Genomic DNA, 144,179 nt, shown 5'->3' with positions numbered 1-144,179 from the left:
CTAACTACTTACTTTAGATTTGATAAAGTTTACAGTCAGGTATTTCATTTTTATTCATAAAAAATATATATATATATATTATGGCTTAAGGGATAAAACTTATGGGTTTATATTTTGTAAATTGACTTTAGCAAGAGAACAAGAATGTTATTTAAATTATGAAAAAATAAAGTACAAATCATCCAAAATAATAATTAATTAATCTGACATGGAGACAAAAATTTGCAGATGTGCTAGCTACTTTATTAAACATTAAATTTACTTTAAAATTATGTTAAACCTTTAATTCAATAAACATACATTTTGAATTTAGGTATTTTTCCCCCATTTTTACAAGACCAGCACTAAACCGAGTAAAGTTGCTAGCGTATTGTGTAATTTATTAGCTTGATAAAAACATTACAACTGTAAAAGTGTTATCTTGTACAGTGGCGAATTAATCATGAGGCTACCTGATGTGATGCACTTAACTATAAACTATAAACTACAAACATCATTTTTTTCCTCAGCGTGGAGCTGGAGAAGTAAAAAGAAAAAAAAAAAAGAAAATAACAGTGTACTGTAGCACCATCTGTGAGTTTGTTTTCATCCTTAAACTGAAAGATCACTAGAAATAGCGGACTACTGGGACTCATAGAGGAGAGAAATCACCAGGCCTAGCAGTGCAGCTGTCATGAGAGTGAAGATATCTGCCATTAAAGGACCCGGGTGTGTGATCTGTTTCCTGCTTGACAGGAAATTGCAGGTCCATTTGGAACGTCAGTGATAGAAATTAAACAAATAAAAATACAAGATGTCTTTCTCACGCAGAGCTTCTACAGATGATGATCATGATGAATAGACTGGTGGCTGTATGCAATCATGGGTTTAGTTTAAGGGTTTTTAAAACACATTTATCAACCTTTTGCTCGGATAGAATCATGAGGTCAAAACATTCGGCTGTGATACTTAAAGCACAGTCCAGACTTTTGAGATCACTTTAAGAATTTCTTGTTCAATAAAGCTGGGATTTAAAAAAGTCTAAGTAGGAACACTCACTCACTCAGGGTCATTAGCCTGAAGCCTATCCCAGGGGACTTAGGACATGAGACACCAATCCCTCACAGGGCACACACACACAGACAACAGGCAATTTTGACTTTTGAAAGACAAATTAGCCTAATCTGCTAAGCACTAAGCTACCATGACTCCAGTAAAGCTGTGATTTTTTTTTTTTAATAAATAAAAATAAAGATAATGTTTCTGAATTTTGAGTACTTTCAAACAAAGAATGGAAATTTTCTGCAAAATGTTTAGGTCATTATTTTCAAATCTGTCAAAACCACATTAACATCTTTGTACGAAAGATCTGATTTTTCTGATCTGAACCCATTAAGTCCAAAGCATCTCGAATGAATTAAAGTAAAACATGTAAACATGTAAAATCCTAAGACTTACTGTATTTCAGTGTAAAAAAAATGTGCTTATTTCAAAAAAACAAAAAACAGTGTTTATCAACTACAAAAGAATGTGAAATAAATGCTTTTTTGTTATTAGGGCTTTTAAAAATTAGGACCCTACTGTAGGTCAAACACTCAAAATCTTTTGTTCTCTCTCTCTCTCTCTCTCTCTCTTTTACAATATTTTCAGTTCAAGGAAGCTTCACTACGTTAAACATATTTATAAATATTGCTGTAGATAGGAAATCAAAATATTAGAAATAAAAAAGTAAAAAGGATAATTTAACTGATGCTCCTTTAGTCAGATAAAGAAGATAAAGTTTTGGATTTGTGATTTCTCAGTAAGACGACAAGGTGCAGAAAAAGAAACAAAGTGTTTGTCGACTAACTGTTTTTTTTTTCGTAACTATAAGTATAAACAGATAAAAAAGTACAATGTGCCAAACTGTATTTAAAATCTTATATTTAGGTCATGCTGTTATTAAAAAATTCTCCACTTTGGTATGGTAACAGTTACTCCACTTCATCACATCACTCCACTGCTTATTATTTTACTCCCACAGCAAACGTTTGGACCTTTCAAATAAGAGCCTCATCATCGTACTGTGTCTTCTGTAAATGTCAACCATTTTTTATGCTTTTTTACTCCCGGTTTGACTTGAACACCTATTATAGTTTGAAAATATATTGTGATAAAGGTTTTTCAATTCATCCTAACCTCTAAAGCAAACTAGTTTATTAGTTTATAGCCAGCAGTGTGCGGGCCAAGCACCGGGGGAGGACGGAAAACATCGTCTGATCCGACAATGGAATAAAGTGTGTGTATCTGTCTGAAATATGACATACGCGCATCTGATCCAAGACGCCTGCAGCTTCACCAAAGGCAGTTGGACGATGTTTGAGGCTTTGTCATACTCAAAACATCTGCCGAAAGTCTAGCACACACACCAAATTACAGCAGAGTTATTACCACTACTATAGACTTGACTATGTAAACCATTCTGTTTTTTTTTTTTAATTGTTTTTTTAAAAAGTAAATGGTGATGGTTTTAGCAAAAAAAAATAAAAAAACTTAAAAATTAAGATCATCTTTTAAAATCATTTGTATCTGTTGACATTATTTTGGGATAACACAGGAGATGGGGTCTCAGCTATACCCTCATCCTTGCCATCGCTTTCACGGATCACCCTAACACAAACCAGACATCACCAGTGTATTAGCCGCTCCACTACCTTATTACATCACCAGAACAATCTACCTTTTTGTAAAATAATGAACACCCTCAGTGCCAGGGAAGTGATGGAAAAGTCAGAGCTGACAGGATGTAAGAATATGAGAGGGGGATTTCTCCTTCCTCACTAAAGCCAAACCCAGAGTCTTGGAAAACCAAGTCCCCTCCACAGAGAACATACAGGAAGAGTTTTGGCCCAGCGCTGAGCCTCGCTGAGTCACCCGCTTTCATCTGGACAACTATCCAATTGGTTAAGGATATGAAGCATGAAAATATCTTTTTCTTAAAAACAGTGTATAAAGTTAATCAGGTTCTACTGTTGTATTTGAACATTCTGTTCCATGTACAAAAATTTGACATTCTTGAAATATAAGTCTATTGTAGATATCTGTATTTTAATTAAAATTATAGTAGGCGTGAGCTAGATTGAAAAATCAAAAAACAAGAGCAACAAAATTTTTCATCAATTACATATATAAAAGGGTGACCTGCTGGCTTAGTGATGACAAAGTGGCCATAACCTCCAGGGTCCGGGTTCGATTCCCGCCTCAGGGTCTGTGTGTGTGTAGTTTGCATGTTCTTGCTGTGCTAGGTGGGTTTCCGCTGGGTACTCCAGTTTCCTCCCAGTCCCAAGAAATGCAGATCACTCTAACTGACATTCCCAAATTGCCTATCGTGTGTGAATGAGCATGTGAGTGTACGCGTGTATGCCCTTTAATGGACCCCGCCTTGTGCCTTATCTCTCATAAGATACGCTCTAGGCCTCCTATGACCAGGTTACCTGGATAGAGCAATAGACTGAGTAAGTGATTAGCAATGTGGCCATAAGTAATTAATTATATCAACATATATTAAGGTGCAAAACACAATTTTAAACTCCTGAACTTCTACAGTTCCTCACCATCACCTATATCACTCAAGTTAATAATTGTCTCAACTAAATGCTTTCTTTTTTTCAATAAAAACTTTTATTTCTCATCTGATTAAATCAGTAATTTGTGAAATGTATGTAGCATTCAAAAGTCCCAACCTTTAACATTAGAAATAAAAAAGAAAAAGATTTAATCAGATGAGAATTGAAAGTTTTTTATTATTATTAAATGAAAATCCTTGCATTCATGGAAAAAATAGAACGGACACAATAATGAAATTTAATCCTATTTCATTGTAGTTCCTGGGGCAACCTCTGGTTCTGAAAAATTAAGCCAAGAGTTGAGCTTCAAAGCCGCTTTTCAGAAAACCTCTGGGCTGATCATGGACGATTGATCCAGTTCATTTTATACAGTCTTTGGTTGAGTTCTCTTTTACTTCCACTTACTATAATTTTATTGTCATTACAGAATAACATCTGGGTGGCTAAAAAAACAACAACAAACAACATATTAGCTAACTTGCCAACTGTGCAAGTAAAATCTCCAGGGTTTTGGTTGCTGGGTATTTAATTAACAAGGCTAAATCATCATCATAAGCAACATGATGTAATAACATATTGTGAACCAGTTAGCTAACTATTATCAATATTAACTAACATTATCATTCAGTCTTTTTAATCAGTCGATTTTTTAAGGTACTACCACCACATATAAATTTAATCAGATTTAATAAAAAAAAAATTAAACACATTTTTTTTATTATTATTAAATCTGATAAAATTTATATGTAGACTTTTGAACTGTACTGGATAACGTGCACTAATGTTGGGTGTTCTAATCCTCGCCTCAGTTTTCCCTTCACAGATCCCACACCTGCGAGGCGAGGATAAGAACAAAAGCAGTTCCCATGGCTTCAAGGCCAGATCTATAAATCTCCATCTCTGGCTCTCTTCCTGACTTCTCTGGTTCAACAGTGCAGGTACAGCGGCTTGGCTAGGTTTTTGTGTGGTTTCTCTACAAAAGGTCTTGTGTTGTCCAAATGTCCTCATCCCTAGAAACGCTAAAAAGGAAAACTTGACATTATAACCGTCATGGGACAAGGAGAGATCCGGTATAATATAAGAACTTCAATATTGTATATGGGTTCTGCTACATTTGAAAACTTCTGTATAGATTTACTGCATTTTAAGGATAAATGTCTTGCTGTGGATAACAGCTGGAGGTAAAGTTAGTGTAAGCTTAAAGTTACTGTTGTTAAGATGATAATTAAACCAGGGAAACCAGATCAACCCCGGCTTATGAACATGTTTGGTTAAATGTTTTGTTGGTTGAATGTTTTGACTTTAACATTTGGATTCATTTGCATCCAAGCTCCCTGTCTGTAATATCATCATAATTATTATTATTATTATAACTAGCTAATTATCATTGATGTCTCTTTTACCACCATGAAAACCACAGTCTAGCTTTAATCATATGAGATAAAGAAAAAATCTAAGAAGAGTTACTCGTGTATTCAGGAATTTTTGTAGCAGTCCATGCCAAGCCTAACCATTCTGCTTATGATACAGTACCTCTGTCTCCTAAACATCCCTGTTCTCAGTACATGCTCTTTGTTCTTACAGTCAGTTTCATCGATCTTCCTTTGAAAGCAAAGCTCCCAAAATGGAAGCGCTTTAACTCAGACGACCCTCGTTTACCCTTTTTTTCTCACCACTGGCCTGCTTCCAGCATGGTATAAATAGGCAGGATAATGGTGAGGACTGAGGAGAAGCAGATACGGTGAAGGACCTGGGGTCTAAAAATCCATAACAGGACCGTGCCGTCTTCTGTGCAGCATCACTAGTGTGTCAGTTTGTAACCTTCTTCCCCCTGGCTTTGTTTGTTGTTTTTATTCACTGTAAGTAAAAAAAAAATGGAACACTTAGCCTTTGAATGTAGAAACAAAAGGAGCAACTGGTGGGGAAAATCCAGGTTCACACACTCGGAACTGAGCTCACAGTGTAGATGTGGCAGAATTGGGCCGTGATGACTTGGTCAATTAGAGCCAGAACAATCTGAAACTCTCAGGCTTTATTGTTGGGCTCCGAATTCTTTCTTTAATTGCTGTTTTTTTCGTGTGTTAATTTGTATGTGTGTGTGTTGTGGTGGTGGGTTCTTCACATGGAAGCACTTGATTGTGTGTATTTATGGAGGTTTAAATAAACAGGGCCGACTCAGGACCTGAAATGATGCATGATTAATAAATTCTAAAATTCAAATTTAGGTATTATGGGACAATTTATGATTTTTCTTAATCCTTTAAATACCCTAATACAGTTAAACCTTGGATTGTGAGCATAATGCGTTCTGGAAGTGTGCTTGTATATCAAATCACTTGTATATCAAAGCAAATGTCTCCCATATGAAATAATGAGAACTTTAATGATTCGATCCACAACCCAAAAATCTTCATATAAAAATAAGTAATACAAAATATAAAGTAAAAATTAAACAAATTAACCTGCATTTTACTTTTTAAAAAAAAATCATGACTGGTGTTAGATAAGAGCAAAAGAAAGAGCAGGGGTGTAGGAAGACTTTCACACACACACAGACACACACACACACACACACACTACCGGAATCACTCCTCTAAAAAGATTGATCTCCCGCAGGTCTACTGCCTATTTAACTTTTAAGAGAGAGTGAAGAGAGAGAAAAACCATTGGCTCAGTTGTGATCACATGATGCTTGACGGACAAAGCGTTATAACACTTCCCGTGTTACCAGAGTAATTTCTTTACTTTTTAAAATTAAAGAAACAATCACCAAGCTGCTTTTGTGTAATCTTTGTTTATTATTCTTTCTTTTTTTTTTGGTTTTACTCTTTTTCTTTGCTGCCTTTGGTGTTCGTTTTAGCTTAAACCCAATTACTAAATAAAAAAAAAAAAAAAATCCAGAAACTTATATAGATTAACCCCAAAACAAACCCCCCAAAAAATATATATATCACAAAAAAAAAACAGTTCACGATCTTTTAAGGAAAAAAAAACATAATTAAATGTACAACACCTTCCTTAACTTTGTAGTCAGAGTTCCATGTGCAGAAAACATTGAGTGCGTTGAAATGAAGTTTTTAGACAGACACAGTCTGGATCCATCTTCCTGGATTTAGCCCAATTGCAGAAAACATTGAGTGCGTTGAAATGAAGTTCTTAGAAAGTCACGGTCTGGATCCCGCTTTCCTGCTCCTCCAGAACCACATACAAAGTTTCGTTCAGGTATTAATAAAAATGCTGAGCGAACACTGTCCTTTCTTTTAGTGTCATCCAAAAACCCACCGAGCCATTTAAAGCTGTTTAAGGAAAAACCCTCAAATTGAGCTAACAAAATCAACTGATTTCTCAATCTAGGTCCTGAGAGAAGTTAGGAGGCCAAAGAGAACATGACTGCCTGCTCCCACCACTAAACGAATCTCTCTTCTTCTTCCACCATCTACCGTTATATGCTGTATCAAACCCCTCTCAGGTGCCCTCTGGTGTCTAGTAGTATTACTACCACCATTATAAACATACAGCTAAGCAGAAAAACAATACTGGTAACTTGGGACAGGTTACAGCGTATACGTACTACAGTACTCGTATAGCAATCCCTTGCTCGTTTATCAAGTTAAAATTCATTACAAACATTACCTCGTCTTGCAAAATGCTATCAGACCAAGTTACTCGCAATCCAAGGTTTCACTGTGTATTATACCCCTTATATACTGTGTTAATTATTAATAATGCTATACACTAAATATAATTTTTAAAGAAGTAAAGCAGAGTACATAACTATACACAATATACGGTAGAGTTGTTGTTGGTCTTTCGGCTGCTTCCGGCAAGGGGTCGCCACAGCAGAATATCCGGTCCGCACAACATGTATATTATATTATATTACATATATATAATTAGTGAAATATATACATCTTATGGTCTTAAAACCCAAACTTCTATTCTATTTTGTTTACCTTAAACCATTTAAGAGTTTGACCTTTTTCTGTTTACCTTAAACACTTTTTCTCCTGTATTTTCTCCCTTAATTGTCTCATCACAATCTGACTACTTTTCTTCATGTTACATTTGTTTAACTTTTTTTTTTTTATTTTAGCATCATTACAGCTGGAATGTTTACCAGCTTGTTTTCTTTTATGATTCCCATCTTTCCACAAACTGACCTCACAACTGCTGCGCAAGGAAACAAATTGTACAAGTAAAATATTTTTCGAAAAGGTACAAATGGTGGAGTACGGAATGTCAGAGCATCTCCTAGGGCTTCATGTGTAGCACAGTCTATAAAACCGCTGTCACCCATTACAATCACTGTGAGTTCCTCAGGAGGTCAGGTTGCACTCACGGTCAGACTGCCACAGCAAATAAAGGAATACTGGAAAATTGGATGCTTTGGGGATGTTGTGCTCCCTGCTCGTGTTCTGATCAGTCTTCCCATTAATCATCTGAACTTCAGGGTTCTTTCTAGGCAGCTTGATAATAAACAAGAGAAGACCGTATTTTAGTCTGTTCCGTCTGTGAAGAACGTTGTTAAAAACATCTAAACAGATACAAATTGGGATGTGTGAACAAAATAATCATTAATGTGTACTGATTTGCATTTGTATCTTATCAATAGAGATTGCTTGGTCCACGTGATGGATGCAGCTGACAATGTAGCTTAATTTTAAGAAGACCTGGAAAATCAAAAAGCTAAGTCAGAGTGCCACTCCATTACAGGTCATCAACTTGAATGTCTTTAGCCTGAAGACCTAGAGTACCTAGAGGAAACCTACCAAGCACATGGAGATCATACAAACACTACACATAGACCCAAGGTGGAACTTGAACCTTCAACCCTGGAGGTGCAAGGCCAGGGTGGTTACCACTACAGAAGGGAGATAAGATAGTTCTACTTGCTATATTTGAAATTACAGTTTCTGCAGCTCATTACAGCTATGATGATACTCGCCAAGGAGGAAGTAGTGAGCCAATGAAAATCTCTCAATTCATTAGTCTCTTCAAGAGGAGTGGTGGCTCAGGTGGTTAAGGCTATAGGTTGTTGATTTGGGGATCTGGGTTTTAACAGCGCCGTTAGCGGGTTTGCCACACCCCACACTATCCAGCCACTGCATGCAGTGCTGGTCTCAAGTCCGGATAAAAATGGGAGGGTTCGGGGATTGCTGGTTCGAACCCCGGGTGATGCTGTTTTCCTCTTACAGCCGGAGGTCTAGACAGAGCTGATTGGCCGAGCTCTCTCAGGGGGAAGGGATGAGAGGTACCTGTGCTCCCACATTAATTACGGCTCTACAGCCAATCAGGGGCGCCTGTGAGCTCGCGCACGCGGAAAGAGCAGCTAGCGCTTTCCTCCGAGTGTGTGCGCTTTACTCCGCCCCTAATGGTGTGTGAGCAAGCAGTTCGAAAAGATGCAGTCGGCTGACGTCACGCGGTTCGGAGGAAACACGGGATAGTCTCCGCCCTCCCGACTGAGTGGTAGTAGTAGCCTTAATGTGGGAGCCCCCTAGTGACGGGGAGGAACTGGCTACGACTAATATTGGGGAGAAAATAAAAAAAAACCAAAAAAATAATTTAAAATAAAATAAAATAAAATTATAAAAAATGGGAGGGTTGTGTAAGGAAGGACATCAAAATCAAGTTGTGTGCAGATAGGATGTCTGTGACCCCTTGATGGGAGCCCCATTGGTCTCCTTACCAGCAAGGCAGCTGGAAAGGAAATAAGTGAGCACCTTGTACCCCTGAAGCAGGGTAACCAGAGCATATCACTGTATGTGCCAAGCCTTTACACCATGGCAGCTAGGAGTGGGTGGAAAGAACTCACAGTAAAAGTTGCATATTGACAGGGACTCAACACTGATTTGCTCCCTAAACTCATATGCTGAGATAGTCATGTATCACTGGATGACCTGATAGAAGCAATATTGATGCAGAAGCAAGGACACTAACTATCTGGCTAAAGGAGATGAGTGACAGCCGTGGAGGAGGAGCACAAACAGCATAATGGAAACAACTCTGTTTTAAGGTGGCAGCCCACAGTATACTGTCCACTAGTGCAAAGCCAAGCCAATCTCATGCTCAAAAAACAGAAAGCAAAAGAGCCTTGCCCGGTCAACCATGGTGAGTAAAAATATTCCCTCTAATTTCTCCCCATAATTGTACTATACGTGGGCATATTTTTAAGATGAAATATTTATATTATATATTCTTAAAGTCAGAGCCCTATATTTAAAAGACAATGTAATCATAACCTCCCAATTCCCTGTTGTACTAGGGCTTTTCCAGATGCAAACCTATCACCCACAGATGTCATAGAGGGAATGAGAAATTACATGATGCTCAACGTACTGCCACAACAACTGTATTTATCACCCTTCTCTGACCATTGTGGCTACATCCATTGGAAGTCCTGACACTCAATTTTAAATACACTTTCCCAGTGATGATGGACTGAAGCAAAGTATTCAGGAAAACCAAGGCCACTGATTAATCACAGGGTTGTTGCAGCATCAATAACTGTGCTTGGCACCAAATGCATTAAATGAAACCCTGCTCTGACAATCAAATAAGCATTCACATCAGCCAAATGCTCAAACACCCCAATCCATATCAATCATATCAATTGAACGCAATGCTTCAGAGTGTGGCATGGGTGTAGTAAACTAAATTTTACCCCACTGGCTTTTTTTCAAGCGAATAAATCACAGCTAAACGTAACTATTTTATCATTGTTGGAGAGGCTTTACTAGCTGAAGAGGTTGTGACATCCATTTATCACATTCACGGATCATAGAAACCAAGAGTGCATTGGAACTGCAAACAGACTGAACTCCCGCCAAGTCTGATGATGGGCTTTGTTTTTTCCATTATTCAACTTCAATATGTTTTATCAACCAAGTTCAAAGAACATTAAAGCAGACTGTCTGTCTTGCATATTTACACTACCACAGGCAACAATTCCCCAATCAATTACAATCTAATAATTATAAATTATATAAAAATATAATTAATAATAATAATAATAATATGCTCATCACATCCTGTTCACAGGTGCTCAGGTGATAGCCATCAATGGGAAATGTTATGCCCCACCTTATGCCTTAATGCCCATGGTCCCACATCTTAATTGATTTGATCAGAGATCTAAGAATAACAAAACAATTGTAGTTGAATTAGATATCCAAATCATTACACCCTATCCCAATACCTGATATGTCTACAGCTTTCCAGTCAACCAAACTGCTCTTTTAATATAAATGTAGATATTTTGGCATCCCAATCATATTTTTAGTGACCAAGGAGAGCAATTAACTTCAAATGTCTTGAATGGCTTTATGGAGAAACTGGCGGTTATGGTGAGTACAATTAAAGGGGTAATTGATTTCCAAGATCATTTCGTGGCAATTACCAGACAGCCCAGGCTCAGTCACGGTATCACTCGGGCATGCAGTTGACACCATTCCAGTGTGTCCTAGGATACCAACTGGGATACATCCTGTGGAATGCTAACACAACATACTCACCAGCACACAGTGAGTTGTGGGGAAGTTTGGGAACTCACAGATGTCTGATGCAACTAACCAAGTTCAAAGCAGAGAAAACACCCCAGTATATCAGCCTGGTGACTGGGCATGTCTCCTTGAAGTGCAGTTCATTGGCCAGTTCATCTGCCCTTTTAAAATCCGCCGGAGTCAGTGACATAGCTTGTAAATTAGACACGTCACACCACCATCATTTCACATTTAAAAGCTTAAACCAGTGAAACCACAGCACTTGGCAGAAACCCCACTCACCAACCCCACACCACAACCCCAGAACATTGATGAGCAACCTGCCTTCACAATTAAGGACACCATGGACTTGCGTTCCCAGGACATCGAGCTGCAGTGTCGTATAGACTGAGAAGGCTATGGGCCTGAGCAACTGTGTTGTGTTCCTCTGTGAACACAATATGCTTGGCACCTTGTTGTACCAAAATATCCACACACAATCTCCACTATGCACTATAAAGGCATTTAGAAAAATCTTGTACTGAAAATTTACAACAATATGAATAAACAGTATAATGTACCTGTGTTTTAGTGTTTAGATGTGTAATAACTGGTACAAATACAACCAACAGTATAACAACCTGATGCATCATTTACGTCGTGTTCATTGGTGCAAAGCATTATGGGTAATAACCTGTTGCTGATGTGTTTCTCATGCCCCTTTTGCACAGTCCTGTCAGTACCGATGCAGGAAAAGGGGACACCCCGTTCGTCTGTCAGATAACTCCCACAAGACGTGTCCAAGGTAAACAGGGTGTGTGTGATTCTAAACTTCCACAAGGGGCGTGTTTCTGTCATGTACTCGACAAAACCCCTCTAATTACCATCCAACAGAAACAGCCTCGGCCTGTCAGAGCGGGTAACGAGGAAGGTGAAAACATACATGCAGGATAAGCCTAGCGTCTGTAAAGCTGATGTAATCTCCATCCTGTCTAATACGGCATGAAGATTACGCCCAGGACACTGATGCCGTTTCGGAAATGGTGGAAGGAGAAAAAAAAACTTGGCATAATCACGTATTATTTCTATTGTTTCACAGAGATTGTATTATTATGAAACAATTCAACATTACCAAATCAGAGTCAGATAAGTCACCTTAGATGTTACGGGAGAGGTGCTGAACCGTCTTCCTGGAAATCCACCCTCTTGTGGGTTCCAACATTTCCAACTCAAAGGAGCATTGAAAGTGCAAATCGTAGACAGTTCAGGTTAAGACTGTTAAGATTTTATGCTCTAAAAATTGGTTTGGAGCTTGACGAAGTGATGAACCTTCTCAGATAAGGTGCTTTTGATTGCGATGACAAGAAAAGTTCTGCCTTTGACTACGGAATTATTTTGTATACACTTCATAACAGGTTAGGAAGTGTTACTTTATTTGCTGTGAGCAGACATGTTGGTTTTATAAACACAACTCAGAGTAAAAGGGACCATATTGACTTACTGAGGAGGAATTTGAGGGCGTTATTATTGCTTTACCTAGTCATACTTTTAAAAAATGCACTCATGCCGTATATGCTTTACACAAGATAGCTTCAGGACATATCTTGAAAATCCCTAATGGTCATTTTGAGCCTACCTTGTGCACATCAACAGAAATAAACTTTAAAAACACCCATGTGGTGCAAGTCAGAAGTTTATAAAGACCAGCTTTGATATGAAAATTTAGTTACCATGCATGTCCGCAAGAGCTCAACCCCGGAACCAAAAACACTGTCAATGGAACAAACCTACTGGGCTCATTTTCCTGTGCAGGTGAGCTTTATCAGCCAGCAATGCCAGTCCTAAGCCTGGTTAGAATATGGGAGAGTTGCGACGAAAAGGTTATCTGGCATAAAACCTGTGCCAGATCTTGCAGATTGAATGATCAGATGTGGCGACTTCTAGGAATAAAATGATGGTCTAATGGTTGTTGCTTTTATTCCTTCAGATGTACATAAAATGTGTGACCCTGACCAGGGTAAAGGCTGGCCAGGCTTTTACTGATTGAGAATAAATTAACGAATCTATATAAAATAGTTTTTACTCTAAACATCATATGTGGTACACTAAAATACCTAGTTTTTGCATTTTTAAATTTGACTTTTTAATTGACTGTAATGGAAACTATTAGGACACAGTACACAGCTAGTGTGAGGAGTGTAATTCTGACCAGCTGGTTGGTTCTGAGAGCATAAACAAGAATGCAAGAATGAGGTTTATTTTTGGAAAGGCATTTTTCGTATTTTAGCGCACCGACGCATTAATCATCCGTCCATATGCACCACGCAAAAGCGCCCAACTTACTCAAGAGCAATAAAAAACAATTACAAAACCACAGGGTTTTTCTGTGTGTAGAGCACAGAGTGCCCTTTGTTTTGTTGTCATCAGCATGTGATTAACTAAAATATGAGCTGCTGTTGGTTGATGGGCAAAAAGAGATGAAATGTTGGGCATAATATAATACCAGCCAGTTATTATGAGCTATAATTATATGAAAGAATAACAGCCATAATATGAAGCAAAAATGCTTGTTATGTAATTTTTCTTTTTTTTTTTTTTTTTGCTCATTTATGAGCTGGAGTTTTTTTTTTTTTTTTTAACCTTATCCCTTAGCGCTTACACTGAATACAAACAATGAGTCAAAGTCAATAAATAGATCTCTTTGTCTTGCCTTTGCACATGCATGCATTTCTGTGTTTTATTATTCTGTTCAAAAGTATGTGATGTCTTCATTTGTGCCTATTATTCAAATTCCTTCCTAATACTTGAATGTAAAACCAGTCTTTGAGGTTTAAATATCCTTTGAGTGCACAGGCTTAAAAACAAGGGAACACCGAAAACAATAACTGTTAGTGATTTACGCCAAAGCGCTTGTCAATTGTGGATTCAGGATGTTGACTCATTTTTATGACATTCCAAAAAGTCATAATATGTTATTTTTACAGTTCTAATAACTTGAACTGAAATTACTGTGCAGAATGCTTCATATATATATATATATATTGGATACATATATACATAATATATATATTGGACTAATTTATTCTCCTTTATGTTAGTCTCTGCCAGGGTAAAGCATTCATCTCTCCATGTAATGTGAGCATCTCCCCTAGGAGGCGCTGTCCTGTGAACAATTTAATGAAATCCAAATGAAATACGATGTGAGTTTTGTCTTTTGCTGTAGGGAAATGTCATTCATAATTATGTTCTGAAAACTGCTTGGAAAAAATTACTTTCACATCTTTACATAATTCATTATGAACTAAGTGAATCCTCACTCGTCTGTAGTTGGTTTTAGCTATCCTTTTTTTTTAAAAAACAGACTGCATGAAGCAGTTTTAGAACTTGAGTTTGTCTATAAAAATGAATTTGATTGTTTTCACTTTAGTGTCTTCAGATGCACATTGAACAGTATTGCTCTAATTGAAACAACATTAAATGTGAAAGGTAAGTAATGTAGAAATTTTTACAAGAATTTTGCATCGGCATATGTTTGCATTTTGGCATATGAAAATCCAGCTCCAGAGTTGTGCATATGTCTGGGAGGCGTTTAAAACTTCTTTGCATTAGATTTTTTATTTTTTTTGTCAGTGAAAGCTGTTTCCAAAGAGTCAACCCACGACACCAACGTTGCCTTACATTATTTCTTGGGAAAAAAATTTTTTTGGTTTTTTGCCTTAAACAACTCACCTCCAGTACTAATTAAATTCATATGTGAGATTCTTCTTAATTCAGTACTGCACTTAAGTGCAGTTTTCACATATTTGTACTTTATTGAATGGTTTTATTAGTGGCTACTTTTCAACTATTTTTTCAACTACTTTTCATCAAACACCACTACATCCTATAAGAAGTATCTGTACTTTCTACAGTACTTTGCTACATTTCTGCATGTTGCGTTACGTAACCATAGTAGTGTGTAGCATTTAAATTGGTATTATTGCCACCTGATGACTATTATACATAATTGCATGATCTCAATCATGTGTGTAGCAGGTGTTTGAAATCTGAAGCGGAGATGGTTTTAGACAGCGATGAAAACAGGGCATTTACAGTTTGGAAACAGAGGGAGAGAGAAAGAGAAAAAAGGCTTTTACTATGAGATAAATTCTACAGTAAGCTAATAGAAACTGTAAATTTACAGTTAAGTACTTTTTCTTAGGTAGAAATGTAAATGGAGGACTTCAAGCACAGGTTTGGTGTACTTTGACCATCGCTGCCAATCAGAATTCATCTGATGAACTGCAATACAACACTGAAGTACTGCAATTATCTGGTGAGACAACTACGTGCTCGCATGTCTCCAATGCGCATCAAGACATCCCTAAGTGTTTTTATGAAAAAAACATTAATTTATTATAAATCTATGAAAGGAGGTTCCAGTGTCTGTGTTTTGATAAGTTGTGATTAGCAACAATATAATCTGGGTATTTATTTTCCTTATTTTCTTTTGAAGGTGAGAAAAAAAGAAAGGCTAATATGATAAGGTTTCAGGGATGCTGTAAAGATTAAATAAACCTGTAAAAAAAAAAATCTATGTCAATTGATCAGTGTCAATTTTAATAAATATAAAAAGAGAAATTAAATTGCTGAAAGATTTAAATACTTTTGGACATATATTGAGACTGGTAAAACTTAAAAAAACTTATTTCATATTTAACTAATTTTTACAAATACTTTAGATAATTATTATATAATAATATAATATAATAATTATTATATTATAAATAATATTATATTATATAATAAAATAAATTAAATATTTAACCAACATTTACCTAAAGTAATATACTGTATAATATTACTTTAATATATTTATTAAAATAGATTTGCTAGATTACTGTGATATTTGAGGAATTAAATACTTTTGGGCATACAGTATATTGAGACAGGTTATATTGCTGGGCAAAAAATACTTTGAGCTGGTTAAGGTCACTGCTTCATCACACCACCTAGTTGTTGATGAGCTTTATATAATAGCATCACATTTAATGATTATTCCTTACTCGCAAAACATTCAGTCCAACTCATAAAAAAGGTCTTGAGGTCAAAAATAAATAAGCAGTAAATCTACAATGATTTTTGTAAATGGAAAGTCTGGATTTATAGGCATTTTCCTTTATATTCCTTCATTCCTTCATTCATCTTCTATACTGTTATTTTATACAGGTTCGTAGGGAGCCTATCCCAGGAAACCTTAGGCACAAAGCAGGGTACAGCTTGGACACCTTGGACAGGGTGCCAATCCATGGCAGGGCACACTCACACACACCACACACTCACACCCTCATTCACACACTATGGACAATTTGGAAACACCAATTAGCCTACTCTGCATGTCTTTTTGAAAATATTTATCTTTGTATTTTAGACCCAAGTTTTTTTGTGTTTGCTATAATTTATACTTTTAAATACATTTTAAAGGATTTGTGCCACACTGTATAATTGTAATGTTTATGTGCTGTGCGGTTTTACGGTGCAACCCATAAAAGCAGAAAAGTTAATTTATACGATGGATCTAAAATGAATATCTATGTTATGTTATGACATGCCATACTCTTTTCCTGAGTTTAAGAGTTTATCCAACTCATCTTCAAGGTCATTTGGATCATTTTTCTGTTACGAAAAAAAAACTTGAGGTCTTTAAATCCCCCAGACGGTGATTTGAATCGCTGAAACACTGTAGTTCCTCCTCAGATAAAGTGTGAACGACCGACTTCCTCCTCGGCTTGGCTCGACGATGAGAGGAGGAGAAATATTTAGCACCTTGAGAGGATTTAAATCCAAAGCTGTCTCACGTTCGTTTCACAGGTTTGTGAGCGGTTTCGCATAATAATATATGTATCCGTCGACTTGCTTTCCGTCCATCTTGTCCATAAGGGAACTGTCTCAGGATGAAGTGCGCCAGACAGACACCTGAGGTCTGAGGGTTGGATTGTCATCAACATCTGTCTGATTAAGATGAATATTTAGTTAAAATGAGATTATGACATTCTTGCGTCTAATCCCCACACAGATGGTTCTTCGCTTTGCCAGACATATGGAGAAGAGATACACACCTTTGGAGCATTAAGGGAGTGAAAGTGAAGTTTCGTTAATCAATTTTCTCTGCACAGCTTGAGAAGTTAGGCGTAGCGCTTTTGGTGTTTCTTGACGATATAATAATGAAGAAATCATACAATAATCAAACATTTGGTAAACACTTGGGGTTGTTCTCCTAAAGAAAAGGAATTATTATTTATAATCAGAATTACTTACTTTTACCATGCTGAAAGTAATTATTTAAATATATTAGCATGACTGTAGTGCTTGATCACACTTACATTTAGGCATTTTGGCAGACGCTCTTATCCAGAGCGACTTACATTTTTATCTCATTACACATCTGAGCAGTTGAGGGTTAAGGGCCTTGCTCAAGGGCCCAACAGTGGCAACCTGGGAACAGTGGCAACCTTTGAACCTGGGATCTTCCAAACTGTAGTCCAATGCCTTAACCACTGAGCTACCCCTGACACTTACACTGGATGCATTCACCAGCAATTACATTTATAGTAACATTGTGGAATGTTAGCTATAAACAGTCCTTCATTGACCAAATTTCACGTATTTGCACTTTACTTGAGTAGTTTTGTTATTTAATTAAATTCTACAGCAAATATATGTACTTTCTACTTTACTACATTTCTACAAGGCAATGCATTACATAATATCAATGGCGTTTAGCATTTGAAGCAGTATCAGTGGAGGACCAGGGCCAGGAGTAGCTCAGTGGTTAAGGCATTGGACTACGGTTCAGAAGGTCCCGGGTTCAAGCCCCACAACCACGAAGTTGCCACTGTTGGGCCCCTGAGCAAGGCCCTTAACCCTCAGATGTGTAATGAGATAAAAAATGTAAGTCGCTCTGGATAAGAGCGTCTGCCAAATGCGTAAATGTAAATCTACGAGGTGGTATCAAAAAATTTTGAGATTAGTTTTGTAACATACCTGCAGAGGGCAGCACAAGGCTGCATGCACAGTCCCAGGAAGCACCGACCTTCATAAGTCAGTGTGCCAAAAGACATTCTCCTGTGTACATCAGAAGCTGTGCAACTGGTGCTATTCTGACCATGTGACATTTCTACGTCCGCTATTTGATCAAACAGCAGGTTAGAACAAAAAGCGAGCGTGAAATTCTGCAAGAAACTGAGCAAGTCTGCCCACAACTGCTCCCCACATTGGAGACTCCTTCTATAAATGCTACATAAAAATGTTTCCTCACAGAATACTTCATGGTATCATGAAATGTCAGCCCTGCACGGTTTAATTTAAGAAATCAATAAAAGTGTGTCTGCAACAAGGAATGATTCATTCTCACTTCCAAACTGCCCAAAAGAGAAAAGTGTGAAACACCACAGCACTGAGTGTGAATAGCATGAGAGCAGTGAAGCATGAAGCCTGGTCACAAGATCTGATTATTTATTAGAGCATGACTGTACCCAGAATCAGGTCTCTGTGCATGCATACACACACACATACACACATTGTTTTACTGATGAGACACTGGAGGTTTGTGTTCTATTAAAAAAGAAGTGACAAAAGGATAGTGTGAATATTGAGAAACTGAGACAGATAAAGAAACACTACTAGATGTTCTGACAAAAATACATAAATTACAGAGAACATGAAGATTTGGGAACCAGATCCCAGAATCAAAACTCAGGTCCCTAATTTACCTGCTTTTAAGTAAAACTCATAATTTTGATATTCCCACCTTTAACGAGGAAAAAAAACTCAATGACCTCAATATCTAAGTTCTACTAGGAAAGTCTGGACAGTGTTCCCAAACCTGAGTGCGGCTTATAAAGTCATGTCAACATGCCAACAGTGTATAAGAGAACTTTTTACAGTACTTTTAGAATTTATTAGTTTTAAATCTGTAACATTGACCAAATGTATTAACTATTCATATCGTGAACTTTAAAGATCATTTATATAAATTTTATCTTAATAAAGTGTTTTATAATGGTCAAGGTCATGGTGGAGGTGGAGCATATCCCTGAAACATTGGATGCATTGCAGGAATATACAGCTATTCACATCTAGAGGCAATTTATTATGAACTTTCCAGTCAAATCAGGACTTTTTGTCTCATGAGCAGAAGAATGAAGGCAGAAAAGCAATTGACATTTACAGAAGACTTTAAGCACAGTACACAGAACCTTTCAAAGAAGGCCGTAAGACTGTGAATGACGATCTTAGATGAGATGGCTCTGAGACCACTGCAGTCGTTCCCACAAACATTTACTGTCTGTAGCAAGTGGAATGACTGAATCTGGAAAATTCATGGACAACTTGTCACCAAATTGCCAAAGAGATGCATTTGTCTGTGGGAGCGAAACTCTGGGATAAGTGCAGTAGTGTTGCAGGTGATTATACAGGAAAGTAAGGGTAGATTCAAATGTCAATCAAAAGTTCCGGTTTGACTTAAATGCTCATTGTGAAATTTATACCTTTGCAAAACAAAGGGGAAAAAGAAAGAAAAAAGGGAGGGAAAAAAGTAGCCCTGCAGGCCTGCTTTGGCTGAACTTGCCTGCATAAAAGGAAGTCCTTCGGACTGATCACCTTTATCATATAATAAAATATTCCCATCTTGATGGGTGTGATCTTTTCCCGAATGACCCCTCTCTCATGCCCTGGGCACAAGATTTCACTGAAGGGGATGGAAATGATGTAGATCACATGTCATGAACTTACGACTCAGTAGATCTCAACCCAATTAGAAGACTTTGGAGTGAGAATGAGAAGCAAATCCTGACTGTCTTATAAAAACATTTGATACAGGAAAGAGGTCACTGTGTGGAACAGTGATGGGAGGTACTGCAGGTCTGTGCTCTTCATTGGTGGGACAGTCAGTCTGGGATTTTACATCTTCTTTTCTCTCCCATTAACATCTGTGTCACATTCACAACAAAGCCATGACGAAGCATAAACTCAGGCTGAACTGTTTCAGCTCTTTGTTTGTGGGTGGACGTACGTTAGCTGTGCCTTTGTGTTCTCAGTCATGGTCGTGATTAAGCCGTTCCCTGTTAACGAGTGCAGTGATAGCTGTGAAAGCTGCCGACCCTCACATGTATGAACATTGGGTCATTTAGAGAGAGACTTTCTCACGTTGCTGTAAGGTTAGAGCATTTTGTGTGTATGTGAAATTAATTGTACTTTAATCTATGGTTTTCAGTAAGAGACTTGATTGAGATTTAGATTGGTGTGATAGGAATTTGTATTTGGATAAATCTTTTAGGACAAAGAAAACAAATCAGATTTTATAGAGTATAGAGTGTGGAATTGAGAAAACTGTAGGTACACATACAGTATGCAAAACTCAAAGAGTAACAGTCTAAGTACAATCTATAATTTATGTCTCTGTGGAGTTTGATGTCTTCTTATTGTGTATTTCCTCCATCTTATACAGCCTTCTCCAACCTCTTGAAAGCACCATGAGGTGAACATTACCCAGCAACGGATTCTTCCCACCCTGGAGATATATCCGCCGTTTCGGTGGCAGTTACTTAAGGGGTCGGGTTGCCGCCAGCTCGATGCCCGAGTGTCCAGAGTACCTGGAGGAAACCAACCAAGCACAGGGAGAACCCCGGACCCTGGAGGTGCAAGGCAACAGTGCCAACCACTAAGCCACCATGCCGCAATCTTGAGATTTTAGAGAGAGGGAGAGAGAGAAATAAATGTATCAACTTCCTTTAGGAAAAGAAAAATAGTATGATGTATATAATATTAATAAAATATTTATAATATTTTCATATATATAAATATATAACAAAATTTTGTATTAAAATATTTATACTGTACATGTTTTTTTTCTGACGTTTACATTGTTTGACTGACTATATACACTCACCTAAAGAATTATTAGGAACACCTGTTCAATTTCTCATATCTCATATCTAACCAATCAATCTCATGGCAGTTGATTCAATGCATTTAGGGGTGTGGTCCTGGTCAAGACAATCTCCTGAACTCCAAACTGAATGTCGGAATGGGAAAGAAAGGCGATTTAAGTAATTTTAAGCGTGGCATGGTTGTTGGTGCCAGGCGGGCCGGTCTGAGTATTTCACAATCTGCTCAGTTACTGGGATTTTCACACTTAACCATTTCTAGGGTTTACAAAGAATGATGTGAAAAGGGAAAAATATCCAGTATGCGGCAGTCCTGTGGGCGAAAATGCCTTGTTGATGCTAGAGGTCAGAGGAGAATGGGCCGACTAATTCAAGCTGATAGAAGGGCAACTTTGACTGAAATAACCACTCGTTACAACCGAGGTATGCAGCAAAGCATTTGTGAAGCCACAACACGCACACAACAAGCACAACCTTGAGGCGGATGGGCTACAACAGCAAAAGACTCCACCGGGTACCACTCATCTCCACTACAAATAGGAAAAAGAGGCTACAATTTACACGAGCTCACCAAAATTGGACGGTTAAAAAATGGAAAAATTTTGCCTGGTCTGATGAGTCTCGATTTTTGTTGGAATATTCAAATGGTAGAGTCAGAATTTGGTGTAAACAGAATGAGAACATGGATCCATCATGCCTTGTTACCACTGTGCAGGCTGCTGGTGGTGGTGGTGTTATGGTGTGGGGGATGTTTTCTTGGCACACTTTAGGCCCCTTAGTGCCAATTGGGCATCGTTTAAATGCCACGGGCTATCTGAGCATTGTTTCTGACCATGTCCTGGATGTGCATCCCACAAATCTTCATTAACTGCAAGATGCTATCCTATCAATATGGGCCAACATTTCTAAAGAATGCTTTCAGCACCTTGTTGAATCAATGCCACGTAAAATTAAGGCAGTTCTGAAGGTGAAAGGGGGTCAAACACAGTATTAGTATGGTGTTCCTAATAATACTTTAGGTAAGTGTATATTTTGTGAGGCTTGCAATAGACTAGCCTGGTGTTAGCTGGCTAGCCTGACTACAATATGCAGTTAGTGTAAATTAATGGCTAAATTAAAGTAAAAAGGTGATTTCATAATTGGGGTGTGGTGATAAATATGTAATAGTTAACTTTAATTCATGTAAAACCGTTTATTTTACTTTTAAACGAGCAAAAGAGTTAAAACCAAACGAGAAAATTTGGTTAACTAGCAGCCATGCTAATGCCACAAGAGTGTTTTTAGTTCGAAGGTAGACTGGGATTTCATGAATTATTACTTAATTACTTATTTACATTATTATTTATTGAATTTATCATTATCTTATTGACAATAACAATTACATTTAGGCGAAGTCCATCAATTCCCTGATTATAATTCAGCAAAACCTTGTCTAGGTCACGAAAAATAGCAATGAACCGTTTGTGAGAAAAGACTCGTGACTCTTATTGGTGAACCGAATTAAATGATTGGACTCAATAAAATGATTCAGAATTCATCAACGTTGAACAAGCAACAGCGGCCCCTAATGTTAGGCGTGTAGTATTACAGTAAACCTGCACGAACAGCCAACTCTGCATTATTTTTGCAAGGCATTTGTCTTCTTTATTTCTTTCTTTTTTTTTTTTTTCTGTTTTGAATATAAAAGTCTGCTCAGATGTTGGCCTTGTTGCATGGACCTGTTTGATTGCATTACATTTTGTTCCTGTGAAACATGAAGGTGTGAATTGAGATTAAGAAAGGAGTCTCGATGTGGTCTTTCTCCTCTTTTCTCTGTGTCTGTGAGGTGTTAATGGGCCTGTTAGCATTCACAAAGAGCTTTGTTTCCATAGTAAATTTAGATTTTCGGCGTGGTACAGAAACTGGGTCATTTTCAGGTTGAAACATTTCTTGTTCAGTTATTTATTATGTTTATAAAAGTAAACATATTAGCCATCTTTTGCCATTTCATGCAACATTTTAGTATTAAAGTAAGAATACTAAAATAATTTATGAGAAATATAACAAAAAGTTTGTTATTGACCAAATTATTGACCATAATTTTTTCTTACTGTTCTATTTTTAGACAGATGCTAATTATAATTAAAATGTAAGATTCGTGAAAATCAAAGAACGTTACTAATCCCAGAGGGAACTTGTTTAAACAAAGTTGCACATTGTACAGAGTATATATACAGTACCATGTTACAGTTTGTTTAAGCAACTTTCCTCTGGGATGAATATACAATTTAGAACATACAGTAGACTCTAATCATTGTTTGGTGTAACACTTACCCTATTACACATACACACACTTAAAAGATGTATGTTAGATTTAAAAAAATATATAAAACACATGGTCAGTATGTGTTTATTGGAAATAAAGTTTAGTAGCTTTTGGTCTGTTAGTGCAAACATATTTACTTGTTCTGTAAAATTTCAAAATATTTTTCTAAAGCAGGGAATGGTGTTTGCACACTGTAGCTACCCCTGGATCCTGAGTCTTAATATTGTAATATTTATTGTAAGACAATAGACTGTAAGATTGTAATACTGATTCACTAAATTATTATTATTTTTTTTTAAGGATGGTCACCCTCATCACACACACACACACACATACGCACGCACGCACGCACGCACACACACACACACACACACACGGCAACGGAAACATTGCTTTGTTGGAAAAACTTCTTTAACACAGAACCTCTCAAATACAAGGCCATGTTATAATGTTATAATGAGAATTTACCCCCCCCCCCCCCCAACTTTTTAAATCCCTTACATTATAACATTATATTATATTGGTTCGAGCAGTTTAATATGTATCTGCCATGAAATAGCCTGAGAAGCTGATATGGCATTAAATCCTAATACAAACAATCTACTCGTATATCAATACTTTGCTTGTTTATTAAGTTAAAATTTATTTTAAAATTTTGCTCATCTTGCAAAACACTTGCAGACCAAGTTAATCGCAATCAAAGGTTCTACTGTATATAGGAAACTATATTAATATAAATTAATCAATCAAAGAGGGGAGAAGTAAATAAATGTGTTTTTGTGTGTGTTTTGAGGGGTAATGTTAATTCATGATGTGGAATTCCTGACATAGCCTATATTTATCCCATTTTTCTTATACATGTGTTTTAGTGAAAGGAGAACGTTATGTTCTGTGTCGCTTGTGAAAACAGAAAAGAGAATTCTGGTACAGTATTTAGGGTTTTACAAAATTAAGCGTTTAAGCGTGCTCTATGCACTGTATGCTGATTGGTCACTTAATTTGTGACGTCATCGAGTGCGTCACACTCAGGGAACGACACAGGCCTCGGAGCGAGGAATTATTGCAACCGAGCCTTCTGCTCTCGGAGTGTTGGAGTCATATTAACAATTCTACTTCTCTGGGATCGCTAAATATAAAGAAGATATAATCACAGCAAACAAGAAACTGGAGAACGGATTAATTACGTGTATTGCATTACGGTTGTTGGTGTGCGGAACTAATTTGCGCTTGGTTTGTGTTTAGGTCGGAGTGTTTTTTTGTTGTACCGACAAACCTGGAATTGTGAATAACGACAAATTAGGAAAGCAGAAGAAGAAAAAACAACGTAGTTTACAAAATGGATGCGCAGTTAATGTAGATATCATTTGAGAAGTTGGGTTAAGCTTAAGCTGAGGAGAGAAAAAAAGAAACACGATTCATCGTCGCAGCCATTTTTAAAGCTTCCGGTTCCGGGTTATAGCAGCTTGTGTGTTTTGGTTTCTATACCAAAACGGTGTGATTCTTTCTTTTTAAAAAATATTCTTCCTTAGCCAAAATGCAGCGACCACACTTCCGACCTCCGTATCCAGCAGGAGGCCCGCGAACAGGAGGATTTCGGAGCCCTCCACCTGCGTTGGACAGGGCGGGGGGCGGCAGGTTTCCCTCGCCGCCCTGGGCTTTCCCAAACGGGCCATACGGACCCAGATTCGGGTCGTATGGCGGCTCTCCGGGGGGACACACCCCACCCAGGGAGTTTAGCAGTAATAGAGGAGGGAGTGGTGGTGGGAAATCCGCGGGACACACACCGCGCAGACCGAACGGTAGTCCTACATACAGACACTCGCCTTATCAGAGTCCCGGAGCTCACAGCGGATATCAGGTAGAGACCCACAGCCTGAGCAAAGGCATTACACACTCTCAGAGAAGTAAGGTACTAAACTCTACATTCACTCATCACTAGCGTGGTCATGTAAGGCAAATAATTTGATCTCTTGTACGTTAAATTCGCGCTCACAATGTATATATTTAAAATCCACATAAATTGGCTCCATATTGAAGGAGTACACAGTAAAAGAGGTGTCTTGTTTAATTATTTGTTTATTCAGCAAAAGGGACAAAATGTCCTGGTCAGGAAAATAATAGCAAAGAACTGTTTGTGAGAAAGGATTCGACTTATTGATGAACCGAATCAAATTATTTGACTCGCGCTAATGAATCAGAAGTCATAAACACTAAAAAAAAAGCAACAGCGGCCTTTAATGGTTAGATTGTGGTATTACAGCAGACCTGCACAAACATCAGATAGTTTTATCAAGATAGCTTGTTTACACATTACAAGAGATGTTTTTTTATTATATATTTATTCAGCCAAATTGTCTTTTTTTCCTAGTTAGGAAAAAATTGCTATGAACCGTCTGAGAAAAAAGATTCGACTCTTATCTATTAAATGATTCGACTCCCTAAAATGAATCGGAATTCACAAACGCTGAAGCAAGCAGCCACTAACGGTACGATGTGGTATTACAGTAAACCTGCACAAATTTCCAACTTTGCATTCTTTTGCCAATAATTTGTCATCTTTCTTTCTTCTAAATGATAAGTCTACTTCATTATTTCTTAAATAAAATTTGAGTCAATTAAAATATTGCAGTAAATTGTTTTGATGTAAAAAAAAAAAATAGGAAAAACAGTCAATTACATTAATACTTTTACTGTTAATACATCAAACTGTAGTGCAAACTTGTTCAAAATGACTGCTCCATGATAAGACCCAATTTAGTACCTTATTTTCTAAGAGTGTAGTAATAACTCAGGTTTGATCGATTTTAATTAACACACTTACAAATAATGATCCGTATAAAATGTGCTTAATAATTCTCAACACTAAATTGTGCCACAGACACAACAGATTTCTTTGTCCTTTTTTTTTTAAACAAAGTAAATTGTCTCCTAAAGGGTTCTCCGCGGACGTCCACGCCGTACACCAGGGACAGAGGCGCAAACGATTTGGATAAGTATTACAAAGCGTCCATGCTTCAGGACCCGTGGGCTAACCTCCAGCCCGTATCAGTGACCGAGACCCAGTCGAAATGCAGCTCCCAGCAGGCCACACACACAGGCAGGCCAGGGAGGTACTACAACAAAAACTCAACCGCTTAAAACAAGCCTTTTAAGACTTCCCTTACATTTTGGGGGGGGGGTGGTAATTAATATTTGGACACACCAAACTTTGGACTTGGACATGACTGCAGCAATAACACTTCCAGAGCTCACTGTTTACAGCATTTTCTTTTAGATTTTGTATCCTGGATATCTCTTATTCTATTGTACTTCTTTTGTACATTTTAATTTTGAGTGTAGAATCCAGACAGGCACATATACACTCTAGCACACGTTTATTATGGACAAGATTTAGTGTCGTCACTACACACCAAAATCTAATGAGACATCTGATTTATGTGTTAAATCAGAAAAAAAAAATCACGCAGATTGGATCCAGCCTGAGCTTCCCTATTGGGAAATTATTGTGGGTATAATTATTAGTAATATACTAATTATTCAGTAAATATGATTGTCACTGCAGGTTTGAGTGATTAGATTGAGTTACTGATTGATGCGTGTCTGTGTGTGTGTGAGAGTTGCATTAAGAGGTCTAATCTACTACCTCTGACCCAATGATGTTAAAAAACTCAACCAGCACAACATTTTCTAGGCATTTTATTCTAATTTTGTACATTTATGTAAAATACCTTTGACTTTGTCTTTAATTTTATTTCATACCTGTCATTTTTGTTAAAAAAAAAAAAAAAAGAGTTAGAAGTATATTCAACTCTATATTTTTTTACATTCTCAGGAGTTTTTAAATGCTTATGTACCTCAGTCTAGTTAGTCCTAACTCGAATTATGTAAAAGAAAAATTTTATGGAAAAAAAAGACGATGTATTGAAAAGCCTTTGTTAAAGTTTTTCCTTGAATGTGATTTACTCGGTAAAGTGTGAGGTGTCTGAATTGTCTCGTTAAGTTTTATATCTTTAAAATGTTTTTTTTTTTTAGTGAGAACCATTTTGTTTTATTTCTTTTAAATATAATCAATTACAACCCCTTAATATTTCAGTAATGAAAAGCGTCTCGAGTCTTTGTTGGAAACAGTTTTACTCGGGTTTAACTGTAGGATTAATCTTGGATCTGCTTTTATTATAAATGAATCAACATTTAGATTAATATTAAATCCAGAAGGACACACAAGAACAACACCAGGCACAAAATATTATAATAAAATCTCTTGTATTTAATTTTTTTTTGGCTCTGAGTTAGACAGCTGCATTAATTAACATAAAGTAGAACAAAAAGTACCTGGGGGCTTCAGCAGAGCATGTTGTGTTTTAGCGTCATTACCCCTGTGTACCATTAATCACAGAGTGAAGTTAGTTATTATTATTATAGAAAAATGTCAAAACACACGAGTTCCAATGTTATTGAATCGCAGTTAGCAGGAAATGATCGTCAAAATTATTCAGACTTCAAACAGAGATGGAGCTGCACATGGCGTTATGACAAAACCCACAGGACGTTATACAGATCGGTCTGTTCCGGAGGTTACGAGAAGAAAAAAGGACCAAGGTTCGATAATTCACTATAAGCTTATGTGGTACGACTCGCGGCCTGCACTACATTTTTGAATTAAAAAGAAAACCACAATTTCCTTTCTTCCTTCCTTTTATGGAACAGAAATCGAATACACATGAAAATATGAACTGATTAAAGCATCACAATGAAAAAAAAAAGACTGAATAATTTAAATACATCAGTCACCATATTTTCTCAGTAATACGTAAATTTCTGTCACGCTGATATTCGCTGCATGTTTATTAGGAAAGGTTTATTAATGTCTGATGGTTCATACAGCACTGTGCAAAAGTCACCTTTTTTTTTTAAATATAAAAACTTTCTTAGACATTTATTTTCTGCATGATCAAGTCGGTAATTCTTTTTCTTTACAATTTTTTTTCAAGAAAGAAATTGTTTACTACATATTTTTTCTCTTTCTTGGATGTCAGTTAAAGTAAAATATTCCATAAAGCCCCACTTTTTTCAGACCAAAAAAAAAAAAAAAAAACAGATGTGAGTTGGACAGTAAAAGTCATGGAAATCTCTTCAAGCTGCTCAGTAAAACTCACCACATAAATTCTTTATTAAACTGGACATGTTCCACGTTTGTACTTTTTTAAAGCACAAACATTTGTCGCATGAAATCTTCATTTTAAGTGATTTACTGTTTAATTCTCTTTATAGCAGACTTTTATGTTCAAATTGTTTATTTATGAAAGAAATCTTTGCACCGCCTGAGACTTGAGGGGGCGACAATTCATAGAAAAACAAGAGGGCCCTTCACACACAAGACATCTGGGGTCTGTTCTTCGTACGTCGCTTGACACATCCGAGATGAATTGACACATCTAAGATGGGAACATCGTGCTAATTACGATCTGGCTAAGTCGGTTCTTCGAGCTCACATGTTTATGATTAGTATATCTGGATTGAGTTGTCTAGGATTATTGCGCGCTCGTGCAGTGGTTTAAAAGGCGATATGCAATGACAGTAGAAACACTGATCACAGTGCTTTGATTGGTTGACGAAAAGGAAAAAAAGCGGCTCAACTTTTTTTGTAACACGTGTTATGCCCTGAAATGCCCCCCTGCCATGGATTGCCCCCCCCTACATAATCGCTATCAAATATTATATTAGAACATAAATGCATAGGTTAATGGTTAAATTACATGAGAAAATAAAATAAGCAATATGAAAATAAATGTTGTATATAAAAAAATAGAAATATTAATATTTTTCAAATACAACATGTATATTTTTATATTGTTTATTTTACAATAAAATTAGTTTCGTCCAATTTATCATTATAAAATATTTATTTTTAATATATATATATATATATATATATATCTATATAAAATATTATTTGCATATTTTTATGACAAACCCCTGAAAAATAAATGTGTTACAAAATAAACATTATACAAGAATTTGTATTAATGGTCTTGACGGCTGTCTCATGCCTACGTTTATTATAATAGTAATATCATATTTGATAATAATAAACCTATGAATTTATGTTTATATATAATATTTGATAGCCGTTATGTGTGTGTGTGTGTGTGGGGGGGGGGAATCAGTCGTGCTCTTTAACCAATCAGATGTGACCTCGCCATTTTAACCAATCATAACCCACCAGGAGCGCAGGCTAAATCCTGTTTACATAAAATAAACCTGCTCCCGAGCAGGTTCAAGCTTACGGATATGTTACTATGACAACAAATGCTAAAGGCGCATTGAAGAACGAAACAATCCAAGATCAGGACAAATCCACAACAATTAAATCCAGCTAACTGAGTTAGCGACGTACGAAGAACGGAACCCAGAAATCAGGAGGATGACATCAGCACTTTCAGACATCGGCACTATCATAGCAATGACGACGACATAATAGCTATGACATCATCTTGCTGATGCTTGTGCCCTTAAAATCAAGAGAACTTAATTCTGTTACCTCTATTCACTATTTGCTCACCTTCTAGCTTGTGACCTGATTGGTTAGAAAGTAAAAATGCGTCTTTGCATCACTCTGCACAATCGGGAAAACGATTTTCAAGCATTCAGACTGGGCTGTTTTTTTTTTTCTTTTTAAAGCGTCTGCCTTGCATTCATTTCCTACAGAAGTACACAAAACATACCAAGTGTGAAAGTAGCCTCGCTGTTTGTTTGTTTATTTTTTTCCATTGTAGTACTGGGTCTGCCGTGTGACTGATGAAAAAAACTCATTGTAGTGTAATATGACTCAACCTATTTACATTTAAATAATGAAATGTTTTGCGATCATCAAGACTTGTACACGTGTACATACCTGCCTTTCTGTCCCGTTTTTACACCAAAGAATATGAGCTGTAATTAGACAGACATTGAAAATAGAAGGACATGACACCACAGCGGAAACAAAAAAATAAAACCAGTCATTATAAAATACAACATCTTTCCCGAATCCTCTTGATTAAGCTCTTCCTTTTGTCTTTCCCGTTCTCTTTGCCTTCCTCCATTTTCCTGGCTCGGATTCCACGCATGAGGTCGAAAAACACCTAAAAGTAAAAAAGTATTAAACCGGATATTAATATCCAGACAGAATCTGGAGGACAACACACAGGTTTTAAGTGAAGTGAAATCTGCGTACCTTGTCCACATTGGCCCGGGTCTTGGCGGAAGTCTCCACGTAGCTGACGCCCCACTGATCTGCTCGAGCTTTGGCCTCCTCCGCACCCACCTGCCTCCGGTCCTCCAAGTCGGACTTGTTTCCGACCAACAGGAAGGGCACGTTCTCATCCTCCTTAACTCTAATGATTTGATCTCTACAAAACATATTTGTTATTCAGGGTTTTTTTTAAGGCTTGCTTAGCAATATAAAAGCAGGAAAAAAAGACAGACTAAAATTTTTTTCCATATTAGCTCAAAAAAATATTCCAACCTGAAGTCTGCAGTAGCAGCGAAGGACTCAGATTCAGTGATGGAGAAGACACAGAGAAAACCCTCTCCGCTTCGGAAGTAGTTATCCCGAATGGCAGCGTAGTCTTCCTGTCCTGCTGTGTCCAGAATATCAATCTGCACCTCCTCTCCATCCAGCACCACCTTCTTCCTGTAGCTGTCGGCTTTGGTGGGCTCGTAGTCTTCTACAAACTAAAAGAGAGAGAGAGAGAGAGAGAGAGAAAGACAAACACACCATGAGCATGTGAGTAAACGGGCAAAACATTCCTCTAACATTTAAGAATACATAAGAATAAGAGAAACGATCAACTTTTAATAAGTTAATTTTGTTATAACAGCCGAAAGTGTTTGCACCCGACCATCACACCCATAGTTGCTTGTTAAACCTCCACTCTCACATTGAGGAATCATTTCACTAGATGTAGGATTTGTGTTTTACAAGAGCATTAGTGAGGTCAGCCTGCGATGTAATCAAATCGAGGTTGAACAGCTCTGGGATGAACCTTGAATTGATAAAATCAATGTGTCTTCATGAAGCTCGCTTTAAGCACAGCTTCGTTAAAATTCTATACAACTGTGTGCTTTGAGCACATGAGTGAAACATGAGTGTGATGGTCAGGTGTCCACATACTATTTGCATTATAGTATATCTTATCCAAAAAAAAAAAAAAGAAATTAAGTTTAAGACTTAAAGCTAGGGACAACCTCCCCAGGACAAAGTGTTATTACTTTGGTGTAGCCTTATAACTTTCCATATATAGAGTCGTAAATCCGATTCAACTTTAGCACATTGATTCCTAAACATAATAACTTAATAGTAACGATGATGGTGGGTTTTGATTTCCACCACTGTAACACCACCCCTCCTTTAACTCCAGTTTAAACTAATGCAGAAATCTGATGCCTCCACCATACCTTGAATTCTCTACATACACCACGTCACGCCCTTTCTACACCCACTCCACTGGCTCCCTATCGAATACTGTAGCAATTATTATAACCTTATACCACACCCTTCTTTTACTTTTCCCCATCAAGGCTCTTATTCACCCCCCCTATGATCATCATGGGCTCTAGAGCTTTTAGCCACACTGCTCCCGCTCTCCCAAAAAAAATCTATAACACAGATTCTCTAGCTACAAGTCAAATCACATCTTAAGACCTACAGTACTGTGTAAAAAAGTTTTGACCCTTCTTAATTTCATTATATTTTGCTTCCAAGCACTACATTTTCTTGTATTTTCGATGTAGTCTTCCTGAAAGACTTTTCTTGCTCTCATCATTTTTAGTCCCAGTACCTGAACAGTCTTAGAGGAATGTTTTTTTGTTTGTTAAGCCACACAGTGAAAAACATCTAACAGGAGGCATGAAACAATGAGAAACAGGTGCAGATCATGACAGATGACCAGGCCTGTGATTACGTATACTGCTGATGCTCAATGCTAAGGTGTTGGAACGGATGAAATGAGGTTGCTGCTGAGGTTTTTACATACACAACCTATTTTTAAATTGGATCTTTAGACACTTTGTTCCCATTTCTTTCATTTAATTTAATAAGAAGAAACAAGGAAGCTCAGGATATTTTCATAGGACTGTATCTATTTATTAATAAGCGCTCATAAAACATGTTTACAGGCTGCACTTAAATCAAATCTTATACATCATTTTACAGTTGATACATCTGTGATGACATTTTATTTCATATTTATTGGTTGTTTGCTGCTATTATTGTTATTTGTAATAGTGACCCTGAGTGACACCCCATGGCTGTGCTGGCATATTTAAAGATGTATAAGCTAACGGTACAAAACTCCACAAAACATTTAAGAAGCTCCATGATGTTATGATGTGACTATATGTTACTAGATTAATAAAGTATTCATTTATATAGACACGAATTTGTGAGTAAGGTTGCATATTAATTTGCCACTGAACGACTCTGACCAGTAATCCAAAATATCACTGGTAACAATCCAATGTGTGTGTGGCGTATCATTTGATACTGTACAATTAAATAACAAACGACATGTGTCTTCGAGACTGAACTCCTACCTCGTCGTACATGAACTGGAGCGTCAGTGCGGATTTGCCCACTCCACCGCTGCCCACCATGATCACTTTGTGGAGGGCCAGAGAGTTCGGCGCTTTCGGTTTAGTAGCTGCCATTTTTCTTTAAAAAAAACAAAGGCTCCACAGGAGGTAAACCAAACAGAAAACTTTAACAGTGTTTACTCAGCTTAGGGAAGGAAACCTGGGAAAAAAAGAAAAACACAAACACAGACAAGTTAATGTAATGCAGCATGTGTATTGCACTGAAGCAGTCACGGTAATGTGATTACAATGCATTATGGGAACACGATGACGTGCCGCTCTAGAAGTGTCAGGCACTAAACAATAGCGCTTCTTTTTCTTCTTCACTCGCCGACTCTGACATCATGCTGTTAAAAAAAATACTTGGCAGTTTCGGAAGGAAAACACTGCTTACAGCAACCGCTGACCAGGAAAGAAGTCCCCGGGAAAGAAGTCTCCAGTGTGTATATATATATATATATATATATATATATTGGATATATATATATATATATATATATATATATATATATCTATATATACACACATGAGCAATTTCTCTCTGGGATTAATAAAGTTATTTAAATCTTGAATATATATTTCTTTTTTTAATAGCCTTTACATAAACACTGGACAGTCTCATCCTCCAGGATTTATGTTTATGAAAAAAAAAAATCACTGTGATGCCCAATATGTGTTTGAACAAAAAAAATCTGTAATGTCACTGGTTATATGAAAGGTCTTGCACGCTACTTAGTATGATCACTTACAATCTAAAATTATTCGGCACAGAGACTTAGGCTAAGTTTTGATACTATTTACTCCTCTTGGGATAGATTTTTTTAAAAGATGATAAACAAATATTTTTATTTCCTAGTGCATAAACTGCAAAACTGCTCTGCAGATTAAAAATCCCAAATCCATCCACTGCTCAGGTCAACTAAAGAAGGATGTTTTCTTGTTTTCTTTTTTTTTTAAGGTTAAGATTATTACATGCAATTGTGCTCATTGAAAAAAACACAATGTACTTTCATATCTGATCGTTCAAGTCAAACTAGGACTTTTGAGAATAAAAAAAATGTTATGAGACAAAAAAGTCCCTTAGTCTCTATAGAATGCCCTACAACACTAATATGCAGCATTTTTTATAACGTTATTGCCGAAGTTGCAACACAAATCACATGCATATGCATGATAAACCTGGTAAAATGAAAAGCAACATATACAGTAGATATTCAAACTGCATATTAGGGAGGCAAATCACGATACCTCAGGGCTGCTAATTTATATTCTGATTCTTTATCACTAAATCTTAAATTCCAGATTTAAGGTAAAATTATTCTGTCACAATTTTAAGACATTAAACCTTTGAAAAAAAAAGTTGTCATAACTTTTAAAAGTTTTATACCTTAAAGCCAACATCTTCATAACTGAATTAAAAACAAGTAATTTAATGTAGCCTGTTTTTTTATAGCATTAGCTTTCTCACTTAAAACATGGCATACAAAATAACTTAAACTTTAAATACATTTTTTATTATGTAAATTGCAATAAAAATGTTTCTGTTGCACCACTCGGTTATATCCAAGGCTAATGAAGCTGAAAACCAGCTAATTCTCGTCACTGTCTCATCAACCTATGCATCATAACCAAATCGATTTTCCTTATCTCTACTAAATATAAAAAGCATGAAAATCGCAATTTCCACACCAAAGTATTCAATTGTAGCAGCAGAAGCAGCAACTGCAGTGTCACAAAATATGAATACCTCTATATTATATAACCTTTATTTATATCCTATAGAGTCTGCAGTATTTTGAGTCACTTCTTCTTTTTCTTGCCCATTTCTGTATCTTTGTTACTGTGCATTAGTAAACCACACCTTCAGAAGACAATCAAATGGGGTTGAGGAAGAGAAACAGGACATTTCTGTTCCTCTGTAACCACACCAAGGACACACTCCAGAATGGGCGAGGGAGGCTTGTCTAAACATTAAACTCAGCCTGCTCTCTATATGCAAAGCTTCTGCATGCCAAAGTCACAAAAAAGTGAAACATTAACTGTTTAACATCCTTGTCTTTCCTGGTTTATTTACCCACAGTTTTTTTTTTTTAGCTGTGTGTTGCTGGATTATTAAATCTCCTGTTGAGTTTATATTTATCTTAATAAGCCATTAAAAAGCCTGCATTCGAACGGAATTTCAGCCAGCGCTTTGCGAAACATGATTAAACCGCCTCCCAAGCGGACCATTTTCTAAGTAAGGTCATTTTAGTAAGACTTGCAGTTTCCCAGAATGCTCGATATGCCTTCGGAGGCAAAATAAATTATAATTTTAATGTTTATACCAGCTGTTCCCATCACGTGTCATTCTATCCAGCTGGCGGATGCCAGTTGTAAAAGGTAAACTCGCACCGGAAAGCTTCTGTTCATTTCATTAGGAGGACACTTAGTTTAGTTGGTTTTTAGAATACAGCTTTAAGGTTTGTTGAAAATGTAACAGCAGCTGTGTTTCCGGAGCTGCATGTATCTGTGTTTGCATCATTTGTGATACCGTTTTTCGTTCCTAAACGGCTGAATCCTGAAATTTGTGGTAAAACACTGATATTGAGTTGGTGTGGGCCTGGATCCTGTAATAAGCACAGAAGAACTGACATCTCGAGAGCTGCAGAATTTCCTAAATCATCAATAATCGACTTTATGTCTCAACTGAAAAGAGTTTGAAAAACACCACTCAAGTTATTTCACCTTTCATTTGGACTCAGAGGAAACATACAGTATAATATATAAATTGCTATAAATTTATAGTATAACTGTACAACCAATGGTGGGCAATTATTTGGTTGAAAAAATGCTAGACTTGCTAAGAGAAACGCTTTTATGGGACTTGGGTACTTGTCGTGTCTGTTTGATTAGTATTATTATGCAAGTAGCAGGTTCATCTCACTAATAGAAATCTGTCTTTTTAAGTATAGTAGATAGTTTTATGGTATTAAACTGGCCCCAAAACTCATGCATGCTTTAGCTGCAAATTTTAAGACTAATCTACCCACGCAAAGTTTTAAAACTAATACTTCTGAGAGTCCATAAAGTCTAAGCGATGGATGAAACGCCTCTCCTCAGCAGTAATATATGTTTCTGCACACAACCTACATATTTGCCTATTGCTAAAAGTGTCGTCTGTGACGTTGCATGCAAATCACATTGTCAGAGAGAGAGACGGTACTCTACCTGCGAAAAGACTTCACAGAGATCCCAAACAAGCCATTTCGCCATTTTTTGTAACCAGAGAAACGAACACATGCACACATTTATCTCTCTATAGGAAAGTCACACATGACTAAACATGATTTTATAGTGAAAGAGTTCGTACTTGATTGCCTATTTAACGCTTGCCTATTTACTGTATAAAAGCAGCAATAAACCCCTTTTTTAAAAAGCCTTTAGGCTAAAGTATGACGTGACATTCCTAGATAATGACATATCTAATTAGTCTCATCCAAATTATTATTCTAGGCAAAGTATCTTAAACTAATTTTCCCTTTGGCTACGGAAAAATTACCACATAGTTTTTTTTTTAATGAAAATAAAGGAAAAAAAAACACTTTTCATGTACTCGGGAACTGTTCACATTTATTTTAGGCATTTGGCAGACGCTCTTATCCAGAGTAACTTACAAAAAGTGCTTTGAAGTTTCTGTCATTGGATAGATATATACACTGGGTTACTAGGTTATTAACTAAGTGCCATCAGTCAAACACAGTAGGGAAGATTTTTAATTTTTTTTTAAACACAGAAATGGACTGCTGTTTAGGATATGATGTCACCATAGTCACCCATTACCCCTGAAACCTGCACATAAAAGTTAAGGTCAACTCTGTTCTACTTTTCTTGTTTGTGTTTCTTGGCAGATGACAAACCAACTGAGTGCATATTGCCACATCAGGTGTATTTGGGTGCAGAAAAACATTACTGATGTGAAAGGTGGCCAGTGGCAAAGTAGGAGGCCTAATGTGGCAAACACTGTCAGACTTTAGGAACTAGTTTTCTCTATTCATTTCTCTATTAGTTTTACATGTGGAGGTGAACTCATGCCATCATCTCCTGGATCTTTCTTGTGTCCGAATTCATCTATCTTTGTTGGTCAGAGTCACAGTATAGACACTCCAGAAAGAAAAAAGGCACAAAAACCAATCTGGAGACAAGTTCAAACTCAGAACAATATAATCCGTTCCAGCCACCCAAAAATATTACCAATATTACTACAATCTTATTTTTTTAGGCTTTTGAATGTATGCTGAAGGCAATGTTGGTATTGTGAGTTGAACCTTTCTAAACAGCTTTCGCTTACTGAAAATAAATTAGCAAAATTCATAAACTTGCTTCACTTGGCTTTTCACTGATGCAAATAAGATTTGAACGGCTCCTGGATATATGCGCAAGTTAACCAGGATTCGGCTCAGTTCGGTTCCTTCATGTGCTGAAAATGCTTTATATGCATCTGAATGCACTTAAGGCAAAAATCCATGGGAGAGGGCATTCATATGCTGAGGTTGCGCTATATGTTTGCATTTGAGGTGGTAATATGTTGCAGTTCCTCTATGATCCTACAGGTGGGAATCTAAATGATTTACACATTAGCAGGCAGCACAGCGCCTTGTGTGCTAGGAGCGGATTATTCACTAAATTTGTTTGTAATTGAAAGAAAATAGGGCTGAAACAAATCCTCAAGTAACTCGAATAATCCGATTACAAAAAATGATCGAGGAAAAATCTTCTGCCTCGAAGATTCTTTTAATTAGTTTTAAAAGCTTGCGTTATGTTTTTGCGCAGTTATTTGTTTGCAAGCCTGCCAGTATACACCGACGAAGAAGCAGTGCTTACGTCACCCACAAAGCGGAAGGAGACACAAACAGTAAGCTGTGTATTGATTTGAGGGAGCGTTCTGCAAAATGGAAAAGACCGATAAAATTATCAGCGAGCTAAAGAAAAGAACTTTTAGTTCTAAAAGTTAAGTTGCACGAATTAGTGTTTTTGTAAATTAATTTATACATTTGTTTTCCTTAGTTTTTTGATACTCAAAGTCATCTGAAATACCTTTTTTTTGTTTTTGCATCTGAGAAAAGGATTAAATGCATTTAAAAGTGTAATGCACTTAATTAATCTCAGTCAACTTTAAGCTATTCCTTGTATTGAGAATAATGACAATGTTTATTTTTGATAAAATGCTGTATGCATTTTAAAATAAAAGTAGATTTTTCTAAAAAGAACAGCAATTAATCTTTAATCATTTTATCCGAATACTCGATTACATTTTTGGTAGAATACCCGATCACTAAAATATTCAATAGCTACAGTCCTAAAACAAAATAATGACAATAAAAAAAAGCAAAGAATTTGGACATCATCCTGAATAACAATACAAATCGAATAGGCACCTAGGTATTGTGATGGGCCAGGGGTAGCTCAGTGGTTAAGGCATTGGACTATGGTTCGGAAGATCCCAGGTTTAAACCCCAAAACCACCAAGTTGCCACTGTTGCCCTTGAGCAAGGCCCTTAACCCAGAACTGCTCAGATGTGTTATGAGATAAAAATGTAAGTCGCTCTGGATAAGAGCGTCTGTCAAATGCCTAAATGTGATGATATCATATCAGCTGGTCCTTGGTGATTCCTGTCCCTAATATGTACAGTAGTATGTCTCCTGTGCAAATGGATCAGACATCCTACGACAACATAACACGACATGACATGATACAGCAACATAACGTGAACACCTGAACTCACACCCGAATCCAGACAGTAGTCAGTCAAGGTCTGGCCTGAAAATGATCCATACACAAGCCCTGAGTGATGCCGGAGATAAAGGAAGGCGTCTGTGTAATGTGTAGAAGCGTACTACAGCTGGGCGTGTGAGACCCTGAAACAAATCTTATCTTACGACATGGATAAAATGGCGTCAGCCAAATACTGTACCAAGAGATACAACAGCTGTGTGTAACGGTTTGGCTAGGAATCTAGACAATGTCAAATGTGTGTGTGTGTGTGTGTGTGTCTCTCTGTCTCTCACTCTCCAGTCTCTGGCTTGGGTGTGGTACTGATATTGTATTTACTAATAATTCAGTGGCCTAAAGCTGCTGATCATCATGCCTGGAGTGTTTTATATTTATTAATATTATTATTAATATTATTATTATTATTATTAATAGTTACATAAAAGAAAATTTATTTTTTTAAACGGAAGGACACTGTTCTACACCATGAGCTTACTGTTAGCATCGGCTAGCACACCCAAAAAACAAACCAGCACGCGCGAAGAACGTAATTTTTCGTTACCATGACAATTATTTTTCTTATCAGCATTAGCTAGCATGAAGTGACTAGCCGTTTAACAACACATCAATTAATTTAAAGGATTACCACACAACACCAGAATGTAAAGTTTAATCTTTGTGGATATAATAAAACTACTTGTCAGCTAGCTAATAGTAATCAGTATTGTAGTGTATATAAACAAGTGACGCTAGTTAGTCAGTTAATTAGTTGGTTGTTTAGTTATTTAGCTAGTGAGTTAGCTTACCAAGCGTCACGCGCCGATGATGTCTGGTCAGAACCGCTCGCTCTGCCTGTGCCGGTGATTATCTTCTTTTTTTTTTTTTTTTTTTACCTCAGAATAAGATGAATCAGTAAAGCCCAAACCTGCTTACTGTCCCTGGAACCGGTTCCTGCTCAAACCCTGAGCTAAAATGCTAAATAAACCCGTGTTAAAAAGCGCCAAATGACCGCTGCGTCTTCAATTATTCCTGTGTAAACTTGGCTCGAGGGCTAACGAAACCAAACTTCTTAAGCGTCCAAAAACATACCCCAAAATTAAAATTTACTTCAAACATGTACGTCTAAAAATATTCCAGATTATAATATTTCCTATTTTTTTCTGTCCCTTCACTGCGAGACAAGTTTGACATCTTTGTTTCGTACCTTTTTTTTTTTTTTCAAGTGTGACGTGATAAACCAGGAGTCGATTCCTTGAACAAAAGAATTGGCTCTTTTCAGTTCCAGGCATTGTGCGAGAGTGAAGCCGGAGTCGACTCAGGAGTTGTGAAATCGATTCAGCTTAAAGAGAGTCGGAAGTGTTTTTTTTCTGAAAACAATAACATACAATCCAAAAAAAAAATCAGGCAGGAAAGATAATAAGGAGGGTGGATACACAAAACAAACAAACAAAACATGCCACATAATTCACATAATTGTATTTAATTTAATTGTATGTAAATTTTTTTTTTTTTTATGTTGAATGGTTTTAGGAGCAGAGTTACAGAAGGAGCAGCTGGTGTCGATATACTTCTTAAACTTCTTAAAGTAATAAAATATTTGAAAAAATAATGTTCATACAATAATTTAAGTTAGACTTCTCTTATCTTGTTTATTAAAATATATTTATAAATGAAAAGTCCAGACTTTTAAAATAAGGACCATAATTGAGAAAAACATTCTAGTTTTACATCCCATGAGGTACAGTGACAGTAAGTTGTTGATGATTGATGAGCAATTGAAATTTTTTTTTGTCCATATCTGAAACAGAATACAATACCAACAGCGTAACCACACCTATGGAAACGGCATCACACACAATGGAGAGTTCCTCTGCAGATACAGAAATGGAATAAACAAAGAGGAATTCAGTGTGTTTGCGCCCACACAAATAAATACCTCTTTGTTCATTCAATATATATATATAACCATTGGGTTTAAGACTGAGAGGCAACATCAACTAAGATTTTTTAAAGCAATTTTTAAAGGATATATATATATATATATATATATATTTATAAAACTGTATTTAAAAATTAAAGACTAGGAGAGTAAAGTGTGCTTATAAATACAAGTATAAGCAAACATGAAATGCAAAAAAAAAAAAAAGAAAGAAAAACATATAAATGTGTAGAAGGTATTCCAATTAGTTCCTCTTTTTTTTTAGTTTATTGAACCGTTAATCAATTCTAAAACAAATGAATCAGAGCCAACTTTCAGCATGTATGGATTCAGACCTAGTGTCAAAGACACTGTACAAAAGATTGCATAAAAATGTGTGAAAAGTATTTTAGAAAATGGAAAACGAGAATAAGAAAGTAATATACCGTAAGAGGATTTAAGCTTAAAGGAAGATGTATGTGATCAATACCAGAAGGTGGCGGTAATGCAACTTACTGAATTCCTAATGCAGTAAAACAAGAAGAAGAAGAAGAAGATCCTATAGCTCTTTTCTCTAATGACTATCTTCTATTACTTGTATAATTATGTCTGTAGATTTGTGACTAACTTGCATGCACACACTCCTAAAAAAAAGGTATTTCAATGAGCCAGGCATTTTTATGAATGTTTATTTGAACTTTTTGCAGAACAAACAAACAAACAAAAACAATTATATACACATTGACACTTCCATGAAGCACATCCAAGCATAAAGACTGCAAAAACACAAATAGTTCTATAACTGTGGTTCTGAATTTTGACATTATATTTCAGCATGTCTTTTGGTTTGTCTGCAGTTTTTGCAAACTTAAATTGAGGCACTGAGTTTAGAAATGGAAAAAAAAATCATGCTGCATAAATGCTGTCTGTATTAGCAGCCCAGCTGTGTGACCTTCTGTACAGCTGTATAAAAGCATAAGAACGAAAACTGCCTCGTGCAACTGTTTGGAGTAAATCAGACATCATTTAAAGTGCTATTGTACGTCATTCCACACACTTCTGGCATGATCGATTGATCGGTTAAGTTCGCACTTTTGGGCCATCATATGGGCGTGGCTCTCCATTCTTTGCCTTCCGTCAGCGCTCGGGGTTGATGGATGAACACACTGAAGCGAACGCCTTGGTTAGCAGCAGCACGCACAAACCCGCTGTTAGCGGTCATAGTGACGGCGCGGAGAGTATCGCCGGTACCGAAGATCATAAGCGACCTATGGTTGACCTTGGAGCTGGCGACAAGTCGCTGCGTGCGCTCCGAGGGCTCATCGGGAATGACGGTAAGCCTGGCTAAGAGCTTCTCGGCTCGTTCGCGTTCTCCCGGCCCACCGAGCGTGTCGAGAATGGTGCGGAAGTCGTGCACAGCCGAGTGGCACGCGAAAAGCTCCTTTCCTTCCATAAAGGCGTCAAGCTTTGGAAGCACCTTCTCCTGGCGCTCCTGAGCCGCCTGCTCGGTCAGAACATACTCCCTGAAGGTGAAGTGGCAGTTTCCGTGACTCAGAGACGACACATACGTGATGAGAGTAGTGATGTCGAGGTTTACTCGCGGACACTCTGTTACCTTAACGTCGGTTGGGAACGCCAGGCTTGCCACAACAGTGTCTCGGTCCACGCGGGTGTTCATGAGCTGTACTTCATCATCATCATCATCCTCACCCTCATCATCACCATCTTCGACGTCAGGCTCATCCTCTGTGGAATCGCTGTCATCATCATCATCGTCATCCTCTTCTTCATCCTCATCTGATCCAACTACAGCGTTCACAGCGACGATGTCACCTTTGACGGAGATGCCCATCTCTTTGAGTCGATCAGCCATAGGACTGGAGACGCCGTTATAGAAGGCGAAGATGATGTGCGGGTTGCTGTACTGGATGGGCTGCTGCTGGCTGGCCTCAAGGTAATCTTCCGCCTGCCGGATTACGCTTTTGTCACCGTACTGCCCTCGGCCCTGCCATATGTTGTGTAACGCCTCCGCTTTGCGTCCGATTGCCTTCACCCACGTGTGCCCGCCGTTCGCCACTACGTCCACCACAAGTGTCTGCTTCCGTCCCTCTGCACCCTCGTACGCGAACACATGCAGAACGCTAATGACGTTCTCCAGGCTCTCGGCCGACTCCACCACTGCTTTCAGGTGAGTCAGATTGGTGCTCTGCAGGTGAGACTCTTTGATTGCGACCTGCCCAGCTTTCACTTTCTGCAGGAACTTCAGCTCGGCACGGAGTTTGCTGCACAATTTGGCGCGACCTTCCACTTCCTGGTTCTGGTGGCTACACAGCAGATCCACTCGCTTCAGCAGATCCTCGGCTGTTTTGATGCACTCCTGGAGCATCGGGTTGAAAGCCATGGCTGTAACTTTATTTCTAGAAGATAAAATATAATCCAATGAAGAAGGTGTAATAAATAAGCTACATTTGTAGAACCATGATAACTATAAATTTCAGAAAGGTCTTGTCTGTACATTGGTCAGAATTTGCTCTTTCAATGTACGTCTCATACATTTGACGAAACAAAACCAGTCTCAAAAAAAATTCTGTCTGACAAAATTTTATGAAACTTTGCCAGCCCTTAGGAGTTGCCTGAAGTTTAAAAGCGATGTTATGAACAGTTATGTCCAGGAAATAAGCCACTAATAAGCTCTTCGCTCAATGTAAACAAACACCTGCATCAATATATCATATTTTTTACTTTGGCTGAAATAAGAGCACTAAAGTGGTATAAGTGAATTTTAACACACTGGAGTCATTTTAAGACAAAACTTCATCTCTATCTTCGATTTCTCATCTGTGATTCACTCTCTGATGACAAAAGAAGGACAACTTAGCGTAAGATACTCAACCTTACAGAATGTGATCTCTTTGTATTAATAAGTTAGACAGAGAGTTCTGCTGTACAGAGAGACACACAGACATGTACGTGGGCTTCAACCTCAAATAATAATAATAATAATAATAATAATAATAATAATATTACTGATTACATTAAAGATCATCATATTATTTTTAGATTTAACCTTTTAACTGTTTCTATAAACTCTAGTTTTCCATCAGTGACACGTACTTACGGTAATTATGAAGAAACACGAGTGTGTTCTGTTACAGGAAAACAATCAACGTTGAAGGAATTGTGTTCATTGAAAATGTTTTTTTATGCTTTTATCTAAATTTAGGTGAAAATGAGAAGCTGGAGTCGGGACTAGAACATTTAAAGGGATAAAAATGTCTAAATTTGTTTGGAAATGAACCACAAAACAAGCTACTTGATACGTGACAGAAGGACGGGATGAAAAATCTCTGTATTAAAACGTCAGACAGCCACGTGAGCAAACTTGCTAAATTACACATTTACTACTGCTCATGTAACTACAGTTAATAAAATAAATAAGTCTAATCAGAATTTAAATGATTTATCTTTATATGTATTTAGAAAGCACTTACATCGAGAAAGTTCCGCAGCCCTCTGTAGTTACAAGCAGCAATCGACTTCTTCTACGCTTGGTTTTAGCAGCCGCTTACGTCGGTGTGAGTTCTTCTTTGTCGTCGTTAGGACTGTGCTGTGTCATTGATAGCGCTTACTGCCACCTGTGTTTAAGAACGGAAATTACAACACAACTGATCCATTTACAATTTACTAGAGATGGGGAAAAAACGATAAAGTTATAAATCGTGATTCTTTTGTGTAGTGATTTACGTATTGCCACACTGCCACATTACTGTTTATTACTTTTTTATATCTGTTGTGTAACATCTTAACAGGGAGCTGCATAATAAACCTATAACAACCTGGAAAAACACTGTGAGAAATGATGCAACTTAATAATAATAATAAAGTATTTTTATGTATGTTTATAATGATACTGCAGTTATTTATTTTATTCTTTTATTTCTACATGTAATGTATTCCACCTGCTTTTGGAGTATTTGTTATGTCTTTTTCATTTTTTGTTGCTTTTCATTTTTCCATATGGTCTCCATGAAGACTGTACAATTGTCTTGTCCTCATTTTTTCTGTTTAACTTTTTATGATAGCCTATATTTTAAATTTACAGTTTGAGTTTTATATATTACATATTACATATTACGCTCTTTTTCATGTAATGAAAATGTAATCGCCATCAAGGTCATATGAAAGAACTGTTAGAGACACGTACAGTAGATGAGTAAGTAGGCCTACATATATTTATTTATTTGTTTTATTGTTTTTTTAAAGACTGTTCGCATACTGATCTTATAAGTGCATATGTACTGTAGGAACTGATGATGGATGATGGTCTTGCTGGCTCTCTCCCTGACATGGAGATCAGCTGGTTTTAATTTTGCTCTGCAGTGATGCAATGAGGCCAACATGTCAGCAGAGGGCCCAGTTGAGACCAGTAAGTCTCTCTGCCAGAAAGAGAGAGAGAGAGAGAGAGAGAGAGCTTAAAGTGACTTGTTATGCTGCCAGACATCTCTTACACTCATGTCTGGTATTTTATTTCAGTAGATCATTCATTTTTGCGATCCATATGTCAATGCTGTCTCAGAATAAAAGCCCACTAGATGAGAAAGAAAGGTGCATGAAGTGTAAGGCATTGCTCTGACAGATCTACAGGTTGTCCTTAAAATGCAGTTATGTACTTTTTAAAAGTTTTACTTTAAGTAAAATATGCAGTAAAGGCACCACAAGGGGAGTGTGCATGTTGGTGCCTGGTGGGTATAAAGGCATGCAGATAAGGTTAACTGCCATTCCCAAATCTCCAACTAGTCCAACTAGGGGCCATGAAGGCCAATGATGATTACTATTGTATTTATTCCCATTTTTACGACTTTGGACAAAGCCAACCACTCAGCCACCATGCCTAGTTTGTGTCTTTGTACATGTTTAAAGATGTTTATGTCTTGTTAGTTTAATAGCAAACCCTCAAAAATTAATGAATTGTGTAAGATACATCAAATGTTTTCAGTAGTTGAACCTGGACCCTGGAGGTGCAAGGCGACAATGATAATCCACAAAGCTGTCACTAAGCTGCTGTGTGTGTCATGAAGGCTTAGTGAGTTTCCCTTCAGGTACTCCGGTTTCCTCCCAGAGGCCAAACACATGCAGGTTCTTCTAATTCCCAAACTGCCATAGTGTGTGAATGTTGACAGGAGGTCCTAACACGGTCAAAATTAATAAATAAATAAACAAATACCATTGGCCTACAGCGGCTCCTAGATGGATGGATGAATAGATGAATGGACTTTACGTCTTGTGGAAAAAAATGCACAGGATATTAAAACATTATTATTATTATTACTTTTTAATAACATTATTGTTATCCAAATATTTTAAATACACCAATCATTAATCATTCATCTATTAAGAATTTTTGTACATGTTGGGATTGCTTATTTAAACCAAAGTAACTAATATACAGTATATAAAAAAAATACAATACAATATGGCACGTAAGAGCGGCGCGTATTCAATTTAGGGCAAATGCGCGTGCCTCGACGTGCACGCGCATCAGCTTAGACAGAAGCGAGTGCGCGCTCCCGGATCAAGAAGTATCTCCCATCTGGAGTTCTTCTTTCTTTCTTTCTTTCTCTTTCTTTCTTGTATATAAATATCTCATTTTCTTCGCACGGTTATGATCGCGTTTGTTCGGTAAGGAGTTACGAATTTTGTTCCGACATGGAGACCAAGCCGAGACTTGGAGAATAAAGGAAGGAAAAAACGTTGGAGAATAAAAGCGCGGAGGAAAGAAAGGGCTTTCGGAGTTTGGAGCACCGTTATGTCCCGTTAGGAGATTTATTATTATTATTAGAAGGAGTAAGTTTTTGGGGAGTTTATTTCCTTCTTTTCGGTGTTCTTTTTTCTATTTTTTTTAATCCATCTTTTGATGTACATGGGTCATCGGTGAGCTCGCGCGCTCCGCGGGATGGGAGCGAGCCAGGGCAAGCAGAGCGGGAGTGAAGGTGAGTGAGTGACCGCGAGCGGCGGCGGCGGCAGCAGCGGGGGCAGCGCGAGCGCCGTGGCGCCTCTTATTATTCCTTCTTATTCTCTTTCTCTCGCGCGCGTGCGTGCGTGTGCGCGTTCTGCATTAGTTTTTTTTTTAGTTTTTTTTTACGCGACGTGTCCTCTCCGCATCATCACTCAACAGACAGTAAACTTTAACTTGCGTCATACGTGCAAACCTCATTCTGAAGTGTGCACGCTCGAAAGGATCTGCACATCTGCAGACATCTGGACACTTTATTGTCACTCATGTAATTCCCATCCATCCAGAGTACAGTACTTCTTTAGCTCATTTTGTCTACCAGTCAAAAAGATCTTTGTTCAAAAAGTTTGATTTTGCCTTGGGGTCCATGTGCATTTGCATGGTTGTTCTCCCCGTGCTTGGTGGGTTTTCTCCAGGTACTCCGGTTTCCTTCCACAGTCCAAAGACATGCAGATTAGGCTAACTGGCATCGTGTAGAATGCATGTGTGAGTGTTGACCGAAGGTCCAACCACAGTCATAAGAATTAGAACTAAATACAACAGTAATCATTATTGGCCTCTACAGTCCCTAGTTGAACTACAGAGATTTCTAGATAGATGGATGGATAGATGTTCCCAAATTTCCCATAGTGTGTGAATGAGTGTGTGTGTGTGTGTGTGTGTGTGGCCTACGATGGATGGGTGCCCCATCCATCTAGGGCGTACCCCACTTCTTGCCCTAAGTCTCCTAGGATAGGCTCCAGGCCCCCCTGTGACCCTGTATACTGGATAAAATTGTATAGACGATGATATATTTTCCTCAACGCTATAAAATAACACATATTTAATTAAGTAAAAACAACAACAGCAACAACAACAAGTCAGTTGTTATTTTAAGACACGAAGGTCAGCTGTTGTTGAAAAGTTCTTGCAAGAAAAGGATTGTCATAAGTGCATTTGCAAAAACCCATTAAGCACCATGATGAAACTGGCCCTCTTGAAGACCTTCCCAGGAATGCAAGACTAAAACTTACCTCTGCTGCAGAGGAAAAGTTTATTAGGAGTTATCAGCCTCAGACATCACCAATTATTATTATGACGGATTATGAAGGTGTCTCATGCTCTACTTGCATTTGTGTAGGTTTCCTCAAAGTTCTATGGTTTCCTCCCCAAATCAAGCAGATCTGTATTTCCCTCCAATGTGTGGATACCCAGTGATGGACTGGAATCCCATCCAGAATGTATCAGCCTGCCTCAGGATAGATTCCAGATCCACACTAATCCTGACCAGGATATCAGGCTTGGATAATGTTATACCTAGTACATAGTTAAATAATAAGCCTGATATATGAGATGGCTACAAAACGGTTGAGAACCCCTGCTGTAAGGAATCCTTAAAGAACCTGAGATCCTCCAGTGTGCTAGGAGATCAGAACACGCCTGATTAAACGTGTTAAGTGTTAGTCCGATGACTGAATCTGTTTACTTGCAAAGTTACCAAGGAAAAAATGGTAACTTTGTGTTCTGTTCTATTCTCTAGATGGTAACAAATCTAAGAACATTCTTCAGAGAGCTCTGAACTCAGACTGCCTCCATTACAAAGCTGTCATATTTCATATCTTAGCATTTACTTGCTGACATATGCACGTTTCCACATTTCTTGCCAAATTAAAGGGCAGATCCCACAGTGCTGGGTAAGCAGGCCGAGTGAATCATTTGTTTACATGCTTGAATCAAAGCTCTGGCGCTGTTCTACCACAGGAACCTCCGTCTCCGTTGGTATCAAAAAAGTCTAACGAGTCGAATCATTGGTGTTCAATTCCGTCTATTCACACAGACAGGACATTACATTGTGTTATTTATTTTACTGTAGGGCAACACCTTACAATTTAATGCACATGAAATGAAAGAGGGTGGCATGGAGGCTTAGTGGTTGGTACTGTGACCTTTCACCTCCAGGGATGGCGGGTCAAATCTCACCTCCAGTTTGTACATGTTTTCTGCATGCTTGGTGGGTTTTCTCCAGGTACTCTGGTTTTCTCCAACAGAAAGACATGTTTCCAAATTGGCAAACTCCCAGAGTTTCCAAAATGGCCGTAGTGTATGATTGGACGTATGAGAATATTGTTTGGAGATTGAATGCTGGAGCAGGAGCGAAAAAAAACATATCGCTTCAGTCTAGGGCACCCCCAAATAAACTGGAGCATATGTAGAATTTAATATCTTGTCCAAAAGAACAACCTAAGAACCTTAACAAGTACTGTGGGCTACTGATTTACCTGTTTAAGAACCTGAAATACAATAAATCCAGGCTCCATCGCAAAAACAAGCAAAAATCTGACCTGTCTTCTTTGTGTTTAGCTCATTAAGCACCGCCAGCCCCCTGACTCCTAAAACACTAAGGTCCTGATGACTGGCATTTTGGCCGAGACGGTGTTTGGAACGTTTCATAACGATCAGCCCTCGTGCCAGAGACCTCTCATCCGCTGAATGAGATGTTGGCCGTGTCAGAGACTTTTGCGGTGTGCCCAAGCACGCCATAATTCTTGGGAAGTTTCAAGGGTTGGCTCGCGTTTAAAAACTGGCACTCCAATAAATTTCCACAGAGATGGTAGCACGGCTCAGGAATTTTCAAAGTTCACATCTATCTTTCCACAATTTGAGGCGCTCGAGCAGATGTGCAGGTTTAAGATTTAAACACGTTTGGATGGGAGGGATTGCGGTTCCGTTTTATTCTTCATCTGGCAGATTTTATCCCCGGCAGTTTAGGTTTGAGGATGCTGTCCAAGGGTTTGGTTCAAATCAGAATATTAAAGAAGTCATCCCTGAAACCATTTACTATGTTTATATTGATACAATATTTATTGATTTATGAATATTTATTGATTATGATGAAGAAATCTGTTAACCAAAGTGTGACTGAGCGAAACTTCAACTTAACACGTTACCATCATTACAAATTAAATCTTCAAAGCTGTTAATGATCAGATGTTAAGTTGTTCAGGGTGGGTTTTTTTCCCCCTTTCCAGATCATTTAATCCATCACACTTTCCTCCAAAGACAGAATGAGGTCACTGGCTCAATCACAGTGCTGCTATTTGAACCCGCAGCCGTCCGGTCGTGTGTTCGCAACTTTAGCCGCATAGCACGGATTCTTCCCAGCTGATCAGTCCTCTCTGTTGCAGCTTCCTTTCAGAAATAACAGCTGCATCCAAAGCGCGTCGGCATTCCGTAATCCGCTAAGAGGAAAGCGAGCCTTCCAGCTGATTTCCCTGCTGACAGGTGGAAACTGAAGCCGTTCACCTCTCAGACTGTGAGGATGCCTCGCTTCTCTTTACGTCTGCCAAATGTGCCACGCCGAACAAAGGACAGAGTTTTGTCTGCCATGAACAGAACATTCTGGAGACCAAATCGTGCTTTGAATGGGTTTTTGTTTCTCAGCCTACAAACCCCATAAGTACTAACAGCTTAGCTCTGGTATTGAAACACATCTCGAGATTAATGGAAAAACTCTTTAAATACACATCAACCAAAAAAATTCACTCTCTTTGTGCACTGATCTGCATTTTGGGTTAATTTCTGCCTAATTCCTATTCGTTCTTATATGTTATGGTTCTATAGTAACAATCTAATAAGAGGCAGATTTGAACCAAAGATATGTACTTCTTGAACAAATAAAGTGAGATGTTTTCTGTAATGAGATGTTTCTAGAAAGGCTCCAGAGTAAAAGGTAGAAAAAGTGTTTAGAATCACTTCCTGGTTTGTTTTTGGTCAAACAAGAAAACAAGAGAGAGGGGATGGCTAGTTATAGCTGCTATAACAAAAGTGAGGAGAAAGGAACTTGTTTTGTGGACCTTTTGTAACGTTTAATGTAACTACAAATAGATAAGTTTACTAACTTTCACTAAATAAGTTCACTCACTCACTTATCGTCTATATACGTATCTGTATTCAGGGTCGCGGGGACCTGGAGCCTATCCCAGGAGGCTTAGGGCACGAGGCAGGGTAAACCCTGGACAGGGTGCCAATCCACTGCAGGGCACACACACACGTACACTCATTCACACACTCATTCGCACACACTACGGGCAATTTGGGAACGCCAATTAGCCTAATTTGCATGTCTTTGGACTGTGGGAGGAAACCGGAGCACCCGGAGGAAACCCACCAAACACGAAATTGATTTAGAAATAATATACAGTGAGTGTGCAAATATATGAATTGCCACATGAAAGAACTTATGATACGTAACTGAATCGCTCCCCCCCCCCATCTCTAGTATATTATACTAACTTATAGTAAGTGTAGTACAAATGTTGCAGTTGCTCTAACACTGGAGACTCCTTCCGTAAGTGTTAAGTAACCATCTCCTTATAGAAAACTTCTCCATGTCAACAGTCCAGTGAATAAAGTGTTAATATAGAAATTCTCGTTATTAATTATAATAACCCTGGAAGTGGTGTTACAGCTGGAAATCCTATCAGAACTGCTGCTATAGAAATTAATTAACAATTTCTGACCAATCAGAATCGAGGACTGTGGTAGCGCACCTTACATAACAAATACAGTCTAAATTATATAATATTTGCTGAAATATTAAGCCACAATAAAGATGGTTCTGTTTTTATAATAATCTGATTTCCTAAACTTCAGCATCATGACCTAAATCTGAACTTGTAGATCATCCATGGGAATGAACTCGGACCTGTCCAGAATCCATCATCACAATGTGTTCAGTCAATTAATCTCACTTACAGCGAAGCCCGCATTTTTCCTAGACAATAGACAATAAACAATAGTGCTGATGCAACCAGACGTAAAATTAAAGGGGCCATGTCGAAACTCTGCCTCACGCTAAACACGACCTCCTCAAATTGATATCAGTGCGAAACTATTTACTGAAAAACGAGCCGGTTTGCGCAGCACAGCACATCTGAGCGACCTTGTATGGTAAAACAAAACACTTTAGTTGTGTTTGCACTTGTAGGAAATGTTGTAAACACTTCCCGATCTGCGCATTTCTCGAGAAAGACGCAGTAAATCATAAAAGCCGCGCAAGCATCGGGGAAACCTTAGCGGTCTCGTTTCACAGCCGTGAAACTTTAAGCACCACGTCAGGAGAAGGATGATTAATCAGTTCCAGCTCACGTGGTGGTTCCAGAGGCCAGCTTGAGTCAGACTTTCTGAAAAAAGCAAAAAAGAAGTTTCTGAAAATGTATGCAGGACAATTACTACTGGATTATTATAAATGATATTAATGGAAGTAATTGCATTCTGGGTAACGGTTTCTCCAAACCTAAACATCTCTCTCTCTCTCTCTCTCTCTCTTTCACACACACACAAGTCTTTCTTTCTTTGTCGCATTTATTCTGATGACTTAACACATGCTGTGCCATTTTTCGAGCTTGTCATGCCCTCACGTGTTCCTCTGATTGCAGGGAAGGGCAGTTCCAGCATTTCCTCCGACCTGAGTTCAAGTACGGATCAGACGTCGACCAAAGCTCCAAAGAATGTGGCTACCAGTGAAGGTAGGGCATCTGGTCCTCATTAGCTGTCACTGGCCTGCCTTTCCTTTCCTCCCCCTACTCACCCACCCCTCCTTTTTGTCTTATTGACTATTTTTGGAAGAAAAAAAAAAAAACCAAGGCCTTTTTCCCCCCAAGCTGCTTTGTGATGAGAACAAAGTGAACGTGGTCAGGGAGTTTTTTTTTGTTTTGTTTTAATGCATGGACTTACGTTCGCTATTGTGATTCAAGGCAATGCCCTAGTCTCTAAAAACGGCTTAATTGTATTGAACCTGGTCAAAATTCTCTGATCAGTATTGTGGTCACGAGTCCACAAGACGTGACTGGGATAAAAGCTGGAGACACATTACGGGCGCTCTTGTCATTAGAGACTTCTATTTTATCCTTCCTGAGACAATAACAGCAGGCTGGCGCATGTGGACGCGACGCTGGGAGGCTGCGGAGAGCCTGCTGGGGGTGGAGAGAGTGTGTGTGTGTGTATGTGTGTACGAGAGTGGACTGTGCAAGGTTTGTTCTCCAGGGAGGCCCAGCTAGGAGCCAGGCTGCGGTGTGTTTATGTGTGTGTGTGGTTGCAGGGCCCGTCCTAGTCTCCCCCGCGGTAATGGCAGAGTAGCGCTCCGGCCTCGGAGACGCTGACCCGTCCCTGTGCATTCTTGCATCAGCGAGGAGGAAGAGAAAACACTTTATCTTGCGTCCTGTGGCATTGTGTGATCCGGATACCGTGGGGTGTAGCCATGACACAATAACCATGTGTCAAGGAATAACACAGGCGTCCCAGGGCAGAGTGAATAAGCCACAGTGGAGCATGAATTATATATCTGTTATGGTTTGACATTGTCACGCTATTCTAAAAACATCATTGTCATATTAATCAACCACAATAAAAGACACCCACCCAAGTTAGTCATACTACAAGGTGCCGTGTAATACTCATTTTCATATAAAAGTTACATAAAAGTCTATAAAAATGTGTCGGTTAAAGTTGTTACAGCTGAAATATATTCATAAAAATCGTGCATTCTGGGATTACTGTAAAATGCTTCTGCTGTTTCAAACGCGTAGGCTTTAATCGCAAATGAGCTACTGAGAACGACGGCACAGCGCCCCAGCCTTTTGTGAACGTTCATCTTTCTGGCCAATCAGAACGCAGGAAATGGGACTCGAGAATCGATGCTGAGGATGGTTCATGTTCAAGTTCAAGTTCAAGTAGGCTTTATGGTTACTTCAACCATATAGGGTTGATACTGAAACAAAACAACGTTCCTCCGGGACCAAGGTGCTGGAGGACCTCATATTTTGTTTCGTACATGCACACACACTGAATGAGAAAAATGATGGAAAAGGGATGGGGTGGGGGGATGGTGGTCGCTGGGGTGAGGATTCATTCCCTGTTGAGTCTGGTTCCTCTAAAGGTTTCTTCGTATTACCATCTCAGGGAGTTTTTCCTTGCTCAGGATTGTGCAGTATAGAGTGATGTATCCTCTTTTTCAGCACAACATAGGCAATATGATGAACTATATATATATATATATATATATATATATATACTGTATATATATATATATATATATAAAACATATATCCCATATATCGTCACTGACCTACGCTTGGTTGCCAGCACAGATCGGTGTGACTTGAGTTCCAAGGGTTTTAAGGACTTCCCGTATGGAGGTTACATTACCTCTATATTTTGCTATTTCGCACTGCGAACTCAAAAACCTGATTTCTGTTTCTTTCAGTCTTTTTTCATTGACATAATGGAATCTTTACTGCGTGTCAATTTAATTGGGAGAAGGAACAGAGTAAAATATTTCTCATACCATTAAAAACAATCTTTTCAATATAAGCTGTAAACGTTTATCCCTTTTGTCATTCTAAACTGATAAAGCGTTCTTGCGATCCCACTGAAACAGAATTACACTGACATCATGACAATCTGCCAAACTGTGACACAATACCAACCCTATTTGGTGATTCACTACATTATATGTTAAGTTATCTTCTGCGCTAAGCTTTCAAGGTTCCGGCTTTCCTGTTTGGCTCAAGTCACAGCGCAGCACGCATACACACACACACACATACACACACACACACAAACCACATTATCGGTCACACACGACGTTTACGTGTTCCAAGTTCATGGACCTGGTGGGATTTGCAACCTGCCAGAGGAGCAAATACTTAAACTCTGCTGTCCCGTGGAACACATGAATACGGAATCTGTTTCTCTTCATGCGATTTTACCGAAGTGCAGCTTGACAGCTTTCTGCGCACGGCCTTTTTTTATAGAAAAAGAGGAATAAATGTGTATGACGGAGGAACGAACGGCTGGAGAAATCCTGCTCAAGAAACTGGGTCAGGATGCTCAATATTTAAAGAAAAAAAGAAGAAGAAGAAGAAGATTAGGTTGTAGTGAGGCAGCATGGTGGTGTAGTGGTTGGCACTGTTGCCTTGCACCTCCAGGTTCCGGGTTCGATTCCCATTTCGGGTCTGTGTGCATGGAGTTTGCATGTTAGTGGGTTTCCTTCGGGTACTCCGGTTTCCTCCCACAGTCCACCTCTTTTTAGTCAGTGGTTCGAATCACACAAATTGTTTTCCTTTAAATTTAAACGTAAACATGATTATCATGCCCTACTTCCTTGTGGAACATCCTCAAAAAAGATCAGCCACTGCTATCACTTATGTTATAGCAGCTTTAAGTACCACATTCCAACTGGTTTTCTTTCGATTTTGTCCTCTTTTCTCTTCACACATGTTTTTGTGCTTTTTTTTTTTTTTTTTACTGGAAATTTGTTTAACCCTGCCAACCCTTATTTACAGAAATCCCTGCCCTGAATTCACACCCACTCGCCATGTTTGGCCACTGCCGCATACTCGTGACGGTCAGTTTCAGCTCCACTCCACTCCTGACTCCGGTTAAGTCCAATCCCTTGTTCTCTGCAGAGCGAAACGTTGCTTTTTAAGCACCGACACTGCTACTCAAACAGCTCTGGTGCCAACGACTGTAAAATGAGAAACACTTGTTCGTTCGCCTAAAAGCCACCTCTTCCATTTCAGACAGATGAAACTCAATAGCCTGACGAGTTGTAAATAAAAGGATGCGGCTTAATGCGGTGAGGATAAACAATAAACGTGGAAAATGTGGAGCTTGCGTGTGCGCAGACAGACTGAGGAAACCTTCTGTTTATTAATACTGAGGGTCGTCTGCTCATGGTCCTGCTCCTGCTGGAAAAATCCGAGAGCTTGTTCGCTTTCAAGATGACTCATCTGGCCTTACTCAGTACCGAAAAAGCATGCCGAGCAAAACTCAGCTACTGTGGGACGACATTCGGTTATAGGATACGTCAAGGAAGAAAAAAAAATCTGTGACATGCTGTTGTAGGAAAATAATTATCCATATGATGAAGTACAGTAACAGTTACCACACCTTTTATTAATCCACAGCATCATGCAGTCCAGTGTTTTTTTATTTGTAAAGCTAATTCATACAAATCATAGTTCTTATACATCTATATACAAGGGGCGTTCAGGTCAAAGCCGGACAGTTTTGAGAGTACAAACTCCCTTTATTTCTCTATACAATCCACTGCTACACTAATGCACATGTGTTTCACTAGTGCTTGGACACCATTAAGGTATCTTATACCATACCTAATACCATAAAGTTTCTCCGTATGATCTGATTGCTTGCTTCATACCTGAAATGCTGGCCTCCCAGGAACACCTTTAATGGCTTTTCCAAACATGTGGCAATAGACTGTATGGGGGGATATGGCAAAAACTATTATCCGAGGTTCTGTAACGTGCAAGTGGTGTTTGTGAATGATCATGTGTCCAGTTCCCACAGATAGATACAGTACGCCTCTTTTTTCATCACAAGTCCCGGTTTGACTCAAACATCCCTTATACATTTATAGTAATAAATGATAACACATTAAAAAAGTTGTGCATGTTGCTACTACAGAAAGAATGATGTCTTAGAACTTTTGATACAATATAAAAAAACGCTGATTCGTCAGAGCTGTGGTTTTATCAACACCTTCTGACCAATAAGATTTAAGAAGTCAGCATATAGATATCACCGTGGTAACTGTATAATATGGTTAAACCTACCAGAAGAAGACAATTAACTTTGTGTACAATTGTACAGTTCCGGTATTTGTTTCTCGATAAAGTATTATCAAACATAAGCCACAAATAGGGAATGAAAACCTGAACCCAGGGTCATGCCTAGCAGGCAGTTGTGGCGGCCGATAGCCTGTCTGAGAGCGTGGGACAGTTTAGCTTTCAGCTTTTGAAGATAGCATTGTTCCAAGGTTGAGGTCTTTCCCACCATTTCCTTAGCGATAATCTCCCAAGGATGTTGTAAAAATTATTCTAATGCGTTGGGCGAATTTATACCTATGAGTCTCTGTGAACAGCATTGAGGCTGTCTAAGATGTCTTTATTCTTACGAGTGAGTGAGTGAATAAATGAATAATAATTTAAAAAACAAACTGAAATCCTTTAGATGAGCACCAAGGTTAAAGTTAGGGCTGGGTGATACAATGATACAGTATTAATATCATGATTAAAATACAATAGGATATGCATATATATATTTTTTTTAAATCAAAATATGTGTTAATATTTTTAATTGAATCTGCTTTCAGTTTTTTTTAAGGAAGCCTATGTACTGTATCTTGATGCATATCATGTATCAGAAATTTTCTGAAGTATTGTGTTTTTTTATTATGATTTGATTACTAGATTAAATTATGCACCAGATCTAAAGAAGTCTTTAACCTAGAATAATTTTTCATGACATTGGCATGCTGGGGTGTATACAGTCTGTTTTCCATTAATGCAATGTCAGTACATGGAGTAACACATCTTACTACTATAAAAAGCTACGTAAATAGCGGAGAGTTCCAAATGAGCCTACATAAGATTAACAGTATCTACATCATTCCTGAATAATTAAAGTCTAGAGCATTCCGTGCACTTGTTTGGAGGCACAGCAGGTTCTTACTGCCTGTTTAGGGTGTGTTCGCACTTACTTTTTACTTTCTCTGTCAGGCTTCTTTCAAGAGCACACTGAAATGTAATACCCAAACTGTGTGATTTTTATCAGTTGCACTTAAGCTCAGTGCTGGAAGCAATTACTACCTCCATACGAACTGCATCTCGAAGCAATATGTTACTGTGACATGGGACTCCTAACCAATGAGCCTGGATCATCACAAATGTTTTGTTTGTGAGTCTTGATAAAATGAGATAGTAAAGTGCCAGGACGGTCTGTGTTAGCGATATCATGTACGCTCGTGGTGTGGGGCAGCAAGCTTGTCGCTGGCTAGTATGACTTTCTGAAGGTATGGATTTGTGCTAACGACACCATGCGGTTCCCTAGAGTTATTAATATCTGTATTTAAGTTGAAATAAAGTAGGAGTGGCCTTTAGTGGATATCTAAGAATAAATAAAAATTACCCCATGACCTAAGAAACCCAGCTGTTAAAATGTCAGCAGTAAGTTCTGACTGACACTTTCTCAACCTCAGCTACATCACTTCAGTTGATAATCAGTCTTAGCTAGAGAACCTGTTTAGTTTTTAGTCTCACTTGTGCAGACAGTATTTTTTGTTTGTCCCTGCCTGCAATATTTCCAACCTAGTACTAGTAGCTTTAAAAAAAATCCTGACTGATCTTTGGTTGGTTGTTTACTTTAATTAAATTATTGAGTCATTTTAAAATTCAGCGTAAACCTAAAAACGTTAAACGGACTAAAATTAATTTATTCCTTAAAAAAAAACACCATAGCTTTCTTTGTTGTCGAGAACCTAGAAACAGTTTGCATTTTCTTTACTCGCATTTTGTCGTAACGCAGCTTCTTCTTCTTTTGAGTTTAGGTACAGTTGGGGCAATACCGCCGCCTACTGGACAGGAGTGTGGAGCAGAAAGATAAAAAATATATATATGTATATTATCTCTTTCTACAAGACATGATATTTTAACAATCAACAACACAAGTTACACACATTTAATTGTTTATTGGAAACTTTAATTAGGTTTCAATACTTTATCAATTGTTGAATGATTAAGGTAAACTTAAAAATGTCAAATGGTCCTTGATGAATTCCTTGAGAATACTGCACAGGTTTTTTTTTTTTTTTTTTTTTTGAGAAATTGAAAACCGCCCAGATTTTCATTTTGCTACAATATAGCTTCTTCTTTGGAATTTATGTGCAGTTGGTGCAAGACCACCACCTACTGGACTGGAGAATGGAGCAACCCGATTGGCAGGAAAAAACGATTATCACCTCGTACGAGGCCTGAGATTTAAACCATCAACAACACAGCATTTCATTGTTTATTAGATATTTTTTAAAGTTTTTAACACTTCAAAACATGTAAGAAACATACCTGCTTGAGACAAATCAGACAGTAAACATTATTTATATGAACTGATAAAATTTTTTTATATAAAAAATAAAATTTGCCCCAAAATCAAATTGATTTTGATAGTCTACCCAGGGTTCATAGCTGTACTTGTCAGTATGAAAGACGCCACTGTGAGAGCCTTTCTGGCATTAAATACCCCACCTCATATTTATAACTGTGTTTTAATCTTTTAACGCAGTCGTAGTTGCTACATGCATGCACATGTGCCTGCTTTTGGAGTGTTTTGCTTTTGGATGATATAGTAAGTGATGAGGTAGCACTATGGCTGTTAATTTAGTCTTGGCCAATTCCCACACATCAGTTGTGTCGCATGACAGATATAAAAGGGAGATGGGAAATATGCCGTTGCTGATTGACAGGTTAAGGAAAGATTATGCCACTCCCCCAAGAAAGTATGGCCAAATTGGCTCGTGGTTATCTTGGACTGGCTCTTGTTGCCTTGGATTAATACATACTTTTTAACAAATCCTACTACATGTTACCTTGAGGATTGTGCATTATAGAAATAATCTATATTACATTAATATTACGGTATACACTTAAGATCAGTCTAATTATAAAGAAGAACTAAGTTTAATCTTCTTCTGCTACATGCTTCTTATGGTAGCCCATTCATTACACATATTAAAACGTGTGACAGATGTGTTTTTATAACCTGCAAGGGTTCACTTTATATGCTAAATTATTATTATGCTAATTCGGGTTAGTTGTAGGTATTTGTGTTGCCACTGATCTAGAAACGTACTGTACTGTGTATGCATCTCTGCTAAGGTACACATGATAAAACTGGAGTGAACTTAGTATTTAGGGCTCTGTGCGAAGCTTCTGGGCCTCTCAGTCAGCTCTCGTTGATTGAGCTTGTGTGTGTGCGTCAGGCGAGTGGAATTCACTCTCCCTATCCGAATGGCTTTAAAGGGAGCACAAGCTGCCTCCCAACTGGAGAAGCGCTCATTACTGGTCTTTATTAGATTTGAGAAGAGCTCAGCATGGACTGTAGCACAAGCACAAATATCGTCTTGGTTTGTTGCGTGTTTCCAGCCATGTGTTGCGCGTTTCTCTAGAAGTCGACCGTTGTGTTGTGTTTCTCTCCAAGCTTCCTAATGGAAATCTGAGCTCTATGTCTGGAGCTTGCTGGAGAAGGGGGGAGTCAGGGTTGAACTGCAGTTCACTTAAACACACACATTTGCATGCAGCAACAGGCAGCAAGGGGATCTACAATGCATCTACAAAGCACTGTCTATTTCACAAGCATCTGTGCATATTATTCCATTGTCTTTATTTATAAATGTCTTTTTAGCAGGATACTGTGCTCGAAGTCTCTGTTTTCTTCCTCGTGTCAAGTTTAACCCTGCGGATTTTATGCACGAAGCCTTTCGTTCGACTCGTCGGAGGTCGGTTTACTCAAAACATCCCACGTGTTATTGGAAGCTAGATGGAGATTTTAAAAGGGTTTTTCCAAACCCCTTGTTTCATTACAGCAGCAAAATTTATTATTTGTCGTACCGAAGAAAGATAATTTCGTTTACATGAAGCACTAGCCAGCTCCTCCACGGAGAATAATCTCGTTTTTGTGAGCTTTAGAGGTTACACAATTCATGGTGTAATGCTTTTGGAATAAGGCATGAACTTCCTTTATGCCTTTATACATTCCTTTATGTTTTATTGCTTCGCTAGATTTATTGTGTCAAAGCTTGTTTCACACTGCGACTGCCTTGCAAAGTCTGGCTTTTATTTATTGTTTTTTAACTTTCATGACCTAGTTCTGTACATAAACATGGACGCGGGTATAAATTAGTGTACGCTTCCGTAAACCTGAGAGCAAAAGTGTTATGACAGTAAGATGACATTAAGGCACCTCTAAGGGGTGAAGGATTAAAGGACATCTGTCTTTCAACATTCCTTATTTTGGACAAATAGAATTTGAAGGATTGTTCCCATTGAGAGGGTTTTTTAATTCTATCTGTTATCAGACTTTATCAGATAACATGGAATTAGTTATAATCTGTCCATGTGATTCTCTCTGTAGACTTGTGCAGTAAAACAGGCTTGGATTGAAACCTTTCTTTTCTGTTTTTGCATTTACCGTAAGTATGAAAGCAGGCATGGAGCAAAGTGCTAGACCAAACTAGTGATTTCACACTTGGTGTTTGTTTGTTTTTTCTTTACCCTCCCTAGAAAATGTTTTAGATTTCATAAAAAGCTGCCATTTAAAAATTAGAGCTGTCTCTAGCGTATAAATCACGATGGAGCTCCCAGTAGACACGGGGTCCGTAACCAATCTGGTTGCAAGTTGTGGGTCAAACAAGAAAAACAAAACACTGACGACTCTGAGCTGAGTAGTGTTCTTGAACAAATACTAGAAGATTTACGACATGCTGAAATAAAAATATAATGTTTCAATGTTGCAGAGTGTTTAAATTTAACCAGTCATATGTGAACCTCACCGAGCTAGGCCAATATTTATTTCTTTTGCATAATAAATCTTATCTAGTGTGCACTGTCGCCCTGTGGCTCAAGGGGCAAGGTTCGATTCTCACCTCGAATTTGTGTGCACGAAGTTTGTTTGGTGGATGTCCCCTCACAGTCCAAACAGTAGACATGCAGGTTAGGCTAATTGGCATTCCCAAATTGCACTTAGTGTGTGAATGACAATCGGGCACAGCGCTGGCAACCTGACTCCTTAATTAACTGCCACAGAAATTACCAATTTATCTCCAGGGTGGGGAAGAATTCATCGCCTGATGTGCCGGATGACACGTAGATGGACCAAAGATAATTAGCCTAAAATAAATAATAATAAAATCCGTATGCCAAACAGGCACACCAACGTTGAATGAAGGTTGTAATATAGTTGAAACAACGGTGCGATGGGAAATGGATTTGATATAAGGAATTAACAACCCAAATAAAACTTTGCAAATACAACCTTAAAACAATAAAATTTCAATATTTATTCAGAGTGTTCGGCTATTTACACAACATCCAAACACATTCATGGTCCCTTGGATGCTCCCGTGGTCCCAAGTCAAGTAGGCTTTCATTGTCATTTCAACCAAATCCAGTTCATTACATGGTGAAATGACCCGACATCCCCCGAAAACAACTAATACTAATGTTGTCCCAATATCTGTATCGTTGCCAAAATAACGTCACCGCCAATTCTTGCTAGGAAATGATACAAAAACAGATATATGAAATAACACTACACGCATAATGTAAATTATAAATGCCTGGATCAACGAGTATACTGATTTTACCACTGATTGAGAATAATTTATGGTTTGTGACTTACTGGCTAGAAAATAGGGTCTAAAGCAAGCGCTACTGTCACATTATGGCGATCGCGGTTCCGACACCGATTTCCCGCCAGTGCTCTAGACGATCTGCATACCCGATTAAACCCGAAAAACGAAGAACTCCAGCGCGCACCTCTTTTTTCTCATTCCTCTTTCTCTGCATAAAACATTTAGCTCCATTTTCTCCTGCATATGGAAAACCTGAAGTAACATCACACAGACTTCGGGAATGCCGGCTGCGCTTCAATATTCTGTGGGTTTCTGAAAAGGACGGACTGGTTTTATATTATCTGGGCTCTGAAAAGCCAGGTCTGGGCAAATTTTCTTTGGCTCCACGTGTCATTTGTTTTGGAAAAGAATCACGGGTGAAGAGGTATGCGGCGCAATTCGATAGGCTTTGTTAGGTTCCACCCAGAACGCTGGCTCAACACTCATAAAACTCATCTGGGTTGCGTTTGAAAAACAGTGCATCATGATCTCAAGCATGTCTTGTTCAGAACAGGGTCAGAGTCAGATGTCTGACCTCAGGACCTCAGCTTCATGACAGAGAGAGAGAGAGCGAGAGGGGTTTCAGATTGTAATTACGTTGGTAAGGTTTCCACCAAAACCCTGGGAGATTCAGGCTTTTAGGATGGATTGCCTCTCTTTTCTATCACAGGCCAAGTTTCATGACGCAGGTCTATGCAGACTGCACCGGATTGACCTGAGTGGGATTTGAAACCCCTTAAATGATTCCCGAGAATGAAACCTAGCTGTGCTCGAATTCCTGCTGATGTTTTCTTTTTGGATTTTTTCGTCTCCTGGGTCTTGTTTTCCAAGAGGCACAGTGTTTTATCAATTACAGCCGGGCTGCACGGTTTCATGATAGAAGCATGACAGCTATTCCTTATATAAGGAGATTTGCTTTACGCTGCTGTTCAGTCCATGTTCCACGGGTGTTGAAAGCTGTCCAGCTGCAGGAGGAAACCATGATATTTTCGAAGGGAAACATTCAATGTTCAAGTGTTGGTGTTTCGGCGACTTCAAAACTCTTTCTGCTTTTTAACCGAAATGCTTTGGACGCTCTCCAGTGGCGTGGTTTCAGGTAAAAGCAGTCCTGTCCTAGCATAACATGCTAACAAAGTGTTCATGCTTCCTGCAGGAAACAGGTGGAAGGAAGAGACCAATAAATAGCTACAGCAGGGGTGCGAAGGTCCCGAACACCAGCAGAGCGAATCATCTGTTAACGATAATGCTCACGCTGTTCATAAGACTATAATATTGATGAGATGTAACTCAAGTGAGAAGTGATGACAAATGGACTGCTATAATGTTAAGAGATTAAAGAAAACTATATAAAGACTCTTCCTTGCTTAGTTTTCTTGCTTAACATGTTACTTATTTGCTATGGGTTATTTGGGTGGTTTTACCATAGTACAAACTTTATGTACTATAATATGACACTATGGGATACGTACTGGGATACTGTAGAAGATATGGTATACATATTTATATTTATATACCTGGCTTATATTTATATAGTAAATAACATGAATTAAATACTATAGTTTGTGTTGTAACTCTTAAAAACATTTTAGATACAGGTGCATAGTTTTGTATACAAAATGGTACTTACCATACCAATGCCTGTACTATACCCTATCAGTGTACATACTACGATACCGAATCCATCCATCCATCCATCTAGGAACCTCTGTAGTTCAACTAGAGACCGTGGAGGCCAGTGGTGACACGGCTCTTATTTATTCCCATTTTATGACTGTGGTAGGATCTCCAGTCAACATTCACACACTACAGGCAATTTGGGAACGCCAATTAGACTGTAGACTGTTGGAGGAAACAGGAGTACCCAGAGGAAACCCACCAAGCACGGGACCCCAAGGCGAGAATCGAACCCGGACCATGGAGGTGCAACGGACAGTGCCAGCCATTACGCCACCATGCTGCCATTATCATACCTAAGATACCTGCTTAACATTGGTATTATGGTAATCACCAAAGTATCGCTGTTCACACTATAGCACTACCATGGTACCTACTGAAGTGCCATAGTACCTACTCTGGTACTCTATGATGCCTACTATGGTAATGTCTGAAATATCAGTCTAATCCTATGGTATATTATGGTATGTACTGTGGCTTGTCATAGTAAAGTATGGTACATACCATAGTAACATTTCTTATGGGGTGAATGAATGGGGAGAAAAATAGTCATATATCTTAATTAAAATGCCTCTTTAATGTGCTGTAAGGCACACATACGATACAGAGAAAATAAACAGACAGTCTGTTGTGGCTTCGCTGCTTGCTACTGCGAATTTAGAACTTTTTATTGATTTAGACTTGATATATTTTTTAAAAAGAGACCAGACTGAAGATGCATGGATATACAGTCCATGTAGGAAGCAGCATTCGCTTTCCATGAATGCATGGCACAGTGAGTAGGTTATAAAGTACATATTGTTCCTGGAAGATTTAGGAGCCAGACTCAGTGGAATCTTGGAACACAGGAATTTATAGATTTTTTTTTTTTTTTTACAGTTTATACTTTTGTCATTTTAACTGAGCTGCTCAGTTTGGTTTCCCTGGCAGTTTAGCCTTTTGTGTAGCCATTGCTGTTCTATTCAGAATCAAGAAACATTTTTCTTCTAAGAGCGGGGGCTAAAAGCCTGTCATCGTTAATGAACCTATAGAAAAGTACAATTCAGAACATGCTGACACACTTTTAAATGAAAACTGTGTGAATGTTGCTCCTAAAAGTAAGGACAGCTCATTCACTCCAATTGTGACTCATTTACTCCATTTGAATAAAATTTTACTAGATGAACACTAAATAATTCAAATGTTGACACACATACTACTATGATGTGATGCATTGTAAAAAATAATAATAAAAAGAAAATTAAGAATTCATATTATATAACAGCGTAGGAGAAATGAGGCCTAGTTGGGTCTGACTGGGGTGGGAAGGGGTTAGTGGGGACCTCTTTCCCAGCATGCATGTCTTCTGAAATGACATGGACACGCTCCATCCAGCCATCTGTTCAGCCTAAACGTGCGCTCTCTGACGTGTGTCAGACCCCGACGCTCAGGGGATTTGGGGTTTGGAAAATGTAGTAGTAGCTACAGCATGTGGTCAGGATTCAGTCCTCGCTGTGGTTGGAGCTATATATTTTTCCTTCATTTATATATTTCATATTTGTTATGCAAGATTCTTCATGAAGTGATTTTTAATTAAAAAGTTATAGTTCTTACTTGGAATACAAGTCCATTAGCGTTGTGTGTTTTAAGTTATTTTATATTGTATTGTGCCAGCTTGAAAGGTTAGTCCATACCACAATGTTAAAAAAAAAAAGAAAAGAAAAGTTGCTCAAAACTGTTTTTTTTTTTTTTATAGATTTTGTTTTAATAGGAACAATTCCTCTGTTGTCAGAACGGGTTTGTCAGCCATCTTTGATCACAAACTTTCAAAATCTTGCTAAAAACGTCTCGATTATAATTACAAAAATCTGTAAGGTTTTGAAAAAGCTAGAAAATTCATGTTTTTTTTTTATTAAGCAAATGCTAACCAGTTTAATTTGAGGGGCGTTCAAGTCAAACTGGGACTTTTACTTTTACCAATAACAGAACTGAGTTCCGAGAGTAAAAACTCCCTTTATTTCTCTCTATAATCCCCTGCTACACTACTGCACTTATCCCAGTGTTTCACTAGTGCTTGGACACTATCAATGTAGAAACTTGTCTTAGCCATAATCGGACCGTCTGCTTTACATCTGAAACTCTGGCCTCCCAGGAACTCCTTTAATGGCCCAAACATGTGGAAATGGCTTAGAGCGACTTCAGGACTGTACAGAGGATGTGGCAATAACTTCCAATGTAATGTGCAAGTGGTGTGGTGGTGTGTGTTGTCGTGCAAAAACAGAATGCCTTTGGTAATCAAACCAGCCTGTTTGTTTTTCATTAATGGAAAGATAAATTAAAGGAGTTCCTGGGAGGTCAGTAATTTAGCTGTGAAGCAGTCTGATCATGTCTCTGGTGTACTGAGAAATCTTTCTACCTTGATAAAATCCAAGCACTAGTGAAACACTGGGATAAGTGCATTAGTGTAGCAGGGGATTATATAGAGAAATAAAGGGAGTTTTTACTCCCAGAACTCGGAGAAGTGCTGATTTGATTTGAACGCTCTGTGTATTTATCCTTCACAAGCAATATCTAATACCAAATCATTTATATGATATCAGTTCAGAATTCACCCTGCTGCCGTCATCTCTAGTCACATCATCAATAATAGACCACAAGGAACAATCCAGTTTCCCTGGCAGCGCTACACGTCAGTGTCCCCCAGATGAGATGGTTTGCTTTGGCTCGTGATCGGTGCCTTCTTTTCCATCCATACTTTCCTTTTTCCATCACTCTGGTAGGGGTAGTTAATCTTCATTTCGGCTGGACGTAAGACGTCCAAGAACCCGGCTCGATTTTGGACACGACGCACCGCATGAGTTCTACCTTTGAGCAGTTTACGGGATCTTGTGGATAGATTCCCAAAAATGAGGAATAGGGTCCTAAAAATATACATCGTACTGTGAATGTAATTTCATTCTAGTAGCTGGGTGTACACTGAGTAATGATCTTTGTGGACCTTGTAGTAAAAAAAAAAAGCTGTAATGTCACTTCCTCAGACTGATGGAGAACACAATTATGTCTTTGTACGCTGTCCAGGCTGCTCAATCAGTTATATCAGTTATGAAGTCACACCACATTTAACTCAAGACAAAAATGATGGCTGCGGAATTCATTTGAATGAATTTTTAGAAAAGACAAATACGTACATGCTTGAATCTAATTGAAAGGTTGGCACATGGTGCAGGGTACTCGGGCACTAAAATCTGCGCGTGCATCACATGCCAATCTCATCGTTTAACCTACAAAGCCATATTGGATGAAGTAGCAAAGCACACAAGAGGATCGCTGTTAACATTTTTTATGAAATATCAGTAATATTAGGTGTAGAGTAGGCAGAGAGCATTGACTTTCTTTTCTTCTTTTGTTTGTAGTGACTAGGTGAGTATTGCCACCTGCCACCTGCTGTTGTTGGGAACAATCGTTGCTAGGGACAGGATGGTACAAAGCAGTCATGCTTAGTGTGAAAGCAGCATAAATTGGTCCAAAACTTTAACACTATAGCACTCTGACTTCCTTTACCTTTTGCAAGTGATAAACTTTAAGCTAAACTGTTTTAAATATAGATATAATAATGGATGTAGTTTGGGTTCTTAACTTCTTCAACTGTTTAAAACCCATTAAAAGATTTAAAGGATTTATTTCCTTAATCATTTGAAACTGAGTGAAATATTGAGCAAAAACAAGCACATGAACATCAATTAGAACACCAAATTACCTGTTAGATTCCATGTTAAAAAAGAGGATATGCCCCAGTGAAATGTCTAGTTTGTACCCATATCCAACAAAATCGCAGGCCTTGAGCTTATTAGCTTGTGGTAAACCCTCTTGGGGTTATGCCGGTGTATTTTCTCTTTGGTACATTTATGCCACATCCTGCTGAGTGTTTCGGATTTGTTCAGCAGTCATTCTTTTGTTCTTGATTGCAATTATTCTTCCGTCATCTGGCTACTGTGGTCTTCAATGGGCTTCTGTGGTCAATGATCTCACCATTGCGTTCCAATTTCTTAAGAATGCACCATTTCGCTGCTATTTGCACTTTTTAGGGTCTTGTGTTGACAGATGACAGCAGCAGCAAACGCAAGCGAATGCCACATCTGGAACCCGAATGGAGATATTCGGTTCGCGTTCTTGCGGATGAAGTAATGAGCAGGGAACACACAGCTGCCGAAAGACGCAACTGACCGCACAAGTGTCCACTTACAGTACATCAACCTGACGTCTTGGATATTCTGATGAATTTAAACAGGCAAGGTTGATGCAGCTGGATTATGTAAGCGTTCATACGGATGTCGAAGGAAGTTACAAGAAACGGTTCCGTGCAGCTAATCCGAACTCAGACCAGAGGAATAATGAGTAGTCATGGGAATGATAGAAAGAAAAACATACAGTATGTTCTCACAAATCATGCAAGTCTAATGTCAGTGGTTAGAAACCGTAAAAACACTTGCCAACAGCAGTTTTCCTTCATGTTTCATCTTTCTTTGGAACAAAAAAAAAATGCTTGGCATCAGTTGTGTGTTTCTCTGTTTGTTAGTAATGCATGGTCTGTGAATAGTGTGATGTATTTTGTTTTGTTAATTTAACATAGAAACGTCGTAAGAGAAATAAAGATCAACAAGCGAAGATTTCAGTGAGTAAGATCAAATCAAGATGAGTAGGCAGGGCTTCCCACTTTATTTGCAAATAACTTATTTAAAAATCCTACAATGTGATATTGGACATTCCAGATTTATACATCAACTGGCTCGGCTGTCGTTTTTTGCTAAGCGGAGGAGAAGAAGACTGCTCCAACAGGTGTACTAAAATTCATCTTTATAACCTTTCCTGAATTAATTGAGTTGATGGAATCAGGATTCAGGGTTCAGGTTCTACATGGTTTTTGTAGAGTTCACCTCGAACCAGAACTCCCTGAACACTCGGACTCTCCTGTTGCCAACATGAGCGCCTTTTGTGTCTGGAGTTGGTTTCCTGTACATTGGAACAGAGAGGAGAGAACAGGAAGTCGGTAGGCAGCTTACTCCATTGTGCCCAAACGGATCCTATGACATAATTGTTTTCCTCGAGGAGGCCACTGCTGCCCTGTGCTGCATCACACAATGTTTGTTATCTCAGATGTCAAATTGCTGTACTCAGTTGAGACATAATATGCAGTAGAGAGTCACTTTTTACAAAGTCACACTGATCACTGAACTGACAGCTAAAAAGTGGGCACTAAAGCCAATCAAATTGTTGCATTTTGCATGGAATTCAATAAAACTAGAAAAGAACGGTTTAAGTTAACTGGCGTCCATGTGCTCCAGAGAAGAGAAAGGGTTAAATTTGAATAATCATGGATGTTATGATTTAGGAAAAAGTTAACAACACTTCAAATACAGATTGTGTCGATAAATAACACTTACTATAATAATCAACTATCTAGATTTAGGCGCCATGGTGACTTAGTGGTTAGCACGGTGGCCTTCCACCTTGATTTGCGTCTCTGGGTCTATGTGAATGCATGTTCTCTCGTGCTTGCTGGGTTTCTTCAAGGTACCCCGGTTTCCTTCCACAGTCCGAAGAAATGCAGATTAAGCTTTGGCATGCCCAAATTGCCCTTAATGTGGAAATGTTCACCCGAAGTTCTATCATGGTCGTAAAACAGAGGATAAATACAATGGTCACCATTGGCCTCCATGGTCCCTAGTTGGACTACGGAGGTTCCTAAATGAATGGATGGATCTGCATTAGGTAATAATAGGTCTCCTTAAATAGCTGAGATCCAGGAGTAGAACATTGATGTCCTTGATATTTGACAAATCAGACACTTGTTGCAGAGGTAGAATGAAAATTAAAACCACACAAGCTCTACGTTCTTTCTTCTTTTGCTTTTTTCCCCTAATTTTCTTAATATGTTTCAAGTTACTCTGAGTGCAGCAAGGCTCAGATCGGGACACGCCGAGCGATCAGGCTTCAGACTGTTTCTCCAGATCCTTTCTGCTTTATACATCACCAGCAGACTCCTCTAAACCAGCAGAGAGGGTGGGGGAGAAGGGAGAAGGGGCTAAGCAGGCACATGGATAGGGACATGGAAACCCCTTTCTTTTGCCTCCTTTACTGTGGCAAAGCCCTAGTTTATGGACCAGATGTTTGAATATTTCTTTTATGATGTTCATGATTTAATAAAAACGAATTCTGGTCTCGAAGGAATGAGTCATTGAACGGTCGGGGGGAACGCTGACATTTATAGTGACACCACTGTTAAACATATCTTTTTTTTTTGGGCCATAATTAGCTAGAACACGAAAACTTCAAGGGCAAGGAAGGGGAATTTTGACCTTTGAGGATTTTTGTAATGATCAAAAGATAGAAGCAAACGAGTTCTTGCTTTTCTGCTCCTCTGTACTATTCCCTCCTGCTTTGTAGCCCTGAGTGCTTTGACACCTGATACAACACGCAATGATTAATTTTTTTTTATTATTTTAAGTTTGACCAGAAATGACACTCTACCTAAAAATATTCACAAGCTTAACATTTGCAGGACTTTTCCATAAAATGAATCAGCCATAATACTTTTAATGAACATGCAAAGTTTTGTTAAAAAAAAAAAAAAAAAAGGATGTTTTAAGATTACTAGACATAGAAATATGTTTTTATTTTCTTGGCTAGTCCATGGCGCTAGTGAAAAAGCAAAACATGAAAACGTGACTCGATAACTGATGAAATCAATTAGCTATTGTTACTTGTTATAAGTGCTAACACTATTTTAAAAGAGTCTTAAATAATAAAAAAAAGATGAGTTTAGATTAATGTTTGACTAGAATTGTCCATAAAGCTAAGGTTAGACACAATCTATAAGTTAGCATATACAACACAAGTTTAATTTACTTGCTAGCAAAACATAGGTATTAATTTAGATGTCTTTATACAGTGGAACCTTGGATTATGAACACAATTTGTTCCGGAAGCGGGTTCGCATTTCAAACACTCATAAAGTAAAAATAAAACAAACTAACCTGCACTTTACCATTAAAAAGAATTGCGACAGAGCAGTGTTTCTGTGTAGAGCAGAGAGAAAGAGTGTGTGATGCACGCGCACACAGACACACAAAGAGCAGGCTGATACAGAGAGAGAAACGGATCTTCAACCTCTCTAATTAGACTTGCTTTTGCTTTACACACGCGCTGTACACACATGAATACAGACACAAAATAAAATATGGTTTACGCACACACACGTGGTCATAGTGTTATAGTAAATAGTACACGTGTGCACGGATGTTAATTATACCAGTAAGAGATGTAATACGCAAAGATTTTTAATACATTTTTAATTTATAAAAAATCTTTGCTCATCTTGCAGAACACTCGCAAACCGTGTTATTCGCAATCCGAGGTTTCACTGTATAATATATTATATTTGTTAGATTGCTAGCAAACCTGGTTACTAAACTGGGTACTAATTTGCTAGCTTGCTAACTGATATTAATCAGCTACTAATAAAATTCAGTTAACATTAAATCAGCTTGCCAACAACCTTCCCTATAATTATACTATAATTAAATGCTTTAATGATGGAGAAGTGAGACAGCTGACTAGATTTGCTAATCTTTCCAGTTAGTCTTTCTAGATTCGATTAATCTAGCACTGGTAATTAAAGAAAGACAGACAAACAGACAAAGAAACGTGTTTAATCAAGGTTAAAATCCTTGGTGCTAGGTGAAAATATAAAGTGTCACTAACAAGCGGTAAAAGCTAATTGGTTAGCTTGTTAGAGGAGCTAACACAGCTGATTTAAAATCCCATGATTAGCTTAATTCGGTTCTACCAGAAATTATATTGTAATTATAATAGCAATAATAAGCCATTAGTTCGCATGATTTTTTTAAGAAACATGTACAGTACTAGCCATACTAGATTAAAATAAAAAAAAAACTTAAAAGTTAAAAAAGTTAGTTTAAAAGTTGATGGCTAAAAACAAACCGTGTATGTTCAATAAAGGTAAAAGTCAGTGGTGCTAGTTGAATGTGTCAGTGTTTGTGACTTGCTAGCTAGCAATAATTTATTAGCCATGTTAGCAAATTGGCAAATTGAAGACAAATTTAAATGGAAGCTGACTGATTAATTCTGTTTAACCAAAAACTATACTGTTAGCCAATGATAATCACATGCTATAAGTTTGGGTGATTTCTCCCACAAGATGAAGTAGCCACACTAGGTTTGATTTGCTCTTAGCAGCAAAAGTATTCCTTTTGAACACGCCCCCCCCCCATGGAAAACAACAATCTAGCTACTGTACCTCCAAAGATTTACTGCAGTTCTGCCAAAGAATATAAAGAGTTCTTGATTTGTTTTGATGCATTCCCCTGTGTGATGATTGACTTTTACATTTTTGGGGTACTTAACACAGTTTGCTGTAAACACATCTGACATAGCGAGTGTTTGTATGGCTGAACGTAGATGTCTGTGAGCGATTTGTCCATGTGGGCCGGCTAACGGCTGGTCGAACGCAGCTGCTCCCAAGCGCATTAGCGCAAGCTGCCGCCCAGCTTGAAGACTTTCGCATGAGAAGTGCTGAAGGTATTTTAATCGAAGCAAGATGGCCTTTTGGAAGCTGCACGGGGCAAAACAGTCCAGGACTGGCGTTTGTCGACCCCAAGCGGGTCTGTCGACAGCTCCCTACGCCGCAGAATCTTTCACCTTGGAGTCTATCTTTCTGTGTCAGCTTCACTTCCTATGCACAGTAGCATTTGGATCCTTAAAAATTCCTTGAATGCTCTGCATTGGATTTGAGTTCAGGTAAATACAAAAAGTCTTTGGCCCCTAACAGTAAAATGTGACAAGTTCTTCAGGTCTTGGACAGAGATCAGGTTACCGTCTGCTGCCAGAGGTCAGAACTGGGGTCAGAACAGCACAGTGCCATCATGACAAAGCATCCTGCTTATTTAGGTTGGAAAAAAAAAAGATGGTCGATAAACTCCAGAGTGCTCACACAAGAGTTTATTAAGGCATATACAAGACGATTGTTTTTGAAGAGTCTTGATTAGAGGGATAAAATTGGATATTTGACATCAGTTAGCCCTTTTTACCCAATTTCAATGAACCGGTTAACCATGTTGCTAGTTTCTACTTGGCTATTAGTTTTTGTACCACGATACAAAAAAAAGTTTGATAAATTACTTGCAAATTAAAATTACATCTTATAACACTTAAGATCAGCTAGTTACCCTGAAAACTTGGCCACAATTTAGATAACGCAGTATAATATAAGGTTATTATATTATACTTATATATTAGGTTACCTACAGTATCATAAGGTTAATTTGCTTGCTAGCAAAACACAGGTATTAGTTTGGATATCATTATATAGTATATTTTATTTATTATGTTTATTAGATTGCTAGCAAACTTGGTGTTAAACGCACAGTAAATAGATGTGTATATCACTTTATCTTGCTAATTGCAAACTGAGTACTAATTTAGACTGTTTTATAATAGATAATCACTTCTGGTGTTAACTGGTGTTAATCAGATGATAATGGGATTCAGTTAACATTAAAGCTAAAGAAGGCTTACAATCTTCCCTATAATTACATGGTAAATAGTTTATTTAAATTTATTTAGTCTGGAAGAAGCCATTGCTGGAGAGGTGAGTACTAGGTTTACAAATCTTGCTAAACTATTATAAAGCATCGCAAATTAGTGTTTTATAGGCAAAACATAAAAGTGACAAAGAAAAAAAAATACGGCTAACGGGGACATTATCAAATTAGCAATTACATAGCTATAGTGTTAGCTAGCTTGCTAGCAAACTTGGGTCAAATTTGACTAGCTGGTTAGTGATCTTGGTTAGTAGTTTTAAGGACACATAGCTAAGTTTATCTAAGTTTAGCTAGCTTGCTTAACTTACATTTACTTTATAGCTACTGGTTAATGCGGTTTTAGCTAAAAATTGCATAAACTTGTATGTGGTTCAAAAAGTATTTTGTGCTTAGCTGTATGTCGAGAATACATGATCAAATTAGAGACTTGTAATGTTGTTTCAGAGAAAAAGTAAACAATATGGGGGAATGAATGTGTGTTCATATTTATGTATGTTTGTGTATGTGTGTGTGTGTGACCTCTATTTCACCTACAATCCAAACATTCAGTATTTAGCTGCAAGTATGGAGACTCTGCACTCCGTACATATCACTCGTGTCCTTCAGAAGAGAGATTTTCTGCTCAGATTACTTTTAAGAGTCCGAGTGAAAGATAAGCACCGGAGTCCGTTTTTCAAAGCGCTTATCCCTGAACTTTCTTGAGATGCAGCGACTCAACATGTGCCGTGCATCAAGATGTTTTTCTTTAGTAATGATGATGCTTTGCAACAGTGTCGTTAGCAGGAGATGGTTTGATAATTGGATGCTGTATTAGCGTAGCTGCCAGTGGAGCGCGATGTGCAACTGGCTTAAAAGCAACATGGCAAAGTGGCATTCCATACATTCCCTTCTGCAATGTGAAGGAGTCGTGTCTAAGACCTTGGTTTCATTGCTTATCTTAATGACAGAGGATCTGGAATGGGTCACTTTGATATCCATCAACTCATGGTAGGATTGCACTAGATTCTTCTTCTTTGTCTTTCGGCTGTTCCCTTTCAGGGGTCGCCACAGCGAATCATCAGCCTCCATCTAACCCTATTCTCTGCATCCTCTTCTCTCACACCAACTAACTTCATGTCCTCTCTCACTGCATCCATAAATCTCCTCTTTGGTCTTCCTCTAGACCTCCTGCCTGGCGGTTCCAACCTCAGCATCCTTCTACCGATATATTCACAATCTCTCCTCTGAACATGTCCAAACCACCTCAATCTGGCCTCTCTGACTTTATCTTCAAAACATCTAACGTGGGTTGTCCCTCTGATAAACTCATTCTTAATCCTATCCATCCTTGTCACTTCCAAAGAGAACCTCAACATCTTCAGCTCTGCTACCTCCAACTCTGCCTCCTGTCTTTTCTTCAGCACCACTGTCTCTAAGCCGTAGAGCATCGCTGGTCTCACCACTGTCCTGTACACCTTTCCTTTTATTCTCGCTGATACCGGATTTGCACTAGATTGTGTATCGTAATATAAAGACTGACTATATACTGTAGTACAAGCTAGCTAGAATTATGTACAGTATATATTTAACTTTATTTTACAATATCAAAACTCACTTCAAGGAACATTTTAGAATCACGATTCGTCTGTACTAATGACTTAAAAGGTAACAATCAGTAGTCGTTATTAGTAATCTTCCACTACAATTCCATAGTTTTCCAAAATATGTACAGAACATACTGTGTGACCGAGTATAATTTTATCATTGAACCGGAAAAAACTAAGTCAGGTAACAAGCTACAATGCTAGTGGAATTGTCACTGCCTCAAACATCTCCAACAGAAGGCACTAATGGTGTCGAAGAAGGTGAGCAGTGTTCCTCAAATAACTACAGGCTATGGTCTAAACATCAATGATTCATAGTGATAGCTCAGAACATGGAATTAAGAAAAACATGAATACAAATGACCAAGAGCCAGCAATGACCAAGTACACCATGCCAGTTTATATTTATCTTCAGGACATGTAACTGTGTAATGAGTCAGAAAGTTATACATTTACTACACCTGGAATTTTTTTATCCCAATGAATATATAGGAGAGTGTATAGGGTAGGGTAAGCATGAATAATGTGGTGAATCCTATAATACATCCAAATCCTACTCTCATAAGGGATGGAGAAACCCTGCCATTGAGTCCTAAATGTCTTTACTGATTTTATGAAGCAGAACCGTGAGTTCCCATGACGCTCATGTTTGACACCTTGAAATATATAGTTTTTAAATTACAGACTGCAGAATCTTACTGGTCAGAGGGTGTTGATTAGAGAGACTATAGTAAGAAATAACTACCAGACCAACAGCCAACATCCAGTAAGTAAGTAAGCGTTTTTTCTCCCCCCTATGCTGGTATTCCTGTTATGAGCCAGAGAGCACAGAGGTCTATGCAGTAAGCCAAGCCAAAATGACATCACACGGGAGTTTTGCATGAGCTATGTAGAGCTGGGAACCTGAACCGTCCTTCGTGCATGACAGATTAAGTGTGCTGCTACAAAAATGCACCTTATCGTAGGTTAACACCCTGAAAAGGATTGAGTGATGAGAAGTTTTTAAGAAAGATGTTTCCTCTGTCCACCCTGTAGTCGGATGTAGATTACATGGAAGGGTTAACGTTCAGACGGGAATGGGATCCAAAGACGGGTGGTGCGTCTGAATTCTTCATCATACCTGTCTGGAATACTAATTTACAGCCCATAATGCACTGCAGACAGGCTTAGAGGAGGACGATAAACCCGCAGACTTAATGAGAAGTGGGTTTTTCTTTTTTCTTTTGAAGATCTGAAGAAGTTGTTAGAGATTTGGTTTGGTTTTGAAAAAAGTTGTAGTTGGAGAGGTGGAAGTTATTTTAAAGCTGCTGAGACGAGAGTCAAACTGTAGCACAGTTAGGAAGTGATTTGACTGAATCGATGTGTCTTATAAGAAGCAAATCAAACGTTTGAATTTGGGGTTGCCGCATTTTTATTTTTTAATAGTGACATGGTAATAATGGCCAAAGGACAGAGCTGTGTCACAGTGTTACAAATATCCTGATTTGATATTAAATTTTTTCCTGGTTTTGTTACAATTTGAAACCTTTAAAAACGTTTAATAAGTAATTAAATAACGTTTTTTGGGACTTGTGTAATGAGTGGGTTTGAGACTAATTCGCTCCCAGAGTTTGAAGGAAAATACTTTTTTTTTCTATCCCTAATTTTAATCGTATTTAATTCCTGACCATCACTAGCGGGCTCCCACATTAAACTAGTGGTAGTACTAACCACGTGACGCCAGCTGACCGCATCTTTTCGAACTGCTCACTCACGCACTTGTTGGGGTTTTTATAACACACTCTCTGAGCTCACAGACGCCCCTGATTAGCTGTAGAGCCGTGATTAATGTGGGAGCACTAAGTACCTCTCATCCCTCCCCACTGAGAGAGCTCGGCCAATCAGTTCTCTCTAGACCTCCAACTGTGGGAGGTTACAGCATCACCCGAGAATCTACCTCGCGATTTCCGGGTGATAGGATGAGCACAGTCTGAGGCCAGATCGAAGGCTTTTATTGCATGTGATTTTTCGATCATGTAACCAAAAAATGCATAAAAAACATACAGCACCATAAAAAGGCGTTTCTGTTGCGCCACTCTGAAGCTGTACAGACTTGTTTATATCTGAGACTGATCAGCGGTCACAGCCAATCAAACTGAAAACCAGACAATTCTGGTCACTGGCTGATCGACCGATTCAGCTCTTTTATATATGTAAAATTTTCTTTTAAAAATTGGTTTTGGAGTCAGGGAGATGATACGTGAAGCAGCACATAAAAGAATCGCATTTCATAACTGAATGATTTTCTCCCTCATCTCTACATAAAATGTTTTAAACTTGCGATTTATAGATTTTTTTTGTCGTTTATTGAGGACATGTATCTGTTATTGGGTAATTTTTGTGATTTCTCCAAGAAGTTAAAGATTTGCCAATTGTTTCCCACAAGTGTGTTTTCGTACAAGGTTTACGAGGACATTTTCCAGCTCTACGTTGCTTGTTTTTCTGCTTCATTTCATTGTGTAACAAATGCCGTGAACACAGTCATAATTATCTTAGCTTTGTTTATTAAGACCAGGGTTTGCCAATTTTTATTTATTTTTTGTGACGTAAATCCCTTTACTTTCCCTGAAACTATGTCACTTTGAACTTTAATGTGACTCCTGTTACAGTCTTGAGGAAGGTTTGCATATAAACAAAAAAAATACAGATTCTCTTAACTATACGAATTATAAATTAGCCACACCCTCGACCCGATTGTACACGCCAGCGCTGCATGACTTGTGTTTGCGACACATCGAATACGATAGGCTGTTATATTTTATGATGCAGTAACACCTGCCTGTCACATATTTAACACAAACTCAGATTTTCCACCCAGTCGTTCAGCTTCGTCCTGATCAAAACCACAAGTCTAAGATGACTTCAAGAACTGTCCAGATGCTCAAAGAGCATTTGATGAGACATGCTGCTCGTTTCCTGTAAATTCAGGCTCTCTGTAGGAAACTTGAGTTAACAGGTCAGAACTCTGAGTGTGTTTAGGGTCATCACGGACCTAACGGATGCCTTCAGGATGTTTGGAATGTCACTGAAAAGGGGATTAGTAGATTCTTAATTTATTCAGCAAGGTGAATTAAGGTCATCCCTTGTGACTGAGCACCCCGACATGACACTTTTTCCCCTCAAAGAGGATCTTACTTGCTCCAAACAGTATATTGTCTATAATGTTATGCTTTGATTCTCTAGCCTTGCTTTGTTTTTAACTTGTTATTGTGTCCAAGACGCCAGGCTAGAGTGGCACGCTGAAAATAAAGGCGACTGCACGCTCCCTTGGGGTCGCAAAACCTCCCAGTAATTGCACTTCAGGGGTTCCTTTAGAAGCTGCGGCCTGGTCATGCTCACAAAAAAGAGTGGTATTGTAGCGTGTGAGGCTAAAGCGAAGGCCACCACATCAACTCCGCTCCAGCATCAGCAGTGGTGGCACTGAAAGTGCAACTGGGTTAAGCTTTCCGCCCGCCAGCTGCAGGCAGTATTCACAGCTTGACGTCTTGCACACTGGTTACAATGCACACCTTGTAGAATTGCAACACCGTTCTGCGTAGCGCTCCGAACTACAGGTCAGGGTCATTGCCTTGAGATTTCTAAAGCAGTGTGGTTTTGGCTGTCTTTTCTACAGGCACTAAGCCCATACACTTGTATATCTGTGTTTAACATTTCTCATCATGTTCTGGCTTTTACATTTAGACTTGATGGTCTTGTTTCTTATCTCTGGTCCCTTTTAAAATGTCTTAAACAGGCGACCGGAGTGGGCTTGCCTAGCACGACTGCTGTTTTTTACAGCGATGTGGTTTCCATATGGGGACGCTCGATGGCACTGAACTGGAAACCCAGCCGCCAACATGCCAGCGTGCCACATGATGGGAAACACTACCAGCTTCCTGTCTAAATTTGAATACTTTCCTCTTTGATTATTATAACTGTTGGGGACAAAAAACATCTGCTGCAAAGAACAATATTGTGGCTGTATGCATGGAAATAGAGAGTTAGCTTTTTGGAGATCCAGTACCCTAGGACAGTATAAGCCAAAATCCTGTTTTTATTTCATTAGTCATTTATTAATATTTATATTTAATTATGGATGTTTTAGCTGTTTAATATTAAAATGCACTGATCAGCCTGAACAACCTAGTATGGTGTGGGATCAGCATGTGGCACCGAGGCAGCTCTGGCCCATCGGGGCATGACTCCACAAGACCTCTCAGAGTTGTGCTGTGGTCTCTGGCACCAGAATGTTGGCAACAGTTGGGGCCTCTAAGGATCGGGCGCATCCTATGGGTAATCGCTCGGATGGGGATCTGGTGAGTTTGGAGGCTGATCTGGTGGTATTGGGTTTCTTGCCTGTTGGGCGCCATATGCAGTGTAATGTTGTTACATTACGCCCTCATTACATAACCGACCAGCACCCACCTACCTCAAAGCACTTATCGCATGGTACCACGCTCCTTCCGAACTCTCTCTCTTGCACTCCTTGTACTCAGGGTACTGGAAAAACTCTTTTCTGTTTTGGAGGTAGAACAAAGTCCTCTAGAAGAACTAAGTCTTCAAACAGGCAGATGCACTTATTTAGATCCATTATATCTCATGGTACAGTTGAGGATTAAGGGCCTTGTTCAAGGGCCCATCAGTTTGGTAGCACTGGAGTTTGAACCCTGGATGATTCGTAGTCCAATGTCTTAACCACTGAGCTACCCCTGACGTCAGGGCACTTTTATAAGTTGCTCTGGCCTGGGAAATGCCTTAAACATACAGTAAATGTAAATGTTAATGATTACACGTTAAAAAGTCTTGATGCAGTATAACTTGTAGCTATTTATGCTGTGGTGGGTGTCTCTATGATTGGATTCTATGCGTTGTATTTGTCGTAAAGCACCGACGTTGATTTGAACACATTCTGACTAATCAGATTTGAGAATTCAACTGTGATGTGATGTGGTTCAATGACTTCAAGTTCAAGTTCAATGCTAATCTTTAGAAAATAGAATTTGACAACGTTGTATTAATGACTTTCTATATATATATATATATATATATAAACATTCTTGGTGAAGGTCTTTCTGTTTTCTCATTTAAAAACACATGGCATGCAGAGATTAAGTATCAAAGTTTTCATTTCCACCACGAGGTAAAGCCTGGGTCGTTGCGTCCAGGAGCTGGAGAGACGTGAACAGAATGGACAGGCTGGGCAGGATCAGGAAACCTAGCGCCTGTCTTTAGAGAGTAATGTTAGTGTGTATGGCTTCCGTACCGCTCACAGTGAATTGGTGGCATTTCCTGAAGTCTAAGCCATTAGTCCACGACATAAACCAGCAAATAGATGGTGAGGACAGCTAATAGAGTTACTGAGGAAATGACTTAAGAGGACAAGAGCCAACATTGGCTCAGATTATTTCAACAACTTGTCTTTTGTCCATAATAAATTTCAGAGGGTCGAAACTCATGATCCCAGTCTTTTTACTCCATCGTGATGGTATTTGAGCCTTGTGTTTTGGGGAGTCATTGGGTGTTGAGGAGCGTGACAACTCGAGGAAGACGATGTTACACGAAAGCACCAGATGCTCCGGTATCTTCTGCCAGATGGCAGAGGAGTAAAATTTCTGTCGAAGGTGTGGAAAGGGTCATCCACAATGCTGTTAGCTGTGCAACAAACACCGCCTTAGTGTTGAATCGTTTTAATGTCATCGATGAAGTGGAAAGAGGCTTTTTATTCAGATTACAGAAAGAGGCTTTTTATTACAGATTTTGCAGTCTAATCTGTTTCCATAGTTCCCTAAAGTACAGTAAATTTAGAAGCTTATAACAGAAGGTCCACTTGCAGGACTTCTGGATGTCTAGGAAACGCTTTTTAATAATTTGATAATCACGCTGGCAGCACGGTGGAATAGTGGTTAACACCGTGGCCTCACACCTCCAGGGTTGAGGGTTCGCTTCTCGCCTTGGGTCTGTTTGCGTGTTCTTACTGTGCTTGGTGCGTTTCCTCATATACTCCAGTTTCCTTCCTCTGTCCAAACACATGCAAAGACATGTCCCCAAATTGCCCACAGTGTGTGATTGAGAGTATGTCCTGCAATGAATTGGCACCCTCTCCAGAATCCACCGATGTCTCCTGGAAAAGGTTCCAGGCTCCCAGAGACCCTATACAGGATAAGAGGTATAAGAATTAAATGTATTAATAAAAAAATATTTACACTGGCAAGAAAGACAGTCTTGGTGTCTCATTAGGCTTCTTGTTCTGTGCTTTTTTAAACTGAGAAGTGTAGACGTCTTTCATCATAGAGGAAAACATTGTCACAGCCACATGGTGTATATTGTAGCCCATGATGGCCTGATAACTTTCCACATATGGTGTTTATCTTTGGTATCTAGAAAGCGATCAGGTTGCTTTGGCTTTTTTAGGACCTGGGGTGGTTCTTTCTGTCACATAGTGTTTCGAGCAGAGTATGCACCATTGAGGTCAGCTATGGCTTTGTTAGCTATGTGAGATCTTGGTCATTGAAACCATGCACTTGTTGGTATAGTAGGTTATAGATACAGTCTTTTAAACAAAATAGCTTTTTTTTAAAAAAACTATAACACACTGTATCTGTTAATCTGTTTTTTCCTTAATTTATCTCTCTTCTCAGACTCGGACGTGAGCATGCGCACTCTGAGCACGCCCAGTCCTGCTCTCATCCTCCCGCGATCTTCGCCTGCGTTCTTCAATGGCTCCTCGTTGTCCTTCGCTCCCGAGACTGTCGGCCTCGCTTATCCACAGCGTGGCATGTGCCAGTCCAAAGACCATCTTCAGGGGGCACCCATTGACATGCTGCCTGACCACGCCTTTCTGCAGATCTTCGCTCATCTGCCCACCAACCAGCTGTGTCGGTGCGCCCGGGTGTGCCGCCGATGGTATAACTTGGCATGGGACCCACGGCTCTGGAGGACAGTGCGCCTGACAGGTGACGTGGCACATGTGGACCGGGCATTGCGGGTGCTTACGCGTCGTCTATGTCAGGATACACCCAACGTATGTTTAACCGTGGAAACGGTGGTGTTGAATGGCTGTCGCAGACTTACCGACCGTGGGCTTTACACAGTGGCGCAGTGCTGCCCCGAGCTGCGGCGCCTCGATCTGGCCGGCTGCTACAACGTGTCCAACGAGGCTGTGTTCGAGGTGGTCTCACGATGCCCTAACCTCGAGCACCTGGATGTCTCAGGTGAATATGCTCTACGGTTTATTGTTTAGCTTATTTTGTGTCCTAGTGTCTTATAATTCATTATTTTATCATCCTTGTATTAAATTTTATTTTAAAATTTTCTTTGGGAAGCTTCCTTAGTATTTTAAATAAAAATAAACGTCAACGTTTTACTCTTCCACAATGTTAGCCACCGTGTCCGTGCTTGTAGGAGTCAATGGATCCATCAAACACACATCACACATACTCATGGGACTCGTTTAATGTGCATATAGTCCTTGATGTCTTTCTGTGGCAAGAAATTACATGTTCTCAGAGTTTGGGGATTTACAGATGTCTTTGAATGAAAACTTACTTACACAGGAAAAAAGCAGGGCATGTGGATAATCAGCTTCCCACAGAGCCAGAACAAAACAACCAAAAAACAACGTCCGCCGTAGCTGTAAGAAATGATAGAAGACTGTGTTTTCAAGTTTAATCCCCACATAAATTCATGTAATTAAAGAGAATATCATTTATTAACCGAGGTCCATATGCCTACCCTTAACTGACTTTGGAATTCCTTGTAGATGATAAGCCAGGAATGCAACTGTGTAATTATCAGTAATATTTTACAAACTTACTGACCTGCAGCAGCCCTGTAAATGTACTGCACTTACTTGACTGTCTGTGCGAGTCAGAGACATACAATACTTCAACAGAAAACAACCCGAGGCCCAAAGGCCCAGAACAGAGACAGGCCTAAACACTGACTGTATAATGGTAATAATAACACATCCTTATTGAACTATATTTAAAGTTTGGCCACAATACACACCACCCACGTTTGTCTTCTGACAAAACAATTTACATTTGAAATGAAGTCAAAATGTAATTGAATACATGCAGACAATGTTAAATACTACCTGACCCAAATATAGCTTCAATTAAATACTACTTAGCCCAAAATAGGGCCTAAATCACATACCAAATATTGCACAAATCAAATACTACCTGTCCAGATCTTATTATTGGCAAATACTACCTGGCCAAACATGGACTGTAGCAAATACTACCTATAATTAAATAATACTTGACCAAGTATTACCCAAATCAAATACAACCTGGCCAAGTATTACCCAAATCAAAGACTCCCTAGCTCAAATATGGAGCAAATCCAAAACTACCTGGCCAGACGTTACCCAAATCCAATACTATCTGGCCAAACGTTACCCAAATCCAACACTACCTGGCCAAACGTTACCCAAATCCAATACTACCTGGCCAGACGTTACCCAAATCCAATACTACCTGGCCAAACGTTACCCAAATCCAATACTACCTGGCCAGACGTTACCCAAATCCAATACTACCTGGCCAAATGTTACCCAAATCCAATACTACCTGGCCAGACGTTACCCAAATCCAATACTACCTGGCCAAATGTTACCCAAATCCAACACTACCTGGCCAAACGTTACCCAAATCCAACACTACCTGGCCAAATGTTACCCAAATCCAACACTACCTGGCCAAACGTTACCCAAATCCAACACTACCTGGCCAAATATTGCCCCCAAACAATCCAATACCATCTGACCCAAATGTTGAGTAAATCACATAATACCTGGTCAAATTTGGTCCAAGTTACATACCTCCTGCAAAATTTCACCCAAATCAAATAATACCTGGCTTAAATATGGACTGTATCCCATGCAACCTGGCCAAAAATGTCCCGAAACGGTACCTTGACTGAATACGGACTGTGTCCGTATTGTGTCCTAGCCGAAATATTACGCAAATCAAATACTACCTTTCTCAAATATGTTCTAAATGAAAATGTAAAGCAAAGTTATCTTGAACTAAATACTAAATACCTGGCCATATTTTGGATCGGATCGAAGTTCACCTAGGCCAAATATGACTGTATACGAATATTATCTGACCCAGATTTTTACTGATTTAACATATTATCTGGCCCATACACAGTACAGATCAAAAACTGTCTGGCTCAATCTTGTCCCTTTCTGGTCTAAACAATGTGTGACTCTGTCTAGCATATAAAGAACTAAACACTTGCACAAAATTCATCTTGACCTAAACACATCCTGAGCCAAGCACCGCTTAACCCAAACAGAATCCGAGTCAAGTTTAAAAACAGCTAAGCGTTCACAGAGCCAAACGGAGTCTGGGCCAAACAGTTTGCCGTTTCTGCTCCATTTATTGCTCATCATGTACGACAGCTGCAGGGGTCTTTCTTACTCATAGATTATTCCAAATATATTCTGACTTCCTCCCAGACCTGGGAAATATATCAATAGCTCTTTCCGCCCGGCATTCTTTATTCTCCGAGAGGAAAATAAACCCAGGCACGAGCATGACCTCTGACCTCGACGAGTTTTGGGATAGTCTGTTCTGCTCATTGGATGAAAATTTCTCATGTGAATGATTTTTTGATGAACAGAAATTAAATCTGCACGCTGAGTTGCTTCTGGTGTTTCTTTCCATATTGGCTCCAGTATGCACCAGAACAACTGTCAGCTTTAACAGTCCTCTTAGCTCGGATAAATCCCCCAAGCCACCCATCTTTCATTTGCAGGCTTAAAACAATATCTGATATCTCTCTAAGGATGGACTTTATAATCCTTGTCCAGTCAAAAATTCAGTCCCTCCTCCTCCTCCTGCAACAAACCTTTTCCTGGTGTTTTATTTCAGACTTCCTGCACTTCCTGTTGGGGTGCGAGGAACAAGTGACGCCATTTTCAGAAGTTCACGCTCTCTCCTGGAGAATGCCTGATGCATGGCGCCCTCTGTTGAATAACACCTTTTTTTTCTAGATCTTTTCTAACCCTGGCTGAGAGCCCCCTCCCCCTCCACTCCCCTTTATCCCTCCATCCTAACCTACAAGAAAATAACTCATTTCAGATGTTTCTCCTCTTCAACATTTAAGACAGAATTTTTTTAACACACACTTATCCCCTGGTATAGAAGCCACTCCTGACTGAACCTCTCTATGCATATGGTGAAGCAATGCAGAGGTGCCTGCTGTCTCAGAACACATGTATTACATGATGGATTTCCAGCTATAGCCTCCAGTGATTTGTGTAAGAAACGACTCGAAGTGAAACATCTGGAATATTCTGACCTGATTATGAAAGCTAATTCAACCCTGAACGAATCCAGATTGCAGAAGAGGTGGGGTCGATCGTTTCCTTGCTAACAAACCTCGTCTGACACAAAACGTCTGTAAGCAGAGAGAAGAACTTATTTCAGCCACTTCAACAAGCCATGACGAAGATTACCAATTAGTCAAAGATAGCAATAACAGCATTGTGTTGATGGATAATGGTTATTTGCCTTGTTAGCATTCTTTTTCATGCTCATGCTCTTTTTAACATATTAGGTCTAATTCGATAATTTGTTCCAATTAAGGCTGTGTTAAAAGTGACGTTCAGGTCAAACCAGGACTTTTAACACAGTTATGAGAATCAAAACTCTTTATTTTTGATTGCTTGTTTGATTCATTTCTGAAACGCCGGCCTCCCAGGAACTCCTTTAATGGCCCAAACATATGGAAATGGCTTGGAGCGAGGTCAGGACTGTACAGGGGATGTGGGATTAACTTTAAGCCAAGTTCCTGTAACGTTCAAGTGGTGCTGGTGAATGATTGTGTGCACATTTTACACAGACAGATGCGTCTCTTCCTCAACAAGTTGTTTGACTATTTTCAGGGATCATGCATCCACTGGCTCAATGTTCACAGGAACAGATGCAGTGGGCTCTGAGCCACCTCGACTAGAATCGTTATTCAGAGATGTATGGCCTTCTTTAAAACATTTTCACCATTAATTATGGCCAAGAGTCTCATCACTGTACATTTCATCACAAGTCCCTGTTTGACTTAAATGCCCCTATGAAACCATTTGGTATCACATATTTAACAACATGTAATTATTTTATTAAGTATTGCCCCTAATGATCTCTTTTCCATGTGCAGGATGCTCGAAGGTGACGTGCATCAGTCTGACGCGGGAAGCGTCCATCAAACTTTCTCCTCTACACGGCCAGCAGATCTCAATCCGCTACCTAGACATGAGCGACTGCTTTGCACTTGAGGACGAGGGTCTGCACATCATCGCGGCTCACTGCACGCAGCTCACGCACCTGTACATGCGCCGCTGCGTGCGCCTGACCGACGAGGGTCTGCGTTTCCTCGTCATCTACTGCCCGGCGGTGCGCGAGCTGAGCGTTAGTGACTGCCGCTTCATCAGTGACTTCGGTCTGCGCGAGATTGCCAAGCTGGAGGGTCACTTGCGCTACCTGAGCATAGCGCACTGTGGCCGGATCACCGACGTAGGAGTGCGTTACATCGCTAAGTACTGCTCCAGGCTACGTTATCTGAACGCCAGAGGCTGCGAGGGCCTCACGGACCACGGCATCGAGCACCTGGCCAAGAGCTGTCCCAAGCTCAAGAGCCTGGACATCGGGAAGTGCCCACTGGTGTCGGATGCCGGGCTGGAGGTCCTCGCGCTCAACTGCTTCAATCTGAAGCGCCTGAGCCTGAAGGCATGCGAGAGCATCACGGGCCGCGGGCTGCAGGTGGTGGCGGCTAACTGTTTTGACCTGCAGCTGCTTAATGTGCAGGACTGCGATGTGTCTCTCGATGCGCTGCGCTTCGTCAAGCGCCACTGCAAACGCTGCATCATTGAACACACCAACCCAGCCTTCTTCTGAAAGCCGCGATGAAACAGACAGTCTGATACATCGACGATGACAATCTCATATGCATAATGCTAACAAGCGCTGTTTCTATTCATTGTTAGTGATGCTAGCACTTTTGGGTTGTAATTCCTGTAAGTACGGTCTGTATACATTAAGCAGTATAATAAGATATACTTACAAATAAGTGCCAAAGACCAATCCGATCGTCTTGATTAATGTCGCTACAGACCTCCAAGTTCTCTGGATTGAATATTTGCGTCATTGTCTTAGCAACAAAATTAGCTGACCGTATTCAGACCTAATAGAACGAGATTAGAGTTTCCTTCATAGCACGAACGTAGTTGAAGATATGTTTGGGTTTTCGAATTCTCGGGTAGTCGAAATTAGGTCTGTACAGTCCGCAGTACTGAAGGAAGAGCAGCTGCCTGCCAAAACCTACATTCAAAACCAATCACGAAAGCACTTTTAGCAAGAAAACACATCTGATGATGTTATGAGATCCTTTAAGACACAAGGCTAAATTCCAGATCGCTCTCTAACCCCTGGTAAAGGGCAGTACTTGGTAAGAATTTGGTATGTGGAACAAGGGATTATACACTACAAGTAGCACCCTAGCTTTCTATTTAATGCTATTTGGGATTCAACCCTGGAATAGTTAGTTTGCTGAAAATATTCTAAAGTGGAATAAGTGGAGACATAAAGTGATTTAAAGGACTGTCCACCTCTGAACTGTTTATTCTCCTCACCTTTTTGGTTACCAGTAAGAATTTAAACCTACTTTCACCCCTGGGTGCAGGACACAGTGTGAGTAAAACCATTTGGATTAATGTGCATTAAAGGGAATAAATTGTGCCATATAATATTCTTTTGACTTTTTAGTTCTAGCACAAACACCGAACAGATCTTGTCATGTGACTACGTCTAGAGAAGGAGGAAACGGAAATTGGGTACATGTCGATTTTTTTTCACGTACACTCTCGATACATTTTATATGACTGTTTTGTTTTAAACCGAGGCCTCGTGATTTAGCGTTTAACCCTTATTTATGCTTCGTCTGTATTTCCTTGTACCCCTCCCCCTACACTTGTTTACTGATATTACAGCCATCGTGTACAGAAGTGTATTTACTAGTTTGAAAAAGGGAACGAACTTTCAAGGGAACGAACATTCAGATTTGCAATTTTCTTTTCGATATGGGAGCAATAATTTAAGCTATAGATATAATCATGAATCCGATCCGGAAGTCTTCAGGTTTTACACTACACTCCGTATACACACGTTGGTGTATGCTTGCTCTGGTTATCTAATGAGGTAAACATACGACGGTCTGTTAGTCGCAGATTCAATATTTGGATATCTTCCATGTACCATATTACACTTTCATTTCACAAAAGTTGATTTTTTTTTTAATATTTCTTTTTTATAATAAACTTTTTATGTAACAGTTTACCAGATGATCGGTTGCTTCTCGACATCCCAGCTCTTTGAACACGCAGTTCACCACAGTGCCATTTTCACCAGGTAATAATGGTCAGAATGTATGGTTCGGCTGCGAACATAATGGTGAAATAAAAATATCAAGCCATATTAAACAGAAGAAAAAAAAATCAACCACGTTTCCTTGTGTCTTTCTTGGTTGGTTAACGTTTATATCGTCCCATGCAAAAGTCCATTCATATTTTGCTTTCAGATTTTCTTGTATTTTTAATGTAGTCTTGAGGAATAGTAAGCCCACAGTGACCTGTGGATCATTCAAGCTTAAAAAGCAAATCCCTTTAAGGCATGAACCAGTGAGAAACAGGTGCAGTATACCGCTGATGCTGAATGCTGAGTGGTTGGAACAGACCAAGGGGTCTTACATACATAACACATTTTTTAAATCTATCATCTTTACGCACTTTTTTCATTTTTAATGCCAACATTTTTTCCTATTCCTTTCATTTAATCCACGTCATTGAATCAAATTTAACATGAAGAAATGATGGGGGTCAAGACTTTTGCACTGTACTGTATATTGACAAAGTTATTGTTGCTGTTTAATGGTCTTCATACAGCGATTAAATAATAAAATCATGACAACGAGCTCCAAGTGATCTGAAGGTGTAGGAATGAAAGCATTTGCTTATGTGACCATAAGTAATGGAACGATCTGATGTAAATAAGGAGGTCGTAGACGTGACCAGGCGCTGAGTTTCTTCCTCGTTGAAGTTCTTCCAAATCTTTACTGCAGAGTTCCTGCTCGTTCTTGTGATGTTTTGTCTTCAGTTTTACCTTCATGAAGTATAACGCAGTTCATGTGGATTCAGCTCAGGTGATAGCTGCATACACTAGCTGTGAAAAATCTTCAGGTCCCTGCTGTCAATCTGCACTCTTTTTAAAGCATTGAGCAGATCATATCACTTTAGAGTTGGCATGCTTCAGATCGTGAGCGTTCCTCTCCTCCATGCTCTTCTGTTTCTATACGTTCTGCTACAAGTGGATCTTTTGTCTTATGCTGATCCATAAGCTTCCTTCTTTTTAAGCATATTAATAGTATACTGTACAATTCCTGAGGTGATCTACCTTGAAGTCCTCTCCTGATTGTTGAAGTCCTTGAGGATGAGGCCAGCTGTTGTGCAGAGGTTTTTTGCTTCACCAGGGAAAGAATTCTTCAGTCATCCACAACATTTGTTTATCATAGTCTTTCAGACATTTGTGTTGTTTCTTTGAATTATTTATTTTCCTGAATATATTAAAGCTTCAGTGTTTCTGATATCTCTCTGGATTCCACCGTACTGTACGAGACAGCTAAAATAACAATAACGTCATTAGTCAGTGTCCAAATCGCTCCAGACCTGCCCGTGCTACAGAAGGGTAATAAGCACAGACATATTACTGTAAAAAAAAAAAAAAAAAAAAGGTTTTCGACTTTGACACAATATTTTAGGAACAACTTTGCTATCATTATTATAATGCTAGACTAAAGAACTAGCAAATATCCTTATAGGCTAATGAACATAGATAGATAAATAAATAGATAGATACTTTATTGATTCTGAATATATTATCCAGCAGATTTATAAATAATATTGCATCTGTTATATATTAAAAAAGACCAAATAAAGTATTATTATTGTTATTGTTGTTATTATTATTACTACATTTGAATATTATATATTTTCCCATCCACATTCACTGACATGCACAGCGCCATCTGGTGTTAGATTATGTTATATTATTTATTTAATTTTTTTTCCTCCTTTTAAGGCTTTAATCTGCATTGATGTGTATGGATGTAAATATCTACAGGTTAAGTAAGTGGACGTTTACACGTGTGTGTATCTATTCCTTTGAATGTGTATCGCGGTTTTTATAGGTAAAGAAAAAAGAAAAAAAAAATAGAAAGGGGAGAATCATTTGTTGTAGTACCGAATTTGTCCACTAGATGGTAAGCGCTGACGTTCGTTTGTTTGGTCCACCGCCGAAGAAGAGCGCGTCACTGTTGACTTCCGGGAACAGTTTGTTTTTTGCCGGTATGTGATTTTCCGCTCTTGTATCTTTATTATAATTATAATAATAAATAATATTATTATATTTGGTAATTTTGGACATTTATGACCATGTAGTGTCACTAAAGTCTGTTCCTACCTGCATTCAAATAATCGTTTAATTTAACTTCCGGGACAGAAACTGTGTATAATTAGTAGAATTAATGTCATGTATCTGATAATCGCGCGTGCGCAGTTTATCACGGATAAAATGTGATCAGAATTCATATCTAAAATAATGTAAACTGGTTTATAAAAAGTGTCAAAAAAGTGCACTATAAGGGGGGAGTGTATTAGGGCAGTGCATAATCTGCATATGCACTTTTAATAGCCTAATTGTTATTCAAACTAATTCAGCTGTTATTAATGTTAATAGACCGATTCAGATGCATATTAATGCGCATGCGCGGGGTCAAAGTTCGAGGCCTCATCAGAAAGAGAGAAATGAGTTCGTGCAAGTCATCCTGTACGAAAACGCTGAAAGTGAACTTTAGCTGAGGTGTTAAAGAGTGTTGACCTTTTTATGCATTTCAAATGATCATTATTTTATAATTTCTTACTTATTTCTTATTATTATTATCCACTGGAAGGGATGACTGGGTGCTAACCCAGATTGTATCCAAAAAACATAAAATCACACCTGCCTGACTTACTGTAGAATTAAATGTGCACCTCAGCTCTCCTCTTTTCACCAAAACTGTTCGTCGGAGCTCCACAGGGTCAGTGTACACGGCCGGGCTGCTTTAGCCAAAGCTTTGGTCACTCGTGCAAACCGTCGGGTTCAATGGTGCCAGCAGCGAAAATCTTGGGCTGTGGACAATGTGAAACGTGTATGGTTCTCCGATGAGTACACCTTTACTGTCTTTCCCACATCTGGGAGAGTTACGGTGTGGAGAAGCCCCAAAGAAGCGTACCACCCAGACTCAAAAATACCCAGAGTGAAGCATGGGAGTGGATCAGTGATGGTTTGGGCTGCAATATCATGGCATTCAATAGGCCCAATAGTTTGGCTAGATAGGCGCATTCACTGCCAAGGACTACCGAGCCATTCTGGAGAACCATGTAGACCCAATGGTTCAAACATTGTATCCTGAATGCGGTTCCGTGTATCAGGATGATAATGCACCAATACACACAGCAAGACTGGTGACAGAGTGGTTTGATGAATATGAAAGTGAAGTTAAACATCTTGAAACATGAAAGTGAACAAGTTGAACAAATATTATTGAGCCACTTTGGGGTGTTTTAAAGGAGCGAGTCAGGAAACGTTTCCCTCCACCAGCATCACGTAGTGACCTCGCCACTATTCTGCAACATGAATGGCCCAAAATCCCTCTGGCCACGGTGCAGGACTTGTATCTGTCATTCCCAAGACGAACTGATACTGGATTGGCCGCAAAAAAAGGCCTTCACCATACTAATGAATTATTGTGGTCTAAAACCAGGCGTTTCAGTTTCATTGTCCAACCCGTATATAAAGATATAGTTTGTAATTTAGGTCTAAGACATGCTGCACCGAGAACAGCGAGACAGGAACGTGGAGAGTGATGTGACAGTAATGAGTATTGAGTTTTATTTATATAAAAAATAGCACAAGGTTTGGAGTCTGTGCATGAAAGGGTTAAGAAAGAGAAACAGCCAGGTGTAGGTTTCTCAACAGGTGATTTTGTGGTTATGAGTTCTCCTGTGTGCTCTCTTTGTGTATTTCCTTACAGCTCTCTGAGAGAGAATTTGCATTGAGGAGAGATGCCTGACCTCTGGCAGGAAGCCATGGACCATGCGGTAGCTGTGGCCAGGAAAGCAGGAGAGGTTTGTGTGTGTGTGTGTGTGTCTCTCTCTCTATCATACACTCTCTCTACTGTATCTCTTTACACTGCCTGTGCAAAAAGTCACCATTTCACAGAGGTTCATTTTTCATCCTGCATCAATCTAAGAAAACAGCCATGGAGATTTAAGTGACTGAAATTGGATAAAGAACTGTTCAAGATGGTATTAAAACAGTTTAATAGTCACAGTAAGAGCATTTCCATACACACGCACACACAATGTGATGAGAACGCACAGGATTGGGACTAAACAGCTGTGTGACACTATTTCAGATTAATGGGCGTGTCAGGGTAAGAAGGTACAAAGGTCCAATATACAAGCCTCTGATGATCTGGGGTTGATCATTTATTCAGGTCTAGACTCAGTATTGTTGTTGGGCAATAAAATAAAGTCAGCTGAACACCTGAATGTACTGAATCATCAGGTTATCACATTTATGGAGGTTTTTTTTCTTTTCCCTGATGTCACTAACATCTCTCTCTCCACACACACATACACTCTTCCTGCTCCTCGTGTCTGTGATGGTGATGCTGGTGTCTGCTGTGTGCTTCAGGTGGTCCGGGAGGCTCTGCAGAATGAGATGAAGGTGATGTGTAAAAGCACCTCGGTCGACCTGGTGACTAAAACCGACCAGAAAGTCGAGCAGCTCATCATCGATTCAGTCAAGGACAAATTTCCTACACACAGGTTACACTAATAATAAATAATAAAAACATTCCCGTTTATTTATTTATTTTATACTTTATTTTCACCTAATTTCTGATTTGTTTACCAATTACTTTAATGATGTTTTCCTTATTTAACTATTTAACTTTTACTTAATCAATATGATTTCTTTTATCATGTGTAATTATGTTTTAATTATTTATTAATTTTTAGTTTCAAATGACTTTTTTTTTACATAGTATCTGTGTAATTCTAATAGTATAATACATGACATGTCTATTTACTTATTTATTACTTTTATTTACTTAGTTATTTTACTTATTACTAATGTATATGGTATTTATATAACTGTATATTATATATGAATATATTTATTATACATCATAATACAGTATATTGATTATATATTATTTTTGTTAATTTGTAGATTTTTTATAATAGTACAATTTTTTTTTTTTACACTTTTCCCTACATTTTTTCTATTGTCGCCAGACTTCAGAACTGCTACAATAAATTATAAATATTATTTATAATTATTTGTAATAATATATATTTTTGGTTTGATTGTTTTGCTAAAATAATGACTAATTTATAATAACCAAATAAAAAGCATAATAGCTGGAAAGTGAAAAAAAATAACTTTTGGTGTACGGTTTAAATCCCTTTTCCTTGTGTGTGTGTGTGTGTGTGTGTGTGTGGTCCAGTTTTATTGGTGAGGAGTCGGTGGCTGACGGTCAGCCGTGCATTCTGTCTGAAAATCCCACCTGGATCATCGACCCTGTGGACGGCACCACCAACTTCGTACACGGGTCAGTTCATCACCACGGGTCAAGTTCGAATCCCAGAAACGCCTAAAACATAATAAACAAATAACGATGCTCCAGCGCTCGGATTCATTCCATACATTCTGTAGAGGAAGAACGCTGAGTGTTACTGTGTTTCTCCAGATATCCCTTCGTGGCCGTGTGTATCGGGTTTGCAGTGGAGAAGACGGTGAGACGCTTCACACCACTTCCTTTAGTCTACACTTTTCTTTCTTTTGCTTTAACGCTGTGTGTGTGTGTTGTAGTTGGAGTTTGGTGTGGTGTACAGCTGTATAGAGGATAAGATGTACACGGCGCGCCGGGGGAGAGGAGCGTTCTGTAACGGAGAACCTCTCCAAGTCTCCGATCAGAAAGGTTCCACTCTTCATCACGCTTCAGCTCATCATCCTTTCATTTCTTGTCTATTAAGCTCATGCTGCTAATTAGTGTTTATCTAATTATTTATTCATTTATTTATTTTATCTGATAATGAAGCAAACATGATGTAAACCAGAAATTCAAAAACCTCTCGTTAAATTGTAACATATTCATTTTGTAAACTGCTGATGAGGAAACAGAGCAGCTCTAACAGCATCCCGTCTGTCCGTTTCCTCGTCTCAGAGATTAATCAGTCCATCATCGCCACCGAGTTCGGCTCAAGCAGAGATCCTGCAGTCGTCGACAAGATCTTCTCCAACATGAGGAGGATCCTCTGTCTGCCAGTGCACGGGTACACGCACACGCACGCACGCACCTCTCATGTCTTTCTCTCTCCTGTCTGTCTCTCCCTTTCCATACTCTCCTGTCTCTCTTCTCTTCATATGTTATCTCTCTTCACTTTCTCCATCTACTTCTTCTCTCTTCTGTCGCTCTTCTGTCTCTCCATATTCTCCTGTCTCTGTGTCTCTCCCTCTCTCTCCACATACTCTCCTCTCTTTTCACTTCTGTCTCTCCATGTTCTTGTCTCGGTCACTCCTGTCTCTCTCTCTCTCTCCATACTCTCCTTTGTCTCCTTCTCCTCTTTCCTGTCCCTCTAAACTCTGCTCTTCTTTGCTCTCTCCATACTTTCCTCTGTCTCTCTCTGTCTCTCTGTCCTCTGCTTTACTTGCACTCTACTCTATAAGGATTCGTGGCGCCGGGTCTGCGGCACTGAACATGTGTCTGGTGGCGGCCGGTTGCGTGGAGGCGTATTACGAGATCGGGATCCACTGCTGGGACGTGGCAGCCGCCGCGGTCATCGTTCAGGAGGCAGGGGGAGTCCTGCGGGACGTGGAGGGTAAGGGGCGGGGTTAACCTGTGACTCGTTTTCATGCTCACGCTGTAAATCGGACCCGCCGCGTTCACGCTGGTGTGTGTTTAACGTGCAGGTGGACCGATGGACCTGATGTCGAGGAGAATCGTGGCAGCAAATAACCACACCATCGCCGAAAGAGTGATCAAAGAGGTCGAGGCGTATCCTGCAGTCCGGGACGACGCCCCTTAGAGACTAAACCACGATAAAGTTATTTATTGTGATTTTTTTTGTTAAGTTTTTTTACATCAAGTCTTAAAAAGCTTAGTGAAATGAAAGTTTTGAAGCCAGTAAAGAATTCACGATCTCCAGTATCATAAATCACAAATGCTATGTCTAAACTGTAAATATTGGCACCTCTGACATTTGATTTTATGTTAAAAAAAAAATTGATTGTATTTGATTTAGTGATAGAAATCTTTTTCATTTGTGTTATCGTCACATCATAAAAACTCAAAAAGGACATAATAGAAAAATATTTTATTATCCCAGTTATTCACAATGTCACATCTGTGTTTAATTTTCACTTCACCATCAATAAAAACACTTGCCTTTCTGCGGGCTCTAAAGCAGAACAGTACAACAGGAAGGCTATTCACACTCAACTCTCTTTTTAGTTCGGAGAAGAAGCGAGACGAGGAGACGCTGTCAGACGGTCAGTGTTTTAGTGCGGCAGGAACGAACACAGCACGTCTCACACTTATCAAAAAAATAAAAATAAATAAAAAACACACTCTTCTGCTACGTTTCAGTGCATCCTGTTAGAGTTTGTTTCTGTACTCCAACAGATCTTTCACAAGTTTTATGTCGTTACAGGAAAATAATCAGCAGGGTTAATTCTTCCGATCTAAAGCCGAAAATTTCCATATAACTGTTTTATTCCTCTTATACGCCAGCAGGTATTAGAACTCCTATTTTAAAACGATTTGCTGTATTCTCTTAGCTGTTTACATCTAATGTTGTGGAACAGCTGTTAAAACATCTGCACACAGATGTTCCTTTTTAAATCAACAGCCTAATTTTTCTCAATCTTGAAATTAGTACAGATTAAACTCCTTTCTCACACCATTATCACTGCTGACGCAGGACGAGACTCATTCATTCATCTTCTGTACCGCTTTATCCTGCATACAGGGTCGCAGGATGCCTGGAGCTCCTCCCAAAAGACCTGGGGCACTAGGTGGGGTACACCCTGGAGAGGGTGCCAATCTGTCGCAGGGCACACAGCCACTACAGGAATACTACTTAGCCTAAGCTGCATGTCTTTGCACAATCGGAGAAACGCACCGAGCACAGATCTGAGGCAGGAACCGAACCCTCGAGCCTGAAGGTGCGAGGCTGCAGTACCTTATCCCTATGCCACCATGCCACCCACTACAGACTCTTTCCAAAAAAAAGAAAATAAAAATTAAGTTGCTGTTAAAGAAGTTACTGTTTAAAAAAAAATCCTTAGGAGGCTTTCCCACAGTTTGAACCGATGCAATCTTCAAATCTGATAAAATCATAAAGAGCTTATTACAGCTCGGTACGACTTGCAGCTAATAATCGAACGTAATTAAAATTATAACCAATGTCTAGTCGGTTCGTATGACGATTTACAGTTTGTGACGTCACACAGTCAACTATCGAGGATTTTAATTTGAAAAACTCTGAAAAATAAATTGGGAATACGGGAAAGCCTCCTTTAGAGAAAACCATCGTTCTGTACCTGTGGAGAAAAAGAAAAGCTGACATGTTTGAAGGAGAAAAAAGGAGATGATATTTCTGGAGCAAAAAACAAAGCGAAAACAATAAATATAAAAATAAATCTCTCATTCTCTGGGGGGGCGGGGGGCAAACACAAACATCTGCAGGTCAGAGGAAAAGTCACATTTGACACTGACGCTTAAGCGAATGGCCGGAGGGTCAGACGCAGGTCCTAAAGTGCTTAGAGACACCGTGCTGTGTTACAGAGCCGAGAAAAAAAAAAAAAACGAGGACTCATCGTGGAAAAACTTAACGTCTTCATTGTGCATAGAACGTGATGTCAACAGAAACCAAAAGGCTGGAGGTGTTAAGCTGCAGCACCTGATATGAAAAGTTGTTCAGGAGCATACCTTCTGATGGATCAGGTGTGTGATACGACCTCAGGGCACACAGTGGATACACAGCGGATAGGATGGAGATCTGTGGGGGCTTTTTCCCCTCAGGGTGTGAGAATGGTGTAGAGTCTCTCCTCAGTCGTTGAGCATGAGCAGCAGTTGTGAGTCCTCAGCTTTGGCTCTGCCCGGGTTCAGCACCGAGTACCAGGGAGCGGCGGCGAGCATCGGGGAGGTGGGAGAAGGCGACGGCGTGGGCGGAGCGACCAGGTTTGTCCTCGCGGTCAAACTCAGCCTCTCGATCAACACCTGATAAAACAAGAGATGCTTTTTATTTCTGCGACGTCCTGTTTATTCGTTGTTCATTATCTATTAGCTGATGCACGTGACGATAAAACGTATAAATCCATGTTAATCTTTATCAGCTGTGTGTCCATAAGAAAACCATTTGCTGGTGAGACTCAGAAATAAAATAAAAAAAGTTTGCTACAGAGCATAAAGATGGACTTGTGATCATGTGATCTGATGAGGCCACCATTACTGAATCTACTCTAATGGACGATCCTGTCTGACCTGTCTGAGGCGCTCCTTGTAGACCCTTTCGGACTCCGAGGGTTGCTTTTCCGGGACCGGGATCTTCCAGCGGTCCAGTTCGGCACGCAGCTCGGGCCCCTCGAGCAGCACCACCGGGTCGAGGTGGTTCTGGTTGATCAACTCCACCAGACATTCCTTATAATGAATCCTGGAGCAAAGAACCATAAACAGGAGAAGAGTTTATAACACACTATGTTGTTGGATTCTCTGTTCTGATTGGTTGGAAGGTTTTGATTTATTTTTTTATCATCGGCATGGTCCAAATCATAATTTATATTATAGTGCATAGCTGAAATGGTGAAGTGTTTAAAAAGGAGATGTTTGTTTAAAACGTATGCAAAGAATCTCTAAAGTCAGAGTCAAAGTTGTAAGTTTAAGTTTTCGAACATTTTCCGGGCAGATAAGTTAAATTAAATTGCTGTGCTTTAAGCAGCTTTTTGTTTAAGGTTGTTACAGAGGTTAAAAATCAGGAAGCTAAATGAAGAAGTGTGGTCCTGTACAGGAAGTGAACAGGAAGTAAACAGGAAGTGTGTCTTACGTGCAGTAACCGCTGTATTCTTGAAAAGCGGGGCGCCCGCACGCCTCTTCTTTCACACTCCCGGTCTCTTTGTGCTCCATCACTCCACACACGCCTACGACAGACAAAAACAAAACTCTACTCAGAATTTCAAGTCCGACAAGAAAAATAGAAACTGTGTTCTAAAAAGCGCAGTCTAAAACGGTAATTCTAGTAAACAATTAATCCTAATTTAATTATACAATCATAATTCGTGCCAAGTGCTTCATCGTGTTTGACACACAGTTCGTTTTATCATGCTTAACTAAAGCTGTTATAGTGTGTGTGTGTGTAATTAGGTGTTGTTGCATAAAATAATGCGATTCATTTGTCTTCTAAAACGTACAGTATAATAACTCATAATGTCAGCTGTTCTCATGTCCCTACATTTTCCGGTTCACCTTTTGTGACTGATCCTAATGAAAAATTATGCACATCCGTTGACGAGCCAAACCATCGTAATCGCATTTTTGTGCTTATTTTTTTAAACATTATGCCGTGATACCTTTTGAGCGCTTTTGCCCTGCATCATTCTTCCATCTGGACACGAATGGATGGGACACGCCATAGTGCTGAAAAGAGAAGACGGAGAGGAGTGAAAACGCTGACTCTGAGGAGGATGTCGTATTCAATGTTAATTAAATTAAATTATTGTAAAAAAAATCAAGGACATTGTACTGGAGTTAATTAAAGTTATTCTAAGCATCCTGACCTAGATTGATTTTCCATAACGGCGTAATTCTTATGTTTATTTATTTATTTTGTAGTACAGCATTTTAATTCAACAAATAATGCAATATTTGCTAATATGTAATATTATTTAGATTTAATAATATTATTAATAGTGTTTGCTGAATGAAAAAATATACTTAGAGATAAACAAAAAAGAGGAATAACTTTAGAAAAATGAATCAAGGTCAAGATGGTAAAAGTAATTTTATTTCATCCCAGCATGCTGTTGTTGGTTTATTTCCTGTAACACTCATAGCACATTTTTTTTAAATCCTCCTTCATACACACGTTAGTCACAGTAAAGCACAAGAGTTTCAACTACCCCTAGACAAACTTAATTACAGGTAGTCCCCCGAGCACGTTCATAAGTTGGATTTGTTCTTAAGTCTGACAAAGTGAGACGTATACGCCTTTGACATGAATATATGATGTAAAGCATACCAATCCACTTGACTAAATCTGTCCTTCTCTTTTTTTGTTGCCATCATGTGGCAAAAAACTGCAACCACGCCTAAGGAAATGAATCACACTTGCAACAGTCTTGTTTCTGCGCCTTTAAATTGCAAGGGGAATCCTGGATGCCATTTTGTCTCAGAGCTGTTTTCCACTGTATTGGACTGTACCTTTTTTTTGTTGTTGAGGATTTTCTAAAATTAGGATTATTCACCATCAGGACAGCTTGTCAGACAGACTTTTTTTTTCTATCATTGTGCTCCTGGACTGATTCATTGAAACCGGCCCACTAATTCCCCCCCCCCCCCCCCCCCCCCCCCCACACACACACACACAGAAATAAAATATACAGAATTTTTGACATTTTATACATTCACTTACACACTTTTACACAACATAGTGTATATAATTGTAAATATTGGTGTCTGGTGCTCTGTAGTGTCTATTTTTTGTACAATATAGGTGAGCTACTTCAGTGATTAGTTTGCATTTACGAATGTTTGTAAAACCGCGATCTGTTCGTATCTGTTGAAATCCGTAACTCGAATGTTCGGGGACTACCAGTGTAGAAATAAAGAATAAGAAAAAAGAAAAAAATATTATTACTAATGTTATAATGGTTTGAAATTCTGACAACAAAAATCACACCACTGAAGCGAAACTGATGAAAATAATCGAATATTTCATCACACCTTGGCTGCTATGACATCACTTACCAAAATATAGAGTATAACAGATTCTTGTACTGTTAGGAAGCTACAGTAATTCTGACCTGCAGCAGACTGCGTAGTTTGGTCACACTCCAGTCTCTGAGGTGGTACAGACAGTCCCTGGGGTGATGGGCGTGTAAACCCTTGGCAGCACATTCGGCGGAGAAATCACACACCTGCACAGTCCAAATACAGAGAGAGAGATTATGAAGCTTTATGGACGGTACGGACACAGAGAGAAAACCTGATAGAAAGAGAGAGACTCACAGCGCCCAGTCTGAATGGCCGACTGCAGCCTCCGCAGAACTCGTGCTGGCATTGCGTGCATCTAAAATGTAAACATCCGCCTTTAGACAGCAAGAACCGGAACTTGCATTTGGGGCAATCTGCAAAAGACGAAGCCAAAGAATAAAAAAAACATACAAGTTTCTTACTATCCTCAGAGGTGTGTCATCTACACATTATTTTAAAACATTAATCATCCGAGTAATAGATGTAATCTGGGGTGTTGTATCAGACCTATCTTGTTCCTGCTGAGGAGGAGCTCCAGGCGAGAGTTCTGGAACTCGGGGCTGTTGAGCTGCAGCCACTCCTTAAACTTCTCGCAGGAAAGTCCTTCATGCTGGGACGCCCACTGACGACAAAGAAAAACATTACTAGCACTTGTGGCATGGTGTGTGATGTTTGCTTCATACACTTTTGCAGTTTTGTAATATAGCTAATAAGTATTTTATCTCAAATCACATCACATCTTATTCTTTAGTGATGATTAAACTCGCTGATTGATTTCTGATTCTAATTGGTCAGAATTGGGTGCTGACGGATTTTCTAGAATAAAAGTTTAACGCTACTGTAGACATATGTAGTGTGATGTATAATCCAGTGCGCTTATATGCTCATAGAATTATTATTATTTTGCTTGCAGAAACAATCAAGAACAACCATAAAAACACCTGAATCTTAAAAAATCTCATTATCTGTGCATTTTCCTTGCCTTTTTTAATGTTTGTATAGTTGATTATGATGTAAATGTAACGAAATTCATCATATTGCATTACATAGGATGTGTCAATCTATATTGCACAATCCTGACCCTTATATCTATACATATAATAAAATTGTAAAGTGAATAGAAAATTGGCGGCTGAAGATGAGTAATGGAGCATCAAGATGGTTTTTGGAATTTTTGTCTGTTTGTCAGCTTGTTTTTGCACGCATCACGTAAAAACTGAATGAATTTCAATGGGGTTTTTACAGGTGTATATATCCGAGCTTGAGGTAACGTTTGAGCTTTGTTTCATCTCAATCAGCCCACGAGAAGAGAGGATATATTACTTTTCTATAAAATTTCAATAGAAAATGCCCTTATAATAATAATAAAAAAACAACCTTAAAAAAAATTATTACTTCAAAATTCAACAGATGGCGCTGTACTTTTTTTAATAAGCGCTTATGAGTGTAGGTTTAAAATCTACTTAATAAAAGCGATGTCTCAACAAAATTTTAGTTCATTCCAAAATTCAACAGATGGCGCTGTACGTTCTTTTTAAACGCGCGAATAAGTGTGCCATTAAATTCCATGTAAACAAAGTCGCAGGCTCAGCTAGTGTTAAATAAAACAGTAAATATAAAAAATGACTAAAATGCACTGGGTTTAAACTGCTACCTAAGAACAATGTATAATCATTAATATAGTAAAGCTTTTTGTAAGGAAATGTCTTCAGTGTCTAGAGCTGGATACCGTTCAAGAATTTTTAATACCTTGACTTCGATACCGATCAGTAAATAAAACTTTCTAAGATCAATTTGAACAAAAAGAAAATTATACTTTACACAAGCATGTGTGCTCATATCAATAGATAAATATGTATTTATGACTTTGGCTTCACCCAAGAAATATTTAAAGTTACATGTTTGTCCCAGTTTAAGTCACCGAGACCACACCTAATATAGTAATGTAACATTTCCTGAACAAACATGTAGGGACACATTTTTGTTTGCAGACAAATCTCGCAAAAAAAAAAGCATGTGAACTTGATGGGTGAGGAGATTTGAGCAACAAAATTTAGTACCTAATGACAGGGCGTTTTTTTTTTTACAATCTTTAATACACACTAGTATTAAAGTTCGTTACTCAGCCTTATCGGTGTGTGTCAGTGCTTTGTAACAGGTTTTGGCACAGCAAAGTCTACACAAGCTGTATTGTTTAACAAGTATTGTTTTGACATAACCAACAAGGAGGAACTAATGTTTCACAGACGTTCTATAACATTCGATAGAACTATAAAAGGATAAACAGCATGATGTGCCAATAATAAAATAGGATAATCATTGGCTAAATGACTGTGGTATATTTTTGAATACCTTAATGAGACTTTACAACACTGTGTAAAATCTTCACTTGCACGTTTTATTTCAGTGCAAGGTCAAAAATCAAATCTCGACCGCAAAAAAACATGGCTCACTGACTACATTAAGGGGGAAAAATAAATCACATTCCTCTAAAACGTTTTTGCATCCAGTGACCCTTTAAACTGTAAAATAAATCCTACAGGCGCCCTTAGCATGACCCTTAGTGCTGTCTATTCCTGGACACGAACCTCCAATGAAACTCATTAGGTCTGAGTTGACTTTGGTACTTGGAACCAGAAATATAATAACACTATTAATTATGGGTTGTGATTTATGACACTCACAGACCCCTGCGTCAAAAAGACCCCACTCGGAGAACCGCTACTCCTTAAAATGCTCACTCTGTACATGATGTTGTATTTGGAGAAGCTTTAACACATACAGGGCTTTTACACTGAAAGCACGTGCTCTTGTTGCAGCTGGGGCAGTCCATCCTCAGTCTGTCGGCTTCGTGAAGGAGTCCGAAAGAACACTGCGGAAAAAAGTGTGCGGTACGATTTACTACAACCAGGAGAGCTAGCAGGAAGGGTTATACAAGGGGCGTTTAAGTCAAACAGGGACTTGTGATTATGTTTCTTGTAAATGAAGGTGTAAAAGCGTTTGACATTTACAGTACGGTGATGAGACTCTTAGCTCTTAGCTTAGTTACAAAGAGACGCTTCTGTCTGTGGGAACTATAACCACAATCATTCACCAACACCACTTGCACATCACAGAAACTCGGCTGAGAATTATTGCTACATCCCACGTACAGCAATTAATGAGTTCCTGGGGGGCCAGCGTTTCAGACATGTCCGATCATGGCTTCTGGCGTACTGAGAAAACTTTATACCTTAATGGTACCTAAACACTAGTAAAACTTGTAGCAGCGGATTATATAGAGAAATAAAGAGAGTTTTTAAAGTCTTTAAGAGTTATTCTTTACAGTCAAAAGTCCTGGTTTGACTCGAACGCCTTTGGTACATTAGCTTTTGTTTACGATCTTACATGAGCACACCAGCGGAAATTGGGCATCTCCTGCAGAGCACGGTCTCTCAGCTTCCTCTGAAACAGCTCATGGGTCTGTGTGTCCAGATAGTGCCTTATCTGTGTGTGCAGAACGGGAAGCACTGAACATCAATACTAATACTGCTAATAAATAATAATAATAATAATAATAATAATAATAACTTAATAATAACTTAATAATAATTGCTAGGACAACAAAATGTGGTTAAAGATATTGTCTAAACAGATTAATACTAATCCATTACTTAACACCATGTCTTATTATCAGCTTTTCCTCATTTCAAAAAACTTCACGCTACATGATCAGTAGTGAATAATAATCTAAATGATACAAGGTGTCACGGGTTTGACCTTTGTGTCGAGCAGACTGAAGTACTCCACAGACTCCTCCCTGCGTCCTGCTGCTCGCACGTCTGGCTCGTTACACAGCGGACATACCGCGTAGTCGATGCTCTTCTCTTTGATGACGGACGAGAAGTAGGCCTTGAAGCAGCATTCGCAGAACGTACACGAGCAGTGCGTCATGGTGATCATCTGGGGACGGTGGGGACTTTCTTTCAGCATTTATCAAAATTGTAGGTTTTAAACAAGTATGAGAAAAGCATGTGGTCACACAGCATGACCGTGCACAGGGTTTTCCCTGATTTAAAACCTCCGATTAGGAATTCACGAGAGCATTGGAGATTTATCATAAAACATCATACAAACTATTTCTAATTTAAAGATTACAAGAAGAGAAAAAATATCTAATAGTACAACAACAGAATCTAAAGAACTTCAAGACATACTTGATGTCTGAGATTCGTTACTTTAGTGACGATAAATAGGATAAAATCTGTTTGAGTCAAAAACTGAAACCGCATGAATTCCTTAGTGATGTCATTGAGGTGATTCAGGCCCCTCTGGGAGTTACTGTAATCTATAAACATGAATGAAACAATTATAAAAAAAAAAAATCAATTACAACTCAACCTTATCAGTGTCTTGTACAGCTGATTTATGAATATTTGTGCATGCACTTGCACAATGGAAAGTAATTTGTGTGAGAGATTTATTAATGCATAGCAATATTAAGGCATTAAAAGCATGCTTGTCTTTTTTTTCCCCTTTAAATCTCCAGGTATAAGTTCCATCATCGTGTATGTGAGTAACCTCTCTAAAAGCCTCGTCTGGCCAGGATGGACGTTGAGCATGACAGATCGCTCAGGTTTTAAAAGCACTGCCTTTCAGAAGAGCAGTTCAATCATGATCAGTGTTCACGGTCTGTGCTGAGAATGAGCAAAAACCATCAACTGTTTGAAATTGAATAAACCTGGACAAACTGTTCAGCTGAACCTGTCAGCCCGATCTCTGCTGTGTTCGAAAAAGCGCAATGTGTGCACTCTCTGACCTTACTGAAGGACACCTGCTCCTGGCAGATGGGGCAGACGTGAGAAAGGTATTTGAGAGCAGACGGGATGTCTCTGCACGCCTGAACCGCCTCCAGCACATCTGCTGGGGTGAAAGTGCAGCCCTCCGAACTCAGGATGTTGATGAACATCTCGGCTTTCTCGCCCTGGAGTCCCTCTGGGACGCGGACCTGCCGGGGGGGAAGAACCCAGGGTTTGTAGGAGACATGCTGGAGAGGAATTGGAGAGGGTGTAATGTGATTTTACATCCACTCACGTGTAAGCTTTTCAAGTTCTGTAGCTGGATGAGAACTTGATGTTCGTCCAGTGTGATGATCCTGTTTGGCTGTTTCAGGACTTGTGCAGCATCTGTGTCGAACATTCAGAAAAAGTACAGACATCATTATTACTATTATCATCATCATTATTATTACTACTACTACCGTTACTATTATTATTATGATAATGTTAATATTATTTAAGTAGAAATCTTTTTGTCCACACAATTTTTACTGGCCATTTAAATTTTTATTGTTCTGTATTATTTAAGGGGTCATCCAGACCTATTTTTCATTAAATGTTAACATGATCTTTAGGGTCCTAATGAAAAGTTTGTAATATATTTAATTAAAATTCTAAATGGTTGTGTAAAAAAAAAAACACTACTTTTAACTGGTAAAAACTAGCTCTGTTCTCAACAACCTGTTTCAGTACATGCTCCTTTAAAGGTCCTACACATTATATTTTTCATTAAATTTTAATATGATCTTTAGGGTCCTAATGAAAAGTTTGTATTATACGTTAATTAAAAATTTAAAAGGATTGTGTAAAAAAAACACTACTTTTACCTGGTAAAAACTAGCTCTGTTCTCAGCAACCTGTTTCAGTACATGCTAATTTAAATGCTCATGACCTCTGCTGAGCCCGCCCCCCCCGTTCTGTGGGGCGTGACACGTCGGGTATAGCGACGGAAGTGTAGTCCAGTGCGGGCAATGCTTTGGACTGCATTACCCACAAAGCATTGCCACAACGCAGTGCTTTGTGGGTAATGCAGTCCAAACTGGAAAACTATGGATTATAGAGCCCGAGCCTGTTTTCTTCAGTCGTTTTTGGTTTGATTTAAGTACGGAACCTACGCGGAAGTTTGTAATATCGCCTGACAACGCAGAAATTAAAAGAATGGACATGCATCGACCTGTTTGTCTTTCTCATCCCTGCATGTGCATGAATTAACGGGCTGTTGCGCTGCCGCGAGCAACAACAAGAAAAGCGGAGAAACTTACTGAGAGAGATACGGACGCGATGTGTTTACTGATGTGTTTACATGACTTCTTAATCTTCGACAGACATCGTTATAAACCATCTAACGTAACAAAGGTAAGCATAATATAGTTTTCCGACTACGTACACAGTTTGCAACTAGACAATCACCTTAATGCATTGTTTATTATAAACGGGCGATTAGGGATTATATAGAGACGGATGTACATAGAGAAGAAGCCATAACCATGTTCTATGAGAGTGTAAGTTAACTTACAGTCCGCATTCATCGTGATTATTAGAAAAGGCGATCTGTAAAGAGTCATAGTAAAATAAATCACACTCACCGAGCCTGGTGAAGATGAAGCAGGAACACGAAGCGTTAGTACAGATCCATTTTTTAGGAGCAGCTTCCTAGTAAAACCTGCTTTATATTGACCCGCGTTTATAAAGCAGTCTGGTGAAAAATGATTATCGCAAACATGAACGCATTTAGGTAGATCGGCGGGGACGTTAGCTTCAAAAACAAAATTCAGCCACTGCGTCCTCAGTGGCTCAGATGTCGGTAGTGAATGACGACTGCTGTGTTCGCTATTACACCCAACAACTGTACACCACACTCGCTTAGGCGGCATTTTGCTCCAGCGGCGAAAAACAATGGCCGACAGCTTCTTTTCACTCGGGGCGGGTCTTTGCTAAAACACCAGTGTCACCAGTGTCACCAGTGTCACCAGCGGCCTCTTTTGGTGTGGCGTCACATTGCAAGGCATTTGCGATTGGCCTGATTTCAGAAGGGGCATATTATTGTAATAAATGGAAAGAAAACCACTGGGCGGCTCTTTATCATCGTAGAGTGGTTGTGTACGCACTCTCCTAACACACAGTTCAGTCCAAACAGCTTTAAAAAGTGCATGTAGGCCTGTATGACCCCTTTAACGAATTTTATTATTTTATTTTATTATTATTATAATATTATAATTTATTTAATCATTATTTATGGAGTCACTATTCTTGTTTTTATGGTTACATGTTATATATATTTATATATATATTTTTTTTTACATTCTTGAAATAATTATATTTGCATTCCCTAAGCAAACTATATATATACATATATATTTTGTGTACAAATATAGTTATAAGCTCAATAATCTTTTGTTCTGTATTACTGCAATTTTTTTTAATAACTATTTTTAGTAGATCTTATACATTATATACACTTACTATAATTATATGATTTCTCCTATTCTTATTTTCTGTACTTTTATTTATTTATTTACTTTATTTCATTTAATTTTATTTAACATTTACATTTTTTAAGCAAATTAATTAATTAGAATTATTTGACTTAAGTTAATCAATACTGACCTATTCAATTACTTTAATTACTTACCAACCATAATTTTATGATTTTGTAATTGATCTTATTTGTATTTTCATTTTACAAAAAATACTTCTAATAATCATACTTCTCTATAATCTCATTTGTTCAATTAAAAAAATTATAATAAAGTCTAAGCCCTTACTGTGCTTGTTAATATCATTTATTACACAAAATGTTTTCACATGCACTGTCTTCCTGTGGTTGATTGCTACTTCCTTTGGGGTTAAAGTAAAATAGACTTTTCGGAGTCGTCGTTTTTACCCCTGTAGCTCCTGAAGGTGATCACAGCCTGGTCTGGCTGAGCTAAAGGGTACGTGACAGCTGCCACCTCGCCGCCTCCGCTCTGCTTCCTCTGAAAGTAGATGGTCAGTTTGTTTTTCATCCTCTGAGGAGAGACATCCATGGGCAGATGGCTCACCAAGACTCTGTGTCTGTCATCAAGCAACCTCGGGTGGGGTAAAGATTCCTGGTCGTGCCCCCGACTCTGCCTCCACGCCTGAGGAATGTCTGGAAGGGAACAGAATTTAAAAAAATGAATAAAAAGGTAATTTTATTGTTGTAGAAAAGAGTGTGGTCCGACTTGGCGTGATCCTGTTACTCAGTCACAGCACAACAAGCCAATCACAAATATCTGTGAGGTCATGTATGTGGAAGAGGGTAGATAGCATTTTTTCTTCCCCCTTGATTATTAGCTGTTGTTCAAAAGCACTGAGCTTGGAAAAGAGGTGAAAATAGTGTAAAGAGAATCTGATTCGTACCTTTGTCTTTGTAGTCAAGCTGGTACTTGTTGACTATTCGTTCCAGCTGAAGACTTTTAAACAAGTTACTGACATCATCAGAATCAGAGGCGATCATATTTGGGGCTGAAAATGACAAAAAGTTATATATTGAAGAAAAAAAAAACTAAACGACAATCATAAAAATTAAGTTATAATTGTAGTTCCTATTTCTCTCACTTTATGACCAGGAGCTGTCAATAAGACACTTAAAGCTGTGCATCTAAAGTTTATCCAAACTGAGCCTTTATTTATTTATTTTACCAGTGATAAACGGGTTAGTTGGGTTTTTCTGGAGGTTCGGCTCTCCGAAGGAAATCCCGAAATCCAGCAGCTCCTGCGTGTACGACCTCCTCACGGCACTCGGCTCTCCTACGCCGTCCTGAGACTGACTCCCCTTCACACGCTTGGCTAGGATTGCATTACGGAGAAGAAAAAATGAGAACGGCACACGGCTGCAGGACACCGTAAATTAATAAAAAACGTCTCACAGGAGATATGGAATAGCCTAATCTACAAAGGATAATCCGGAAGAGTGATATCTTACAGCTGCTGGCTGAAAGGGGCAGAGACGATGAGGACATTTCAGGGTGAGAGAACTTCCTTTGAACAGAGTTTCCACTGCATAAGATAGAGAGAAGAGCTGATATGAGAACTGTAAAGATTTAGGGCAAAAAATACTGTTTCTACAGACGAAACATGGAGCTCTAGGGCTTTGTAATACAGTTAGTCCAGACTTACGAACATTCGAGTTCTGAATTTCCGCAGATACGAACGGACCGCGGTTCTACGAACATTCGTAGACGCTAAACAAATCACAGAAGTAGCTCACGTGTATTGTACAAAAATATTAACAATATTTTCAGTGTCTAAGTGACTGTCCAGTATGTTGTTTGTGTGTGTGATGTGTGTTGGGGTGCGGGAGAATGAGTCGGCCTCATTGGTTTCAATGAATCAGTCCGGGAGCACGATGATAGAAAATGTCTGTCCTGATGGTGAATAGACTTAATTGTTGAAAATCCTCAGAGTTCACAGTCCAATACAGTGGACAACAGCTCTGAGACAAAATGGCATGGTTTGCTTTACATTGTATATTCGTGTCAAAAGCATATAAGACTCACTTTTTTCAGACTTAAAGACAAATCGGACTTACGAACGTGCTCCTGGAATGGAACTTGCTTGCAAATGGGGGGCTACAAGGAGAATGAACTTATAGGGTGTGGAATGGTTGCTTTTTTGGAAATTATTATTTTAATAATGAAAATTAAAAAGCCTAACAGCTAATAATATCCTTCAGGAGTTCATTTATCAGTATTAGCATTAGTATATGATGAACAATAACACACAGAGCTTTTAGGAAACCACTCTTAATGTGATCGGTTAGAAAATTAAAATTTTCTTTTAAATTTCTTTTTACTTTTGTACATTTAAAAAACAAACACCAAAAAAAAAAAAAAAAATGGGGGTAGACAAGTTTTAAAGTTGTATTGTGCATAAAAGGCTATAAGGATGGACTTCCTGCTAACTCTCACTCTCTCCACAGATTTTTGCTTCGTGTTGTTTAATAAACTTTAGCTTCACTTCGAAATTGATGCTTCTTCCTTGCACTCTTGCTGCTGGTACCAGTAGTACTGCTGGGAGAGGAGAGCTGACTGATGGGAGGAAACTGTGAAGTGAGCACTATTAGTCACAGAAAATGGAGCAAAATACTGTATAGCTTTCCTGTAATAAATCAAAGCTCGGTGGCTGTTCATAACTACAACATGATGATCATCATGATGCTGGCCGGTGATAGATAGCCAAACACACCAATATAAACTGCTCATTGTCCACTGTCTCGTGTTTGTTCCACTGACCTCCTGGCGTTCAGGTCAGGTCTGCGATGATCAAGCTGATCCCCGAGTGACTGCTGTTTTGCGCTAGAGGCGAGATTTGGAGATCTTTTCGGTTGACTTGAGAAAAGAGGCGACTCGCGCTGAAACGCAGCGACCATCTCCTCCAGGACGATGGACAGGTTAGACCAACCCTGTAAATCAAACAATACAGAGTTGTGTGTGTCTGTCCGTATATCTTATATATTAAAGTTAATAATCAATATGTATCGTTATTCTTTTGTGTGGCTGTTCATGTATCGATGTGTCAAGTTCTTCTATCATCCTACAGGTGGTGCTGTAGTTATATTATAAGGAATGGGTTTAATTTAAATACTTATTGTACGCGCATGTTATTCACAGAGGAAGTTCTGACGCGTGTCTTTTTTGTTACACAGTGTCACTCACGACTCCAGACTTTCGTTTGTTTCTTTGTCTCTTGTTTTATTTTCAACATCAAAGTACAACAATTGTTACAGTTTCTTGCATAAATCCACTGAAGTCACGACAAGTCGTTTGCTGTGTTCTGTAGCTTCGATAGATTACAGTTACAACAACTCATTTTACTGTATCTTTTAGCTTACAGTCTCACAGTCAAAAAGCTTGTGTTCTCCACACCTTTCTGACTCAACTTTTTTTTAATTGTTCAAGGTTTCAGAATTGTAATAGAAAGTAGAACTGTAATATTTATTAAGTTGTGATACAGAATCACAGTGCAAATCTAAGCAGGTGGTATTTGTAATGGGACTCAGTAAACCAAATAAAATCATCACCACGTCACCTGTTCATAAGAATGCAAGCACAGTACAGGTGTACTTGTATCATTTTTCATAAAACAAAAACCCAAAGTATAGCCACATCTAGGAGTGGCTTTTTTCCCGTGAAAATTTTAAAACAGTACATCTTCCAGCATTTCACAGAACCAGGCTGCAAGATTTTAAAGATTGACATTTTTCATAATCGATCACTTGAAATGCACAGGAAATCAACTGATCATCAACTAAAATTACATAAAAACATACTCTAATGTTCTTATATATAACCTTACCTTTAATATTATTATAATTATGAAAATTAATTTGAGTTTAAGTTTAAGTAATTCTATTTTCTGCTTTAATATTATTATTATGTAATATTTATAAAGTTTTTAAAATTCTGAGAAAAGCAGCTACAGAGACAAACTTGTTGTCTGTCAGTCATAGTCTTGGATTTAGTCATAGACGTCATGGAGAAATCATGTTTAATCTTTTTTTTATTATTTAAAATGTGTATTTTTTTATTTTATATTTTTGTGGGAAAAAATTAAGAAATGTAAAAACGACACTTATTGTTATAGTTCGACAATATTTAAATGCTTAAATTGTGAGAAACTAATAAATTAAATCAAAAAACACTTTTCTGAGATAGTGTAGATGTCATGTTTTATTTTTCATCAAAAATTTAATATAATTACATAATATGTGATTTTTGTATTATCTTAGCGCCAGATACAAAAGTATCAATAAAGTGCCAGGAGAGGAAAAAAGTGAACCACTCATTCTAAATCATGCTGCTTGGTTTCATCTGCATTTTTAAAAGTACTTTTAGTAATATCACATTTCTGACATACAATATGTAATGATTAAGGCCTGGCTTACGTGCTTCCAGTTGCTAAGGCAGTGCAGGAGGACGTGCCCCTGAGCATCCACACTGCTGCTCCTGCTGTTGATCACCATGCTGCGTAGTGGGCACACGAGGCAGCGTGGTGGGTTCTGGGGGTGGGTCTCGTGGAGCCAGATGCACACTGGGATGTTGTACTGTACACCTTATGGGTCAACACACACGCATACAAACACACACACAAACACAAACACAATCCTGTGCTGCATTGTGTTTAATCTCTGAATAATCTGTGTGTGATGGACGCTGAGGTTACCTTCATAAAGCACAGGGACGGTGCCGCCCAAATGGACCAGCTTCTTCCTGTCATTGTTGGGGTAACCTGTACAAACAAACAAATATACAAGATTTACATGTAAAGTATAAACAAAAAATGCTTTCTATGTTTACATGCAAGAAATCAATTTAATGTTAACAAGCATGTAATAATCTGATAATTATTAACCAGATCTGTCACACATACAATATAACATGTTCTTTATTAGATTAAACAAACCATAAACATGGCTTGCAAAAAAACTTTCTTGTGCAAAAAAACAAACACACAGAAAAAGAAAACACTTACAGTAATAATCCACATAAAGGTGGAGGTCAGGAAACGCTGCCGTGACCTCTCTGACCTCTGCCAGGACGTCAGCTGGGTAGAAGTAGTTACACTGTCCGCAAACACAAAGCTCAAGCTAATTAACAGCTTCTTAAATACTTACTATACTAACTTTAGTAACTGTAAAATTTACAAATAACACTTGATGATGACAAGCTAAGTGAGCATAAACTTTACAGAAGTCCTTTACAACTGTAAACTTTACAAATAATACTTAATGATGACAAACCTACTGACCACAATTTAACAAAGAGCGTTTTACAACCGTAAATTTAGAAAAAAATAGTTAATAATGATAATAATATTTATTTATTATTATTATTATTATTTTTAAAACAAATAGCACTCAGAAACCCTGACCATAAAAATAGTGAAATTGTCTCCAAGGACCATAAACTTTACAAGAAATTCTCACCAGGCATAAATTTTGCACTTAACAGCTGGTTTATTTTAAGCAAATAATGCTTAGTTTAGTCACCTTAAAACTCCGAATAGCACTTATAACTGTAAATTATATGAAAAATGTATATCTATCATATATATCATACATGTTTTGTAAAAAATTTCTAGCTAATAAATATATATCCATCACTGAAATAACTTTCCTGTCGCCGTTGTAGGTTAAAATATATCTGTTTCAGGATTAATCAGAACATCCTGTTTGTATTGTTATGTGCTTTTGTACTAGCTTTAAAAAACTAATCAGTTAAAGCCATCTATGTAACCAAAAATAATTTAACAGCCCTGTTAAAATTCATAGTTCAGGATTACTCATCAGACCGGAAGATCTTGTTTCTGGGGACACGTATATTCATATTTACGTAAAAAAAAAAAAAAAAACCTGTATCGTGACATTTGCACAAATTCTCCTCCATAGTTATTATAAAAATAACTATGGAGGAAAAAAGTCTATTACAGTGGTACCTTGACCTACAAATTTGATCTGTTTCAGAGGGAAGTTCTTATGCAAAACGCATTGTCCCATAAGAAATAATGTACATCTTTAGATTGTGTAAAGCTGCTTTGCGACAATGACAATTATTAAAAGCGCTATACAAATTAAATTTAATTGAATTGAATATGCAGATTAATCCATTCCAGCCACCCACTAATATTATCAACATTACTAATTTCCAACACTTTAATCGTATTTCATTTGCATACAAAAACAATAAAAATATCTTTGAAATTATAATATTAAATAAATAGACATTAAACCTAAGTTGACCTTTATGAACTTTTTCTTCTTGCTATCGTCCTTGCTAAAGGACTCATGGTGCTATGTCTTCACTAAATCTTGCACAAAATCCAAAAAAAAATAAAAAATATATATATATATATATATATATATATATATATATATATATATATATATAATATTTTTTTTTGGTTTTGTGTGACGTATACAAAAGAAGTTCAGCTCGGTTCTGTTTGCTCATATACCAAAAATGTTTTGTATATTATAAATTATTGGCTCATTAACAACCTTACAATTATAAACCACAATGTATTTCTTATTTATTTTTGCTATATGACAGGGTATGTAAACTTTTACACTAACAACACTTGGTGTAAAATAATAATAATAATAACTATATAATAACTATATAACAAAAAAAAACTCAAATAATGCAGTAAGTGTTTAATAAATGTGTTTTTGTATTTGATCAGATCTGTTATTTGAGCTCAGAGGCGGTTTGGTCATTTTTAGAGGTGCATCTGCCACCCTGTGCCACCCCTCAGGCCACGCCCCCTGAACTCCCATATTAATATTAGTAAACACACACTCATTCTCACTCCTACACGAACACACAGGGCATTAATGATACTCCTGTTACATTGTTTCGTTAAACAAATACTCCCTGCATTTTATTTATGCACTGGTTGTTGTTGTTGTTGTTGTTATATAAACATAAACAACATGGCTAAGAAGCTACGCAGGATGTAAGTTAGCTAACCAGCTAGCCTAGCCTGCTAAACAGTTACCTCTGCTAGCGTTTTAAACTCCGACTCCGCAGTCACCCGAGTCATTCTCACACTCAGCGTCTCTCCTTAAACACCGTGAGACAGTTCACACCGCTGTCAGGGACTGTCCGGGACAAACTTCACCGCCACAACTTCTCTCATTGCGCCAAGTTTGCAGCGACGCTTTTCCACCGGAGCCGTAAAGCGAAACCGCAACCTCACTAGCATACTCGGTAGTACGACGCGTTGTGACGCTGGGCACTATTTATACACACTAAACTAGTACGGAAGTACGCGGGTTTCTGGGAACCCTTGTTTGTACGTACAGCGACGCAGAGTTGTAGATCTACAAGTCATACGCAAGCATGATGCTCACGTTAACTTCCGGGTGCACGTAGTGTGTGATCAGTGAAACTGATCAGCAGGGAACTAAACCCGCCCACTGTTATACGATTTGTGTAATAATAATAATAATAAAAAGAATAATATGTTTAACATATTCATTTAATAAAATACACATAATGAAGGAATTAACACAAACGTTATTACATAATTACTATTATTACATAATAATACCAATAATAATGCTACTATTAATAATAATTATTATAATTGTTGTTATTATTATTTTGTTTTTGTTGATAATGATGATTATGATGTTACTACAATAATAATAATAATAATAATAATAATAATAATAATAATAATAATAATAATATGGAGAAGAAGAAGTTAAATAATTATTATAATTCTTATTATTATTTTGGTATTTTTTGTTGACGATGATGATGATGATGATGATAATACTATCATATAATTATTTCTTCTCCTTTTTCTTCCTATTATTATTTTGGTATTAACATAGATTGTATTGGCAGATACATTAGATTAGATATTTTTTATCTAATTTTTAGCAATTGAGGGTTAAGGGCCTTGCTCAAGGGCTCAAAAGTGGCAAGTTGATGGTGCTGGGATTTGAACCTAGGACCTTGCTATCCACTGTCCACTGCCATATTGCCATATTATAATAGTAGTAATAATACAGGGTATAATGTATTAAAAGAAAAACTGAAAAATTATATAATTTATCCAAATTGTTCATTTTTCTTTGCAGAGGTCAAACTTTTGCACTCCTGCAACAAATAAAGACAGCAGGGGGCAGTATCGGTCTTAACATCAAGCTTCAATTTCTTACCTTGTTTTATGTTTTTCAGGTCTTCATTGGCATAGTTGATGGAACATAATGAAGATGGGGGTTAAATGTGGCATGGAGGTCATCAGAAACGTACACGCCTTGTGTATAATTCAAAGCATTACGTGTTTTCCATCCTGCAATCCCTGAACAAAGCCTGAGGCTCAAAAAGAAACGGATTGGGGGAAAAAAAAGCTAAATTTTTATATATTGTATTTCACCTATAGTTTCTATAGAAAGAAAAAGAAGACAACTATCATGAAGGTGAAACCAGGGTAATCTTTCACATCTGTGTGTGTGTGGGTGTGTGTGTGTGTGTGTTCTTGGGTTTCAGCAGAGATATTAGGAGAGGAGTGACACAGTGTGCTGCCATGATAATGATCCTCAAGTTTATCTGCACAAGACAGAGCTCTTAATATGGGCTTTAAAGATTTCCCACAGACGATGAGCAACAGAGATAGAATTCTTTGTCATGATATAAATGACTGTTCTAATTATTCATTTCCCCGGATCAGCAGATATATCTCATCATATGTCTGTTTTTAATCTAAATGAAGGCATCCTTCACAGGATATGATACCTAAATGAAATATGAGTCTCCATCAACCGATAAGCAATTAAAATTCTATTTAGAGAAGATGGGAACGATTGGGGGATTAAACCTCAACACCTCCATGCAATCCAATCGCCGACTTCAGGTTTGATTCTGAAGTCGGCGAATTGATGTTTGACGATACAACTGAATCCGAATCTGGGTCAGGTCTATTGTTAAGTTACAAAATTGATGATGAAAAGTATCGGAGTTGCAGGAAAAACAGCCTGCTGTCCTATTAACACATTGTTCAACATCGATACATCGATCAATATAATAACGCTCAGCACTTTTCAAAAAGAAGTGCTACTTTTACACATTAGGTAAAAATATATATTAAAAAAAAAACTATTTAAAACAGTTGCAGAAGAGATGCGTCTGTCTGTGGGAACTGTACACACAATCATTTACCAGCACCACTTGCACGTTACAGGAACTCGTTTGGGAGTTATTGCCACGTCCCCTGTACAGTCCTGACCTCGATCCAAGACATTTCCACATGTTTGGGCCATTAAAAGAGTTCCTGGGAGACAGTTCATTGTTTTGGTGTATTGAGAAAACTTCTCTACCTTGATAGATGAACGCCTGGATAATGCATTAGTGTAGCAGGAGGTTATATATTCATTAATGAATTAATTTTATTTCAATGTGTTCTGCGCAATCAAAAGTCCCGGTTTGACTTGAACACCGTTAGTACCGATCAGTGGCTGATTTAAAAAAAAAACATATATCTGAAGCAGCCTTGGTATTGATGTTTCACGATAGTTTAATCTTTATACGAATGTGATTAATGTCTATGGCGTCCCGCTGACCGCCTGTACTCACTTCATCATATACCGTTAGCCTTAATAGTGTTTCAGTAGCCTTAAATAAGCACTCAAAGTCATGGCTCGGTTCAACTTTTCCAAAAGTAATAAAAGTTTAGACGATACGTCAGTCGCCGTGCCTCGTATTTAGTCGCATAAATCCCCACCCTGCATTTTTTAATTAAGTATTTTATTTCTCATGTTTACACACCATCCATCATTCTCTTGCTGCTTTAAAAAGAATATTGCATCAGATTGGAAAGCCTTCAGGGTAAGTTCTGTTCCTCAAGTCTGTCCTTGTGTTAGTCCGGTCTCTTGGGCATCCGAGGTCTCATCTAATAAGTTTCAGACATCTAATAAAGCAGCGGAGCGGGCCTTAAGACGGCGACAGGGACGAGAGCGCTAGACTTGCTCATGCCTGATGGCGCGTTGTGTGTTCCTCTGAGCGTGCTGAAGCTCGGGGCAGCGAGATGATGTACCGAACTGTTGCTGCGAAACGAGCCTGCAGATCTACAGTAGTAGAAACGTGTCGGTCTTGAACCTCCCTGATGTTGTATTTGTAAGTATTGACATAGTTTTTTGGACTGTTACACACCTGCTAAGGTGCTTCACGCTGACTGTCAGAGCGAACTCCGAACGGCGGCATGACGAGATGATGCAACTGAACAGAAACCCGATGTTGGCGCCGGTTGTACTTTTGAGGATGTTTAAGATCGTTCCAGACGTGTATTCCTTTTCTGGTTTTTTTTTCTTCCTTTCTTGTGTAACAAACACAAGAATCTAAAGACACATCTGATGACATTTACAGATGCCCAGGCAAATGTTAGAAAGGACTCTGAAGTGCAACGAAATTGATTTCGATATCGATTTAGGGCAGCAAGAGGAGAAAGCTTTATGATTCACTCAAATGCTAGAACAAACCAAGAGCAATGAGAAACAAGGAAATGGCCAAGTTTAATTCTTTTTTTCCCCCTTTGTTACTCCTCTCGCTCTTTAACTAGTTCTCTCGGATGACCGGCAAATGTCAATTATTAAATGATTTGTCAAATTAATTATTAACACAAAACTACTTCACACATTAACATTTGTGATATTTCCAGCACAAAATAATGCATATGGTGCATCTTTTGGAAAGTAACAGATTAAATCTGTACTAATGCCTCTCCAATATGATGTGCTGTACCGAGACCAGCAAGTGAGCAAGCCAAGAGCAAACAGAAACCTCAGATCTTGCCAGGATCTGTAACTCAGCATGGGCAGCCGGGTCATCTCTGTCACACATTAGAAATGAGTTATGGCACACACACACACACACACACACACACACAAACACACTACAGGCAATTTGGAAAAACCAATTAGCCTAATCTGCATGACTTTCGACTGTGGGAGGAAACCGGAGGACCCAAAGGAAACCGACGAAGCACAGGGAGAAAATGCAAACACCATGCACACAGACGTGAGGCGGGAATAAAGCCTGGATCCTTGAGGTGCAAGGCAACAGTGCTAATCAGTACACCACTATGCCACTATATACAATATATATATACAGTGAGGTCAATAAGTATTTGATCACCATGTGATTTTGCAATTTCTTTTCCTTAGAAATGATGGAGGGGTCTACAATTTTCAGCATAGGTGCATTTCCACTGTGAGAGACAAAAAAGAAAAATCCGGAAATCACATTGTATGATTTTTTAAAATAATTTATTTGTGAATTACTGTGTCCAATAAGTATTTGATCACTTGGGCTGATTCTTTATCATTCTTAGCATCACTGATACCCCATGTATCTACTTAGACTTTGGCTGATTGTGGGGTGCACAGATGTCTTTATGACAGCTAAAGATCTCAAACAGGTGCTACTAATTTAAAATTATAAGCAGAGTGTAGCTGGACTATTTAAAAGCAAAATAACAGGTCTTTGAGGGTCAGAAATCTGACTGATAAGCAAGAGATCAAAGACTTATTTGACACAGTTATTCACAAATAAATTATATTTTACCCCTCCATCATTTCTAAGTAAGAGAACTTGCAAAATCATAGTGTGATCAAATACTTATTATACTTATATATATTTGTGTCTAGATTATTTGATATAACAATTAACAATTGAAACAATAAAAGGGAGCATACAGTAGATGTTGATCGATCAATAGTGCATTAACACTGCACTGTTATTGGAATTCCAAACCATCTGTGTATGGATTTGAACAATAGTGGCCTAAACAGGACATTTTTTTCCCTAAACTATAGACACAATAGTAGCCTATTCTTATTCTTATCCATCCTCCATGCGCCTGACCAGGCTGTTACTAAGGATAAATGAATGAATGCTGTAAATTCATCACACAACATGGTCTGTGTTTGCCTAAGTTGGTTTTTGTTGCGTCCAATGGAATCCTAGTCATCTAAATTGAACAAAATGTCCTTTAAAGCTTTTTGGGAAAACAAACCAAAAATAATACGTTTAAAGCACGTTCTGTTTGATTCGGGTTATATCCCTAATCCAGTCAGGACAAACAATATGTAGACAAAACCCCACTGGACATATTCCAGCAGTCTATTTGAGCTTAGAAACGCCAAGACATACTTTTCTTCCCGGGTGCGCTGAATCACATGTGGGGGTGGACAGGAATGAGATGGCAGATAAGAAGGAGAAACAATCTGGTCTCCAAAGGCCAGAGGTTGAATTGCCAGTAACTATCAGCGAAGAAGAACCTTGGGTCAAGATAAAACGCAATATATGAGCAGCGAGGCAAAATATATAGGTGAATGAACACCAGGGTCGATGTCTCTTCTACAAGACAGAGACAGGTTGGGTCAGTGGAGCTAGAAGGGAGCAGCACAAGACAAGAAATAGGGCACAACTGTTTGAGTCACTGACTGCACTTAATAAAGAAACATGACGCAGGGATCTGCCGAGCCGATACTGTCAACCTAGGGAGATAGTAAAACATATGCTGCTGCAGAGTAAAGGGAAGATTTAATCGGCACAAAGAACTCATGAGGATTTACACTGGATGGCAAACTCACGTACTGGTACGGATGAGCGACGAACAAAGGGTGGGATCAGCTCAACCAGTCCCCTGAAAGCGAACAGACCAGGCTAGAAAGTGGCAACTAATAATACGTAATAATGCATGGTGAGCTAGCGAACTAATTAAGCGCATTCAGGGAAACAACCTCGAGTCCTGTAATTATACATCCTTTTTTGATGTATTACCATGTTTTGGCACCCATGACAAAATGCCAGCAAGTCACTGGGCAATGTTTTGCTGATGAGCTTCAATGTTCTCGCTTTGCATATGAAAGATATCATTTGCAGACAAAATGGCAAATTGAAGAAATAAATACAAAACTGTTTTAGAAAGAAATTGGTTAAAAATAAAGATTAAAGAAGTGTATATGAGATGATCAGTGAATACTTATTTGTGTTTTGGGAACAACTGATTGATCTTGGGAAATTTAGTGATCAGTGATTGGTTATTCAGAACAACAGTATTCAGTTATTGGTTGTTGGGAATAATTGTGATCAGTCACATGTGCTTGGAAACAATGATTGGTTATTGGCAAATTTAATAATGATTGACTGGTTACTGGTAACAATAGTGGTCAGTGATTGGCTGCTGAAAACAACAGAATTCACTGATTAGTTGTTGGGAACAATGTTGAACAGTTACTTTCTCGTGACTGGTCGCTAAGAACAACAGTAAAAGTAAGTGACTGGTTACTGGGAACAACAGTGATCAATGATTGGCCACTGGAAGCAATGGTTGGATTGGTTGCTGAGATCAATTAAGGAATTGGTTGTTGGGAACAATAGTGATCAGTGATTGGTCATTGAGAAAAATAATGATAAGTCATTGGTGTGGGGTGGTGGGTGATCAGTGATTGTTTGAAATGATATGGATTATTGATTGGTTTCTAAAATCAACTAAGGAATTAGTTATTGGAAACAATGGTGATTGGTCATTGGCTGCTAAGAACAACAGTATTCAGTGATTGTTTGTTGGGAACAATGTTGAACAGTTACTTTTCCTTGAGAACAACTGTGATCAGTGATTGATTATTGGTAATTTCAGTGATAAGTGATTGGTCGTTGTGAACAACAGTGATCAATGATTAGCCACTTGTAGCAATGGGGATCATTGATTGGATGTTGGAAACAATAGTGATAAGTGATTGGTTGCAGAGATCAATCAAGGAATTGGTCACTGGGAACAATGGTAATCAGTGGTTGGTTGTTGGGAAAAACAGTAATCAGTGAATTGTGATGATAAATTACTGTCCAAAGTGATCAGTTGTTGGGAAACTGGTTCATGAAATTATTAAAATTTTGCTCGCTGGTGATGAGTGGAGTTCTGTGTCAACTCGCTAGATTTTTCACCATTTCTTTTTCTTTTTTTTTAAATAAAGTTGCTGAAAGGTTTGAAGAAAGACAGCAAATCTAGCAACTCGAACTTAGTCGGTGACACTGACCACATCTGACACTGACTCCTTTAGCCAACGCAAAATAGTGAGAAAGTAACAGCATTTTTACTGTATTTTTTCACAAAATCCTGAAAGAAGCTAACCTTGCACCTTACCCTAACTTTAACTGTTCCTGGCTTCACACACAAGTCCTCTATTCTTGCCGCTTTTGCAATTGTGAAACTAAGTTGACTGAAGACTTAAAACCACACTTTACAGGACCTCGGGCAGCTCTTTTCCACGAACGTGGTTGCCTAAATCACCGCTATTGGATTTTTTCCCCCATTTCTCCTGTAAGAAAGCTTTGTGGAGTCTCTCAGTGTGAAGTGTGCATCACCTGGCTGGAGTATAATAGCTCACTCTATCGATAGCGTGCGAGTGTGTGTCTAGCGCACATTGTGCCACTGCCCTACTTCCAGACAATAGAAGCACACTTCATTACCCTGGTGCTCGGTGCACTTTACTCTGGAGGCGGTGCAGAATCATCAGGCTCACAAAAATGGAGAGCACTCGCCCCAGCTGCGTTTTAAGACCGCAGAGAGAGAGAGAGAGAGAGAGAGAGAAAGAGAGAGATCGACAGAAAAGGCACCGCAGCTTTTGCTATGCAGCTTCTTGGTCTGGCAGCACAACCCTGATGGCGAGTTCAAAGCGACCATCGTTGCCTGACAGCCCATTTAAAAACCTCAGCGAGGCTTAGCGGTGAAGACATTAATAGTAGCTAAGTGCCTTTGTCAAATACACACACATGCACGCTCCTCCACATGAAAGTCGAGGCGTAACACACACTCTGCCTGAAAGGATATGAATGTCCCATGGACCTTTAAATTAGTGGGAACATAAGTCTTAGACTGAAGTGCAAAGTGAAGCTAATGGTCTCGACCAAAGAGATGTAATTAAAACCTGATATTGGGTGGAGGGCTTTTGGCAGCCAGGGTGGAACGTGGGGTTGGAGCTTACCAGATGGGGGGGAAATTGTAAACCCCAACTAATAAAGAGCAGAGAGAGAAAAAAAAAACATCTTCGCCTTCTTATTCCTGATGGAAGAGGCATATTTAACTGTGGATTCACCCAGATATTTATTGTTTCCTTCACTTTTCGCCGAGATCTAGAAATAAACATGTAATAAATCAAACCCTATGTCTAGATAAGGGAGTTTAAGCATGTGCATCCAGGCCTGACTTTGTGCACGTTTGTGTGTTTATCCAACAAGAGTTTGTTTTATTGGGCCTTTGATCCGAAAGGGGACTTGTCAGATCCACTCAAGTCCAGCACTGGGGTCTGTGTAATGGGGTTTGTCATCTGCTAATGATCGTGCACAGTCGTGAGCCGCCAGAGGTTCAGAAAGACCACGCGGACAGAAAGGAGATCCATAATGATTTGCAGCCGCGTAATGAGTGCTGGTGGGCAGCCCTGGGCCGCGCTAGCTGCTTACACCATGGGGGTGGATGGAGGAGCGGAGACGCCCTGGTGAAACTCCGGACTGCCACAGAGCATTTAGCATCAGGCCCTCAGCAGCAGTCCATCCGCAAGCATGCATTAACTCTTCCAGGACTGAGTCTCTGAAAGCTTGCCGTTTTAGCATAAAGCCCTGCAGCACAGCGTCGTTTTGAGTTGACCTGGTTTCCTCAACACTGACTTCTTATTTCCTGATCGGTGGTTACACATCCATCTGGATTTGCACCGTAAACGTGTCATTTACGTTTTTTTTGTTTTGTTTTAATATACTGTATGCATGAACTGGTTCCTGATTTTTGGATTTAGGATTCATCCATTCAGACGCGAAATGTATCCAGACTTATGTCCCAATATATCCCTGAGCGGTATTTGAGGTAGAACGCTAAACTGTGCAGTTCTGTAGCATGGCTAGACTTAGAGCTAACAACCTCTGTAATCTTCCTGAAGGAGTCTGGGGTTAGAGGGACAAAATGTCCAATAAGCAAGCCATTTATTAAATTGTTCAGTACATGCTCAATCCTGTTCGGAGTTGCAGTAAAAGGTTGCCTTTTACAAATGTCTACTCTTCCAGCACAGCTAGCAGCACTGCTAGTTCCTAGCTCTTCTAAATCTCTTAACACCTTATACTTGTTCCTCTGCACTCTTTTATATCTGCCACCCTATAAGATTCCTTAATTTGTCCCTCTGTTGGAAGCCTTGAACATTCGCTGCAGAGCCATTTCGCTCTCATAAAAGATGCCAAAGAGAAAAATTAATTAAAAAACAAAACAAACAAACAAACAAACAAACAAACAAAGAATAGAACTGTTAGCCATACAGAGACCTCATGAGAAAACCTTGTGGGTTGGATTTTTTTTCCTTATTCCTTTTGTTAGCACATATTACAAAGCTCAGTACTTTTTTCCTTGTTTTTATATAATGGCAGATTGCTCGCTCACTGGCCCAATTAATTGATTAAAGAAAGACAGGTAACACTTTTTGTTTTATTTATCTTACCTTAAAAAGTTACCCTACAAATCAGTGATACTGGAGACAGCCTCTGGCTAATCAGAACTGAACATCCAGCTATTCATTTTATGCTCGGAAATACTAATACTAAATACTTCCCTGTCATCAGGGAAGAAAAACTCCATAGATGTGATAATCTGGTGATTCAGTACATTCAGGTCATCTTCATTTTATTGCCCCATAACGTTGCTGAGTCTTGACCTGAGCGACTGATCAACCCCAGATCATAACACTCGAGACAGAGACTTGTACAGTGGACATTAATGCATGATCGCTTCATGCTCCTCCCTTCTCACCCCGACACGCCCATCACTCTGCAATAGGCTCAATCTGGTCTCATCAGGTCACATGACCTCCAAAATTCAGTCTTTATGCTCTCTAGCAAATTCATACCTCTTTTTTGATGAGTCTCACTAACAAATGTTCAGCAATTTTTTTTGTGCTGATATTAATGATGTAGCATATATATATATATATGGAGGAGCATGAAGCGATCATGCATTAATGTCCACTACATATATAGTAGATTTAATGCAAGCGGAGTCTTTTCATTTTCCATTTAGAAGAGAAGTTATCAAAAAAAATTTAATATTTTATCTTCGTATGATTAACATTTTTTTTTAATTACCAGTTTTTTGTTTCAGAGATGAGTCTGCTTTTATTGAAGCCCTTCCAGCAATTTAGGCTGAAAGGACGGAGATGCATTTTAATACCCACGCGCTCACCCTTATAGTAACGCAAAAAGCTTTATTTAAAAGAAAATGGTTACACTTCATGAATTCCCCCGTGGCGTATAAATTCTAAAACCATAATGGACATCGATTGGAACCATTTAAGCGTTTTATCACCTCATTGTTTTTGCACGTCCATTGCATGGCAGAAATCCCCTCGCTTCAGCTCTCTATAGGTCTACATAATCCATTCTCCTTGTGCAGAGTGAGAAGGGTGGATTGATTTTGTAATCCATTTTAATTGGAGATGCTTTACCTCCTTAGGCTTTTGCGCCCGTGTCTCCATCATCACGCGTCCCTCTTCACTTAGGGGCCGAGAAGGAAAAGGTTAAGTAGACGGATATATGGACCAGACTGTTGTGTTTTGAATGCTTAATGCCCGAAATGAGACGCGGACGTAAAGTGAGATCGGGGGTCTGAAGACCGAACGACGGAAACTATCGATTATATTTCAGGAAGTCTGATTGCGTCTGATAATTTGTTAGAGGTATAATGGTGCAGGCTCAGCACTCTTGTTTAGATTTTTCTTGTATATTTGCTTGCTCGTGGGTCGGCCTCGGATGGCCTGTGTCCAAATGCTAAAACAACTAGGCAGTCATCAGTATATTGGAAAATATTTGTTCAGGCAAATATCAACCAGCGTGCTATAATGATATGAAGAGCAACGAGACAGAGAGTTCTATTGATTCATTTATTTATTTTCGCATTTCCAGTCATTTAGAATTGGCTCTACATAGGGTGACATTTGTCGAGGAAAAATAAAGTGGCTGACAAACAGAGGAGTAAATCCAAAACCGCTGTCGAGTCGATGACCTTCTCATAGAGGTCAGTGTCTCATGGGATGTGATAACGGTTAGGTCTCAAGGCCTGCTGTTTTCTGATGGGGGCAGGCACCTCCGAGACATACATTACATTAACTTGTTAAAAAAAATAGTAAAATATGGACTTTTTAAATTCAAGGAGTCGGGGGAAATATATCATTAGACGTACCACAATAGTGCTAAGCTTAAACCATATTAAAATGCACCGAACGTTCCTGGTATAATTAAATGTTATCTGTACAAAAGAGGTACATTTATTAGTGTGGACAATGCAAGCTTAAACACTAACGTCCCTTGTGAGTGACTGGAAGGTTCTTGGCACAAAGCCCAGGGCTGTTTTTTGGATGAAACGGACCACAGAAAGAATAAACGCAGGCCGTTCCTATTAATACAAAGAGCACACTTGGATCAGAGCTCTCCAGGATTGGACAGGATCAGAGAAACCGAGACTGTGTTGCTGGCTCTCTTATGTTAGAAAAACTCCGGGTGGAAACCCTGTCACGTATCTTTAAGAAAAATAAAAAATAAATAAAATAAAACTGTATTGGTGTATATGCCAAGCTTGTAGAGCATGCTCGGTATTACAAAAGCGAACATGAAAAGAAACATGGAGGGGAAACATGCAGCAGACAGATCCAGATGTTTTACATGTGCCAGCTTGTGATGTGGTTAGGGCAAGATCAGTCGGAATGAGGACCGAGGTTCAGATCGCAAGTTGATGATCAAAGATGTTCATGACTCCCGCAAATGCTTAACATTCGGTTGGGAAAAGGATCTGACTCTTTTGTTACTCAAAGAAGCGCTACTCTTCCACAATCTTTTACAATCTGAGCTCCTAATTGGTCACCATTGAACAGAGAGATGTTTTCAGGACAGGATATGTTCTTTTTCACATTTAGTGTTCAAAAAAGATTATAAGCAGGAAAGCGTTTGAATTTCAGCTCTGGGATGCCATTTATACTGTTCCAAACAACAAACCAGCACAAAACTAAACGCTTGTTTAGTTTTGGTTTATTAATTTAAAGTTACCACTTATGGCATACCCTATAAACTCTGAACAAATACAGTGATTTTAAACAAACCATGTTGTCGCCTGGTTCTCTAAAATGTGGAACAAGATTAGGACCACCATAAACCTTTTGCTTGACTTTTGAGTTTTTCAACCCTTCTGTATTCTGACTTTAATCTCAGAATTATGACTTTAAACTCAGAAGAGGATATAATTCTGAGACTATATCAGAAATTTGAGATTAAAGTTATAATGCTGAAATGAAAGTCAGAATGCTGAGTTTCAAGTCTGAATTCTAAGATAAAAGTTAAAATTCTGAAATTAAAGTCAGAATTTTTAGTTAAAAGTCAGAATTCTGTGTTTAAAATCTGAATTTTAAGATTTAATTCATAATTCTGAATGTAAGGGCAAAATTATGAGATTAAAGTGTGAAATTCTGAGATTAAAGTCATAATTCTAAAATTAAAGTAAGAATTCTTTGATTAAAATAATAATTCTGAAATTAAAGTCAGAATTCTGAGATTAAAGCCAAAATTTTAAGTAAAAAAGTCAGAGCTCAATATAATTTTGTTTATGTTGGCCTCAATTGTCTTTCATATTAAACAAACCAGAGAAGATAAAAAAATAAAAATAAATAAATAAATGAATGAAGAAAATTTTCTCCATTTCCTCCACTTCCTCAGGTCTGATGAGCTGCATTCAGCTAAATAATGGACATAAATGCGGGTGATTGGATAAACTGCAGAAGATCTGCTTTAGATGTTGCACCTGTTCAGGAATCTAGAGGTTTAAAAAAAAAAATTATTTGTAAAGGTACTTGCATTCAGACCATGGTTCACTAGTTGACAGCTCCTCCTCTAAATCATACAAGAACAGAGCAACAGACACTGTCATGATTTTCGTGTACCTGTATTTCAATTCGATTCGATTCAACTTCTGTGGCACTTTTAAGAATGGACATTGTCACAAACACACAACACACGTTTTAGATTTAAACGGTCGTTACGTTATCAATGCAGTCCATGCAGATCCGTCCCCCAGCCTCTAATTTTAACCTGCTGTAATTTTCGAGACACGACTTACTATGAATTTGCATCCTGACTCGGTGTCGATAATGCACTTACAGCTCGAAAAAGAAAGCGTGTGAGAAAGAGTGTGATCACAAAGTCACACATTTGACTTCTGAGAGCATAAGGATATATTTAAAGTTCTAAGCTCAACATGTGTTGGGGGAAATGAAACGCTCCGGTTTGGTAAATTCCTCAGCCCTCATGCGGTATCATGTGGCTCCTTCCCACAAAAGGAACGAGAAACTGAAAAGCGCTCCCTTCAATTATCATTAACGACCGTGCACTGTAGAGGCAAGGGCAGAAATGAATTAGAAGGCCTATTTCATGTCTCATACTTGGCACTGCTTGCTTTCTTTGTATTTTTCATGTTTAACGATGAGTTATGCATGAATTGACATTGAGTTATGCATGAATTAAATGCATTGCTGCGGAATATATGAGTGCAATAAACTGTAGATGCATTTGTATAATGATGCTTATGATGATCTACATTGCAATTTGTACAGTGTTTGTAACAGTTATTAATGGCGTATTGTTTATCCTAATGCTGCTTCTCCAGGTCCTCATAATGTTCTAGCGAAACTGTAAACTACTTTATAATGTGTTTGTTTCACCAAGTTGTTAACAATACAATGTAAGATTTGTAAACTATTTTAGGTCATATACAATTTGGAATAAAATACCAACCAAGACCACACCAACTTCACTAAAAACACACCTCCTTTTATGGAACTAGAAAGTACAAAGACCACACCCACTTCACTAAGGCCACAACTCCTTTCATGGAACTACAAAGTGGAAAGTACAAAGACCACACCTACTTCAGTAAGCCCATGCCTCCTTCACTGGGACAGAAATGTACAAAGACCACACCCACTTTCCACTTTACTAAGGCCACACCTACTTTTATGGAACTAGAAAGTACAAAGCCCACACCTCCTTTTAAGGGAAAGAAAAGTACAAAGACAACACCAGTAACGCCATACCGAAGGCCATACATACTTTTTTGGAACTGGAAAGTGCAAAGACCACACCTACTTTAGTAAGGCCACACCCCTTTTTAAGAGACAGAAAAGTACAAAGCATACACCTCCTTCACTGGGCTAGAAAAGTACAAAGACCACACCTACTTCCGTAAGGCCACACCTCTTTCACTCACACCCATTTCAAAGAAGCCAAACCTCCTTCCCAGAAAAAAAAGGCAACACCCCAGTAATGAAAATATTACAATGCAGCTAAGGACATATTATAATAAACAGAATTAGTAGCTCAACTCTTATATCTTCCAGTCTGAGTCATTCGTTCTTTTGAATCTATTGCACCGCATAGCGTCTATGGGAGGCCCGTAAGAACCAATGACTCGGGACTTGAAAATTCGTTGGAACCGTTCATTTCTTTTTTTTTTTTTTTTCCAATTTTCTCCCCTAATTTAGTCGTGGCTCCCACATTAAGGCTACTACTACCATTTAGCCGGGAGGGCGAAGACTATCACGTGTTTCCTCCGAACCGCGTGACGTCAACTGACCGCATCTTTTCGAACTGCTTGCTCACGCACCGTTAGGGGCGGAGTAACACACTCGGAGGAAAGCGCTAGCCGCTCCTTCCGCATGCGCGAGCTCACAGACGCCCCTGATTGGCTGTAGAGCTGTGATTAATGTGGGAGTGCAAGTACCTCTCATCCCTCCCCCCTGAGAGAGCTCGGCCAATTAGCTCTCTCTGTGCCTCCGGCTGTGAGAGGAAAACAGCATCACCCGGGGTTCGAACCAGCGATCTCCAGATGATAGGGCGAGCACTTTACCACTGCGCCACTCGGAACCGTTCATTTCTGTTTCCTGTACATACCCTACGGAGGTTTTGCGATGATCTGCGCATGCGCGCCCAGCAGAAAATGAACGAATCACTCACCGAGACTACTTAATCTTCTGAGTCACGTTAAAGATTCGTTCAAAAAGAATGAATCGTTCATGAACGACCCATCACTAGAAAAAAGTCTGCAACCACTTCGCTGAGACCAACTTTGATGGAGACCACAAGGCCAACACTGGCAAGCAAAAATGCAAAGCCACCTTTACAACTGACCGACAAGTAAAAAAGCCACACCTCCTTCACAGGGACTGGCATGTACAAAGGCCAGTCCATATCTCTGAAACTGGCACACCTCGTTCTTAGACAGACACCAAAGCCACGCCTCCTTCGGAGTGACTGACATGTACCAATTCCGTGACTTGTTCATAATGTGACAAGTACAAAGGCCATTCATCTCATCTCATTCTATGAGACAAAGTTTACACCCACGCCACCTCATACTAAAAGAGCTGCACTGGTATAACACTAGGAAACAACTTCATTTTCTTCCTGCAAATTCTATTGCGTGAATTCTTCCAATTCACAATATCATAGAAGTGTTGCCTGGCCACCTGAAATGCTTCCATGCTCTCAGCAGCAGTCTTAGAACATTTTGTGTGTCTCCTTTTTGCCCTCCTAATCTCCTACATCTTTTCTGCCGAATAATAAACATGTAAGAATGGAATAAATATCAACTCCCCCTTCCCTGGGGTTGTAATCTGCTGAGTGTTGTATTAATTTAATAAATCTGCCCGCGACTCCCCCATGCACCTCGGCCGTGCTGACTCAGTCCAGCGCTCTCGCTCTCTTCGCGTTCTAGCCCTGCGTGACCTGGCTTTGAGGAGATTTAGAGCCTCGTGACTTTCAGCGAGCGCCGGCCGCGTTTCAATAACGCACCGCAGGTTCAGCAAGGCCTCGCTCTCCTCTTCCTTGCATGGGGGAGACAGTATCGCTGTGTAGCGGATTTAAAGCTCGCCGAGGACGGGAGTGTGTGAGAGCACAAGTAAGAGCAGATGAATAGGTTTCCATTTTTATTTCTCTCCCCCGTACAGAGGGATGACTTAGCGTTTCTTTAACAGACGGGGTTGCAGAGTCTGCATCTACTCACGCACGCCCGTGTGATGAATCGGCCATTTTTAAAAATTTACCCTATTTGGAGTTTATGCTCCAAAACAGTCTCGAGCTTTGGATTCAGCCTTTGAACTGCAACACAATCAGATAAATATTTATACGCTGCATGGTGCAGTTCTGACAGAGGTTAGCAAGAACAAGCTAACCGCTATGTAGACCTTTTTGTTGACTTCACATGGCTGAGCTTAAGAAGATCTGACATGATGCTAATTATCTAGGGAGCAAAGCTGAAATGCAAATCCTGGACATCTGGAAAGCTAGTTAAACAGATAGTTGTTCATCACGCTATCTGATGTGATTAGCAGTAATTATATACAGAGGCTTAAAAACGTTATATTAACCCAGATGAAATTGTGATGCAGCCATTGCCGTGAAAAATAATGCGTTACATACTGAAAATATTTTTTTTAAGTTGTATTTTTTCAATCTTACTCACTCACATACAGTATATAACATATGCTATATTACTTGGGTAATTTTCAAATCCCACAGCTTTCAAACAAAATGTTTTGTCCAGTCATGTAGTAATCATAAATCTGGTACTTTACCTAAACATAAAAGCATAAATTATCACATCCATCCATCCATCCATCCATCCTCCAAACCAGGACTCATGGATTATGATTTAGATTAATTTAACAACCTACGGTAGCTCCCACATTTATTATCAGCTTTTAAAATGGCACTTGATCCAGCTCAGCTTTCTAAAATTTGCATTTATGTTTGCATTTATCCAAACTGTTTTTTCCTTCTTCAAATTTATTTTTTTTATGTTGATAATACTTTTTTATTCGACTGCTTAAAACCACAACAAAGCTTTAATTGACAGCTTGTATTTGTTGTACACAAAGTGTTTTTTTCCTTCAGAAACATACAGGATGGTGTTTATCACTAATGTAGGTAGAGGAACAGTTGAACTCAGTGACAGCTTATATACTTAGATCAAGGGACGATAAAAAAAATAACGGGTTGGAATCAGGGGGATGGCTTCATGGCATGTTTAGACGTCCTGTCAAACTGGAAATTGCTTGGGTTCCTACGAGGTAATGAAGACTACTTTCTGAGCCACAGAAGATTGTGTCAGAAGGGGAATAATGCTAAGTATTTTTTCCAGTCTTAAGCAAAGATGAAGTTTTTGTCATTTGAAGTTTATAAAAGAAACTTAAAAGGACATGAAAATATTTCGTCCTCCTACATGACATTTGTTTTTCCACTGTATGTTATTATACTGTATATGCGTTATTATATGTTTTTTCCTTTGACATTTTATTGAATAAGGTGATACCTTCTTTTCTAAAAAAAAAAAAAAAAAAAAAAAAATCTTTAATTTTTTTTTTTGTGAAGCTGCTTTGGGACAATGACCATTGTTAAAAGCGCTATATAAATAAAATTGATTTGAATTGAATACCTAATCACCAGAAAGTTGCCACTTTTACTTACACAAAACACAAAAAAAACTAAGCCAAAGTCGGCTTGCCTTAATGTGATAAAGTGATAGTTTGGGTTTTTTTAAGTCTGTCTTAAATCAAAATTGAGATGCATAAAAGTACATTACAGCAGGTCTTGAGTGTTAAAAAGTTTTCTTCTCTGCACACTGACTGTAAAGTTTGGCAGTTCAATGTAAGTAATTCCGGTGGAACTCATTTCCAGTTCCAAAGTCCTATTGAGCTAAATTGAAATGTTGTCTTTAAAAGTTACTGCGTATTTAGTCGATCTCTATCTGGAACAATCCATCTGGCTAATCTGAACTATACATTTCATTCCAGGAAAAAAAAAGAGTTAACTTTGAAAGATAGCAACTGGATTTAGCTTAGTGGGACTGCAGAAGCTTCATATGAGTATGGCCTGAACTTTGGAATGCATTTTAACATGGAACGAGGGCTGTGGAATTTGGCCCCCATTACTTACAGTACTGTACATCGTACTCTTACGTAGGTGCCAAACCTCACAGCTGGTGTGCGGAGCAGGAAAACGTATACTGACCAAGACTTACCATAATATACGTATATGCCCCACAATTTCGATTAAAGACAAACTTGAAAACACCTGAACTATCCCTTTAAGCAAACCCAAACAGCCACAATATTTTGGTGACAATTCGTACAAAAAAAAAGAGAGAAAAAAAAAACACGTCTCCAGAAATTCCTCTCTTAGGCTTTTCAGGCGAAATCTCAAGAGGTGTAATGTTCCTCGACAGAAGTGTCTTTATAATTCTGTCTCAGTGACTTCTCAATTTGTTCACAGGAAGGTGCACAACCTGTGACAGAGATTTGGGTATGAAAGCGGCTCGCAGCACCTCTGCAGACGCATTAAGCAGCAGCTCTTCCTGTCTCTGACGAAGCCTCCTGCCGAGCGTGAACAGTCTGACAGTGCCTCATTGCCGAGTTCAGCTCCGGCACTGAGCCACTTTGGCTGCAGCTGCAGCTTCACCTACTCCCCCCCCCCACCCCCCCAACCACCTCCTTTCAACCCAAACAGCCAGAAACATAAATCATGACGATGTACAGCATAAAGAACTGAACAAACAAATTGCTTGTTTGGCTTTTATTTCTTTTTCTTTCTCTCTCAGTGCATTATACGAGTCTTATATATGCTTGTCTGGTTTTTATGTTAGCTCTGGAAGTACTTATATTTATTCAATAAGATGACAACAAGTGAGGCTCCACCTGTCTAGACAACGAGTGCGAGTTCAATTTTCTTCCCAGAAAGTGCAAACAAGATCTAAAAGCCAGTGCTGTAATGTAAAGTGTGATTTTTTTTTTTTATGAAATAAAATACATTTAGACATAATTAAGTCTACTTAAATTACTAAGTTAATTTAAGACTACCCTTAAATTAAGATACAGTACATGTAGGTGCAGGAATTCAGTAAACTCAAATCTGAACATATATTCCGATGTTAATTAGCTGGACGTTTCTTAGTCTTAATGACGTTACTTAGCAACTAGCAGGACAGAGCTATGAGACCTGGGAGCAACAATGCTTTTTTTTATTTTTTGGACCATACACCTGAACGTTTTGTAAAACAGAATTTTTTCCCCTTTGGGAGATACTCAAAACGAATGATCATAAACTTATGTATTGTGCATACAATTACTACATCTCCAGCAGAAAATTAGTAAAATATAATAATATTTACATAATTACATAATGTAGAAAAATGTAAAAGGAATAAAAGAGTTAAAGAAAATGATGGACGAGATTCATTTATTTTAAACAACACCTCTAATTAACACTTTTTTATAAATTGTGACAAAGTAGAGTTAATGCTACCCCCCCCCCTAAAGTTGACTGTCCTGTAATAAAGTTTATATTTCTAATACGAATTAATTGAATTAAATTGTACATGTACTTTATTACACAGGAAAATAAAAGCAAATCTTTAAATTTAAGATTGTGCAAAATAATTGAACGCAGTTATGAGTAGGGTTAAGAATCATTTGATTTTGTTTTTTATGATACTGGCACCAGAAAAAAAAAAGGAGCCACAAAAAATGGTGGATAACATTAAAGAACAGCTTTTTTGGGGAAAAAAGTCAAATAAACAATATATTGAAAGTATACCTAAATATAAGTAGATATTTATATTAGTATATTTTCCTATTATAAATAAATTATTATAATTTCTTAATAAGATTTGTATTATTATAGCTTTCCGACTAGCGTTCACATGCATTTTGTCAGTCTGGGAATTATTATCATGAATTATTATTTTTGCCAATTTTAAATAGCTTTTAAAACTTTAAAAGGCACCAAACATTATTATAATAGCAAAACAAGCTACTGTAGATCCTCTTTTGAATATACTAGTTTTTTTTTTTTTTTTAAGATAAGAGTTACCTGTCTGGAAGCCAGAAATCAAAGGGGAATCAAAATGAGAGGAAATGAGGAAGAAGAAGAAAGAGGAAGTGTTGGAGTAAGAGATGACAAACTCAAACAAAGTAAGCTGTAAAAAAACATCATGTTAGCACACACTGCAAAAAGCAATATCTTATTAAGTTAAAGTATCTGGACAGGGTGCCAATCCATCCCAGGGCACACACACACACACTCATTTACACACTATGGGCAATTTGGGACCGTCAATCATCCTAATGTGCATGTCTTTGGACTGTGAGAGGAAACCGGAATACGCAGATGAAACCGACCAAGCACGGGGAGAACATGCAAACTCCATGCACACAGGGACTGGAATCGATTCTGGCTGGGAATCGAACCCAGACCCTCGTGGTGCAAGAGACAGTGCTAACCACTACATAGATTGTAAACATTTCTGTCTAGAAATAACTCTTAAAACTAACCTTGGCGAAATTAGCTTTTAATAACACCAGGAATTTTAGCTTTAAAAATTTTTTTAAAGTTTGTTTCAAAATAGGCTTAATAATCCTATGTTTTAATTTGTTATCTTATATGAAGTAACTGTAGATTTGTTTAACTAAATTTAAAATATTTTCCTCCTAGTTTTGGCAGTCATTTGAGCATGCAAAAAATCTGAGCAAGTGAAATATTCTTGAATATGGGGAAAATATAATTTCTTTTAAAAATATTACTAAAATCGCAAGCAAAAATGTCTTATTTCATTGGTGGATAATTTTGCTAGTTTTTAGGAATTTATTACTCAAAATAAACAAACTTATAGTGTACTAGTGTAAATGTAGGAAAATTCTCTTTTATATTAACTAGGCCTGATAAAGACTAATATATAAAGCACTTTATTACCAGATTATCACAACTGAATGTGTTAATCTGATTGGGAAGAAAGCGCTAATGCTTTTACAAAGCTATCCTGATAGTCTGGGTAGCACAATGGCAATAGTATAAGATCTATTTAGATTTTTAGTTTTTGTAAACCTAAAACGATTTCCATAACTCTGGTATAAAAAAAAATAAATAATTATATATATATATTCACAGTGGTAAATGTTAGAGGTGCGGATATCTTCTGTGGCCTTTCTTTTTTTAATTCGCTTAAATCGAATTTTGAATTCAGAGCATTTTTCACGAGATTAGAGGTAAAGATAAAGTCGGGTCATTCTTTTCACCTGAATTTAAGCTTTGCTTGAACTTAAGTGGCCTCTCGAAACTCTACGAACGCTTGCAGCCTTTAAAATACCTGCCATTATAATGAAAATATATACTATTTTTTCATTTTCATGCCCACACAGGTATAGGTATTGAATGATATCCAAAGAAAGAATAAGGTGAAAACAAGACTGTTATGAATCCCTTGTGCTGTATTCCATAATTCATAGTTACAACCCATATGGAAATGGACTATACTGTGATATGTGTAATATATTCCTGTGTATAAATAGAATATAGAGGAGGAGGACTGTGCTCACTTCAAATAGACTCTGTGTGTGTGTGTGTGTGTAACCCTTGCACGCTTCGAATGCACAGAGACTCTTTATAATGCATACATTAACATCTGAAAATAAGTGGCACGCCAGGCGTCTTCTGCAAGGATGGAATATCACGGGGCACCACAAAAAAAAAAAAAAAAAAAAATAAATTCTACCAGTATGACACACCACGTTTGTTCACAATGTAATTTAGCAATGTAATAATGGAGATTTTTTTTTATCATTCTTCTTCTTTTTTTTCTTTCTTTCTTTCTTTCTTTCTTTTTCTTTCTGCATTCCACGTTATATTTTTGAACCCTGCCATTTCCGACGCAGCAGCAGCGCTTCGAGGCGTCGACTTGAAAAGAAGACACGCTCCGAGGTCGCAGCAGGCGTTTAAGCAGTTCGGAAATATCACACGCTGGCACCGAAGAAAACGCGCGCCAGAGAAGAGCACTAAAGGTGACGAGGAGACTGTCTCCTAAGGGGGGAAAAATAACACAAACACAAAATATAATTTGTAAAAAAAAATAAAAAATGTTGTGTGTCCTGCGAGGCTGGTGTTGAGTGGGTGTCTGAAAAGCAGCCAGATTAAAGATAAAGATTAGAGTTTTTTTTTTTTTTCTCCAAGTAGACAGAGAAGAAAAATGAAAGGCGGAGAGGAATAATAGGGGAAGCAGAACGGGTTGAATGATGATTGTTTAAAATTAGATTAGTGAAATAAATCTACGTTTCCTTCGCTTTAACTCGAATCGTGTGAGTTTTTCTCTTAAGCACGATTCTCAAAATAGAACAGCATCCTGATATCGAAAATGTCACTTCCTAGCCTTGTTTTTGATGGCAGATGAGACGCGTGACCTGCGCAGATGTTTAATTAGCGCGGCGTCTCCTGTTCGAAGGCGGTGATGAATACTCGACAAGGTCGGGATTTATCACTTTTCTTCATTTATCTTAAGTTTCCGCTGATTCATATGAACTTCTCAAAGTAACTTTACGAACTTTACGACTGCAATTAATTGCTTGTTTTTTTATGGAAGAGGAATAAAAGCGATGACATCTATCAATTCCCCTCCCTCTTTTTTTTTTTTTTTTTTTTTTGCAGAACATCTTCGACACCTTGTGATTTGAGGATGATGAACGCGTGATACTGGACATAATTTTCCATTTAGGCTTGGCAAAGGAAATAGCGCTTGGCATGGAGCGAAAGCCTAATTGCCAAGACAAATTTCGCCATAAAGTACTTACATTAAATCTGACAATCTGTTACGCGTGTTTGTCGCCGGCAGTAAAAACATCACGATAGAGCAGTTTGTAATGAAAGCTGCCAAATGCAGATTGATTTGGAAAGGAAGTGACTCGTACTCACCCTTTAACGACGTGGATTTTGAATGAAAAGTTTACTTTAAAGGAATCTAATGGCTTATAGACTGAGGAGCTGAAGCCACATTAGGTGGGATTTGTCAATATTGAAGAAGATTTGTTAGATAATTTGTTAATTAGGTGGAATTTTTACTCATTAAATGTGGGTCAATTTAGAGTTAGCATGGTTACTAGAGTGTTAGCAAAGTCTGCCATGAGATTACTTATTTCACACACACACACACACACACACACACACACACACACATATGCATACAAAAAAAAAATCTTGTAAAAATGGTCAAATGTGAACCTTATTCCTGTTTGGAACGAACACTTATGAGGTATTAGCGTTAGCAACGGTTGCACCAAAACACACAGTTAGCTGCTTGCAAAGCAACATGTATGACCAATTTGTGCTCATCATGATTAATCAGGGAAGTCTGTCACTCATTGCTCATCAGTAAATCCTTATCCGGAACACACTGTGTGTGAAACAGAAATGAAAGGAAAGTTGGATGACTTGCTGGAGTAGCGATCCACTTCCTGTAGTCATTATCATGAAATTTTATTAGCGCCACCTGCAGTACTGGAGCATGCGTCCAGTATAGCTGCGTTCTATTCCTGAAGTGTACTTCACAGGGTGCACTAAAAGTCGGCGAAGAGACCTTCCCTTAACAGAATTGTACCATTGCAACATCACTTCCTCAGTGCGTTACCATGGTAACATAAGCATCTCAGATACCTGCTGCTGCTGTGGGAATTTCACTCTACGAATATTAAATATAGAATATTTATTGAAACAAGCATCTACGTATGTGTATAACTTGTAAATCTCTTCTCTACACCGCTCGCAGTTCCCTTTAAACTTAAAAGTAATTTTAAATTGCCCTTTGTTAGTCCATTTAATACTGCACTTTCTATTTTAATGCTGAATTTGTCTGGTTTCAAGTTTATTTGATGATTATGGTATTTACCAGGTGTGTTCAGGTCAAAGCAGGACTCTTTTGACGCGCAAAATAACACAGATCCATCTTGGTCAGTTGTGCTTTTTATTTCAGTTAGTAATCTTTCTAACACTATAACTTTTTGCTCGTGTAGGGGAAATATAAAAATCCTCATACCTCGCACCACGGGTCGTAGTAATCTCCGCAGCTATTACGGTTCCTTCGCTGATCCTTTGGAAGGCAGACTGCGGATGACGCATCTGCTCCCTGCACCTCGATTAAACATCCATTTTTGTGTCTGCAGCAGTGAGTTATTTAAGTCAGGTCACTGGATACAGATGTGTGATAAGGGCTAAAAGAGGGTCAGAGTTGAAGAACGTTTCCATTCAAAACATACGCAAACCTTTTTTTTTTTTACTTTTTTTTTTTAACTGTATCTTAACACACCATGTGGGCATTATGCACAGACACACAGATGCATTCGACACATGCTGAATTTGACATACTGAAGCATGTGCACAGCAGGAGAAGTTCACTCTGATCCATCACACCTCAAAGAACAGAATTAAGGAGTAGAATAAAAAAAGCAACACATCATACAGTGTTTTTTTTTTTTTTTTTTTGGTACCAAAGTAGTATTATAACATTTTCCCATCCCATTGTTGATTAATTTTCTTTACCAGCAGCTCTAAATGGTTCTAGTTCTTTAACCCGTATAGCAGGTTTTTATTAACGCGCTCATTGCTCTAAACGTTTTTTTTAATAGTAAGAACTCATTCTTTGGGACGTTTTTTTCATATGAGACATTTACAGAATGAGTCTCCAGTAGACAAGAGTTACAGTAACAGTCGGATGTAATGCTGTTTCTTTAACAATAAATAATAAATCTCTGGACAATGCTGTGGTGTAAAAGAAATTAAATGTTTAAAGACACTGTAATGGGAAAAGAAATAAAAAAATAAATATAGTTTACCTTAATAAATGAGAGAGGTCTTGATATATGAGTACTGTAGTATGTATACGTTTTGTCTGCCAAGTGTCACGTGATCACAACTGAGCCAATGGTTCCTCTCTCTCTCTTTCTCGCCCTGGAAATTTGGGTAATTGTCTCCCATGTCTCCCAAGTGTAGTGACTGTTCTTTAGTAACTGTACTGCAACAACATGAAGAAAAAAAAGTTTTCTGTAGCAGTGCGATGAGATTCATCTGTTTAGAGGAGTGATTCCAGTAGTGTGTGTGTGTGTGTGCGAGTTAGTGAAAGTTGTCATCCTACACTGCTCCTGCTTCTTCCCTCGTCTAACACCAGTTTTTTATATTGTGTATTTATAATTTTGATACATGATATATAATATATTCATATTCATATATAAAACAATGTGTGGTGGAATAAATTATAGTCTTGAGTGTCCATTATTTCTTATGAGGAAATTCGGTTTAATATGCAAGTGCTTTGATATACAAGCACACTTCGGGAACCCATTATGCTCACAATCCAAGGTTTAACTGTATACATATTTATGTGTATAAATATTAGATACTCTTTATATATTAATCCAGTTTTGTAATAGAATGTAAAAAAAATAAAACTTGTGGCCAGACTTTTGACTTGTATGTGTATGAGCATTCAAGTCAAACCGGGACTTTTGATTGTGCAGAATATCAGAACACAGTTAAGAGTAAAAACTCCCTTTATTTCTCTATATAATCCTCTGCTACACTAATGGTTGTGGATGCCATCTAATTTTAGGATACCATCAAGGTGAAAAGTTTTCTCATGCGCCATGACCAGACTGTCTGCTTCATGTTTGAAACACCGACCTCCCAGGAACTCCTTTAACTGCCCAAACATGTGGAAATGGCTTGAAGCGAGGGCAGGACTATACAGGGACGTGGCTCATAACTCCCAGCCGAGTTCCTGTAATATGCAAGTGGTGCTGGTAAATGATTGTGTGTACAGTCCCCACAGACAGATGCGTCTCTTTCATAACAAGTTATCTGTCAATATTCAAGGATCAGGCGTTCCACTCGCTGAATGTTCACAGGAGTGACTGTAGTGGGCTCAGAGCCACCACGTCCTTCTTTAAAATGTTTGCACCATTCAAATGTTTTATTGCATTCAAGAGTCTCATCACCGTACTGTGTTTGAAGTTTCCTTTAAATGTCAAACGCTTTTAAGTCTTTATTCATCAGAAATTTCATCACAATCCTATATGCACATCTATATGCCCGACATACGCTAAAGATTTTTTTCCTTCACTATTGTGTCGGCTTTAATTGGCTGTATTGTCTGCTTTGTGTTGCTGAGCGCATCACAACCCATTCAGTTCAACCTGTACATGGGAAACATTTTTTTTTTTATTTGAGCGAAAAACAGGAAAAGAGGAAGAGGAGAAGAGAAGGTTGGCTCGGGAGTTCATCGCCGTGAGAGCCGTGACTAACAGGCACCAATCCCTCAAGGTGAAACTCACAGGCCAGGCTGCAGAGTGAAAGTAACAGGAGTGAGCACAGCCTTAAATCTGCTTTTCGCTTTAATTAGCCTCAAAAGGCTTGAGAGGGCAGTGGAGATGCCACACAAACAGGGACGGACCCCCTTCTCTTTCCTGCGGGTTCCTGTCCGGCGCTCTGGCGTGAGCTCTGGCATGAGCACGCAACGCTACAGCTAACCTGTCACGTCTTAATGAGGAGACACATAGTAATGCAGCATGTAGGATAAAAAAAAAAGTGGACATGGTCATTAAAGAGATATTAATTTCATTATCATTTTAAGTTATAAAAAGGACAAGGACATACACACACACACGCACGCGCACACACGCAGAGAAAAAAAATAATAGCATGCTAATCTGGCTAATGATGAATGACCGCTCACAGGGAACTCAGCCACTTAATGCTAATTGATATCTACTAACTTTCAAGCGTTGTTAGCATCGTTCCATTAATTCCTATAACACATTAGCATTTTATCTTCTCCGCCTCTCTTGCTTTGATCAATGTCATGCACTTACAAAATGACACGAATCGCTATAAAATGTAAGATTTATTTAATTCATTGCGCATGTGATAATTTCCTGGTTCAATCAATACAGGCTGAATACGACGCTGCAGCTCCAGATACTGTATCTGTATCATTTAGTGCTTCCACGAGCTTTTGCATCCCATTTGGATGAAAATTTTATCATCTTGTGGGAGATTTTTCTTATTGACAACCTATTATTGCGTTACAAAATTAAGTAATAAAAGAATAAAGTTAAGAAATTAATTCTTTGTAGGTTATTAAATGACCAGGTTGGGTATCTCACTGTTTAACCCTGAGTGAAGCACAGATGAGAAAATGGAAAAAGTAGATATGAAGTTTTGTCCTAAAATTCACTTATAACACTTCAGCGCTGTTATTTCAGTGAAAGTGGAAATATAAACTAATCCCAGTAAAGATATCCTGTTTAGCTTTTTTAATTAATATCTATTGGTGCAGGTGTTTGTTTACATTGAGACAGTAGCGCATTAGTATATTATTTTAAAGTAGATTATTAAATCCAACATATAACTGTTCATAACATCACTTTTACTTTACATTTAGATTTCATTTATGGTGCAGGTTTAACTTCAAGAAGATACCTAACAAAATGTTCTCAGACTGACTTCTAGTCCTCAAATGTATATAAGGATGTCAAAGTTCTGACTAATAAACAGACAAAACCTTTCTTATATATTTATGTATATAATCAAGACAAGGCTGATCGTTCATCGGCTCATATCATGAGACTTTTTAACGCAGATGTTTAGCAATTGTTACTCCAAAGAACCTCGGTCTGGAAGGTTTGTTATCTTCGTATTATTATAGTATAACACAATGTGAACAAACCCAGCAGGAACCCTAACGCTAAATGAGCGTTGTAATATAGTTGTCGCACTATTGGGACAATGTTCTTTTTGACAGTAAATCAGAACGACTTAGAATAAACGTTGAGAAGTTGTGGTTAGGTTGAATGAACGACCCAAAAATAACATTGCAAATGCAATGTCAAAAATTTTAACTTTGGATGCACATCATCTGAGCACATCCACAGTCCCTTTATTTTCTAACAGAAATATTACTGTAAGGTGCATCAGACCACCAATTACTCTACTGTAATATGTAAGCACATAAACAGAGTCATCAACAGAGCGACATCAACAGCAAACGCCTCCTTGCGGTAAACAATGCAGAGCTACAGTGCAGAAGCTGCTGGTGTTCAAATTCCACTCAGACCATTATTAAATTAGTTTCACGCAAGAGTTTGTTCTGACCGCGCTATACGTTAATTACACTAACTGTGTGTCTCAGCGTGGGTGAGAGTAGGTCTGTACGGTCATCAGTACTGAGGAGAGAGCAGCTGCCTGCCAAAACCCACATTCTCAACCAGTCACAGAAGCACTTTCAGCAAGAACACACGTCTGATAACGTTATGTCATCTTAAATAACTCATTAATGGTCACTTCTAAGTTGTGCTAAATTGCATCTGAACTATCTGTGTTCTTTTATCTAGCTTTTAAGACCAGGCTGAATTCTTAATCCCTAATCAAGGGTACTACTTGATGGGTGCGACAAGTCATGGTACAGCGCGATACAGAGCTGATATTCTGAACTGGAATAAAAGATTTACAGGACTGTCCACCTCTCCATGGTTTATTTGCATCACCTTTGGCTAGATAGTACCAGTAGGAATTTAAAACTACTGCTTAATTAATACACGCGCAAACACACTGATCTATACTATCAAACTATTGTACATATCTACCTGCTCTTTTTGCACAATGTTCATAAATTTGCCGATTTGCACAAACTATTTTTATCTTTGCTGATACTTATGAAATGTTTACTGTTTCTCCACCCACAACCGCAACTCATCACCCCATTACCACAGAGTATTGTAACGTCATGTTGTCGCATTGTCACTTTGTCGCTCTTGTTTGCACATTTGCGCGTGCACTTTATGTTGTCTCTTTTCTATAAAAACGTAGATAGTTTTCTTTTCAACTTAAAATGTCAATCTGTCCTGTGCAAGCTAGCTGGGTAATTAGGTCTCCAAGTTAGCTAGTTTTTTTTGTTGTTGTTGATTTATGTTGTTAATTTATGTTGTCATGTCAATCTGTCTTGTCTCAGCTAGTTAGCTAATTAGGTTTCTTAGTTAGCTTGTTAGTTTTTGTTAATTTATGTTATGTTCTATGTAGCACCTTGGTTCTGGAGGGACATTGTTTCAATTCACTGTGTACTGAACTGTACTGTATATGGTTGAAGTGATAATAAAAGCCTACTTGACTTGACTTGTTAATTACTCTAACTGTCGGTCGCGGAAGGATATGTGTTCCAAATTAACTGGTTAAATAAAGACACAAATCATACGCTGGGGATGATAAATAGTGTTCGTGGAACTGTTATAAAACCAATATCACACTCGAGGTTGTATTGCATATACAGTACAGTAGCACGGCTGTGATTACTTCGCACTCACCTACAACCACACCACATCTGTGCTATATCCAACAGATGGCGTCAGTACTTCCTCTTGCGTGATATTGCGCCCATAATTTTACCAAATTAACATCATTAAACCAAACCAGAAATTCCCACTGGCAATTAAGTTGTAAAATTAGCAAAAACCTATTCGAATGCTTTACAACCTGGGAGATAAACTGTGCCGGCTATAACGTAAGAAAAAACCGAAGCCACATGATGCTTCATCTTCACAGCCTCCTTATAAGTGCAACTTTCTTCCACACCAAGTCCTATATTTGACCTCCAAACCCCCCGGTGTGCGCGGCTAGGGGCCGAGCACATGATCTCGAACTCCTAGCGCGAGCAGGAGGTGTCGAAGGAGTGTGTTAGCTCATTCTTGGTCCTCACAGCTGCAGAGGAGAAAAGTGAGCCTGCTGAGGATTTGGAGCACGGGGGCCGGCAGCACCATCCCGCTAATCTCAGCAGTGTCCCTGCGGTGAGACGGTTGCCTGGTAACCCAGCGAGCACGGCAGCACGAAAGGATGGCGTCCGGTAATTAGCCATTAGCTAATGAATCACATGAGCGACAAATAGATAGGAAAATAATGCCTTTTTTACGTTTGCCTTTTCGATCTTCATGAGAAGCGGATGCTGCTTACACTCCTACTCTGTGTTACATAATCGGAGATGGGGTCAAAGGTTAATTGTGTCCAACTGGATTGATATGTAAGCTAAATTTAATTCAGATACTGTTTGGTATTTTTTTCCTCCTCATTAAGA

General features: G+C 38.6%; 6 protein-coding genes across 8 annotated transcripts; 3 read left to right on the top strand and 3 right to left on the bottom strand.

Moving 5' to 3' along the window:
• Nucleotides 1-24,370: 24,370 nt before the first annotated feature.
• On the top strand, nt 24,371-27,385 carry mplkip (M-phase specific PLK1 interacting protein). The gene is made up of 2 exons (XM_053486310.1): nt 24,371-25,151; nt 26,228-27,385. The coding sequence occupies exons 1-2, from the start codon at nt 24,828-24,830 to the stop codon at nt 26,429-26,431; spliced, it is 528 nt and encodes a 175-aa protein (XP_053342285.1). The 5' UTR covers nt 24,371-24,827; the 3' UTR covers nt 26,432-27,385.
• A 154-nt stretch (nt 27,386-27,539) lies between these two features.
• On the bottom strand, nt 27,540-39,890 carry LOC128512850 (ras-related protein Ral-A-like). Its single transcript, XM_053486309.1, has 5 exons — nt 39,464-39,890; nt 32,870-33,068; nt 30,801-31,009; nt 30,510-30,684; nt 27,540-30,417 (listed from the first exon to the last, which is right to left on the bottom strand). The coding sequence occupies exons 2-5, from the start codon at nt 32,981-32,983 to the stop codon at nt 30,298-30,300; spliced, it is 618 nt and encodes a 205-aa protein (XP_053342284.1). The 5' UTR covers nt 32,984-33,068; nt 39,464-39,890; the 3' UTR covers nt 27,540-30,297.
• Nucleotides 39,891-41,250: 1,360 nt separating this feature from the next.
• On the bottom strand, nt 41,251-44,155 carry c25h7orf25 (chromosome 25 C7orf25 homolog). Its single transcript, XM_053486227.1, has 2 exons — nt 44,067-44,155; nt 41,251-42,992 (listed from the first exon to the last, which is right to left on the bottom strand). The coding sequence occupies exon 2, from the start codon at nt 42,974-42,976 to the stop codon at nt 41,678-41,680; it is 1,299 nt and encodes a 432-aa protein (XP_053342202.1). The 5' UTR covers nt 42,977-42,992; nt 44,067-44,155; the 3' UTR covers nt 41,251-41,677.
• Nucleotides 44,156-46,143: 1,988 nt separating this feature from the next.
• Nucleotides 46,144-88,177, top strand: fbxl7 (F-box and leucine-rich repeat protein 7). 2 transcript variants are annotated; one of them, XM_053487272.1, is made up of 4 exons: nt 46,144-46,419; nt 52,006-52,095; nt 81,327-81,899; nt 85,855-88,177. In XM_053487272.1, exons 3-4 carry the CDS (start codon nt 81,341-81,343, stop codon nt 86,589-86,591), a joined length of 1,296 nt encoding a protein of 431 aa, XP_053343247.1. In that variant the 5' UTR covers nt 46,144-46,419; nt 52,006-52,095; nt 81,327-81,340; the 3' UTR covers nt 86,592-88,177. The 2 variants fall into 2 exon arrangements, with proteins under 2 accessions (XP_053343247.1, XP_053343246.1); XM_053487271.1 differs by having other exon boundaries at nt 46,144-46,565.
• A 1,834-nt stretch (nt 88,178-90,011) lies between these two features.
• On the top strand, nt 90,012-95,060 carry impa1 (inositol monophosphatase 1). The gene is made up of 9 exons (XM_053486409.1): nt 90,012-90,091; nt 91,822-91,915; nt 92,487-92,620; nt 93,304-93,408; nt 93,547-93,592; nt 93,669-93,777; nt 94,024-94,132; nt 94,527-94,678; nt 94,770-95,060. The coding sequence occupies exons 2-9, from the start codon at nt 91,853-91,855 to the stop codon at nt 94,883-94,885; spliced, it is 834 nt and encodes a 277-aa protein (XP_053342384.1). The 5' UTR covers nt 90,012-90,091; nt 91,822-91,852; the 3' UTR covers nt 94,886-95,060.
• A 100-nt stretch (nt 95,061-95,160) lies between these two features.
• si:dkey-181m9.8 (uncharacterized) lies at nt 95,161-114,394 on the bottom strand. Of its 2 annotated transcripts, XM_053486408.1 has the most exons (22): nt 114,165-114,394; nt 112,140-112,230; nt 111,831-111,896; nt 111,553-111,719; nt 109,901-110,070; nt 108,592-108,665; nt 108,309-108,455; nt 108,027-108,131; nt 107,687-107,775; nt 107,530-107,620; nt 104,902-104,993; nt 104,627-104,815; nt 103,588-103,770; nt 103,216-103,314; nt 102,611-102,700; nt 100,336-100,450; nt 100,084-100,202; nt 99,879-99,992; nt 98,427-98,493; nt 97,904-97,997; nt 97,345-97,513; nt 95,161-97,080 (listed from the first exon to the last, which is right to left on the bottom strand). In XM_053486408.1, exons 1-22 carry the CDS (start codon nt 114,207-114,209, stop codon nt 96,910-96,912), a joined length of 2,547 nt encoding a protein of 848 aa, XP_053342383.1. In that variant the 5' UTR covers nt 114,210-114,394; the 3' UTR covers nt 95,161-96,909. The 2 variants fall into 2 exon arrangements, with proteins under 2 accessions (XP_053342383.1, XP_053342382.1); XM_053486407.1 differs by having other exon boundaries at nt 107,530-107,775.
• Between the last annotated feature and the right edge of the window lie 29,785 nt (nt 114,395-144,179).

This window comes from Clarias gariepinus, chromosome 25 (genome assembly GCF_024256425.1).
Source record: "Clarias gariepinus isolate MV-2021 ecotype Netherlands chromosome 25, CGAR_prim_01v2, whole genome shotgun sequence".
Classification (NCBI taxonomy): Eukaryota; Metazoa; Chordata; class Actinopteri; order Siluriformes; family Clariidae; genus Clarias; species Clarias gariepinus.
This window is presented reverse-complemented; position numbering and strand designations above follow the sequence as displayed.

What these genes read in the sequence shown, in the direction of transcription:
- impa1 (XM_053486409.1), top strand. Translation starts at nt 91,853, where the DNA reads ATGCCTGACCTCTGGCAGGAAGCCATGGACCATGCGGTAGCTGTGGCC. An exon ending in TGGCCAGGAAAGCAGGAGAG is followed by an intron (nt 91,916 to 92,486) that starts GTTTGTGTGTGT and finishes TGTGTGCTTCAG; the next exon opens with GTGGTCCGGGAGGCTCTGCA. An exon ending in CTCTGTCTGCCAGTGCACGG is followed by an intron (nt 94,133 to 94,526) that starts GTACACGCACAC and finishes CTACTCTATAAG; the next exon opens with GATTCGTGGCGCCGGGTCTG.
- c25h7orf25 (XM_053486227.1), bottom strand. Translation starts at nt 42,976, where the DNA reads ATGGCTTTCAACCCGATGCTCCAGGAGTGCATCAAAACAGCCGAGGAT.
- fbxl7 (XM_053487271.1), top strand. Translation starts at nt 46,529, where the DNA reads ATGGGAGCGAGCCAGGGCAAGCAGAGCGGGAGTGAAG. An exon ending in GAATGTGGCTACCAGTGAAG is followed by an intron (nt 52,096 to 81,326) that starts GTAGGGCATCTG and finishes CTCTCTTCTCAG; the next exon opens with ACTCGGACGTGAGCATGCGC. An exon ending in CGAGCACCTGGATGTCTCAG is followed by an intron (nt 81,900 to 85,854) that starts GTGAATATGCTC and finishes TTCCATGTGCAG; the next exon opens with GATGCTCGAAGGTGACGTGC.
- si:dkey-181m9.8 (XM_053486407.1), bottom strand. Translation starts at nt 114,209, where the DNA reads ATGACTCGGGTGACTGCGGAGTCGGAGTTTAAAACGCTAGCAGAG. An exon ending in CCTGACCTGAACGCCAGGAG is followed by an intron (nt 108,666 to 109,900) that starts GTCAGTGGAACA and finishes TATCTTATGCAG; the next exon opens with TGGAAACTCTGTTCAAAGGA. An exon ending in AACTAACCCGTTTATCACTG is followed by an intron (nt 108,132 to 108,308) that starts GTAAAATAAATA and finishes TGTCATTTTCAG; the next exon opens with CCCCAAATATGATCGCCTCT.
- LOC128512850 (XM_053486309.1), bottom strand. Translation starts at nt 32,983, where the DNA reads ATGGCAGCTACTAAACCGAAAGCGCCGAACTCTCTGGCCCTCCACAAA. An exon ending in TCCAGTTCATGTACGACGAG is followed by an intron (nt 31,010 to 32,869) that starts GTAGGAGTTCAG and finishes TCTCTCTTTTAG; the next exon opens with TTTGTAGAAGACTACGAGCC. An exon ending in CCCGGGCCAATGTGGACAAG is followed by an intron (nt 30,418 to 30,509) that starts GTACGCAGATTT and finishes TTTTACTTTTAG; the next exon opens with GTGTTTTTCGACCTCATGCG.
- mplkip (XM_053486310.1), top strand. Translation starts at nt 24,828, where the DNA reads ATGCAGCGACCACACTTCCGACCTCCGTATCCAGCAGGAGGCCCGCGA. An exon ending in GAGCTCACAGCGGATATCAG is followed by an intron (nt 25,152 to 26,227) that starts GTAGAGACCCAC and finishes TGTCTCCTAAAG; the next exon opens with GGTTCTCCGCGGACGTCCAC.